The 140,894-nt window shown below is 42.0% G+C and overlaps 3 protein-coding genes across 7 annotated transcripts; 1 reads left to right on the top strand and 2 right to left on the bottom strand.

The window, feature by feature from the left end:
- Positions 1–53,165: 53,165 nt before the first annotated feature.
- SHISA5 (shisa family member 5) lies at positions 53,166–100,998 on the top strand. Its single transcript, XM_077822249.1, has 6 exons — positions 53,166–53,368; positions 60,153–60,321; positions 63,833–63,907; positions 93,120–93,235; positions 94,096–94,314; positions 97,585–100,998. Exons 1-6 carry the CDS (start codon positions 53,308–53,310, stop codon positions 97,662–97,664), a joined length of 720 nt encoding a protein of 239 aa, XP_077678375.1. The 5' UTR covers positions 53,166–53,307; the 3' UTR covers positions 97,665–100,998.
- Positions 100,999–103,223: 2,225 nt separating this feature from the next.
- On the bottom strand, positions 103,224–112,147 carry LOC144268038 (uncharacterized). Its single transcript, XM_077822575.1, has 2 exons — positions 106,384–112,147; positions 103,224–103,271 (listed from the first exon to the last, which is right to left on the bottom strand). Exon 1 carries the CDS (start codon positions 108,947–108,949, stop codon positions 107,384–107,386), a length of 1,566 nt encoding a protein of 521 aa, XP_077678701.1. The 5' UTR covers positions 108,950–112,147; the 3' UTR covers positions 103,224–103,271; positions 106,384–107,383.
- Positions 112,148–113,496: 1,349 nt separating this feature from the next.
- On the bottom strand, positions 113,497–140,571 carry ATRIP (ATR interacting protein). Of its 5 annotated transcripts, none has more exons than XM_077822246.1 (14): positions 140,445–140,571; positions 137,735–138,188; positions 133,320–133,402; positions 132,863–133,033; positions 130,649–130,764; positions 128,766–128,926; positions 126,540–126,635; positions 125,530–125,659; positions 122,020–122,736; positions 120,407–120,549; positions 116,821–116,912; positions 115,837–115,920; positions 115,331–115,580; positions 113,497–114,237 (listed from the first exon to the last, which is right to left on the bottom strand). In XM_077822246.1, the coding sequence occupies exons 2-14, from the start codon at positions 138,168–138,170 to the stop codon at positions 114,170–114,172; spliced, it is 2,547 nt and encodes an 848-aa protein (XP_077678372.1). In that variant the 5' UTR covers positions 138,171–138,188; positions 140,445–140,571; the 3' UTR covers positions 113,497–114,169. The 5 variants fall into 5 exon arrangements, with proteins under 5 accessions (XP_077678372.1, XP_077678370.1, XP_077678373.1 ...); XM_077822244.1 differs by lacking the exon at positions 140,445–140,571 and adding an exon at positions 139,954–140,425; XM_077822247.1 differs by lacking the exon at positions 140,445–140,571 and adding an exon at positions 139,900–139,910.
- Between the last annotated feature and the right edge of the window lie 323 nt (positions 140,572–140,894).

Raw genomic sequence — 140,894 nt, 5'->3', positions numbered from 1 at the left:
TCTTGGCTAAGTGCCATTGATGGACCTATCCTCCATGAACTTATCTAATTTTTTTTAACCCAGTTATGCTTTTGACATTCACAACTTCTAGCAACAAGGTCCTTCCTAAAGTTTGTTTTAAACCTGTTGCCTATTAAATTCAATGGGTGATTACTTATTCTTGTGTATGTGAAGGGAGTAAATTATATTTCCCTATTCACTTTCTCCACACCATTCATTATTTTATAGACCTCTATCACATCTTCCTTTAGATGTTTCTTTTCTTAGCTGAAAGTATATAAATGAGACTTTCCAGCACATAGTAGAGTGGTGCCATCCCCAGTTTGACTGCCTCTGTGCTGTTGAGGAGAATGAAAGTCTCAGGGAAGAACAACAAATTGGAGCAGAGGGAAAAGATCCCATAGTTGGGATCTTCTTCTAGATGATGTCACAGTATCCTCTTGCACTGAGGACACCTCTCCAGCGGAGGGAACCCCAGTTATTAGGAAGAGACAGGAAATAGTAATGGGGGATTCAGTTATTAGCAATAGAGAAAGCTGAGTTTGTGATGACCAGGAGAACTGCATAGTGAATTACCTATCAGGTGCAAACGTTACAGATCTCTCAAGACAGGCTTATGTGCAGTGCTGGGGAACAGTCACTGGTTGTGGTACACATAGGTACCAATGACATAGAGAAAGGCAGGAGACAGGCACTGGAGGCCAAATTTAGGCTGTTAAGTAAAAGACTGAAGTCCAGGTAGCATTCTCTGAAATACTTCCAATTCCACATTCAGGGCCACTTAGACAGGCAGAGCTTCGGAGTCTCAATGCATGGAGCAGGCAATGGTGTAGGGAGGAGGAGTTTAGGATTATTAGGAAGTAGGGAACCTTTTAGGAAAAGAAGAGGCTATACAGGAAAGATGGGCTCCACCTAAACCAAAGTGGAACTGGAATGTAAAATTTAAAAAGTTGTAGGGGAGTTTTTAAACTAACAGCTGGGGGAAAGCCAACAGGTGCAGAAGAGGACACAGTTCAGACAGACGTCCCTTAGGAGAGGATCTATTAACAGGGATTCCCTTTATCCTAGGGCTTGTCTATACTTACAGCATTTCAGCTGCTTTGCTGTAGCGATTAGTGAAGATACTACCTACGCTGCTGGAGAGCTTGCAGCCTTGAGACGCAGTAGCTATGTTGATGGGAGAAGTTGATTTTCCATACTCCTGAAGACTGTAGATATACCATCATAAGTTTGTAGCATAGACCAGGACCAAGTAAAGAGGAGAGGACAGAAGCTGATAAAGTAAAGGTAAGAACTGAAGAGAAAAAGTCATCTGAAGACTCGCATTCAATTACATCATATAATGGCAGACATTTAAAAAGTGACAAATTTTATAAGTGTTTGTGTACAAAGGCTAGAAGTCTAAATACTAAGATGGGTAAACTTGAGTGCCTGGTATTAAATGTGGCTATTGCCATAATAGGCATCACAGAAACTTGGTGGAATGATAATCAATGGGACACATAATACAAGGTACAAAATATACAGGAATGTATATCAGAGTAGGTCACGGTGGTGGGAGAGTGGCACTATATATGAAAGCAAGCATAGAGTCAAATATAGTCAAAATCTTAAAATCGTAAAAGTCACTGTACCACAGAATCTCTATGGATAGAAATTCCAAGTGTGAATAATAAACACTACAGAAAGAAGGATTCTAGGTGGACTCCTCCTGAAGGTCGAAACAGCAGACTGGACTTCTACATAGAGTGCTTCCGCCGACGTGCACGGGCTGAAATTGTGGAAAAGCAGCATCACTTGCCCCATAACCTCAGCCATGCGGAACGCAATGCCATCCACAGCCTCAAACAACTCTGACATCATAATCAAAAAGGCTGACAAAGGAGGTGCTGTTGTCATCATGAATAGGTCGGAATATGAACAAGAGGCTGCTCGGCAGCTCTCCAACACGAGTTTCTACAAGCCATTACCCTATGATCCCACTGAGAGTTACCAAAAGCAACTACAGCATTTGCTCAAGAAACTTCCTGAAAAAGCACAAGATCAAATCCGCACAGACACACCCCTGGAACCCTGACCTGGGATATTCTATCTACTACCCAAGATCCATAAACCTGGAACTCCTGGGCGCCCCATCATTTCAGGCATTGGCACCCTGACAGCAGGATTGTCTGGCTATGTAGACTCCCTCCTCAGGCCCTATGCTACCAGCACTCCCAGCTACCTTCGAGACACCACTGACTTCCTGAGGAAACTTCAATCCAATCCATCAGTGATCTTCCTGATAACACCATCCTGGCCACTATGGATGTAGAAGCCCTCTACACCAACATTCCACACAAAGATGGACTACAAGCCATCAGGAACACTATCCCCGATAATGTCACAGCTAACCTGGTGGCTGAACTTTGTGACTTTGTCCTTACCCATAACTATTTCACATTTGGGGACAATGTATACCTTCAGATCAGCGGCACTGCTATGGGTACCCGCATGGCCCCACAGTATGCCAACATTTTTATGGCTGATTTAGAACAACGCTTCCTCAGCTCTCGTCCCCTAAAGCCCCTACTCTACTTGCGCTATATTGATGACATCTTCATCATCTGGACCCATGGAAAAGAAGCCCTTGAGGAATTCCACCATGATTTCAACAATTTCCATCCCACCACCAACCTCAGCCTGGTCCAGTCCACACAAGAGATCCACTTCCTGGACACTACAGTGCTAATAAACAATGGTCACATAAACACCACCCTATACCGGAAACCTACTGACCGCTATTCCTACCTGCATGCCTCCAGCTTTCACCCTGACCACACCACACGATCCATCGTCTACAGCCAAGCTCTGCGATACAACCGCATTTGCTCCAACCCCTCAGACAGAGACAAACACCTACAAGATCTCTGTCAAGCTTTCTTACAACTACAATACCCACCTGCGGAAGTAAAGAAACAGATTGATAGAGCCAGAAGAGTTCCCAGAAGTTACCTACTACAGGACAGGCCTAACAAAGAAAATAACAGAACGCCACTAGCCGTCACCTTCAGCCCCCAACTAAAACCCCTCCAACGCATTATTAAGGATCTACAACCTATCCTAAAGGATGACCCAACACTCTCACAAATCTTGGGAGACAGGCCAGTCCTTGCCTACAGACAGCCCCGCAACCTGAAGCAAATACTCACCAACAACCACATACCACACAACAGAACCACTAACCCAGGAACTTATCCTTGCAACAAAGCCCGTTGCCAATTGTGCCCACATATCTATTCAGGGGACACCATCACAGGGCCTAATAACATCAGCCACACTATCAGAGGCTCGTTCACCTGCACATCCACCAATGTGATTTATGCCATCATGTGCCAGCAATGCCCCTCTGCCATGTACATTGGTCAAACTGGACAGTCTCTACGTAAAAGAATAAATGGACACAAATCAGATGTCAAGAATTATAACATTCATAAACCAGTCGGAGAACACTTCAATCTCTCTGGTCACGCAATCACAGACATGAAGGTCGCTATCTTAAAACAAAAAAACTTCAAATCCAGACTCCAGCGAGAAACTGCTGAATTGGAATTCATTTGCAAATTGGATACTATTAATTTAGGCTTAAATAGAGACTGGGAGTGGCTAAGTCATTATGCAAGGTAGCCTATTTCCTCTTGTTTTTTCCTACCCCCCCCTCCCCCCAGATGTTCTGGTTTAACTTGGATTTAAACTTGGAGAGTGGTCAGTTTGGATGAGCTATTACCAGCAGGAGAGTGAGTTTGTGTGTGTATGGGGGTGGGTTTTTGGAGGAGGGTGAGGGAGTGAGAGAACCTGGATTTGTGCAGGAAATGGCCTAACTTCATTATCATGCACATTGTGTAAAGAGTTGTCACTTTGGATGGGCTATCACCAGCAGGAGAGTGAATTTGTGTGGGGGGGTGGAGGGTGAGAAAACCTGGATTTGTGCTGGAAATGGCCTAACCTGAAGATTACTTTAGATAAGCTATTACCAGCAGGACAGTGGGGTGGGAGGAGGTATTGTTTCATATTCTCTGTGTATATATAAAGTCTGCTGCAGTTTCCACGGTATGCATCCGATGAAGTGAGCTGTAGCTCACGAAAGCTCATGCTCAAATAAATTGGTTAGTCTCTAAGGTGCCACAAGTACTCCTTTTCTTTTTGCGAATACAGACTAACACGGCTGTTACTCTGAAACCTGAAATAATATAGTAGTAGGAATATACTACCAACCAGCTGACAAGGATGGTGATTGTGAAACGCTTCAGGAAATTGAAGGGGCTATAAAAATAGAAAACTCAAAACTAAGGGAGATTTCAACTATCACCTCAGGATGGGCTGCAGAAATAGTGTTTATAGACACCATAAATGACTGCTTCTTGGAGCAGTTAGTCCTGGAACTGGGGAGAGGCAATTCTTGATTTAGTCTTAAGTGGAGCATAAGGTGTGCTCCAAATGGTGAATATAGCAGAACATCTCAGTAATAGTGACCATAATAAAATTAAATTTAACATCCTTGGGGGCAGGGAGAAATACCAAAGAAGCCCACCACAGTAGTAATTAATTTCAGAAAAAGGAAGTACACAAAAATGAAGAAGCTACTTAAATGGAAATTAAAAAGGTACAGTGACAAAAGGGAAATGCCTATAAACTTAATGGAAGCTTTTAAAAAACACCATAACAGAGGCTCAAATTAGATGTATACCCCATATTAAAAAAAACCGATAGTAAGTGGACCAGAAAATAGCCACTACAGCTAAACAACAAAGTCAAAAGAAGCAATTAGAGGCAAAAAGGCATCCTTTAAAAATTGGAAGTTAAATCCTACTCAGGAAAATAGAAAGGAGCATAATCTCTGGCAAATCAGGTGTAAAAGTATAATTAGGCAGGCCAAAAAAGAATTTGAAGAGCAACTCGCAAAAGAGTGGTTTCAGAGTAACAGCCGTGTTAGTCTGTATTCGCAAAAAGAAAAGGAGTACTTGTGGCACCTTAGAGACTAACCAATTTATCTGAGCATGAGCTTTCGTGAGCCACAGCTCACTTCATCAGATGCATACCGTGGAAACTGCAGCAGACTTTATATATACACAGAGAATATGAAACAATACCTCCTCCCACCCCACTGTCCTGCTGGTAATAGCTTATCTAAAGTAATCGTCAGGTTAGGCCATTTCCAGCACAAATCCAGGTTCTCACCCTCCACCCCCCCACACAAATTTGAGAAAACCTGGATTTGTGCTGGAAATGTGCTGACGATTACTTTAGATAAGCTATTACCAGCAGGACAGTGGGGTGGGAGGAGGTATTGTTTCATATTCTCTGTGTATATATAAAGTCTGCTGCAGTTTCCACGGTATGCATCTGATGAAGTGAGCTGTGGCTCACGAAAGCTCATGCTCAGATAAATTGGTTAGTCTCTAAGGTGCCACAAATACTCCTTTTCTTTTTGCAAAAGAGTGAACTTTTTTTTTTTTTTTTTTTTTTAAAGTATATCAGAAGCAGGAAACCTGCCAAACAATTAATCGGGTGACTGGATGATCAAGGTGCTAAAGGAGCACTCAAGGAAGGTAATGTTATTGAAGAGAAGCTTAATGAATTATTTGCATCAATCTTCCCTGCAGAGGATGTGAGGGAGATTCCCACACTTGAGCCATTCTTTTTCAGTGACAAATCTGAGGAAATGTCCCACACTGAACACAAAAATGGCCATACTGCATCACACCAATGGTCCATGTAGGCCAGCATCTCATCTTCCGACAGTGGCGTACGCCAGATGCTTTGGAAGGAATGAACAGAACAGGGCAATTTTAAATGATCTATCCTCTGTAGTCCACTATCAGCTTCTGGTGAAGCTGGTAGTGGACTACCAGCTTCACCAGAAGAATACCCAATCCTCTACCTCAGCAGGAAACTCCTCCCGAGAGAGCAGAAGTATGCAATGGTTGAGAGAGTGCCTTGCTGTGAAATGGGCCATTGAAAAACTTTGTTATTACCTACTGGGATGACTGTTTACCCTTGTGACTGATCATGCACCCCTCCAGTGGATGCAGCGAAATAAAGAGAAGAATGCAAGGGTGACCAGATGGTTCCTGTCTTTACAACCTTTTCAATTCACCATACAACACTGGGCCGGAAGCCACCATGGCAACACAGACTGCTTATCATGAGTACACTGCCTGACATGCCAAGTTGCCCAGCCCTGTGGTGTTGAGCGGAGGGGGTGGGTTATGTGACAGGGTCAGGCCAGATGGCTACAAAAGAGTGGTCAACGGTAGATACATTAGTTCCAGGTTAAGCAGGTTCCTTTTCCCTGGGTAACATAACAGGGACTATTCCAGAACACTCAGGAACTTTCTCGAATTAAGGCAGGCAGACTAATTAGGACACCTGTAGCCAATTGGGAAGCTGCTAGAATTAAGGCTAATCAGGACACCTGGTTTAAAAAAGCCCTCACTCCAGTTAGTGAGAAGCTCGCAAGGAGCTGAGAGTGAGAGGGTATGCTGCTGGAAGACTGAGGAGTACAAAACACTATCTGGCATCAGGAGGAAGGTCCTGTGATAAGGATATAGGTGGTGTTGGGAGGAGGCCATGGGGAAGTAGCCCAGGGAGTTGTAGCTGTTACACACGTGTTCCACAAAATACTATAGACAGCTGTGATCCACAGGGCCCTGGGCAGGAACCCAGAGTTAGTGTTTGAATACCAAAATGTGAAGGAAAAAACAGTGATAGCTTACCACTACAATGAAAAAAATGAACTGTTCATTCCAATAAAGAGCAATGAGATTATTTGGTTGGGGTGGGAGAGAAGGAAGAGATCAACCTGATTCTCTCATTATGGAGAAAGCAAGTCATGTAAATTAACTTCACCAAAGCAATTCCTTCCAGAATAGTAAGATCCCACCTAAAAGATGATTGAGAATCAACTGCCAACAGCCATGAAGGCAACATGGGATATGAAAGGAATATTTTGTAAATGCACCGCCTAAAAAAGTGTACTAATCATATCTCTTACTTAATACACATGCACTTTAGTCTGAAGCTCCAATTGTACCAAAAGGTACCAATAGGGAGGCATGCTTGGTTAAGAGCATCTCAGGCAGCAGCATCTACTAAGTTAGGAGATAGTATGGTGACAGGCACATTAGAAGTATCTAGATAAGCATTTAGGTCAACAGAAGGTAGGCCAAGCAAAGTGTGCTTCTGTGGAGTTAAACAAGGAGCTATCACATAAGGTTCTAATAGACCTAAAGGGAAGACACTGTGTGAGATACACACCAAAGAGGAAGTGTGGTGTGATATGTCTTGCCAGCTTGATACTGGGATATACTATAAAACCCAACTGGCAAAGCTTCAAGAGATACAAGTCTTCCTAAAACGGTCATTTAACATTTTGGAATACTAGGTCACCCTGAACTATCGTTCAATAAAGAATTTTACAAATGCTTTAAGGATTAATTTAGCTATTCCTCAATATGCCATACAAGATACCTACCACAGAGTCCATGTGCACCAGGGTCGGAAGAGAATGTCTAAAAGTGGCTTCAGGAAGCCACTCTATACTTATGCAGTCATGACTGAAGTACATCATCATCTGCACACCTTCCAGAGAAAGAAGTGTAATGTAGCCAGCTATCAGAGTGGTAATCTCACCTCCCATTTCTAGCTCTGCAAAAACACTATACAAGATGGAAGCAGTGACACTTGTTTGTAGAATTGCTGTCATTTGTCCTTAAATGTATCTTGCATTTCTTGGCTCTTTAGAAGGTGTGGCTTGGGAGAAATTCTCCATTTAAGAAGTGGAAACATATAGGGTGTTTGTTTTGTTTTTAAGAGTGGTAGTTGTTTGAAGCTATTCAGAGTTTAAGAACAGTAGAATAAATCCCAGGGCCATAGATAAGTGAGCGTAAAGCAGCTAAAGTGGACACTGGTTAATAAAATTGATCACCAGCTCTGCAGTTTCATGTTGCTATCACTTCTACAGATGGAGTGCATATAAGAAGAACTTGGAAAAGCGTTCATCTGTGTTACTCTACCCTACTAAAGCCCATCCCCTGAATTTTAAAGAACAGTCTCTGTATTTTAATGTTAAAATTAAAAAGTTGTACTAAGCTTCTTTTAGCACTTATTGGATCCTGGGGCATCTTTTCCTAATCTTTTCCCACCCTTTCTTTCTCCTCCCCTTTTCTAAACTCCAGTAAACGGGCCTAACTCATGCTGGCAAGTGTTTACAGAATCAGGGCATAGCTTGTGGTATCCCAAGCAAAATCCTGAGCTTCAAGGCAACAGAGCCATGTCTTAGCCAATAGTCCACAGAGCCTTTTTGCAGGGTACTTCAAATTTTTTTTGGAAACCCGTATGAATCTGGCTAATGCTGATTCACCTTTGTAAAGTGCTTAAGTTTCCCCAGGTGAAAGGGCAGTGTTGAAGTGCTCAACATTAGCCCCCCATAACATATGGGGAAAACTAAGGCATAAAGGTTTAGTAAGATGACTAAGGGCTACTGTGACCTAAAGGATTGGGAACTGCCCGTGGAAAGAGACCTACTGATAGATTCTTCTTGTGGTAAGTACTGAATTTGTTATTGCATATTCACATGCAGCTCCTTAATAAAGGGATAATCCTGTTCAATAGTAATTACATACTACTACTGGACCAGGTTTTCAACAACCCTTTAAATTAAGAGTTACCCATTTTGCTGACGTTCTCTGCTGCAATTTACCACAGCAACTTTCAAAGTAAAATTATGCAGTTTTAAGTGACCTGTTGTACTGCTCATTACTAAACTTAGTTTTTGCTACATGAGGCAGTATAAACCATTAAGTTGCACGTGACCAATGCCCTAAGGTTCATTGGGAGAATCTGTTTGTAGAGGACATAGAAACCTAACTATTTCACTGCTTTTTGTCACTAGCCCCCCTAGCACTTTCCACAGCTAAATTTTGCCAACTATAAAGCCTCCAGTGGTTAGTTTATATAGTAATTTTTCCCCCTTCCTGCTCAACTGTTGAGTTGCATTTTCAGTTTTGGGCAATGTGTTAGCTGGAGGACGGTCTTTAGTATTCAAGATCCCAGGTATTTTAAGTTTAGTGTTCATCAACAGCTTGCCGAATACTTTACTCTTATTTAGGGCTAAATTCTACACTCATTGAAGACAGCAGAATGCATCCACTTACTTCAATGGAAGCAGAAAATAGCCCTTAGAAGTTTAAGTGAAGAGTTTGTTTTTTTCTCCCCTCCTTTTTTACAGAACCATTACCTGGATGTTCATCATATCTAATTTTATGAACCTACCTAAGGTATCTATTTTGAAGTAAATAATTTAAGGGTTAGTTTTCTGTACTGTATTTTAATTATGTAGTAAAAAGCAGGTCTTCATTTGCAAGTGGTCAAAAATGTAATGAAGTAGTGATTCCTAATAAGTGCTAACTTTTTTTAAAAAAAGTTTATTTTATACATCCCATACTCACACATTTGAAAGTTGGTGGTTTAAAATCCATCTACATTTTGAGATTTTAGTAGGTAGTATTTACACTAAAGCAACTGGAGAGTTCAACTTTTTCCTACGGGGGCAGGGATGGGGAAGAAAGGGGGAGTACCCAAGTTTGCTTGTAATTTTTCTTATACCTCAAGGATAAAGAGCCTTTTAGTCTTTCCATTCTTCTTCGTTCTCTGATCTAGTCTCCTCACCTGCAAAATGAGGTTTAGAGTATATTAGTGTCCCATACTAGGCAAAAGATTAAGAACTTCCCTATCATAGATTCACTAGAAGTGTTAGCTGATTTGTATTGTAACTAAGCTAGACAGGCATATGTTTTGTTATTGCTGTTTCCTAAGACTTAAATTACAATACATGTAATCCTCATCTAGTAACTGCATATACAAATTGATGAGTGTGATGTAGGGCCTTCAGGACTACAAGGGATTCACGTTTATCTCCAGGATTCTTCCTGTAAATCAGTCAGCCTAAAAGTTACCGAGTCGGATCACAGAGCACAGTGGTAGTTCATGGAATTAAAAGTAATACATGAGTAATTTTACAAGATAACTCAGCATCAAAATTACCAATCCAAAAAAGTCAGGAGGGAGGGAGGGATGGTAAGAAAGCATGAATTGGGATACTAACTTATAGAGGCCTTTCTACAAGTAGTCTATTTTTAGGTCAGAGGCAGTAGTTCTCAATTACTTGCACCAGCGTTTTTGATTCAAAATGCATGTTTCCCTCTATAGCAGGGGTGGCCAACCTGTGGCTCCACAGCCACATGCAGCTCTTCAGAAGTTAATATGCGGCTCCTTGTATAGGCACCGACTCTGGGGCTGGAGCTACAGGTGCCAACTTTCCAATGTGCCAGAGGGTGCTCACTGCTCAACCCTTGGCCCTGCTCCCACTCCACCCCTTCCAGCACCCTCCCTTGAGTCTGCAGTGTCCTCGCTCCTCCCCCTCCACCCCAAGCCTCCTACATGCCACAAAACAGCTGATCAGGAGGTGTGGGGAGAGAGGGGGAGGTGCTGGTTGGTGGGGCTGCCGGTGGCCAGGAGGCGCTGGGAGTTAGTGAGGGGAGCTGATGGGGGGGGCTGCTGACGCATTACTGTGGTTCTTTGGCAAAGCACATTGGTAAACTCTGGCTCCTTCTTAGGCTCAGGTTGGCCACCCCTGCTCTATAGGTCAGAATACTTGCGACCTCTGCATTCTCAAATTAAAAAATTAAAAAAAAAAAAACACAAACAAAAACACCTACTACGACACTATAAAGGATGTAGGTGGAGGAGGAGGAGAGATTATCAATCTGAGTAACCCCATTATACATAGGCACTGGATCTAGGGGTGCAGGGGAGCTGCAGCACCCCCTGGCTTGAAGTGGATTCCATTATATATAGGGTTTGCAGTTTGGTTCAATGGCTGTTTAGTGGTGCTTTAGTGTTGCATCCCTTCCTTCTCCTTTGCCTATACTTGGTTTTGATCATTTTCCTTATAAACACGTAAGCCAGCAGTTCTCAAACTGAGTCAGGACCCCAAAGTGGGTCACAATCCTGTTCTATGGGGTCGTCAGATTGGCTTAGACTTGCTGGGGCCTGGGCCAAAGCCTGAGCCCCATTGCCCGAGCTCCACTGCCCAGGGCTGAAGCCTAAGGGTGTCAGGGCTCAGATTACAGGCCCCATGTCTGGGGCTCAAGCCCTTGGGCTTTGGCTTGCTCCCCACTGGGATAGTGGGGCTTGCCCCCCCCCCCCAACGTAAGGCAGCAGGGCTCGGGTGGGCTCAGATTTTGCTCCACTCTCCTGGGGTATTGTAGCTATTTGTTGTCATAAGGAGGTCAAGGTGCAATGAAGTTTGAGAACCCCTGATGTAAGCTATCATACCTCAAGAATGCCATTCCAGCAACAATTAGTTCAGAACAAAACCAAATGTATTTTTTGCAGTTACTTAGTAGGTATTCCTCACCAGTTCATGAAGTAGCCTCTGTAATAGATACTGAACTACTATTTTAAGTTTTGTTTTAACTCTTGTCTACAGGTAATTTCCCCAAATCCATGCCCACCTCTGTCAGAAATCCAGAATAAATGGAGACAGTGAACCTTTTAAAACCAAGCTGAAAGGGTTCTAAACAAGTTAGACTGAGCGCAGTAGTGTTCCTCCAACTACTACACCAATAGACACTGGTAAAATTTCCTATTTTAACAGAAAAGCACAATACTAAAGTTCTCTAAGCAAAGAGAAGATTTTATAAGCCTACCTGAAGAGTCAAGGGCCTTATATCTCTTCTGAATAACATCCTTAAGAGCAGCTACTATTCCTCCATCGTTGGGGGACTGTGGTGATGTTGGAGTTAGAGTCACCTGTTTAAACAGATTAATAGGTGTGATCATTTAGACTTGTATAATGGAGCTATTAAGACCAGAAATATGGAGTTAGGTTTAAGTTACTATTTATGAAGTTGGGCAAGAATGTATTTAGGAAAGATTCAACACATTCTTTAAGTGTACTATATGATGATTAATTGGTTGGCCAAAATAAGAAATAAGATCTGTTTTAGTTCAATAACTCTGCCTTAACTTTAGGTCAGTTTATAAATTATTTGGGAGAGTTACAGCTAGAAACCATATACCCTATTTCAAGCCAGTCTGATAGCTGCACCATGAAGCTACTTGTCTTTGATTGGATGGTGGAGGTGAAAGCAAGATGTTGGTGTTCTTGCCATGGGCAGGGGACACAGAATTAATTATTCCTTACTTTGACTTTGTTCCAGGTCAGCAGCCAGGCAGAACTAGTTCTTACCCAACATAGCTGATCTGTTCCCAGATTCCAGTACAGCTTCAGATGTGTGCATCCTTAGAAGGGAGCCTAGGATTGAATATATCCTGAATAGCCACTCTGGGACAGGAGGAAGCAAACTAAGCTTAGCTGGAGAGTGCCTGGAGCAACTGCAGCTCTCTGAGATAAAAGGTTGTCTCGGATGCTCCAAGCCTCATCTTCACTGGTTTTGAACATGAACAGGCTACAAGACTAGGTAATTTCCCATAAAGGTTTTACCTCCTGGGAGGAGTTATTCCTTCCCTACAAAAGGCTTTGTAATACACAGAGGGTTGATAACTTCACTATAAATGCAAATACACCAAGCCTATCTGCCCTCCCACTGCCTGTGCTGTGGTAAGAGGGCTTAAGTCTGACACCTTACATGGAGCAGAGACTTCACTCAGAGCTACACAGTTTAGGAGATTTGCAAATCAGCTATCCACCATAAAGATCTGGAATCACGTCACATCATGGACATTGGATGAAGAGCCTGGACACTGACGAGATACAATATTCCAGGTTAGGACCTGGCAAGACTGCACTTTCCATCCACGGTACCATGTGGTGTTCACATTCCAGTTTCCATTTTACAGACTGCCCTTGATACTGTCACTGAACAAGACAAATTAAACAGAAGCCACTGAAACTCCTAGCTTTTTGTTGTCCTTTCTGACCTATCATAATACGTGCTACTAACAGGGATCATGAAAGATGTTCATTTTATGAGGCAGTGACTACATAGACATGAACAAATGCTTTATTCCAAGGGCTTTTAAGGCCTTGGAACAATTATTTGTAAAAAAGTTTCCAAATTAGATTAGCAGAGTTCTGCCAAAAATACCTCTCAGGATTAGATCAATAAACTAGCGCTGAGGATTATGGCTATTAGACTGTTACGTAACTAGGAATTACGATTAACAATCTGTTAAATTAAGTTTTCTTCAGGGAAGAGTTTTGCTTCAACATTAGAAAGTCCACTCCAGATGTGAGGTGGGTATATTACTATTAAAGTTATTTTTAGAAAGTGTAATTATGCTATCCAATATTTACTTTAAAATATTACCAGAATGAAAAACCTGACCAAAAATCATCAATAATGATGCATGTATGAGCATTTGGAATCACTGTTTGTTTAGTTTTAGGCTAAACAACTCATGAGAAATGAATTAATTTGGAAGAGATGTTTTAAGTAAAGCTCCAGTCAGTTCACAAGACCCAACCCTGATCTTTTCAGATTAGGGCTGAAACTTCCACTCAGTTATTAGGATAAGACCAGTTTGTCCAATTTTAACCTCAGGATGGAAAATAGCTAGTACACACACTTTTCCCAGATTTGAGTAGTAGACTCATACTTTGCCTTTAACAATTTGTGAATTGCCTCAAATAGAGATTCAAATATTTCCTAAACACAAGGAAATACTGCAGATAGAGGTAATAAGAATGACACTTCTGCTTTCAGATAGGCTTGGTGTACTTCTATTTATAGTGAAGTTATCAACCCTCCCTGTATTACAAAGCCTTTTGTAGGGAAGGAACTCCTCCTCCCAGGAGGAAAGACGTTTAGGAGAAACCACCTAATTTTGTAGACTTTTAATGTTCAAAACTAGTGAAGATGATGAGGCTTGGAGCATAAGAGACCACCTTTTATCTCTGAAAAAGCTGCAGTTGCAATGCCCCCTCTCATATAGGGATTGCCCTCACAATGTTCACTATGCTACCTTTTTGTAGCTGGAGCCTAAATCAGTGAGTTCCTGCCTTGGGCACCTGTCACAAGGAGGCACCACCCCACTTTGCACAGGCTACCTAGAAGTTTGGCCGACCTCACACAGAGATCATCCAGGAACAAATCAGTACCTATATCAGAGGTGCATTCAATCCCCTTGATAAATCTCAGCTGCACTCTAACCTGATACCTCAGCTACCTTGGGACTCCAGCCATGTTGATTCTTTCAAACTGGCTTTCCTCTGGGCCCTATCCACCTTTTTTGTGGGTGAACAGCAGTTCACCAAACCCTGTGGGCCAGAATGTCCAACCATATTATCCTCACACCAGGAAACGAGTCAACCAATAGTCCAATAGGATAGCTTAGTGGTTTGAGCATTGGCCTGCTAAACCCAGGTTTGTGAGTTCAATCCTTGAGGGGACCATTTAGGGATCTGGGGCAAAAATTGGGGATTGGCCCTGCTTTGAGCAGGGGGTTGGACTAGATGATCTCCTGAGGTCCCTTCCAACCCTGATATTCTATGATTCTATGAATAACCCACTTAGCCTCCCAGATCAGTTGGAGCCCATGGCACATTCCCAGGTCATCCTAGGTGGATAACAAGGATGTCTGGTGTGTCCTGATGGAGCACCAGGCTATTCAAGAGAGCTATGGGCTGGTCCCACTGCATGCCTATCTGCTGTGCCAAAACACAACTCCATCCAGCCCAAGACCCAGCTGCAAGCCCCTTGCTGAATTACATGGTTTCTTGTAAACCCAGTGCACAATGCTGTGCCCCCAAATCCATATCCCCAGCAGTAGGCATCCCCAGATACATTCTGTATGATAGACATGGGGAAGGAAGCAGACACTGAAAGCCTGTGGTGATTATGGCCCATCAACTGCATCAGCTTCCCCTCAGGCAACCGCACAAAGAACTTGGAGCCTAAATCATCTGTGCCCTATAGCCTGGACCTCTGATGCACCCAGGTCCAACTGGGTAGCTGCTGTTGAGGCCCCTGTATGGAAGAAGTGGGAGCCATAATCTCCCAGTGGCAAGCTTAAGAATGACAGCACCTTCCTACACACTCCCACAAACTGGAATTTGAGCAGGGGACCCTCACCAGATGGCCATTGAGCCACATATGCCTTCAATGCCCATATAGGCCACAGGTCACCCTCACCAACCCCAATTTGATCAGTTTGTGATCTGTGCACCTTGAGCTGTACAAAGTCACCTCTCCACTGCATGTCCTGTAGTTTGAGAGCCTGCCCCAAAGAGTCTTTGGCACAAGAGAAAACTTACTGACCGAGAAGGCCCTGAAGAAAACCAACAGAAAGGTTGCTTTAAACAGTACAGCCTCACCCCCCTAAATGGCAAACCCAAGGAAGAAACTGAATTGCCTAAGGATCTACAAGGTCACTGGCTTCCTGACATTGCTGTGCATCCCTGCTGCCTGGGTTCAGCTCTCCTACATCCTGTGACTTATGAATCCCCAGATGGGGGTCTGGATGATCTGCAGTGAGACCACCACAGATAACCAGTTACCTAAAGCAAGACCATGAACGACCCAATTTGGGGATTCTGGTATAGGCAAGTCCCTAGCAGACCTTCAGCCCTCACCCAAAAAAAAAAAATTAAAAAAATAAATCCACACATATCAAATGCCATTTTGTAAGCTAAAAAGGTGCATGGTACACATGCTCCCTTGGCTGTGGATACAGTTTCTAGCAACCAAGATTCCACAGAGCTGCCCACCTCTGTTCTGGCACTTCCTTGGCTTCTAGTGCTAGTGCTCTGAATCTGCTGCCTGCAACTGAGAGCATTAGCTATACTGCTGTTAAGCTCAGGCACATGCTTGGCAGTGAAATGAATATTGCCTACAGATTTCTGTTTGGTTGTGTTAATTGTTAAACATCTCTAGATAAAAAAAAGTGTTTTGAGAACCTTAGTCACATAAAGGATTCCATGTAGACTGAGTCACTCCTCCTCCTCCTCCCTGTGAAGGGCTACTGTGCTCCAAGAGAAGGGAAATGGTCTTTTCCATAGGGCTGTGGGTGAGACAACAAAATATGTCCTGCCCTTAAGTGCATTCCAGTTCCTGTCAGGCAAGACAGAGGAGACAGACAAGCCTCTCTGTTCAGAGCACAATCCACACATTTCAAAAACATGGACCATTTGAGGCAAGTAGGACTCCATCCCAAAGATGACTCTGCTCATCTCAGAACCTGATCTGCACTCCCTTTGCCACCTGAGGGCACACAAGGAGAGATATAGACGAAATTCCAGAGCTGAACCATTTCCCCCCAAGTTTCAGGAAACTGGTAGAGTGTTCAGTTCATCCAGCAACTGATTGGTGTACCCACACGGTAGCCAGTTTGTGGGTTCATGAAACACCCAGCTGACTGGAAGAATTCTGGCACTGACACTGACTGACATGCTTGAGCAGGACTGCTATGCAAGGACAGAGACAAACAATCAAAGCCATTCAAGCCATAGTTTAATAATCCAGACATTGGCTGGGAATGGGGGTTAAGATCCCACCTACACTAACACCTGGTCTTCTGACCCCAGTTAGAACAATGGCTCAGGGGAGCTGCATTCAGATTCTCCTATTTAACAGCCCAGACTGCAGCCCTGCAAAGCTGAAGGCTGCACCATCCTTTGGGGACCTGGTTCAGTCTCATGAGCCCTGAGAGACAGAGGTACATCAGGGGCTCCCATGTTTGTCCATATCTCCAATATGGCAGAGATTCTAGCATAGAGATGGCTTCTAACTCAAGAAGAGTCACTTTAGCTTTATAAGCAAGGGTTCATTGGAGAGGAATATCACTGCTGAAAGATTACACCAGACAAAATAAGCTAACAATCATATCAGTTCTCTACAGCCTCTCATACAAGTGCCTTCCCTTAGTCCATACCACTGTCTGCTCAATGTATGGTTATCACAGGCACCTTCCATTAGAGGACCTATTCATACCCCCATTGTCTTGGCTTCCCTTGGGAAAGGCAGGACTCAGGAAGGTGTGGGAGTAGTCATTTGCCTTCCAACTGCAGAGGATTGTCCTCCCTAAGCTTGTATTTTACATTAGAATTTAAAAGACTGCATTATCATGGACAAAGTTTCTAGAGCCCAGGATGGAGTGGTGGTGAGGCACCTTTTATAACTTCTATTCTGTAAATGTTGTAGGGACAGCGGGGTTTATGGGCACTGACAGTGAAGTTCACCAGAACTCAGTGGAAAATTCTAACACGGTATGCTTAGAAGTGGAAATTTCTCATAGTTGGGGTAGGACAGATGATACAGTCTCTGCAGTCAACATTAAGGAAGTTTGTCTTAAGTGTGCAAACCCCTAACTGAAATGCTTTAACCCACTAAACTGCTGTAGAAAAAGACCTTAAGTCTGGAAAAGGACACTCCTCAATAGGTGTCTGATTAGATCAGTCTTGTTGACCACATCTCACAGGAACAAAGTCACCAGTAGCAACACCAGATATACAGTCTATTGCTAGTGACTGAGTTTCCCTTTCTGCTTCCAAAAATGCCAGTTTTTATGTTGTGCATAGCTTTAGGCTGCAAGCATGACTAGTCCACAGGAGATTAGGGAGAGACAAGCATAAAGGAATGCTCAAATAGAATGGGTCTCTGCACCAGGAACAAGAACTAAGCCAGGAAGCATCAGACCTAGTCCCAGATCAGAGCCATAAACCCAGCCACCACACTACCCATCTGAATTAGATGGGCCCCAGGTAAGAACCAACTAGACTAGCAAAGCAAGGCACAGTTACCAGCTAAACTCCACCTCATGTGTGGGTGGGGGGCAGAGGGGCCTCATTCAAGTGACAAAAGGCAGCAAGCAGCTCTTCATAGGCATATCCCACAGCCAGAGGCAGCCAGGATTCCTCACTAGGATTCTGCCCAGGCTATGGGGCTCAGCCCTGGCCCCTTTCCTCCCTATGAATTCTTAACTCCCACTGCCCTAGCACCTTGAGCCCTGCAGGGGCCCACAGGGGAAGTGAGGCAGCCCTTATGTTGGCCCAGCACCTGGCCCATGAGCAGCGCCACATGGGGCACCATGAAAGTGAATCGCTCTGAAGTAAAGCCATCTGGGCATGGTCTCACCACCTTGCACAGCTGCTGGCCCACCTGCAGCAGCAGCAGCATGAGGCAAAGCCTAAGGAAGCTGCCCTGCTCTGGCCCTATCCAGGTGGGCAAAGGAGTGAGATTGGGTTAACTACTGGAAACCAGGAAGTAACTCTAACCATATGGCTGTTATGGCTCCAAATCATGTGTCAAATCCTACAAGACCTCAAGCCTACCCCGAATGTCCTGTGAGATTTCCAGTCTTTACAGGACCCAGTTTATCTTGTCCTTTTTGCCTTCTCCCATTGCAGGAGCCAGCAACACATACCCCTTGTGAGACTCAGGGTCCTCTTCAGGTTGGAGAGTTACACTCAAGCTACTTAATTGCTCGGAACGTTTTTTCATGCCTCCCTGTTAGAGAGTATTTCTTTTATAATCATCCAGCACCGCGAGTGATTTCTCTGATCACTACTTATTTTGATGCTGTACTCCCTCAGATCTAGGCCATTATAGGACACATGGCTGTGGGATAAACTCAGTTTCCCATATATCAAGAGCTTCATAAGCAAATACAAACCTATGGAGCAGGTACTACAGACAGCTGTTGGGTCTATTTCACATTGCCAGCACTCGTATCTGCATTACATTTACAACTGAAGTTATTCCATCTGCAATTAACCAGATTCAGTTAGATTGTTATGCTAGAACATATTCATGTTTATATGTGATAGGATAAAGAACTGCACGAGGCAGTGCTCAGCTATTGTAGGTTGATGAGGGATATGTTACAATAATGATCAGCATCTGGAGAACCCATGCTGTTGAGAAAATGCAGCTATGTCCCTTAACCTCCCCCCAGAGACTCTTGAAACAGATACGAAGCAAATGAGAATGTTTTGAGACCCATCTGATAGCTTCTAGCACAGAAAGCTGCAGGAAAGAGGCTGATAAATAGCACACTTTGAGCACACTATACTAAATACTATTCTTAGTACAGCTGGGCTGACTGATTACAGTACCTATAGATCAGGGGTGGGCAAACTATGGCCCATGGGCTGGGTCCAGCCCCTCGGGGCTTTGGATCCGGCCCGCGGGACTGCCACTGCCTTGGGCTCTATGCCACTCTGGGAAGTGGCCACACCATGTCCCTGCAGCCCCTGGAGGTGCGGGGGGGGGGGGGGGGGGGAGGAGAAGAAGAGAGCTCCGCATGCTGCTCTTGCCTGTGGGTACCTCCCCCGAACCTCTCATGGGCTGCAGTACCCCATTCCTGGGGAATGGGAGCTTTTTTTTTGGTGGAGGGGGTGGGGGGAGGTACCCACAGGCAAAGGAAACATGTGGAGCTCTCTGCGCCCCCACCCCCAGGGACATGGTGCCAGCCGCTTCCCAGAGCGGTGCGGGGGTGGGGCCGGGGCCGGAGCCGGGGCAGGCAGGGAACCTGCTCTGGCACTGGTGCGTGCCACTGCCACCCTGGAGCCGCTCTAAGTAAGCGGTGCCAGGCCGGAGCCTGAACCCCTCCTGCACCCTGCCCCACGCCCCCTGCCGCACCCCTCCTGCGCCTCAACTCCCCATCCTGAGCCCCCTGCTGCACCCCACACCCCTCCTATACCTTAACCCCCTTCCCTGAGCCCCCTCATACACCTTGCACCTTCCTCTGCCCCAACCCCTTGCCCTGAGCCCCTTCCTGCACACTGCACCCCTTCCCACACCCCACACTCCACCCCCTGCCCTGGCCCTGTAAGCAATTTCCCAACCCAGATGTGGCCCTCGGGCCAAAAAGCTTGCCCACCCCTGCTATAGATGGTGCAGACAAGTTTGTCTGATGCACCAGCAGTTCCAAAACTCAACCTCTTGATTTCTCATGTTATTTTTCAACTTTAACTATGTTAGCAGTTCCAAATAAAATTCTGTTGTTCACTGTACTTATGTGTAGGTTTTCTAAGCACAGAGCTCCAGTTGGTCTTTTTATCCAGACATCAGGATGCCTAGAATTTCCCAAAGAGGGTTGTATTTTGTGGTTTACAACAACCATTCATGTGATTTCACAGGATCTAAGAACTCAGGCTATGTCAGTATAAGTTTTGTCTCTCAGGAGTACGACTATGCCACCCCCGAGTGATATAAGTGACACCAACCTAAGTGCTGGAGAGCTTTTCCCACTGACATAGCTACCGCCACTCATTGGCGGGGAGGATTAATTAAGTTGATGGGAGAGGTCACTCCGATTGGCTTTGAATGGCTACACTAGAGAGCTTACAGCACTGCTGTAAGCTCTCTAGTATAGCCAGAGCCTCAGACTTCCTTTTTTTGGCAGTTTGGGGTACAGGTCATGAGTACGGAATAAAACTCCACCAGACGCACCAGCAGAAAGCTTAGTTTTGCAAGATTTCCACTCCAACAGCTTTGGAAAGTCATCTCAACTTTATATCAAAGCAGAATAGGAATTTGGACTCCTTTATTCTACTTAGTTCTGCCTCACCATGTACCTTTACAAGTCAGCCTACCTACCTAACATTTAGGTCAGGGGTCTCAAACACACGGCCGGCCCGTGGAGTTATTTCCTGCAGCCCACCATAGGTGCCAACTCCACTGGCAGCCAAGCTCCCCTCCTCCCCCCACCCCCCCACAGTGGGTCGCATCCCCGCTCCTCCGCCTACCTCCCAGCGCTTCCTGCCTCCAAACAGCAGTTTGGTGGCACTTAGGACTTTCCAGAAGAGAGTGGGAATGTGGCGTGCTCAGGGGAGGAGGCAGAGAAGAGGTGGGGTCTCATGGAAGAGGTGGAGTGGGGAGGCTTAACCAAAGTAATTCTGTAAGTAAATGTGTGTTTTGTCATTTGATAGAAGTGCATTACTGAGTGTTTATATTTCATTAAAACCTCTCTTAGCATTATAGTAGCTTTTTTTAAAAAAAAGTTAATACATTGACTTTTAATAGCATACTATATTACTCTTCATTTTTTTCCATTTTTGACTATACTTTTGTATAGTTGTATGAAAGGGTTTCAGTGATGCGGTCCCTGGGCCAATGTACTCGTCCTCATGTGGCCCTCGTGGTGATTTGAGTTTGAGATCCCTGATTTAAGTGCTTGGGGATTCTTCCATTGACTGATGGCACATAAGTCCACATACTAGTAATCTATGCATTTAGCAGAGAAAAGGCAAGTCTCAAGTCTTGCTATTAGTTTTAAGCCATATTTGGGAAAGATTCCTTTCCAGGCTATTTTACAGGCAATTTTACAAGAGGAGGTTTAATGTGCTCATCCAGACTGGCTAGTATAAACCTTGTTTGATCTTTTTGGTCAATTTGAGTGTTACTTTTAGTAGCAGAACTCTACAGGTGAAGTGACAGTTCACTACTTAACTACCCTGACTGTTCTCTAATTAGAGACGGTGTCCCACTGAGCATCAAGCAGTTTTGATAATACATTGATTATACATTGATTAATTTATAAAGTGAAAATAGAGTTATTTGAAAGAAACATATTAGTTGTTTAAAAGGTATCTTAGAAATAGAAAGTTAAACACATTAATTTATTGCTTATTTGCCATTGCATTAACTCATGTTTTGAAGAGTCACTGCTTTCTTTACTCTAAGGTAAGTTACAGCACCTTGGATGCAAGTTCCACTTAGATGCAAAGTTTGGGGAAGTGACCCATCCAAGCTTAGGGTGGCATTTTACTTTGAAGAAGTTGTTTATTCTCAGTTTTCACATTCTTGTTGTCTATATCTTGACAATAAGATGACTTTTTTAAAAAGGGTTTCTAGAGTTACATTTACATTGTACTGTAGTCAGCTTCTTAGCTGCAGCACAACTGTGCAATAGGAATACAGGCCTACACCAAGTCTTAAATTGCACCCTTAGATTCCACTCTCCCCTTTGCTCCAGTTGTGATGTATTGGTATTAGTTACACTTAGCTTTTCTTATATGCTCACTAGTATCAATTAATAGTGGTTAAAAAAAATATAATACTTGCCGATTTCAGCTGGATTCCCTTTCTGATCTGACCCATTAAATCATTTTGATGCAAAGTATTTGGGGTCTTTTCAGTCTTTATTTTATGCAGCTGTTGTCCTCTCAGTCTGAGAGTCTGTTTATGTAGACCCGTTGGTGATGCCCTTTTAGAAGGGGACCGAGGAGATGGCATTGGAGGTGCTGGTGCAATGACAACTGAAGGGACATTCCATGGAGGTAACAGCACTTTTGACGTAGAGGGAGGTGCTAGTAGAATTGCTTTGAGTCCATCATCTGCTCTCAGAATTGGGGAGTTTAGTTCAATACTAGGACTGATGGTTGAACTTTGCTCTGAAGAGGATGTAGAATGAAGTAGAGGAGGAGAACTGGATCTTGAAGATGTGTCTGTAGAAAAATGAAGTTATACATTAAACCCAAGAGCGTATCGGTCTCAGATTTGATTTCCTACCCAATCAACCTCAGCAACCCTTTGTTAGGCACAGGTTTTCGCTCATCAGAAATCTTAAAGAAGCAGAATTCCGAGGCACTTATCCCATATTATGTTGTACGATACAAGGGGGTAGGGATGAGGCAGTATACAGCCCTAGAGAAAGGGTCAGATATCTAGCTGTTAATACTCTTAATATAGCTAGCCTACTAAGTGTGCCCAGAGCAAAACCTCAAGATGTGAACACCCCTGTATTTTAGGAAAGCTCAAATCCAATCTTTGAGGCTTGCATTGCCCTTACCCCCTGCACACTATCAATAGGCCTCTAAACAGATTCTCTATTAAATATGGAAGGAACCTTCAGTTACATCAGCCTTATCTATGAAGTCATGTTTTACTTGCTTTTGTAACAAGGCAAGCTTGTAGAGTCTACTTCAATCCAGTGTATTACTGTAATGAGGTGAATGCTAAAATACGGGGCAAAGTGGTATCTTACTTAATTTGCACTAATGAATTAGTACCTCTCATCTGGACCTCTTTCCGTACAGCTTCTATTCCTCCTTTCCTCTCAATTGTTTTAAAGATCTTTTCAGAGGTTCTCTTGTTTTTTAGATGATCCTCTGTTACACCAACCTGAATAGCTACCTTCTTCAGATCTGAATCCAAGATAGTCTACAAGATGATCAGTAAGAGTCAAGTTTAGTTCTCTGCTGTCACATGACTAGCTTATCCCAGATCTTTTCCCACCCATTGACCTTAAACAGTGCAATACTAATGCATTTGTGTTTCCTTTCCTGAGGTTGCATGGGAAGGAGGATAATGAGAAGATTTCAGCAACACTAATGGAGACAAGCTATCAGTTTCTTTAGATTCCAGAACATTTCTTAAAATTTAAGCCAATTAAGAAAAAAAGTTGGGGAACTAACCAGTAAAAAACCTAGCTTTTCAAACAGAGTATTCCCATTAGTCTCCAGATTACACAATGCAATACAAGTTTGTGAAAGCCTTCACTAAATGAAATCTGTTTACATTCCACTATCTTACTTTAAGATGATTAATAAGTGTAGCTCTATGCTGAAGTGACTTCGTGTTTCTTGTTAGCTCCTTGGAGGGAGTTCAACTACTTTATCCTATAAAAAGTTCAAGTGACTATTCAGTCTTGGAGAGACCTTAAATAAAAACCATGAGAAATAAACATTTTGAAGTGTGATTTATTAGATCTACTGTTTCCTCTACTCTTAGGATATGTTGCTAAGAAGAGTCTTAAGTTTAAAGCTCTTATCTACCCAATTTTAAGTGGATTGGCTTTCTTTAACAATATACCCTCATTATTCCATTTTGGCCACTCTTCAGCAAGACAGAAGAGGCCTTTCCTTTTCATTTTCCCCCATGCCTTTCCTTACAGGTGTTGAAGAAAGTTTCATACAAGTTTTAACTCAAGGAATGCCAAGTTGTAATCCAGTGCAATTTTTAGCTCATGATCACAATATTGAACAGAAGTTAATTCGAGATTCTAAAATTGTTCCACACAAGCAGAAGCATTATCAGTTTAGTTTGATAGTTGTATTGGTAAATACTTACAGTAAATCCAGTTAGTGGATTCCATCCCACATGGCCCAAGTGCCTAGGGAGAAAATATTTGTTCATTTGAACACCACACACTGCAGACATAGGATTCAGGATTAGTAACAGTTGTAAGTAAATCAAGCGAGTCACTACTGTATACCTTATTTGAGACATATTGAAAATATACTAGAAGTCAGTTTCACTCAAATTCTAGAATGTCAAGGGTAATAGTTGTATATGAAGTGATCATGGAAACTCCACCACATGGCCCATGCATAGAAAATAAGAGCCCTTATCATAGGGTTACATATGCGGTCTCAGGAATAACCGAAGCAGCAGTTTAGATTGTGTGTGTATATATCCCCATTCTGTCTACTATACTTTTAGTATCAACATTTGTTTCAGAGTCTAGCAAGTCTTTTTTTTTATTATTAAAGTAAGTGGATTCATTTTAACATTATGGAGGGACTTGCAGAGTAACATTCACAAGTGATGATACATTACAATTGTCCTAGAAAGAGCCACAGAATATTAAGCCCTTCTGTGCTAACTATAGAAGCTGCCACAGCTAACAGTCTCTTTATTAAACTCCTTCCATCTTTACAAAAGAAATCAAGACGAAGATGACTAATCTATGAAAGTGGCAGATTTCTAGTCTCTCCCCTCCCGCCCCCCCCCAAGTCTCTAAACATAGTGTCAGGCAACAAAGAACAATTCAGATGTGTTAGAAGCTTTTGGGTCTCTTTAGTTGCGTCCCTTTATTTGACTAGCTGTAACTAAGACATGTCCTCTTTAATCATCTGGCCAAGAGAAAACTGACACTACCCACTTTGTTCTCTTTCCTCATGCTTTCCATTGTAGAAGCCTTCTACAGCATGATTCATCCAAAATCCTTGGACAAACAGCCTAGTCCTTCATGTACCATGGTATTTGCTCATTCTGGTATTCAATACTATGCAAAGCCAGTACTTCCAAACTGTTGCAACTTTAGAGACAGCACATATACCACAAATAATGATTCAAAACAGCCACAGTAACTTCAGCCCTGTTCTCCCTCTCAGACCAAGGTGGGGTTTAACAGCAGTTATTTAGGACCTATGAAATCTAGCTCAAGTAAGTAATTCTCCTTTAGAAGAAACAGATGCTCAGTATCTCCCAAGTCAGTACTGGCCCTATAGGGGTTCTCTTTAGTAAGCCAGGGAAGGACTTAAAGGGCTCAAGAACTCTACAGTAACACAACTGTATCACTTCTTAACTGGTATTTAGGGAATTATCTGACAAATCAGAAGTAAACAGAAACAGACATGTTATTTGCTATCCACCATTTGAAGTAAAGCCAACAAAAGTTTGAGGATGAAAGAAAGACTGATGTATTGCTCTTGAAATTATGGTAATTTATTTTCTACAGGTGGCAAGACAAGCTTGACCAAATTCATATATCCCTGTAACTTTAGCTTCTCCCCTACCTAATACATCTGTAGCTTCAGACATGTACAAGAAGAAAAAAGGTTAACAAGGGTTTAAGCATATTCCCTAAGAGTAAGAGCTTTGTATTATAGGCTACATTTGATCTTCCAGTTAACTGTCCCACTTCGCCTTCTATTGAGAAAATGATATTACTTCAAGTCCGATCAGAACTAATTCTGAATGAAAATTTTCAAGAGCAACTATAGATTTTGGATGCCCAACCTGATAAGCCATAAAGGGGCCCAATTCTCAGATGGTCCACCTCTTGGAAAATTGTGACCCAGGAGTCCTAAATTCTATTCCCACCTCTGCCACACTCATTGTGTCTCTTTACATCGTGACTCCATGCAGCAATTTGCCATCTGTACAATGTGTACATTATTTACTTAACAGCGCTTTCATAAATAACCATAACAACAGTCTGAGGCACTCTGTAAGGGCCAAGTATTTTACCTGAAAAGCTGGTGTTCACTGTTATGCAGAGATTGCTTGTGTTTCAGTTGATGTAGACATTGGGTGTTAGTAAGTACAATGCCCACTTATATACTGGCAGCCAGCTTAAAGTACCTGAAAATGTGGAAGTCAAGTTCCTAGATCTTCCCTAGGATACAATAAGGCCAGTACTAAGTAAGAAAAAGCAATTCTGGATATTTATTAACAGTGCAGAAAACGTTGCAAAACAACTGCTAGATTTGTTAAATAACTTTTTGATGCCTAAACAATTTGCAAGTTAGATACATATTTTTGTCACACTGGATACTACACTGACCAACATAAGCAAACTTAGTATTTCATCTACAAATAAGAGATCTTTCCTCACTTACTTGAAGTTGCTTGGATAACTAATGTCATCTTTATTTATTTTGTTTCTTTTGGGTTTTCCTTTCCATTTAATCCTCTCTTTTGTTGTTTGAGAAACATAAGATGGAGGCGGTGAAATTCCAGGATCAGGAGAAGTTAGACTTGTCTGAGGCACAGGTAATGGTGAAGGCATCTCGAACACAGGCACTGAAACAATGGAAGAAAAGTTAGTGGATGTGTTTGTATAGAATAAGTATTTGCCTCTTGTAATTTCAAGAGGACTTTTTATTAATTTTAAAAATCCCTGCTAAATCTGTTTAAGGAATGATTATATCCGTGACACATTGTGAGCATATTACCCAGTGTAGGCTTACTAATATTAGTTAACAGGTTAAAGACTACCTCCAAGTTTGAAATAACAGGATTATCTGTGTTGAATTTTCAGCTTTTCCCTTCTACATACTCCTTGAGGTATAAGTTTGAGAAGTATAATCATTAATACAATTAATTCTCAGTTGCCCAGTTCAAGGCAGGGACACCACCTTCATTTTGATGGTAGCAAAGGTCTGCTTTCAACAGAATTACACAATTTTCAGTATTTGAAAAGTTTAAAAAAACCTCAAGATTAACCAGTTACTAATAATAAAATAATAATAAAAGCCAACTATATTTTTGATTTATAGTAGTTTACTATACATCTAATAATAGAAGAGAATTCACACATACAAGAAGTCTAGTACTGTTCCCCTCCCTGTTAAAGGTTTTGTTTTTATAGAGCACCTCCCCTTTCTTAACATAAACTCAGTTTAAATACAACACAATTGTTGGAGACAGCAACTAACTACTCAACAAAAAAAGACTGCTAGTAGTTCTTAACCATATGTTTCTCTCCACAGCACAAAATAAAGTACTGACTGTAGACTCAGTAATGAATGCTAGTTTCAAAATATATGTTCTCCTTATTATTAATTATCATAGTTAAGAACACAGAATGAGCAATTATGTTTTTAATTACCCAAAAAAGCAACAGTTCTTAAAAATGCCGTGTTCACAAAACCAAATCCACACTAATAGTCTCTAAAACCCTTATTTTCCTTATTATTACTTTTCTATATGACTAACATACTTTATTATCCAATTTTCATTATATAGAAAAATCTAAACAAGATAATCTGTCAATTTCCTGTAATAACCAATTTCTGTCCATTGTTAAGCAATTTTGCAATCACTTACACATGTACTTAACTTTAAGATGTGAAGAGTTCACAGAAGTCAAAGGGATTACTCACATGCTTAAAGCTGAGCATCTGCATAAGTGTTTGCAGGACTGAAGCCGTAGAGTATCCCATACTGGAGTCAAGAATAAAAAACACCTTTGAAATGAGGTTAACTAATATGCGCAGTTGGTGCAAACTACATATGCACAAGTGGTTTCCATTTAGAGAATCAGTAAATTAGTGTGCCAGAAAGTATTAGAACAAAATATTTGTTCTCTGGGACTTACGACATAATAACCAGTATACTCTGACTTTCAATCACATTTTTAGAACCTAATCTAAAAGTACTATAGTATTCTACTGTAAGGGTCTATGCTTAACTTTACGGATATAAATAGGCCTATTGACATGCATAAATATTATAGAGATGTGCTGGATATCACACATATCTCCAAGTATGTAGATGTCAACTAGTGGCAGGTATGGTGAGTATGCCAGGGCTCACCAGATGATACATGGACTGGTTCAGTTTGCAAGTAGTGTCTGAAGCTTCATATCAGTTACATATGGATCACATGTTTGCCTTCTTAGCAATTATTGTTATTATTTATTTTACAGAGGGCCATTTCCATGTACCATGGCACATTAGAACAAGAACATTCAAAAACCACCCTGAACAACCCAAACTAAGACACAGTCCTGAAAACTCTTCCAAGAGTAATCCCAATTAAGTCAATGGAAGGACACACACGCATAAATGTTTGGAAGATCAGGGCCCAAATGTTCAAAAAAGGACACTGATTTTGTGATCCTCAGTTTATGGGTGCCCAACATGAGACAGATTGTGCCTGAGAACCTGTAGCTTCCTTTGACTTCAATATATAAATGTCTAATCACATATACATTTGTATATGGCTGAGTGGCTGCAGGAAGCATTTACAACAGTTCAGAGACCAAAGTAAAGACAAGATCTAAACTGTGAAAGTACTCAAATAAGTAGTTTAGTAAATAATTAAAACAATAGAGAGGAAAAGATCTCTTTATTTGTATAGGAGGAATACAAAACAAGTAAGTTCCTGATTCTACAAACACTTAAATACAAACACAGGATTAACTTTAAGCATGAGACCAAGTTCTTTGTGCAAATAAATTACAAAAAAATCCAGTATCTTTATTTACAACTTCTCATACAAAAAGCCATTGAGTATGATGGATAACATGGTTCTTTTTGTTTTAACCCTTTGTGATGACCCTGTAGCAGAGTGTATATACTCTGTACCTAACAAGGAGAAGAAAAAGTTACAGTGCTTTTCTAGAAAAACCTTTGTTAACACTGCAAAGGGAGTGTGGGAACTGTCAGGCATAGAATGAGAGGCTCACAGCTGGGCCTCATTAGGAAATAAAGCCTTATAAAAGGAAGTGTTTAAGCCCTTTGAATCTTTTGGCTTCAACAAGGTCTTAAGTTCTATTTGCTAAAAGTATTGTTATATAGAAAACTTATAACTGATTTTTGTAACAGGTAAGAAACTCTGTATTTGCTCTACATTAATAACTTAGTATGTTTGCTTTGTATTCATTTTTCTATATAATCCAGTATAAATTCCTATTTTAAATTTCTCTGTTTTGAGAGGTTTCAGAGTAGCAGCCATGTTATTCTGTATCTGGAAAAGGAGGACTTGTGGCACCTTAGAGACTAACAAATTTATTTGAACATAAGCTTTTGTGAGCTACAGCTCACTTCATCGAATAAATTTGTTAGTCTCTAAGGTGTCACAAGTCCTCCTTTTCTGTTTTGAGAGAAGCTTGAAATTGCCCCTCTCCCACCCCCAATGCCTGCTAAGATTTTTATGAGCCTCAGTATGTCATGGCTGTCCAGGTGTGTATAGAAGATCAAAGGGACTTGTTTCTAACAGTATACAGAAAGATAGGTCTTCAAACAGCACTTTAGCACTACTATGAAATAACAGCATTGTATGTTATGTCTGAGAATCCAAAGGGTATGTTGCAAACTCCACCCTATAAATGATTCTGTTTCAGCGCTGTTGGTTGTGTATAATTTATGAAATGCTATATCTTTTAAAAGTACTTAAAATGTGTGCCGTACATAATTTAGACCAGGTGTGGGCAAACTTTTTGGCCCGAGGGCCACATCTGGGTTGGGAAATTACTTGTAGGGCTGGGGCAGGGGGCGGGGTGTGGGGGGGGTGCGGTGTGCAGGAAGGGGCTCAGGGCAAGGGATTGGGGCAAAGGAGGGATGCGGGGTATATGAGGGGGCTCAGGGAAGTGGGTTAGGGTGCAGCAGGGGTGCAGGATGGGGCTTAGGGCAGGGGGTTGAGGTGCAGGAGGGGTGTGGGATGGGGAGTTGGGGTGCAGCGTGGGGCAGGGGGCTAAGGGGGTTGGGGTGCATGGGGGTACGGGGTGCAGCAGGGGGCTCAGGGCAGTGGGTTGCAGGGCAGGAGTGGTGCGAGGTGCAGGCAGGGGGTTTAGGGCAGGGAGTTGTGGGGTGGGGTGCAGGAGGGGTTCATGTTCTGGCCCGGCACCGCTTACCTACAGCAGCTCCAGGGTGACAGCAGCACGCACCGGGGCCAGGGCAAGCTCCCTGCCAGCCCCAGCCCCAGGCCGAGCTGGGAAGCGGCCGGCACCATATTCCTGCGGCCCCTGGGGGTGGGGGCTGCAGAGGGCTCCATGTGTTTCCCTTGCTTGTGGGTACCCCCCCCAAAGCTCCCACTGGCCGCTGTACCCCGTTCCTGGCCAATGGGAGCTTTGGGGGAGATACCCACAAGCAAGAGCAGTGTGTGGCGCTCTCTGCTCCCACACCCCAAGGGGCTACAGGGACATGGTGTGGCTGCTGCGCAGAGCCTGCAGCGGTGGCAATCCCATGGGCCGATCCAAAGCCCCAAGTGGCCGGATCCAGCCTGCGGGCCGTAGTTTGCCCTCCCCTGATTTAGACTAAGGTATTCTAATGCACTAATCTATCAAGGATCTAGTTGTAATGTAAACAAATGTATGAAGTATGAATATTGCTTCCAAAGACCACATTCTTTATCTTCATGCTTTAACTGTTTTCTTTAGTGGTAAGTTCTCACTCTGTTTCCTTGATGCTTGCTGTTGAAAATTATAAAACCGTTTATGGAAGTCTTGTGTAATGGCTTATATGTTGTACTACATTTTCCCAGTGCTAAGATTCATGCTACAGCTGATCATCTTTAACAGAGATGTTGTGGTTTCTCTTAGGACAGAGGCTTCTATCAGTCTCCTGGACTGTCAGTAAAAGAATGTGAAAAAAAATCTTTCAATATTAATCTGCATATTAGTAGGTTGGCTTAATAGAATCTCTCAATCATCTCATGTGATGTATATTGGAGAGAGCAAAAATTAATGTACCTTTATATTCCAATGTACTACACTTAACAGGTAACATATTATCCCATGTCTCTATTCTGTATATCATGTATAATTCCTTAAGTCTATTAACTATGTAAACTGTGTAGTGATACATGTATATGAAAAAAGCTTAAAGTTTATTCTTAGAATGTTTTGTCTTCAAGATGTAACGAAAATTGCTGTGAAATAAATACACATAGACTAATCTTCCAGATAGGGAAACTGAGACAGAGAAGTGAGTGGTTTATCCATGGCCAAAGAGACTCATCTAAACCACGATGAAAATGCAGGATTTCTGGACTAATTCTAGCGGACAGACAATTGCTTCACATCTAGATTACTATTACTATTGCAAGATTTAATTCTTTGTTTGTGATTTTTCTTAGCCTCAGCAATGTTTGTGACTAATTTAAAATAGTTCATCACACTGACTTGGGATATGAAAAATCCTGTATTAAGTAAGTTTGCAAATGTCAACACCACGCTAGCTTGTTTTGAGATCAGACAGTACAAAAGTGAATGAAAAGAAAATTATGTAGATAATCTAAGCACAAAACATTAGCCTTGTCTCAGTGTTTTACATACAAATAAATTGGTTAGTCTCTAAGGTGCCACAAGTACTCCTTTTCTTTTTGCGAATACAGACTAACACGGCTGTTACTCTGAAACCTGTTTTACATACAGTTGTCTCAACAATTTCTCTGTCAGAAGTATATCTTATCAATCTCCTGATATTGGAGAAATGAATAATTTTGAGTCCTAAATAGACACTGTCTGGTCAGCATGCCTAAAATTGTCTTAGTATGACATAGATTCTATCAAAGCTTTACCTTGAAAAGTTCTTCATTTAGTAGCTCATAAAGAGGAAACATTGTTCACTCAAAAAAAAAAATCTGAGAACCATATGACTGTCAGACAATGCATATGCCCTAGTTTTTTATTATATTTCACAGTAAGTCAAAATCTCTGGGGTTTGGGGTTTAATTTTGTTTTTCTGAGCAGCAACATCTGTTTTTTTTGTTCTGTCCCCCCTCCCCTCCCCAAAAAATAATACATGAATCTGTACATCCATATGGGATTACTGTCAAGGAAGGTCAATTCTTGGGCCTACCATCCTTGACCGAGTCTGCATGGAAATCCTGCTTCTCCCCAGTTGATAGAAACTTATAGCCCTCATTTGGATTGTATTAAGGTCTGCACATCCCAGTGCTGATAGATACACATTAGCCCATCCCTCATGTGATTGTATGTCAAGTATAGCTTTTAGCGACTGTAAGGGTCACATTCTGCTCATTAGCCTATGCAATCCCATTGACCCCAGTGAGGGCTGAAGATATACTATCAAAAAGGGTTACGATAAAGGGTTGTGATTCTAGATTGATTTAATGTGAATTTTTCTTTTTACATTAACCCGAGAAGATTTTCTGGAGTGGCACATAATCTTAAATCTGTATTGGTATAATGATGTGGTGCTTACAGTAATCTTGAAGGAGTCAAAGTGAGACTACTGCATGAATGACTGACACTATCTTTATTTAATCTATGGTATCATGTAACAATGACTGACTTGGGTACTAGAATTTGTCTGAATTTCTTATTCTAACAGTCAGCAGAGTACATCTTAAAGCTAGCATTCACCTGGGAGTATTAGCAAAATAGGTGTATGGCTACATTTCACTACTTGAAATGCATGTTTGTTTTTTAAACTGACCTAAAATACAGCAGTACAAAACCACCATGAATATTGGAAAACTGGCCATGGTAATCCCATTTCTAACTGTTGTGACTGGAAATCCATTTGTGACAGGTTCAGTCACAGAGACCCCCTTGGGACTGTCACCTGATCTGCTGGAATAACAGTTTTCCCTTCCAGCTTGGGACTCCAGAACCCTGCCTGGTTGAGCCAGATCTGCTAGGCTGCTGCAACACAGACCCAGGTCTGGTTCATGGCCCCAAAACTGAAGACTTTAACCAAAAACTGCTCAACAGGTCACCTATCTCCAGCACCCAGACACCCAGCTCCCAGTGGGATCCAACCCCCATATAAGTCCATTTTACTCTGCATAAAGCTTATACAGGAGAAACTCCTAAATTGTTCAACCTCTGTATCACTGATAAAAAGAGAGATGCACAGCTGTTTACTCCCCCAACTATTAATCACTTACTCTAGGTTCATTAATAAATAAAAGTGATTTTATTAAGAATAAAAAGTAAGATTTAAGTGGTTTCAAGTAAGAACAAACACAATAAATCACCAAGCAAAATAAAGGAAGAACACTTAAGTCTAAGCCTAATACATTAAGAAACTGATTACAGGTAACATCTCTCCCTCAGAGATGTTCCAATGAGCTTCTTTCACAGACTAAACTCCGTCTTAGTCTAGGCCCAATCCTTTCCCATGGTTCAGTCCTTGTTAGCAGATATCTTAGGTGGGTTTTTCTCATGACTGGCAGCCCATGAGTGGTAGACCACTTTGTTCTGTTCCACTCCCTTTTATAGCTTTGGCCCAAAGCGGGAATCTTTTGTGTCTCTGGGTCCCCACTCTGCCTTCTAAATGGAAAAGTACCAGATTTAAGATGGATTCCAGTATCATGTGACATGGTCACATGTCCTGTGAGACCCCAGCCTCCATTCTTCCTGGGCTGGCTCACACATACATAGGAAGGCTTGCAGGCAAATAAACCATTTACAACCAATTGTCCTAGTCAATAGGAGCCATCAAGATTCTAAAACACCATTAATGGCCCACACTTTGCATAGTTACAATTGGACCTCAGAGTTATACTTCATATTTCTAGCTTCAGACACAAGAATGATACATGCATACAAATAGGATGAACACACTCAGTCGATTATAAGCTTTGTAATGATACCTTACAAGAGACCTTTTGAATAAAGCATATTCCAGTTACATTATATTCACATTCAAAGCATATTTTCATAAAGCATATGGAGTACATCACACCATTTTACACAAAAAATGGCAGTTTGAATCAGTGAAAGTCTTTGCTGCACAGATGGAGAGTTAAACCTAAAATAAAGGTTAGAGAAACTACTTTTTTATGAGGATAGAATTCCAACATCTTGATTTTGAGAAATTTCTTGTATCTAGGAGGAGAAATGTCAAACTCTGCTTCTTCAGGTAAAGAAAGTTTCATTAATGTGTTTACACATCCCAAAACTGATAGCTTTGTAAAGATATTAAAGGCCATCTTGGTGTTTTTTTTATTCACCAGAATCCAGGTTAAATTTACTTAGCTCACAAGTCTGGCAATTAGCAAAATCTTTAGTTATGAAAAGTCCTCCTGGGATGTGTGAAAAATGAAGAGCCCAGTCCTGCTCCAAATGTAGTAAATGACAATGCTCTTAATGACTTTAATGGCCGTAAGATCAAACCCCTAGTAATATGCTTTGCCCCGGTGCAGTAAAGTACAATTTACATCATCTATTTAGCCCAAGCCTGCAAAATTCTGAGTGCCCTTTGTGAAATGCCAAGGAACCCTAACTATAATGGTGAAGTCATGGAAGTTCAGGGGTCTAGGCACCTCACGGGATCAGGCTCTTATTTTGGACAGCAGATATCAATTATATGCCCAGAAAGATGTTTGACAATGTTTGGTATTTTTCCTTGATAGTCTTAAGTGGTTTCTGATCATCTAAACAGATGTTATGACTGTGTATTTTGGAAAGTGAAGTGGTAAGTGCTTGTCACACTCTTACATAGCTGTTCTGAGTTTTGTTTTTTCACACAGTCCACCTCAATCTTAATCCTCAATTCTGCATTTATCTGCCTGAATACTTCACTGTAGTGAAGGAGTCTATTCTGGTCGTTTGGAGCAGGGATATGTAGCAGCCTAGCTGGATTTGTTTTTTCCAGTTATTTAATGTTTTTTTTGTTGATCTCCCATTTTTTACCATTTTTCTATCTGGGTGGGGTTGTTTCTTTCACTGATCGGAAGTCTAATGTTGAGTCCCAGGAATGACATGAAATGAAAACATAATCCACTGTTTGGATTTTTTTGGTTTTGTTTGTTTGTTTTTTAGTCTCCAGTGTGTTGCAGTACAGAGAAAATTTGGTTGTGATGCCACCAGAAGTCCAGTGCTCACTTCTACATTGATTATAAGGGGAACTGACCCAGTTGTGCTCTGCATACCCTATTGCAGGACTTCATGTGCACATCTGTTAGCAGAGCTGTAAATAAAGGGCGTGACATAGATAAAGCTTGTACATAATATGAATATTGAGAGCAATTTTATGAACTCTGTAGGTGACTGGGTCAGGGTAAGTTACTGTATACAAAATTTCCCAAGTGACTGTATTAATATTTACATTGGGAGTAGTGGAATGTTTACTACATGTCTATAATGCTTGATTTCAATGAGGTCTGTGCATAAATGTTATTGACTGACTTCCCAAATAAGAACACTCAAACACACTTGGAAGACAATGGGGCAGGCTGTTGCCTTCAAGGCTCCTGCCTCCAACCTGTGGCAAACCTTGTTCTGCTAAAGGTAGGAATTAGTAAATCAAAGGTCTGCAAACCATTTTAAAAGTGGTTTGATTATAGCAAAGGGGGTTGAGTTGCCAGGAGCTGATAGGGAGACAAGCTGACATAGCTCTGCAGAACAGACCTACCAGAGTTCCCAAGTAGAGGATAGTTACATACTTGGTAAGCTAGACATGCGTATAGTCTGTTTTTTTAAAAAATATGGCTTCTCTGAAAATGCTTTTGCAGTAAATAAATATTTGCTTTCATGAGGCTATTTGGTAACTGATTATCACTGTCATTGCCTCATAGGGAACAGAAGTGAGACCTGCTGAGGTAAATCACAGTTGATACATAGCATATTGTGAGCCAGGGCCTCATGAGAGATGATGGCTAGAGGCCTGAGACCTAGAGAGGGTGTGCTCATACTGAGAGGTTTCAGAGTAGCAGCTGTATTAGTCTGTATCCGCAAAAAGAACAGGAGTACTTGTGGCACCTTAGAGACTAACAAATTTATTTGAGCGTAAGCTTTCATGGGTTACAGCCGACTTCATCAGATGCATAGAATGGAACCTATAATAAGAAGATAGATAGATATGCATACAGAGAACATGAAAAGGTGGAAGTAGCCATACCAACTGTAAGAGACTAATTAAGCTGAGCTATTGTCAACAGGAGAAAAAAACTTTTGTAGTGATAATCAAGATGGCCCATTTAGACAGTTGACCAGAAGGTGTGAGGATACTTAACATGGGGAAATAGATTCAATAGTGTAATGACCCATACTTATACTGAGAGGGATCAGAAGTGCATTTAGCCTGGTAGCTGACACAGGGTTTCTGTGACGGTTTTGTCCTAACAGGTGTAACAGTAGAATGAGTAGGATTACACTGTAAAAGGGTTTACTGGAGTGTTGAGTGGTTTCTTCATGGTATAGAGGCCCACATGCTTGGAGTGCTTTTCTAATTTTGAACAACCCTATATCTCTTATGAGGCCCAGGTATGTATAACCTAGAATGTATTTGATTTCCATGTCTCAGGCATTCATTTAGTTTGGTGAGTTTTGCCTTTTCTTTCAAATACTGAGACTTTTGTTTGCTGGAGGGGAAAAAAAATCAATGAGCATTTAATTGTCAAGTGCAAATCCGAGGTTCGGGGCTGGTTCCAATACGGCAGGTTAACCACTGTTGATTGTGTTGAAAAAAGTTAGCTGGCCTTCCTTTCTTTCCCCTCTATTTGCATATTTATTTCTATCCTACATTTGATAGATTAGTATATGGATTTCATGTCCTGTTTTTTCCACCAATACTGTTTTCTAATCATTGTAAGATTTAATACTAGGTGCCAGACTGAGTTAAATGATTCTTTGGGGTGTGGGTGAGTGGGACGGGACTACAAAGCAGGCAAATGCTACCTTGTTCAGTTTCTTCTCTGAGTATCTGTAGGATAAAGATGTTGTTTATATCTTTAAGAGGAGTCCAGTCTGACTTTAAGGGACAACTTTGTTGATCAAGCCATGTATTTTAAAAGATATTACAAAAGAATTTGCAGTTACTGTAGTTAACATAGATGTCTATTAGTGTGGGTTGAGGGCTTCCATTTTTCAGTGTGACTACCTCACAAAGTATCTGAGTTGATTTTAAAATAGGCCTTCCTAAAAGCAGTCATTGCTGTTTCAGCATTTTGTTTGATATAATATCTGGGCCACATTATTTCTTGACTTTGAGGACAGTGGTGGCCTCATGTGGGGAAAACGTGCAATGCAAAGAAATAGAAAAACTGCAGCCAGTATGTGCAGACATTTTCCGAACAAGCTCAGGGTCATGAATAGCTCAAATAAAGGGGACTCTAATGCTCAACAAAGGGGAAGGGAACTTATGGAAATGGCTGTCAGTTGTCAAGTTCAATGAATAATACACACTCTCCCCAAATCTTTCGTGATTTCAAAAATCCAGGCATATAAACTTGAACGTCTCCTTGTGACCTGTTAAACTTTTAACCTTACCTCTGGCCTTACTCATTGCTGTGCATCACTGAGCACTAAACAATTATCAACAGTGAAGTGAAACATAGCCCTGGTCTACACTACAAGTTTAGGGCGACTTCAGCAGCGTTAGATCAATTTAACCCTGCACCCATCCACACGACGAAGCCATTTTTGTTGACTTAAAGGGCTCTTAAAATCGATTTCTGTACTCTTCCCCAGCGAGGGGAGTAGCATTAAAATTGACCTCGCTGGGTCGAATTTGGGGTAGTGTGGATGCAATTCGATGGTATTGGCCTCCAGGAGCTATCCCAGAGTGCTCCATTGTGACCGCTCTGGACAGCACTTTCAACTCAGATGCACTAGCCAGGTACACAGGAAAAGCACTGGGAACTTTTGAATTTCATTTCCTGTTTGGCCAGCGTGGCAAGCTCATCAGCAGAGGTGACCATGCAGTCCCAGAATTGCAAAAGAGCTCCAGCATGGACTGAATGGGAGACACTGGATCTGATCGCTGTATGGGGAGATGAATCCGTGCTATCAGAACTCCGTTCCAATAGATGAAATGCCAAAATATTTGAAAAAGTCTCCAAGGGCATAATGGACAGTGGCTATAACAGGGACCTGCAGCAGTGTTGCATGAAAATTAAGGAGCTCAGGCAAGCCTACCAAAGAGGCAAACAGCCACTCTGGGTCAGAGCCCCAGACATGCCGCTTCTATGATGAGCTGCATACAATTCTAGGGGGTGACCCTACCACTACCCCACCGCTGTCCGTGGACACCTGCAAGGGGGGAGTCTCACGCAACAGGGATGAGGATTTGGGGAACGAGGAAGAGGAGGAGGAGGAGGAGGAGGAGGATAGTGCACAACAGGCAAGCAGAGAAACTGTTCTCCCCGACAGCCAGGAACTGTATCACCCTGGAGCCAATACTCTCTCAAGGCGGGCTCCCGGACCATGAAGCCGGAGAAGGCATCTCTGGTGAATGTACCTTTGTAAATATAATACACGGTTTAAAAGCAAGCATGTTTAATGATTGATTTGCCCTGAAGACTTGGGATGCATTTGCAGCCACTACAGCTACTGGAAAAGTCTGTTAACGCATCTGGGGATGGAGCGGAAATCCTCCAGGGACATCTCAATGAAGCTCTCCTGGAGGTATTCCCAAAGCCTTTGCAAAAGGTTTCTGGGGAGGGCAGCCTTATTCCATTCTCCATGGCAGGACACTTTACCATGCCAGGCCAGTAGCACGTAGTCTGGAGTCCTTGCATAACAAAGAATGGCAGCATATGGTCCTGGTGGTTGCTGGCATTCAAGCAACATTTGTTCTTTATCTCTCTGTGTTATCCTCAGGAGAGTGATTTCATTCATGGCCACCTGGTTGAAATAGGGGACTTTTATTAAGGGGACATTCAGAGGTGGCCGTCCCTGCTGGGCTGTTTGCCTGTGGCTGAACAGAAATCTTCCCTGCTATTAGCCACGCGATGGGGGGAAGGGGTGAAGCGATCATCCCAGAGAATTGGGTGTGTGTGTGTATGGGGGGGAGGGAAGGGTTAGTTGGGTTTGTGCTGCACGTTAACCCGAAAACCGCAGCCCCTCCTTTTAAATTGCCAACCCATTTTAAAGGGCCAACCCAATGGCTGTTTGGTATGGGAAATGAGGGCGCTGCTGTTTGAAACCATTCCCACATGTTATGAAGGTTAAAGAAGCCAAAAGACTGTGGCTTACCATTGCTGTCTGCAAGTCGAATTCTGTTGCCCGCTGGCCCTGCGTATGTGATCTCTCACCAAACCGGCAGACCCTCAATGTAAGAGGCAAAATGCAACCTTGTACCGAATGCACATGTGCTATGTAATGGTAACAGCAAGATTCACCCTGAAAGTCTACCCATTGTTCTCTAAAATGTGTCTTTTTAACTACTACTCTCCCTTTTTTTTTCCTCCCGCAGCTGCAAATGTTTCAACGCTCACACTATAATCTCCTTACCAGAGGCTAGCGAAGATTAGAAAGCGAAAAAAACGCGCTCGCAATTAAATGTTCTCTGAGCTCATGCAGTCCTCCCACACTGAAAGCCCAGCAGAATGTGTGGAGGAAGACAATGTTAGAGTCCAGGAAAGCACAATATGAACACGAGGACAGGTGGCAGGTTGAAGATGATAGGTGGCGTCAGCTTGCTGACAGAAGGCAGGAGTCAATGCTGAGGCTACTGGAGGATCAAATTGATATGCTACGGCGTATGGTTGAGGTGCAGGAAAGGCAGCGGGAGCATGGACCGTCGCTACAGCCCCTGTGTAACCAACCACCCTCCTCCCCAAGTTCCATAGTCTCCTCACCCAGACACCCAACAACACAGTCCTCTGGGCACCCAAGCACTCCACCCCAGAGGACTGCCCAAGCCACAGAAAGCTGGCATTCAATAAGTTTTGAAATGCAGTGTGGCCTTGTCCTTCCCTCCTCCTCCACTCCTCCTGGGCTACCTTGGCAGTTATCCCCCTATTTGTGTGATGAATTAATAAAGAATGCATGAATTTGAAGCAACAATAACTTTATTGCCTCTGCAAGCGGCGATCAAAGGGGGGAGGGGAAGGCGGTTAGCTTACAGGGAAGTAGAGTGAACCAAGGGGCAGGGGTTTTCATCAAGGAGAAACAAACAGAACTTTCACACCGTAGTCTAGCCAGTCATAAAACTGGTTTTCAAAGCTTCTTATGCGCACCTTACCCTCCTGTACTTTTCTAACCACCCTGGTGTCTGGCTGTGCGTAATCAGCGGCCAGACGATTTGCCTCAACCTTCCACCCCACCATAAACGTCTCCCCCTTACTCTCACAGATATTGTGGAGCACACAGCAAGCAGTAATAACAATGGGAATATTGGTTTCGCTGAGGTCTAAACGACTCAGTAAACTGCGCCAGCGTGCTTTTAAACATCCAAATGCACATTCTGCACTTGTTCAGCCTGTAGTTGAACAGCTCCTGCCTACTGTCCAGGCTGCCTGTGTATGGCTTCATGAGCCATGGCATTAAGGGGTAGGCTGGGTCCCCAAGGATAACTATAGGCATTTCAGCATCCCCAATGGTTATTTTCTGTTCTGGGAAGAAAGTCCCTTGCTGCAGCTGTTGAAACAGACCAGAGTTCCTGAAGATGCGAGTGTCATGTACCTTTCCCAGCCATCCCCCATTGATGTTGGTGAAACGTCCCTTGTGATCCACCAGTGCTTGCAGCACCATTGAAAAGTACCCCTTTCAGTTTATGTACTCGGTGCTCTGGTGCCAAGATAGGGATATGGGTTTCGTCTATCGCCCCACCACAGTTAGGGAATCCCATTGCAGCAAAGTCATCCACTATGACCTGCACATTTCCCAGACTCACTACCCTTGATAGCAGCATCTCAGTGATTGAGTTGGCTACTTGGATCACAGCAGCCGCCACAGTAGATTTGCCCACTCCAAACTGATTCCCAACTGACCAGTACCTGTCTGGCGTTGCAAGCTTCCACAGGGCTATCACCACTCGCTTGTGAACTGTGAGGGCTGCTCTCATCTTGGTAATCTGGTGCTTCAGGGCAGGGGAAAGCAAGTCACAAAGTTCCATGAAAAGTGCCCTTACGCATGCAAAAGTTTCGCAGCCATTGGGAATTGTCCCAGACCCACAACACTATGTGGTCCACCAGTTTGTGCTTGTTTCCTAGGCCCAGAGTTGGTGTTCCATGGCATGAACCTGCCCCTTTACCACCATCATGTCCACACAGCTGGGGCCTGTACTTTGAGAGAAGTCTGTGTCCATGTCCTCATCACTCTCCTCCCCGCGCTGCCATTGCCTACTCGCCCGCTTTTGCAGTTTCTGGTTCTGCACATACTGCTGGATAATGCATGTGGTGTTTAGAATGGTCATAACTGCCGCGGTAATCTGAGCGGGCTCCATGCTTGCCATGGTATGGCGTCTGCAGGAGAGCAGTGTGGCAGCGGAAGTGGCAGGTGGATGACAATGCTGAGAGCAATATGGCACCTGCATGGAAAAAGGCACAAAACAATTGTTGGCTGTTGCTTTCATGGAGGGAGGAGAGCAGCCTGAGGCAGAATGGCCCCCTCAAGGATTGAACTCATAACCCTGGGTTTAGCAGGCCAGTGCTCCAATCACTGAGCTATCCCTCTGCCAATATTCCAGGCAGGACTGAATCTCCATTAGACAAAACTTAAAGAAGAGAATGACCTGAGTCACTCCATTTATGTCCAGGCGCCCCAACAGACCTCACCAAGATCTGCCAGGAGCACCCAAGTCTGCCCAGGAGCCCCAACCGACCTCACCGAGGCCAGCCAAGAGCACCCAGGAGACGACGAGGATGGCTACCAGTCATAATGCACCATCTGCTGCCACAAGGCAATGAGCTGCTGCTGTGTAGCAATGTAGTCCCGCATCTGCCAGCACCCAGGAGACGTACAGTGACGGTGAGCTGAGCAGGCTCCATGCTTGCTGTGGTATGGCATCTGCACGTGTAACCCAGGAAAAAAGGCATGAAACTATTGTCTGCCATTGCTTTCATGGAGGGAGGGGGGGCCTGATGACATGTACCCAGAACCATCCGCAACAATGTTTTTTGCCCCATCAGGCATTGGGATCTCAACCCAGAATTCCAATTGGTGGCGAAGACTGCGGGAACTGTGGGATAGTTACCCACAGTGCAACACTCCGGAAGTTGATGCTAGCCTCGGACTGTGGACGCACTCTGCCGACTTAATGGTCTTAAGTGGAGACACACACAATTGACTGTATAAAATCAATTTCTAAAAAATCTACTTCTATAAATTTGACCTAATTTTGTAGTGTAGACATAGCCTCAGATTCACGCTGCTCAGGTGTAAATGAATTCATAAGGCACAAGGCAGTGGAGAATAAGGTCCTCCAGGACCAAACTCCACCTTGATTTACACCGTAAACAGGCCTAATTAAATTAATGGAGTTCCATAGGCTAAATTAGAGTTGTCTTTGGCTATATATTTTAAAACTAAACCAATGAAGTTCTTGCGGGCTAGAAAGTATACCAATTCCTGGAAGATTAATTATTGTTTATCTGGCTACTCTATTACTTGTATTTTACCATAACTTTCTAGAGTGGATTTTCAACCCCCATTAGTAAAAGCTGTACAATGTTTTACATCTGCAAACATCAGCCCATGCATTTTGCCTCTCCTGTGACATACCCTCACTCAGCACATGCAGAGAATGACTTGGCAGCTTGGTAAGTACATAAGAATGGCCATATTGGATAAGACCAATGGTCCACCTAGCTCAGTATCCTGCCTTCGAACAGGGGCCAGTGCAGAGCCTTCAGAGGGAATGAAGAGAACAGGGCAACCATTGAGTGATCTGTCCCCTGTCGTCCTGTCCAGAATCTGCCAGTCAGAAGTATAAGGACACCCAGAGCACAGGGTTGCATCCTGGACCATCTTGGCTAATGGCCTCTATGAGCTTCTTTCTTTCTTTTTTTTTTTTTTTTTAAACCCATTTATACTTCTGGCCTTCACAACACCCCCTGGCAACAAGTTAAACAGTCTGATGGTGCATTGTGTGAAGAAGTACTTCTTTTGATTTATTTTGAACCTGCTGCCTATTAATTTCATTGGGTGAGCCCTGGTTCTTGTTATGTGAAGGGATATAACACTTTCTTATTCACTTTTTCCACACCATTCATCATTTTGCAGACCTCTATTTTATTCCCCCCACACTTGTAAATCTCTTTTCTAAAATGAACAGTCCCAGTCTTTTTAATCTCTTATCAAATGAAAGATATTCCATACCTTAATCATTTTTGTTGCCCTTCTTGGTAACTTTTCCAATTTTAATATCTTTTTTGAGATTAAGCAACCTGAACTGCACATAGTATTCAAGGTGTGGGCATACGCTTGTATGCTTTTCCTCTGAAATTCCCACTGATTAGCACTGGTTCAGCTCCACTAGCGGTAGCAATGATTGGAGCACTAATGCAGATGAGGCTCCAGGAGTCCTCCAAAATTCTAATGACCTTAGTCCCTTATACCACTCAGGTCTAGAGGTCATTTTGATAAAAATGTCACTGTCCTGTCCATGCCAGCTCTCCCACGAGTGGAGCTGCACAGATGAGCTCAACAGGGAAGATGCCCCAAAAAGGCTAATCAGAAGTAGCAGTGAGGGATAATACAGATAGTAACAACCAAAGGTTAAGTAGCTTTATTGAAGCCATTACTCTAGGCAGAGGAGCAACTAACCCTGATGAAACTAGTAAATGAAGCTGCTTACTTTCTATTCATTGCAGGCTATACAGTGCAAAAACATCTAACGGTTAGAAGAAAGGACTGGGAATCACAAATTGAGTTAAACGCTCTCCATTCTACCAACGAATTGCTGTGCCTAGAGCAAATTGCTTAACTGTGCCTCACTTTCCTCTTCTATAAAGTGGAGTAACATTCCTCCTCAGGGTGCTGAGGATTAGATATTTTATATCCCCAGCTGAAAGATGCTATACCTGTGCAGAGCACTTGTAGAAATGCTGTATTACTGTCAGGGTCAGATTAACTTTTCTTGGGCCCGGTGCCAAACATATTTGTGGGCCCCCATGGGGCAAGGTGCAGGGAGGTGGGATGGTCAGTCTCCATAGTGAAGGGAAGGCTGGAGGTAATGAGGCACAGCACAGCAGGAGCAGCCCCGCTCCGCGCAGCCCAGCAGAAGGGTACTGTTTATAAACCTGCAGCTGCCAGACACACACTGGCCTGCCCAGCCCTGAGCCGTCAGCATACCCCTTCCCCTTGAGGGCGGGCCTGCACAACACCACCCCCTGCCCAGTGCCCCACCCTTATGCCCAGTGCCCCCACTCCCAGAAACCTCCACCACAGATCTCTATGCCTAGCCCTCACCCCTCCCCGAGCCCTCCCCCACTGGCCTCCCACCACAACTGCACAGCACCCTGCACACCACACTGCTCGCCATCACCCCCTGCCCATAGACCTCCACACTGCCCACCACCTTCCTCACAGTCCCACCATCACAGCTGCACAGCACCCCATATTCCTCATGGGATTCTAAACAAAAAAATTAAAAATTCTGCACATAATATTTTAGAATTCTGCACATTTTGTTTGTCAATAAATAAATGTGGAGGCTCCAATATGGCAGTGGAGAGCACAGGCCTCTGGTTGCATAGAGTTGGGAGATTACCCTGCAGCCTCCCCGACCCTACCTCTCGGCAGGGACTCAGCGGTGAGGCTGCACCCGACCCTGACACAGTGCAAGGGCCAGGCCTACCCCAGAAATACCCTGAGACCCTGCCCCCCTGTGCCAGCTGTACAGGCTCAGCCCAGCAGCAGGATCCAAGTGCAGAGGACTTAGTGTGGGGGGATCCAGGTGGGGGTAAGAGAGTTCTCTGTGGCGCAATCTGGATGCGGGTGGCTCAGTGGGAGATCTGGATACACAGAAGCTCATTCGGGGGTTTCAGGTGCAGGAGCTCTGCAGGGGATCCAGGTTAACGGGCTCAGCCAGGGTGGGGGGAGTCTAGGAGCAGGGGAGGTGGGGTTCATTTGGGTGGGGGTCCAGGTGGTTGGGGCTCAGTGGAGAGGGTGTCTGGAGGGGCTCATCGGGGTGGTACAGATGCAGGGGAGGTGGGGCTTGTCAGGGTGAGCATTCGATGGGCCTGCTTAACAGGGGACCCCAGCTTCTGCCAAGGGGATGCCGCATGCTGGGCTCCACCTTCCCTCCTACCTTCATCCCCTTCTCTTCCCCATCCCAGGCCCCTTCCCCACTGCCCCATATTCTCCCCATCCCACCCCTTTTGTCCCCACTGCCTCTTTCCCCCAGGCCCCACCTCCCTCCGCCCCCGCTTCCCCTGCCCCCTTCTCTTCCCTATCCCATGCCCCTTCCCCACCGCTCCATCTCCTCCTGACCCTCTTCTTCCCCAATGCCTCTTTCCCCCTAGCCCCAGCCTGCCCCTGCCCTTTCCCACCATAGGCACTCACTGTTGTACAGAAAACAGGATGGCTCCCAGCACACAGAAGGGGAGCTCAACCAGCACTAGGACTCAGAAAGTGGCATCTTCTGAGCAGCACCCTCTTTTTTCAGTTGGGCAGCTCTGCGCTTGCAGAAAGCGGGGGAGGCAGTGGCGTGTGACTCCGTGTGCCCCCATGCCTCGCCTCTGTTTGCGGGCACTGCCCCCCAAACTAAACCCATGGGTATGCTCAGCTGCCACTCCCCTCACTTTGCTTTCCTGTCACTTTTGAAAGGAAAGAAAAGAAATCTGCAGGGGATCTGTTTTCACTCCCCCAGGAGTACCCCACACAGACCCTCCAGAGACCCACTCTCCCACGCCCTTCCTGCCCCCAGCCACACTCACCGGCCTGCTGGCGCCATGGTAAACCCGGTACTGATTAGTGTTAAAGTACTCCAGGAAGAATATTTATTTGTCTAGTGCTCTGCTGTGGATGAAACCTTACAGATAGTAAGATACTGTCACTAACCTGAGGGGCTTATAATCAAGAAGACTACAAAAATATTCCATAGGGCTCAGAGTATATCAGTGGTAGGGATAATTATACTCTGGGAGTGTAATTTTCTGGGGTAGAGAGGACAAGGTTTTTTTTCTGTACATTCATTTGAAAATCAGTTACACTTGCTGGAATCCTGCACCACTGCAGAGACAGGTTTTAATTATTCAGTTGCACTCCTTATGAGACAAGTGGCACAGCTCCTGTTTCACTGTTAAGTTCAGAGGCTAGCTTCTCTGAAGGTTGGCACGTACTCTATCCCTGTCTCTGAGCAGAACTCCCAGTGATATCCGGGAAATTCTGCAGAAATACTGAATGGAGAATAAGGGCCACTAGTGCCAAATCTTGCAAAGAACTGAGTACCTTCAGCCCTGCTGGCGTCAGTGGGAGTTGGATATTGAGGCCCAAATCAGGCCCATAATCCACTCCCTGAGGGTAGTAGTGGAGTGGATATTGAATCTGAAACCCAAGAATGATAGTTACTTTGAGATCTGCTGGGTTTCATGAATGCCATAAGTGTCCGTACTGATTTTTTGTATGGTTCCCTCTTGCTCCCAACTGTATTTAGCAATGCTATATGTGTAGCCTGACCCAAAGTTGGGAATATATCATTGTAAACTTGAGGATTAACAGGTTCTTGTCCCAAGATCAGGCCCAGTAAGATTATTGCAAAATCATCATATAATTTGGGAAACCCGATGTGAACAGGTGCAACACTCACACCATAGGAACTCTCTCTCTCTCGATAGATATAGATATATAGATAGATACAAATATGATTTCTTAATAATTTAGCAAAGTTATACACACACTTAAACTCAACAAGGCAGATAGAGATAATACAGAAAGCACATTTGGGCATCCATACTTACACCCTTATCTTTCTTAACCTACTTAACCATTATCTTACATACTTAACCCTTATCTTTCTCTTCACCATCCTTGTCCTCATCTTTCCTGGTGGCCATCATTCTGGGCCGTACCAAGGTCTACATCTCTCCACCCTTCTGCTGTCCCTGGGACATTACTTTTATAGTAGGTTACACTGATGCTGCCTTGTCCAATGCATATTCAATAGAGGTCCTTATTTGTATTTCCACCCCCTAAGGTGTCCGTTTGCTATAGGTTAGTATATGTATGATGTTACCATATTAGCATACACGTCAATTTGTTGTCATGTTAGCTTTGCGGTCGGACATTCTGTCTGGAACTTTCTGTATGCTGGTGTGGGTGGCTGATGTCGGTATTCTGGACAAAATTCCCCCTCTTGCATGCTACTTTCAGTTTCCTATAACTTATGAGTTACTTAAATTTATCTATACCAAAGGTTATAGGCCTCAAGTCTCATGCTATCTACTAAAGCCAAATCTTACAGAATAAAAGCCTGTAGGTTCCTTGCATTACTACTAAATATAATAAAGCAGAATAACAAAACAATGAATATTAATACAGGTAAGCTGGCCCACTGGGCTACATATGGTAACAAGGGCGGACAACGAAATTCTATGTTCTCTAGTACACCAGACTTTTGTCATAGACAAAGCCTAAATAATTTTTTATTAATCCTCTACCGTGCCTGTAACGTTGTCCTCAATGGTGCTTTGGCCACCACTGTGATGGCACATGCTCTGAGACTAAGCATGTTTGTCCATCACTACATCAATATGTTCCAGTGGACTAACAGTGTTGATAGGAAGAACTAGTATAGCAGCTATGTTGGTTCAACTAGTCCTTCCAGTGGAATCCCACAAAACTCTTAGCCACCCTTCAGGCACTACTTTATAACTTAAAAATGCTTGGTTACCTGTCAAGTTGGCTGCATACAGGCCTGAGACAGTTGTGGCTGCTCAGCTCTGCCTCCTCCTAACACTGTTCATGATGAATCTAATCTGCCCAAGTATCAGGCTGAAGTCAGCTGCCCTGTGCAGCTGTCTCATCCTTCCGTGACACCTCAACCCAAAAATCAATAAAACAAATAAGCATAAATAAAACACAGCTTGGACATCTACCTTTTAAAAAACATTAAAAATCTCTTCTCCTTTGACAGTGCACCAGAAAAAGCCAGGACACAAATCAATGGCTGGTAAGTAAAGAAGACACTCACTTCATGCACTCACTTCACTGGGGATTGCTGTAGCTGTCTAGGCCCACTGCCCCAGCAGTGTCTCATTTCTGAAATCTGAAAGAGAACACAACAACATTGTCATCAAACCTGGCATAAAGTAACTTAAATTTACCCTGCCTCCCCACTTTCCTCCTGAGAAGCGGTACATCCCCTGCTGCTCTACTGCATTATGTGGTGAAGGAGACAGCGACACTCCACTAGTTGATGGAGCAATATCACCTGGAATCAGAGTATTCCAGTCTTTTTCCTAAAGAGAAACACTGGAGAAAGAAACCACTAGTATAGCAACAAAATAAAACACAACCTTCTCCACAAATAAAATAAAACTCAATTATTTTGGTGGGAAGAAATGAATTAAATCAAGCACTACACTTCAAAAACCAAGACCAAGAGTTGTCAGTGCTTACAGTGATATACACTGGACCTCATGGCCCACAGGCAATCTAGCAAGTGGTCCAGAGGGAGCTGATGAGTCTTTTCCATGGCATCTACTCTGCTGCATGCTTGTGCTTGCATAGTCGCTGATCCTGGTGACACACATGTACTGTTGTTGATTTTTTTCAGGAAAGAACTGACACATTCAGTGTAACAAACAATGGTCAAGAAGTCTAAATAGACAGTGGATATAAGGTACTTGTTCAAAGGAGCTGTGCTGGGCTAAGACACAACAACCTATACACCCAACTGTGCTTCCATATGTGGATGTGGTGCACTGTGCATCTGGAACAAAATGGCTAGTGTGGATGCTCTACATAACTGCTGTTTGCAGTGGTTCAGTTAGTGTAGATGCCTGTTCCAGATACACTCTAGTGTTACCTTTCTGATTCACATGCATAATGGTGGTGGTGAAGAGTTTGCTCATGTTGTGGTAGTTTAGATTTTGTGCCCCTTTTTTTTTTCTTGACTTGTATAACTTTCCCCTTAGTCTCACTTTGTGAAAAACTCCTGGAGGGCTAGAGCAGGTGGATCCTAGGTGTTATGACTCAGACTCCTGGCTTCCTTGAACAGTATTATGCTTTTATCTCAACAAAATGTGTTTTATCCTTGGCTTAGTGGCTGGGTTGTAGTAATTTGCACACCGTTATCTTGATGCAATGAATTATTTTAATTAGAATACTTCCTTTAACACAATTTTATGCATGGGAGGTGCACTTGTCCTGAGATGCAAATACCTTTTATATACTACCTGGGAAGGGGGTGTGGAAGAAAAAATAATCATGCTGACTTGTAGTAAATGAACTTGTTACCCCAAATACTGCTGGCAAGTGTAAATTCCACTTCCTGACCCAGTGGGGATGCGCTCCTAAAGGAAGATCAGGTATTTTTGCCATCACACCCCTTAGGGATAGTGCTATGGCAACAGTCCTGAAGTGTGGTTGGAACATTGCAGGTGGAGGCTGCCTAGGCCATTACCCAAGCCAAGGTTGTTAAAAGCCCTCTGTTGGATGGGTGGGTTGCAGGTGCATTGTCATTACAATCCCCCTTCCAAAGGAGGACATTCTACCACAAAAGGCCCTGGATCATGTTGGCAGAAACTGGTGAAAACTAAAACTGAATCTAGCCCATTATATGAAATTTTGGCCCTTGTACTTTTGCCCCAGTTCCAAAATCCTGTAGACATGCTTTTTGTGTATAGGCACCATTATTTTAGCACCTTTTAAAGGAAAACTGTTAGAAAATGTACGTGCAATACTGCAATGCATGCAAGCTAAAGAATAACTTTACTTTTTGCTTCCTCTTCTATTCCCTTCCCCTTGTCTATCCAGGATCTACTGGAAACATGAACCTTCTTAAGTGCTATGCCAACCAAATCACTGCTTCCATAGTTGGTGTTCCTCACTTTTGGGATGGCCTACGAATTCAACCACAGGCTCAAATGTGTGTGGGTGGTTGTGTGGGGGGACTGGATTCCACTCCACATCAACTTTTCATTTATGAGCTTGGAAATTGATTTGGAATCTAGTTTACATGGACTTATTCTCTGCTTATTTTATTTCAGTAGATTTTAACTCATTATTGTTAAAATTATATCTAATTTTCTTTGAGTTAGGCACCTGTGTCATCAGTGTGGTTATGTAAATTCTGTTGTTTTGATTCAGCTAATCATGGTAATACTGTGTTTTTAAAATACACTTAGAGGAAAGGGGCCTGTTATCACTTCACTTAATGATACCACATTGGTATTATTCTTTCTAACCTTCTAATTAATCAGGATATTCTACTTTGTTGTAGTTTGAGATTATTATTATGGTTTGACATCTAAAACGTCACTGCTTTGTGGGTACAGCATCCAAAAATCCCCATTTTAAAGCCAACTTTTAAATATGAGGGTTTCTTTCCCTATTTTTATGTAGCAATGTAAACTACAATATCCTGGGTAAAGGAAGTCTGTATTTTAAGTAACTCAGTTATCTTCCCTGCTCCAATATGGCAGGGTATAAATAGAGCAATAGCTGACATTACATCATTGTTGCCTTCTGCACAGATGGCTAGGGACCTGAGAGTTCAAGAAAAGGGCAGCCGGAATTGAAACCTCCCAAACCACAAAACTACAGTAAGGTTCAGACATGGAATACAGATCTTTCTTTTTAGAAATACAACTACAAAAAGGAAAGAGCATTTAAAGCTGCTGCCACACTTTTCTCTCCTAAAGACAGGGTAAAAAAAGGAAGTGAAACAGACTGGGTTGGGGGAGGGAAGAGTCTTCTCTGCCCACTTCATTTACAAGGTTTGCAACGACTGTAACTCTTCAAAAATTTGTCTTGAAACCACATCGCCCTACACCAAAGTCACTGCAACCTGGTAAATGGTATACACGTATCTTTGTAGAAACAAAGCAATTAATGTCCATTCAGTATTATGGAAATGACTTACTGAAATGAATCTACAAAAAAGGCATTTATTTGATAAAATCAATGTACATTTGAAAAATACTAAAATAAGCAAATCATTGCATGAAAATCTTTGCAGCTGTAAAGAACACCAATAGAACTGTTGGACCACCTGCCATATAGAAGCAGGCAGTGCAGATACCCATAGCAAAGTGAATTAGAAATGAGGGATTTGAGGTTAGCTCAAAGGCTGCTGTTGTGCTCCACAGAAAGGTCACAGGTGGCCTTCAAAATCTTAAATTAGCCTTTGCTACCAACATTGTCGCATTGCATAGAATAATCAAGCTTTCGTGTACGTGCAAACAAGTGTTTGGCAACTCATGCAATTTTACTGCAAGTCTTGCAATACTTGGTATGGGTATTTTTCCCAACAGTCCAGGTCCCAGAAGGCTGTGTCACTAAATGTGATTCTAAGCTTGCATTTAGAATGAAGTAAGTTTATAGTCCTTGTGGTTGTAGAGATGCTTGAAAATGCAAACGCTAAAAGCTCAAAATAAAGGCTGTCACGCAATTAAAAAAATTAAGCGGGTAATTAAAAAATAATAGAATACTACTTATTTAAAATATTTTCAGATGTTTTCCACATTTTCAAATATACCGAGTTCAATTACAACACAGAATACAAAGTGTACAATGCTCTCTATCATGAAAGTTGAACTTACAAATGTAGAATTATGCACAAAAAATGACTACATTCAAAAACAAAACAATGTAAAACTTTAGAGTCTGCAAGCCCACTCAGTCCTACATCTTGTTCAACCAATCACTCAAACAAATTTGTTTACATGGGCAGGAGATAATGCTGCCCACTTCTTGTTTATAGTGTCACCTGAAGCGTTCGCATGGCACTGTTGTAGCCGGCATTGCAAGATATTTACGTGCAGATGCGCTAAAGATTCATATGTCTTTTCATTCTTCAACCATCTGTCCAGAGGACATACATCCATGCTGATCATGGGTTCTGCTCAATAACAATCCAAAGCAGTGTGGACCGACACATGTTCATATTCATCATCTGAGTCAGATGCCTCCAGCAGAAGGTTGATTTTCTTTTTTGGTGGTTTGGATTCTGTAGTTTCTACATCAGAGTGTTGCTCTTTTAAGACTTCTGAAAGCATGTGCCACCCCTCCTTCCTCTCAGAGGAAGGCACTTCAGATTCTTAAATCTTGGGTCCAGTCCTGTAACTATCTTTAGAAATCTCACATTGGTACTTTCTTTGCATTTTGTCAAATCTACATACAGTGAAAGTGTCCTTAAAACGAACAACATGCTGGGTCATCATCCGAGACTGCTATAACATGAAATATATGGCAGAAAGTGGGTAAAACAGAGCAGGAGACGTACAGTTCTCCCCCAAGGAGTTCAATCACATTGAATTAACAATTTCTTTTTTTAACAAGCACCATCAGCATGGAAGCATGTCCTCCAGAATAGTGACCAAAGCATGAAGGGGCATACAAATATTTACATATCTGGCACACAAATAGCTTGCAATGCAGGTTACAAAAGTGCCATGCGAATGCCTGTTCTCACTTTCTGGTGACATTGTAAATAAGAAGCAGCACCTGTGTGAACTTAGTCTGCAACTGCAAATATTTATTATTTGAAGGATTGACCCATGTTTACTTGATTCCTATACTAAACTCCATGATAAACAATAAAACCACCCTAGGACTGATACTTATTCCGGCACCAGGGGAAACTAAAAAGAAAAGTGCCCACACTGGAACCCTGCATCTAAAGCTCTTTGAATTCTGGGGCTGGGATGCGCGAAGAGCCAGCTCTCTGTGAGGTCCCTTCTAATCCTATTAGGGGAATTTGACGGAGGGGAGTGTTACGATCCCGCTCTCCTCATGTTTTAAACACTGCCAGCGTGCACCCTCCAGCTCAAAAGGGCACAGGACCAAAGGGACCGGTTCTATAATTTGCCTCAATCCGCAGCTAAAGTTGCAGCCTGGATCTCCCAGCTTCCCCGAGAGGAAGGATTGCCTTGGCGAAGGTCCCAAGGCACGGAGGGCTCTGTGGCGGGGGGGGGGGGGGAATGAACCCAGGCATCCCGGTGCCCAGTTCAGTTCTCCCCCCGCCCCGCCTTGTCCAGCTCAGGTCAAGTGGGTCGGGGCAGGGCTTCTGCTACCGCCCGCGGCGCCTCAGGCTACAGGCGGGCGTGCATGGACCGCCTCCACAAGGGAAGGAGAAGGGGGCGTTGAGCTAGTAGGCCGGCAGGCAGACGCTCGTTACTCCTCCCCTCAGCCAGACAAGGGGCGTCTCTGGCGAACGGAGGCCGGGGCTCTGGGGCGCTCCCCCACCTCGCTTGAAAAACAATCACACACCGACCCACCACCGAGCAGCGGCTGCCGTCTGTCCCCCGGAGGCAGGATCCATGGTTCCCGCAAGCGGTTGTAGCCTCCTGGCCTTCAGCTTCCTGCTCCTGCAGGCCGGCGGTGAGTGCCGAGCGGGGGTCGGCCGGGCTGAGCAGCGTCCGCTCGCCAGAGCTTGGGGTGGCCCCGTGAGGGCTGCTCCTGGTGAACCGGAGTGTGGGGCGCGGAGGTGCTGCTCCCCGAGGCGCTTGGCAGGGGCACCTTGTTGGGAACCCTCCTTTCAAACTCCGCCGTCCCAGCTAGGGAGCCCCCCCCCGCGCCTGGCTGGGGCGGGAGGAGCTAATTTCAGTGCTGTCGGGGGCTTGGTCTTGTTGTCTTCAAATGTCCCCGTCAGGGCTACACTCGCTCTTCAGCCTCCCATAAATACAGGAGGGGCAGTAAAGGCTCGCCGCCCCAGCCACTGGTACCGCTGTAATAGGGACTTGCGGGAGGCAAGGCGGGAGAATAGTAAATACTCAGTATTTACTCGGCAGGAAGGACTAAATAAACTTTGTCTAGATACTGGGAAACACTTTCTCGACAGTGAGATCCATTAGATCATGGAATAGACTCCATAGGAGATCAATGAACACCGTAATAGCCGAGTCATTTAAAACTAGATGAAGCTTTGGAGAGTATCATAGGAAACAATCTTGCCTTGGCCTAGGGACTGAGAAGGGGTGACTAGATGACTTCACAGGAATTGTAATGAACATATTCATTCCTGATCGATTTCTTAACAATATTGAATATTACATCTTTTCATTCTGAATATAAATGTTGTGGCATGTTTGGTCCCAAACATTTAGGTATTAACATTAGGTAGGATTCCATCCCTTCCCACAAACAGCTGCTAGTGTAAAAACCCTCTCCTGTGCATCCAGTCCAGTTTCCTGTTTGTCCTAATACATGGGAAGCTCAAATAGACCAGAAGCATATTTGCAAGTGGCCCTGGGGCTCTTCAGAAAATATACTGGCTGCTGTTGAGCAGGGGTACCTGATCAAGATGTCTTAAGGCCCCTTTACCACAAGAATTAGAAAAACAAAAATGTTCAGAACATCAAACAACTCTCTTTTTCAAAACAAAAAAGAAACTGCGGTAGAAGGCTATGGTTCCCCAAGAGAATGTTTTAGTAACATCAGTGATCTTGGGGAGTAATGGTTTAACATGTGAAAACTAAGATGCGCTTTACCTTGTGCTACCTTGTTGCAGTGTTTTTTGGTTTGGGGATTTATTTTTCTCTTTTATTTTTTTACAGTGGTAACATGTTCTGAGTAAACTACTGAGCAAAAAAGTCACAAGGCTGTTAATGTCATATCATGATATTAATTTGGAAGAACTACAGTCACAAATAACACTGGCGACTAACACTAATCTAGTTAAGATTTTCAAACATGACTAGTGATTTATGGGACCTCATTTTTATTTATTATTTTTTGCTAGTACTAGAAATCTTTAAAGGGACCCATTTCTTTAAAGAAGGGGGGTGCTTAGTACTTATGGAAATTGAGCATTTTCAAGGTAACTAAGATTGGGCATCCAAAAAAATCAACACACAAATGTCAAGGTTTACAAAATTGGTTTTAAATTTTTCATACAGCTCTAATAATCTATTTCATGCAAAGAAAACTTTTGATCTGGCATCAGGCATAAATGGAAAATATCTACAGGAAAGGAGCTTAATTAGGAAGACTAGCTGGCTTGGAGCTCAGGAAAAAGTCAAAGTTAAAGGAGCCTCAGCTTTTCCTTTACATCAAGGTCATCACTCTCAGTGCAAGTTAGTTCAATTCATTTGAGGGGGGAGGGAGAGAGAGGAATATTCACAGATATGTTTTTAAGCTTATTAATCAAGTTAGCTATGAATTGTGTCCAAATTGACTTACTGACAGTATAATAAAAAACATCTGTTAGGAGTGGTCCACCAGCAGGAGAGTGAATTTGTGTGGGGGGGTGGAGGGTGAGAAAACCTGGATTTGTGCTGGAAATGGCCTAACCTGACGATTACTTTAGATAAGTTATTACCAGCAGGACAGTGGGGTGGGAGGAGGTATTGTTTCATATTCTCTGTGTATATGTAAAGTCTGCTGCAGTTTCCACGGTATGTATCTGATGAAGTGAGCTGTAGCTCACGAAAGCTCATGCTAAAATAAATTGGTTAGTCTCTAAGGTGCCACAAGTACTCCTTTTCTTTTTGCGAATACAGACTAACACGGCTGTTACTCTGAAACCGGTAACAACTATGAATACTATACTGACATGAATCTGTTCTTGAACAGTAGTAATTGGTGATTGGATAAACTCTTTATCAGGGAATTGTCCCATCAAATAACTCAGCTAAATTAGATGATTTTTAGGTAAGAACATCTGGGGATAGTTGATGCAATTCAAAAGAGGAGAACTACCAATAGGCTTCTTAGCAGACATGCCAAACTCATGAAAAAAACACAGAAATTGGGCTTGTTTTAAGCTTAATTGGCTTGTGAATTGCGTGTTGGCTAGTTTTTGGCTTGTAGCTTATTGCTTCTTTTTTTTTTATCGGCTCCGGCAAGCAGGGGTAAGGGGGGGGAAGAGTCAGGGTCGCACAGCGGGCCCTCCACAGTCCCAGACTGCACACTGGGGGGATCTAGCCACATAGAGTGTTGGGGTTCTTAGGGATTGGCTTGTTTTGGCCTTGTTTTGCAATGGGATTAGCTTGATTTTTGGCTTATTGTGAAAGTCAGGGTGTTTATTTACCATGTGAAAGTTGGCAACTGTGCTTCCTAGCTGTTACGTTGACCACTCTGTTATATCCCTTCCCTCCCACCCCCACCTGATTTTAAGCTCTTCAGAGCAGGAACTGTCTTATATTTTAAAGAACACCTAGCACAATCTAGACTGTGGGCGTTAATGTGGTCGAAATAATTAGTAATGAAGCTGAGGACGTTATCATTGACAGCTTAGTTTATTTAAACTCATTTGTCAATGAAATTAATAGGGCCTTGGGAATAACAGGGAGTTGAAAATAACTGAGGATCATATGTAGTTTATTATACCTTGCAGTCAAATTAAACAATAAATTTACATTGTTATAGTAGTCCTTCCTGCAAATGTGTTTCTTGTCTATTTTAATTTAGTATAGATTAGAATGTACCTCTTCTGCCTTTATTTTAACACTCTACAATTTGTTTGCCTCTGTGCTCAGGCCTGTGGTAAACCTGGATAAACCCTTTTGTTTTTGTCTTTACGCAACACAGAAGTAATATATGTGGAAGTATCTTAATTGCTTTGCAATTCCTTATTTTAGACAGAGGAAAGAGAACAGTTTATGATTTTGCTTCCTACACAAACATATTTCTTCATTCCATAAGAAAACCATTATACCAGAAGTGAGATCATATGGGCACAATTTGCAGAAGTCTTTAGAAGGCATTAATAAACCAGAATTTCCTGTTACCTTTTGAATATATCTGAGTCTTCAAATCTGGGTGGTGGTTTTGGTTTTTGTGTTGTTAGTTATTTCTCAGAATTAGAGATGGATAAAATATTCAGATGAAGATTAGTATTGGAGAACCATGTAATGAGGGAAACAGAGAGAGGAGAGATTATTTAAACTACAGCAGAATCCGTTTAAAATACAACAGTAATAACTTCTTAATCTCTTAATAAAATATGTTAATTTAATATTTTAATGTACAATAACTCAACATCCTTATTCAGAAGATACAGACTGTCAGAGGAACAATAACACCTGAAATAATTTGAGATCCTCAGATAAAAAGGTGCTTTAAGGGCAAATTTTTCTACCATCATTTGTTAATTCACAATATGATATTACCCTTGGTTTGCAGATGGTAAACTGAGGCACATAATTTGTAACGTGCACATGGTTAAACAGTGAGTCAACACAAGTGTCAAGCAGGGAATAGAAACCAGGAAATATTGTTCTCAGTTCCATGTTGCAACAACGAGTCTGGTTACTCTCTTCTCAGAGGTAAGGTAATCTCTAAATCCTGGATCCAATCAAAAGGAGACAAACCTAAAACCATAAAAGTCCAATAACGGGATAGTCCCTACCATCTCATTTATTGCCATATTAAGTTGGGTGAAATGGGGTCGCCACAGTTTCAATCTTTCAGTAATACTGTTCTCATAGGTTTTTTGTTTTTAACTAAATTTATTTTAAATAACAGGTCCTGACATGTGGTTATACTGGATGCTTTAAAATATGGCTAAAGAAAGTGTCAAAACCGTATAGACTATTAACAGAAATATATCTTGAAACAACAAAAATAGTTCAGTATCAAGGAGTTCTCTCCTCTGCCCACAAAATGTGCATCCCTGGTCTTCACACTAATACTTAACTCTAAAGTATGTTGTGGAACCTGATAAATTGTAAAGCTTCTTGAAATCCTCAGATGCAAGGAGTGAAGTATTATCAGCCTCCAGAATGTGAGCTGCCAAAATATTAAAGATGACCTTAAAATGGGAAGGATGAACTGAACTGTCTTTTAGGTATAAAAATATGTAAACTGTATGCAACGTTGTTGTTTGTTGTTTTTTAACAGTAGGTATGCAGGTCTCTTCTATCTTGTGAGACTCTGTACTCTAACTGTGAAATTGACTTCACAAGAGACCAGACTTAAAATCCCTTGCCTTCTCAACTACTTTGACTTTAAGTTGGATCATATAAATTGCCTACCTAGCGCCAATGCATAATAAAAATTGGAGAGAAGTGATGGCTTGGTTAAAGCTGAATCACCCCATACCTTCAGTTGAGCTAGGGGTGGCCAACCTGTGGCTCCAGAGCCACTTGTGGCTCTTCAGAAGTTAATATGCGGCTCCTGGTACAGGCACCGACTCCGGGGCTGGAGCTACAGGCACCAACTTTCCAGTGTGCCGGGGGGTGCTCACTGCTCAACCCCTGGCTCTGCCACAGGCCCTGCCCCCACGCCACCCCTTCCCACGCCCTCCTCTGAGTCTGCAGTGCCCTTGCTCCTTCTCCTCCCCCCCCAGAGCCTCCTGAAGGCCACAAAACAGCTGATCGGGAGGTGCAGGGGAAGTGCTGATCGGTGGGGATGCCGGTGGGCAGGAGGCACTGGGAGCCGAGGGGGAAGCTGATGGGGGGGGCTGCTGATATATTACTGTGGCTCTTTGGCAATGCACATTGGTAAATTCTGGCTGCTTCTCAGGCTTAGGTTGGCCACCCCTGAGTTAAGCTGTGAAAGCTCAGAGAACACCTCTGAAACCCCCTAGCCAAAGGAGAGACCAGATGATGTCTTTATTATATTTCTAAAGTTAACGTGCAGGAAAAACCATAAAATAAACCTTTCATTCTTTATACATGATAGATAGAAAAAGGAACAACATCGAACAAAACAAAACATAACATAAAATTCTTGCAGATCACCTTGAAAACTGGGGGGACCAGTCAATGAAAGATTTTTGTCATTGAATTCTGTAGGATTGGGATTTGCCCCACAGCTTTTTAAAAGATACAGATCCATGTGGGCATCTGAATCAATAGTACATGTTACTCTGATGCATCTTGTGCATCAAATCAAATACCTGGAAAGATTTTATTAAAAGTTTTTCTTTTAACACTGATTTTGGTACTCATGCAGCATTTTTAGAAGAGCCCTGATTGGCTAATAAAGTTGGTACCATGATCCTTGAAAGTCATTGCTGTATTTGCTAGCCGCCATTGTGATGAAAATAACACTACAAGGAATGTCTACAATTTTATTTTCAAACAGTTTTCTCCTTTATGTGCCTGGGAGAACACTTGGAGAGAGCTAACCTATCTTGGTTGGAGAGAGCATATTATAAATGGAAAGACTGAAGGCTAAGAACTCACCTTAGCTCTGATGGAAATCATTAATTTAGAAGACACAACTGAAGTAGTATTTATTACATTCTGATATGATGTTGCGGATGACAATAAGGTGGGGGGAGAGGTAGATACACTGGGTAAGGATGGAGTTCAGAGTGACCTAGACAAATTGGAGGCTTGGGCCAAAAGAAATCTGATGAGGTTCAACAAGGACAAGTGCAGAATGCTGCACTTAAGAAGGAAGAATCCCATGCACTGCTACAGGCTGGGGACTGACTGTCTAAGCAGCAATTCTGCAGAAAAGGATCTGGGGATTATAGTGGATGAGAAACTGGATATGAGTCAGCAGTGTGCCCTTGTTGCCAAGAAGACTAACGGCATATTGGGCTGCATTAGTAGGAGCATTGCCAGCAGATTGAGGGAAGTGATTATTCCCCTCTATTCAGCACCGATGAGGCCACATCTGGAGTATTGCGTCCAGTTTTGGGCCCCCCACTATAGAAAGGATGTGGACAAATTGGAGAGAGTCCAGCGGAGGGCAATGAATATGATCAGGGGGCTGTGGCACATGACTTACGAGGAGAGGCTGAGGGAACTGGGCTTGTTTAGTCTACGGAAGAGAAAAGTGAGGGGGGATTTGATAGCAGCTTTCAACTACCTGAAGGGGGGTTCCAAAGAGGATGGAGCTCGGCTGTTCTCAGTGGTGGCAGATGACAGAACAAGGAGCAATAGTCGCAGTGCAGGAGGTCTAGGTTGGATATTAGGAAACACTATTTCACTAGGAGGCTGGTGAAGCACTGGAATGAGTTACCTAGGGAGGTGGTGGAATCTCCGTCCTTAGAAGTTTTTAAGGCCTGGCTTGACAAAGCCCTGGCTGGGATGATTTAGTTGGGGTTAGCCCTGCTTTGAGCAGGGGGTTGGACTCGATGATCTCCTGAGGTCTATTCCAACCCTAATTTTCTATGATATGATACTAGATGAGCTGACAGCTAATGTAGATACATCCAAACGTGTTTGATTTTTAAATGTCTGACTGTTGGTTATTTCCTTATTTTCAGCTTTGGGTGAATATTGTAGGGAATACACAGATTCTGATGGACGCACATATTCTGAAAAATCCTGCCCACAGTTCTGCTGTGGAAACTGCATCAGCCGATATTGCTGCTTGGATAGGTCATATAAATTTGGAGAAGATGAACAATTTATGTGTAATGTGCTGGACGACAGGTATGTGACAAACTCAAGTGTGTGAGCTAGTACATTTTTTTTTTTTCTGCATACCAAAAGATGATAGATAAGGGTATATGATTTTATAGTTAGAACAAAGAATTTGAACTAGGTCCCAGAGCTGTAACTAAGCATTTTAGCGCCCCGGGTAAGCAAGCATATTTGCACCCTCTACTGTTTTTCTACCCCATTTTTCTGCCTTTGTAGCTTTGCGCCCTGGCCAGCTGCCCCACGCGCCCTGTACTGGTTACGGCCATGGTAGGTCCTTCAGGTTTTAGCCATGTGTAGTGGGGTAGACACCCGCTCCTGCCCTGAAGGGCTGAAAAGCCAGCCCTTGGAGAGGGCTGGGGCTGTGGGCTAGAAGCTGGGCTGATTGGGGAAGTAGCCGCAGCTGGGCCATACCCCAATCAGGCCACAGCTGGCCTGTATAAGAAGGCCAGGGCAGCCAGGAGTAGTCAGTCTCTCTCTGCCTTTAGAGGGAGAAGGGCCTGGCTGCTGGGGAGCTTGAGAGAGTACCTGGGGTGGAGCAGGGCTGGGGGAAGGCCAGAGGGGCTGGGGAGCTCCGGCCTGGAAACCCCCAAAGCTGTAGGCCTAGAGTAAGGCCAAATAGGTACTGGGGTTGCAGGGGGCAGCCCATGGGTAGGCAGAGGCAGCAGGTCCAAACCCATCGCCTGTGATGAGTGGCTGATACACTGCAGTCTGCCCAGGGAGCGGGGCTAAGTGAGGACTGGCAGTAGCCAAGACTGAGGTGAAGTGGGGATAGTGGGTGGGGGGGGTTTCCCTGGGTGGGGAGACCCTGAGCCTGAGGGGCAGCACCCCAGACAAAACGGCACTGGGTCCGGGAGGGGCACGGGGGCTAGTGACAGGCGGATCACCAGATGGCAGAGGGTGTTCCAGAGGCTGGTGAGCTAATTCCCAAGGATGACCAGCAGGAGCAGCTACTGGGTGCATCTGTGCCCGGTTACACCATGTCACTGAATCATGGACTTCAGTAAGCCTTATTTCCTTAACAGCATTTGACTGGTGGGTAAACTGAGGCTTAAACTCTTGCCTACCTGACAGGATTGTAGAATTTGTTGAATGTTTGTTTGCAACACTTATTGGAAACCTCAGATGAAAGCAGTGGAGAATTAGTCCTTTTGCAGTATAAAGCAGTTGCATAATACTTCTCAAACATGGAGAAACTGGGTGCTTAAATTTAAATTGTGACCTAGTGTATAGTGTTTGTTAATATGATAGCATAAAACAAAAAAAGAGAAATAAACCATCGCTTTGCAAAGATCATTTTTAGGGCTTTTCAGCGATAAAGTTAATCACAATTAATTGTGCAGTTAAAAAATTCATCGTGCGATTAATTGTGCTGTTAAACAATAATAGAATGCCATTTATGTAAATATTTTTGGATGTTTGCCACATTTTCAAATATATTGATTTCAATTACAACACAGAATACAAAGTGTATTATAAACAGTTGCATTGTAGAAATAAAATAGTATTTTTCAATTCACCTAATACAAGTACTGTAGTGCAATCTTTTTATCATGAAAGTTGAAATTACAAATGTAGAATTATGCACAAAAAATAACTGCATTCAAAAACAAAACAAAGTAAAACTTTAGAACCTACAAGTCCACTCAGTCCTACTTCTTGTTCAGCCAGTCACTCAGACAAACAATTTTGTTTACATTTGCAGGAGATAATGCTGCCCGCTTCTTGTTTACAGTATCACCTGAAAGTGAGAACAAGCTTTCACATGCCACTGTTGTAGCTGGTATTGCAAGATATTTATGTGCCAGATATGCTAAATATTCATATGTCTTTTTATGCTTCAACCACCATTGCAGACGACATGCGTCCATGCTGATGATGGGTTCTGTTCCATAACTATCCAAACAATGCAGATCGAGGCATGTTTATTTTCATCATCCGAGTCAGATGTCACCAGCAGAAGGTTGATTTTATTTTTTGGCGATTCAGATTCTGTAATTTCCACGTTGGAATTTTGCTCCTTTAAGACTTCTGAATGCATGTGCCACACACTTCAGATTCTTAAATATTGGGTCGAGTGCTGTAGCTATCTTTAGAAATCTCACATTGGTACCTTCTTTGTATTTTGTCAAATCTGCTGTGAAAGCGTTCTTAAAACGAACATGTGCTGGGTCATCATCCGAGACTGCTATAACATGAAATATATGGCAGAATGTGGGTAAAACACAGAGCAGGAGCCCTACAATTCTCCCCACAAGGAGTTCAGTCACAAATTTAATTAATGTATTATTTTTTTAACGACCGACATCAGCATGGAAGCATGTCCTCTGGAATGGTGGCCAAAGCATGAAGGGGCATATGAATGTTTAGCATATCTAGCATGTAAATACCTTGCAGTACTGGCTACAAAAGTGCCATGCAAATGTCTGTTCTCACTTTCAGGTGACATAAATAAAAAGTGGGCAGCATTATCTCGCATAAATGCAAACAAACTTGTTTGTCTCAGCGGGTGGCTGAACAAGAAGTAGGACTGAGTGGACTTGTAGGCTCTAAAGTTTTATGTTTTGTTTTTGAGTGCAGTTATGGAACAAAAAGAAATCTACTTTTGTAAGTTGCGCTTTCACGATTAAGAGATTGCACTATGGTACTTGTATGAAGTGAATTGAAATACAATTTATTTTGTTTATCGTTTTTATAGTGCAAATATTTGTAATAAAAATAATGTAAAGTGAGCACTGTACACTTTGTATTCCGTGTTGTAACTGAAATCAATATATTTGAAAATGTAGAAAAACATCCAAAATATGTAATAGATTTCAATTGGTATTCTATTATTTAACAGTTTGATTCAAACTGTGATTAATCGCAATTAATTTTTTTGAGTTAATCGTGTGAGTTAACTGCGATTAATCGATCACCCTAATCATTTTGTTACTCCGTGCCAGTGTTTACTGTATGTGGGGGACTGCAAAAGATTAAGAATTAAAATAAGTAGACTTTTAATGACGTGGCAAGGATGAAGATGGGTGCTATTGGTTTCATTTCCCTTACTCAGTTTTCAAAAGTTTGGGGAACAACTGCTTGGGACTATCCTGATTAATATGCACATCACTGTGGCTTTTCACCATCAAAAGGATGATGCCTTTGAGAACAAGAATGCAATACTTTGTATCTGTCTGGCATTACTTTAAAGTAACCTCTATTTCTGTTAACCAAGCCAGATCAAAATGATCTTGAAAATGAAAATGAAAATTAACTGGATTTCATCTGGCTTTATATATTTTTCCTATTCGTGAGCTCAAGAGAATATCTTGAGCTATCGTACTCATGGGAGTAGGCATATGGTTTCTCATGTGCTCTAGGAATCCAAAGATAATACACTGACTTCTGAAGAGTGGAAACAAGTCCAGTTTTGGTTGGATTGGCCTTTCCCCTGTGCATGAAATGTCATTGCGAAGGCATGGAGTACTTGGTAAAAAGAACTTAAATTCCACTTTTGAGATGTGTATCTGTCTTATTACAGGACATATCAACCCCTCAAGGAAGAAACGTTGAAGTTGCGTTCACACTTCGATGATGACTGGGGACCCGGACCCAGGTAAATAACTTAAGGCTTACATCTGTTTTTATCAAAGATACTTTATTAATGTGGTGTATTACAACACATGCAAAATGAAAATACTGACAAGTCACGCCACAGTGTTCTCAAGATTACTGTATATTTTAGTTTATATGAAGAAGTAGGGCCTTGGAGATAAACATTGCATAATGTTAGTTTAGGCCATAATCTCAATAGTATGTAATTTTCCATCTTGTTTAGTGAATGGGAGTTTTTCTAAACCATTGTTGTTCTTTTACTATATTTAAACATTGGCAGACTTTTTTAGCATATAGTGGCTAAATTTTAAAATGCTTCTTCCATTTTAAGAGTCTAAATATTTCTGGCATTCTCTCTCTATAGAATAGAGAACACTGATAAAACTGGTAATGCTTCTCAAACTGGTAAAAACTTGAAGTATGCCTGCCTTACTACTAGTAGCATGGGTGGGTGGGTGGGTTGGTTTTTTTTGCTTTTAGTTTGTTTGTTACAGTGCCCATAAGAGTGTTAGTCTTTTATTTGTACCATTCAATACCTATCTTCTTGCACTGAAGCAATTAAAACTTAATTTTGGGTGTGATGACTAAAGGAGGTAGAGGAAGAACAAGGGTTACGCTAATTTAGTGATGAGGACTGTGATGTCTGTCTTATGCAGCTATATCCTGTGGTTTTCTAGTTTAAATATGCGCACACCTTCATGGCTCCACTTAGTTTATCTAATACTACTTAAAATTGACTCTCTGCTTATGAGCATCATGAAAGAAGAAGGGATTTGAATGAGTTAGGGTCAGTGATGAGGCCAACAATAAACTAGAAAGACCAGAATTGGGAGGGCATTCCATGTATATGGAAGTGTGAAAAATGGCACAAAAATGATTCTGGGAAGAGTAGGCAAATGTACAAGAAAGCTGATATAGTTGGTGGGAGGGGACAACCGTAATAAGAAACCGCTGGATATGTAGGCAGAGGTGGAGTTAAAGGTCTTGAAGATGAGGATGAAGATTACATTTGATGTGATAGTGAAAGGCAAGCTAAAAAGGTGATGACATGGTGTGTTGGTTTAGAGAATCTGTCTGTATTTAACTTACAAATTCTGTTTGATATTGGGGACTCAGTTTGTCAGTCTCGGGCTGCAAATTCCATTCTGAATGTGGGGCTAGTTGTGGTCCCTGTCTTTTTAGTTCTGTGTTGGTTTGCAAGTCCCAGGGGTGGTGACACAAGGAAGGGCAGTCTACAAGTCCGTCTTTTGAAAGGGTCAACCCTGGCCCAGACAGAGCAATGGGATAGCTGAAGTCTAGGGGGAAACCAGTTGTCTCCAGCTTCTCAGTTCGGACTAGGGTTTGGAGAATGGAAAATCCCCAGCCACAGGACAAAGTAACTAGGTGTTGGCGGTAGAACTTACAAACTCATAGAGCAGAGGAGAGAGAGAGGGGGGCATGCTTTTGTAGCAGTGGGGGTCCTGTTTAACCATTAGATCTTCTATACTAAATAGCTCTGCTGCCCTATTGTACTAGTTTTTCCTCTATTGCACCAAGTATTCAGTGCTCCTTAAAAACCCACTCATGTGACTGTAAGACTGCTATAGAGTTGTGGAGTATATTTTGAGTGATAAGTATACACAAATAATTGATACTCAACTCTATTAGTATTGAAAAAGAACTGGTTAGTGTGTTCTTCCATTACCCATGTTATTAATATAAACATCTATGCTTTCATGGTACAAATAAATCCTTAATTCATCCCATAGGGTTTCTTAAATTCTGAACCATGGGCTTTTTGGAAAGGGAGGTGGAGATGGAGATGGAGAAAGAGGGCCATGTTTTGTTCATATATCTTACTTTGCTTTTGCTATCAATATTTTCTTAAAGGATACTGTTTAGTAGGGAATAAAGCTAATATATTAACTTTACAAAATATTAGTGAAGTATTTATAATTCTAATGCCTTCAGAACAACTTCCTACCTGAACATTATTAGGAAAAAAAATATATAACACTGATTTTAAAATATGGCTTTGATGGAAGTTGGGTGCCATCTTACCTACAGAGAGGCTATTGAATCTCCGTAATGATGCTTAGGTTTTCTACAGTGTTCAGACATTGAATAAAACACTTTTTAAAGGTCTACTGTATATTTTTTTTTCTGTCACTATATGCTAAGATTCGTGAAACTAGTGTTAGTTACTCTGTGCAAGCCTCCTATTTTCAACAAAAGAAAGTAAATAACTTGGAGGAAGTGTGCACAAAGCAGAAGCTAAAGCATTGTGGTTTGTTTTGAGCAGCTGCTGTATTGAAAAAAGCAACAGTAAACTGAACAGCAAGATTAATGACCAAATGAGATGGCATATTCATAATTTCAGGGAAGCACTTTATATATTTCTTGCATCTAAGGAGTGAATAGTGCTTTTGCTTCAAAAGATAAAATAGAAGATGTTAACAGGATATACAAAGGTTATTTTTTTTCTCTTCTGTTTGTGATTTGTGTTGCAGTTAAAATTGAGTGATACTCATCCTGTGGCTTTGAGTGAGCTGTATCTAACGAGTAGGTGTGCTATATAGACTTCTGTTCTGTTTGACTTTGTGTTCTTATATTCACAGTTCAGCTTTACAGTCTGTTTTCTAAGTTTGACCCATGAGCTAACTGAAATGAAGAAATTAGCTAGGGCTGATAACATTTTGTATACTTAACTCTGAGCGGTACTTGCACAAGGTGGGTATGTTGGTGTGATGGTAACGGGAATGAAAATGACAAATGCCATACTCCAACATCTAGACTCCACCGCCTAGCACAGCTAGCAACTGTTTCAGGAGGAAGTGTGCAGTGCATGAGCAGTATGAATGCTGTTAATCTGTGTTTAAAGGAACAACAAAAAAGTTCACCGGAAATACTGCAAAGTTAAGTGGGGAAAGGAAGGCCAGGGACTTTGCACGTTTGTTTTCTCTCCATGGAAGCTTTAAGGGTAAGATCTCTCTCCCATTAAAATAAATGGCAACACCCCCACTGGCTCAAAGTTCAGCATTTTGCCTTTCCTCACCTCAATTACTCCAAGATGATAGGTGAAGGGATGAACTCTGGTTGTTTGCTATTCCATCTGGGCTTCTCTGAGCTTGAATTGTGGCTGGCTTGTAGACTAGGAGGAAGTCCATTACAAGTTTAACCAACTCTCACTGACATGGAAAAGGTTTAAGGTATTGGAATGGATTCCAGAGTTTGAAAACTGGAAGAAACAACTTTTTTGCCTAATAAAATTTTCTGTGGATTTAATTTACGTGATTCCTCTATAAATTAGGAGAGATCTACCTATTCATTTTGGATGTAACTTTTGACAATTGCTAACTGCCACATATGGCTATCACAGGGGTGGGCAAACTTTTGGCCCGAGGGCCACTTCGGGGTTGCGAAATGGTATGGAGGGCTGGGTAGTGGAAGGCTGTGCCTCCGCAAACAGCCTGGCCCCTGCCCCCTATCCGCCCCCTCCCAGTTCCCACCCCCTGACTACCCCCCTTTAAAATCCCTGACCCATCCAACCTCCCCACCCGTTCCCTGACTACCCCGATGCCTATCCACCCCCCCCCTCTTTGTCCCCTGATCGCCCCCTCCCGGGACCCCTATCCAACCCCCCCTACTACTGTAATGGCATAAGGAAAAAATTATTCATGTTCTAGTGCTAGCACACAGGTTACTCCAGTTCACCATTTTGTGCAATCATCTCCTCTCTTTCCTCAAAATTCTACTAGGTAAATTCTAAAACTTAAAGCATGTTTTCTGAAGATTTCCGGTTCCTTCTGAAGAATAGAATCTTAAACTTTTGGGATTCCTGAATCCATTACTCCAAATACCAAAGCTAAATGCCAGTAATCTCTCTATTCACAATTATTATTCTACTTTGTTATAAATTTGCCAGTGACGTGTTTTCTATTACAACTTCAATTCTTAAAGGATAACGTCTCCATGACTGTCATTCTTGGGTCTCAAGCCTCCAGTATAAAATTGGCAAAAACTCCCAAAGCTGAAGAGTTTTGGAGGATGACACCTTTCACACCCATACATGACTAGGTGGAACACTCTGATCCTGCTGTGTGAAAGGTGTATCCCAACAGTGCCCTTACTTGTCAGTTCCACAGTCACAGAAGTGGGGATGCACACAGTGTTTCTGGCTATGTATACCCCAAATTAAAAAACATAGTAAGAAAACCAAAAAAAGAGCCACCATGGCTAAACAACAAAATAAAAGAAGCAGTGAGAGGCAAAAAGGCATCCTTTAAAACATGGACGTTTAAATCCTAATGAGGAAAATAGAAAGGAGCATAAACACTGGCAAATGAATGTAAAATACAATTAGGAAGGCCAAAAAAGAATTTGAGGAACAGTTAGCCAAAGACTCAAAGTAATAGCAAAAAATTAAGTACATCAGAAGCAGGAAGCCTGCTAAACAACCAGTGGGGCCACTGGATGATAGAGGTGCTAAAGAAGCACTCAAGGACGATAAGGCCATTGCGCAAAAACTAAATGAATTCTTTGCATCGGTCTTCGTGGCTGAGGATGTGGGGGAGATTCCCAAACCTGAGCCATTCTTTTTAGGTGACAGATCTGAGGAACTGTCCCAGATAGAGGTATCATTAGAGGAGGTTTTGGAACAAATTGATAAATTAAACAGCAGTAAGTCACCAGGACCAGATAATATTCATCAAGAGTTCTGAAGGAACTCAAATGTGAAATTGCAGGAGTACTAACTGTAGTCTGTAACATATCATTTAAATCAGCTTCTATACCAGACTTCAGTACTGGGCAAACTGGTTGAAACCATAATAAAGAACAATATTGTCAGACATAGAGATGAACATAATTTGTTTTTAGTAAAGGGAAATCATGCTTCACCAATCTACTAGAATTTTTTGAGGGGGGTCAACAAGCATGTGGACCAAGGGGATCCAGTGGATGTAGCATACTTAGATTTTCAGAAAGCCTTTGACAGGTCCCTCACCAAGGGCTCTTACACAAAGTAAGCTGCCATGGGATAAGAGGGAAGGTCCTCTCATGGATTAGTAACTAGCTAACAGATAGGAAACAAAGGGTAGGTATAAATGGTCAGTTTTCAGAATGGAGAGAGGTAAATAGTGGTGTCCCACAGGGGTCTGTTCTGGGACCAGTCCTATTCAACATATTCATAAATAATTTGGAAAAAGGGGTAAACTGCGAGATGGCAAAATTTGCAGATGATGCAAAATTACTAAAGATAGTTAAGACCCAGGCAGACTGCGAAGAGCTACAAAAGGATCTCTCAAAACTGGGTGACTGGGCAACAAAATGGCAGATGAAATTTAATGTTGATAAATGCCAAGTAATGCACATTGGAAAGCAGAATCCCAACTATACATATAAAATGATGGGGTCTAAATTAGCTGTTACCACTCAAGAAAAAGATCTTGGAGTCATTGAGTGGATATTTTCAGAGAACTATCCACAATGTGCAGTGGCAGTGAAAAAAGCAAACAGAATGCTGGGAATAATTAAGAAACGGATAGAGAATAGGACAGAAAATATCATATTGCCTCTATATAAATCCATGGCATGCCCACATCTTGAATACTGTGTGCAGATGTGGTCGCCCCATCTCAGAAAAGATATATTGGAATTGAAAAAGGCTCAGAAAAGGGCTACAAAAATGATTAGGGGTATGGAACGGCTTCCATATGAGGTGCGATCAATAAGACTGGGACTTTTCAGCTTGGAAAAGAGACGGCTAACGGGAGATATGATTGGTGTAGAGAAAGTAGATTAGGAAGTGTTGTTTACTACTTTCATAACACAAGAAATAGGGGTCACCAAATGAAATTAATAGGCAGCAGGTTTAAAACAAAGTTTTTTTTGTTTTTTTTTTTTTTCACACAATGCACCGTCACCCTGTGGAACTCTTTGCCAGAGGATGTTGTGAAGGCCAAGACCATACAGGGTTCAAAAAAGAACTAGTTAAATTCATGGAGGATAGGTCCATCAATGGCTTTTAGCCAGGATGGGCAGGAATGATGTCCATAGCCTCTGTTTGCCAGAAGCTGGGAATAAGCGACAGGGGATGGATCACTTGATTACCTGTTCTGTTCATTCCCTCTGGGGCATCTGGCATTGGCCACTGTCGGAAGACAGGATACTGGGCTAAATGGACCTTTGGTCTGACCCAGTAGGGCCGTTCTTATGCTTTCAGTTAGAACAGGTTCAGCTGTATGTATTTCTGATACTTTTTGATGGCAACTGATGGCTTCTGTGGACAGCGCTCATGCCCACAGAAGCCAGCTCCTCTCCGAGACTCCATACGGACAAGAGTGTGCCTAACCCCCACAGTACTATTAAGCCCTGTCCAGGTATGGTTACTGTGATCAGCCTTGATGGTGCTAATTGAGCAGTAAGTACCTTTCTCAAGCCCTTTCCATGGTGAGTTGCATTCACAGTGCTTAATTTTTTAACATGAATTACTTTTACACTTTTGGTATGCTTTAAATCTTTTGCTTTTTGACATCAGGTGCTTTTAATATGTAGGTTAGCAGGTTAAATGTGAATGTCTGTGTGAATTTGCAATTGTTTTAATATCATCCATACTACATGGGTTTACAGACTGAGATGTAATTATTGGAAAACAGTGGACAAATTGGAAGGGTCGTGTTGTCTTTGATGTGTGTGCATAAACAGAGTTACCCCTGAACTAAGAGAGGCACTATGCCTTTAAGAAGGCTTTTCTAAGCATTGAGTGAGGTGTGTCTTTCTGCTGATGTCACTGAACAAAATCTGGCCTTCAATACCGGAGGCATTTCAAGAAATGCAGTTCAGTTTCATTTCTCAGTGAGAGGGAGAGAGCCTGAAGACTGCAAAGGAAGAATTTCAGGGAAAGACTTCGGATCAGAAGCTCTTAATTTAAATTAAAATGGGGTAAGCTTGAATCTTCCTGTGCGCAGACATTATATGAAATGAGCCCTGTGGATTTGCTTTGTAACAACTGAGAAAGCAATCATACAGAGTAGTGTCCTCATAGCTAACCCATTACTTCAAAATTTCCAGCTGAAATTGATTCAACAAAAGCAAAGTAAGGTCCATGTATAAACATCAAACTTTTAACTTTTAAAATGGAAATATTTTTGAAGTGGGTTACTTAAGGATTCTTGAACAACGACATGGAGATTTTAACCCTTGTATAATGTTTAGGTTTAATGTAGATAGGATTTCTTAAACAGTAATTTGTTTCCTGTCTACAGTAAATAGCACAAGTGCTCACCAATATGACACACATAGGGGATTTATTTTCCTGTACTATCCCTATATATTTGGAATCTCTAAATAGCTTAAACTGAAAAATACAGAGTATGAAGTTCTAATCTGTATGTACAACAGCTATGATAATTCAAGTATTGAGCTCATAGAAATGAAGTTTGTGTTAGGAATAAACTGTTCTGAATTTGGAGATTCAAATAATTACCTATTCTTGCCAATAATTACATTTACTGTGGGATATAATGTTTGAGTAGTCCCATTGAAATAAGAAATGTTCAAAGGTTGAAGTCAATGGGACTGGCATTAAGTGTTACAACCCGCAGTAAATATTTTCAGGATTGGTCCATAATTTGAATTTGTTGCCAAGAAAATTGCCCCAAATTATTTACCGATGGCAGATCTTGTATGTCAAAGATTTTTTTTGTCCTGTTTTTGTCCCTATATACAACAAACAGAAATATTGTCTAACAATTTTAAGGTATGACATACCATACAGCGGATAACCTTTGGGAAAAAGTAAATGTTTTGTTACTATTAACTCTGTTTTTCATTGCTTTGAGTCTGACTTTGCAGACCGATTAGGGCCACACCCATTAGTATAAATTAAAAAGGAGCTTCTGGGGGAAAAAAGTCCACTAAAGACACTCAGGGATAATGTAAACACAAGACATATCAGAGTCGGGTGTATACTGGGGTGATAACTGCCTTGAGTCCCTTACTTCCATGGACCCAGGAATCCTATCTGCCTGTCACGAGATTTTAAAAAAAAAAATAGTATGGGATATGCAACAGGTAAATGGAAGTAGGTCTTCCTGTGCCCCACTTTGCAGTTATGGCTAGTGCATCCATGATCCTGATAAATCAGGATGCCATGAGCACTATTGCTATGGGGCATTTGTCTTGCAGTCAGAGTTATTACTTGATGGATTACTCTTGGCTCAGAGTTGACAAACTGATCTGTGGAATACTGTTTGTCTGCAATGCCCTTACTCTTGCTGGCAGCTGTAAGAGAACCGGCTGGTTACAAAATATTGATGCTCTTTCCGGCTGCTAAATTGGAATAAGACACACAAAAATAAACTTGCTTAATAGCACCTCTCCAAGGAAGCAAGTAGCTGTAATTGCGAGAGGGAAGCTAGGGGGTGGGAGAGGGACAGTGTCCAAGACCACCTCTGTATTGAAAATATGGCCCGCCCTATGAAATTCAGAACCCCTTTCACAGTATTGAGGTAGAATTATCAGTGGCTATTAAGTAAATTAGAGAAAAGAGTAGGTTAACTGATTTGATCCCACTTTTCTCAGTTGTTGTGTGGTTTTGTGTTTTTTTGTTTTTTTTTTTCTTTCCTCCAAGGCTTTTTTTCCCCCTTCTCTGCCTTAGGAAAATGAATTACTAGTGACTCTCCCACTCTCTTTTCTTCTGTGTCATAATTGTTTTAAAACTTGACTCGTATCCAAATGATTTAGTGTTTGTATCAAACTGTTGTCCTGTTGAGTGTCTTTAACGGTGCTGATGCCATCACAATTCCCAGAAATTATTTTTCATTTAATAAACATTACAGAAGCCTAAATTAGGCTCTGGATGCTCTGCCATCAATTAAAACTATATACCAAGATTTTCAGAAATTACTAGTGAATTTTGGGTGCCTGATTTGAGACTTCTTAAAGGGCCTGACTATCAGAGGATGGGTGTATCACGCTGTCTGGAGTGGCTCACGATGGTGAGTGCCAAACTCATGGCAGCCTATCAAAAGGCAGGGTAGAAATCCCAAACTGATTGTATGTTCTATAATTAGATTTCACCAACACTTTAAGTATGAACTCCCAAAGCCCTATAACAGCCTTGCCATGCAGTCACAAGATAGTCCCCTAGGGCATTCAGTCTGTCTTGCCACCCTGGAAAGTTGGACTTAATAATGATCCCTTACACCCAAAATCAGAATAATATTCAGGTTCTCAGTCCCAAAGGATCAATCATTTACCCCAGGTCAACTGGACTCCGATCTCAAACCAAACACAATGCTTGTAGCCAGTCCTTTTAATAAACTAACTATAGGTGTATTAACTAGGAAAAAGAAGAGTTATTTACAAACATACATACACACAAATGAGTTAGTCTTAGATTTGAAAAGGTAATAAGCTTTTATAATAAGCAGATGTATATATCCATTAGAGCTGACCCATGCCAAGCAATCTGGGTATCTGTTGCTTATGTTTTGGAATCTTTGCCCCTCAGAGTCCAGACAGCATAAAGAGCCCAGTTTCTCCTTGTCAGAGATTTTTATCTCCCGCTCCCTCCAAGATCCAAGCTGATGGGATAAATTCATGCATAGGCCTTCCCTTCCTGGAGGGAGGAAGGAATGCAATCAACAAGGTCCTTTGATGCTACACAATGCTTCATTTGCCTTCATTGGGCCATCTTGTATGCAGTTGTGAGTATTTTACTTTAATGAATCCTTCTTTTCCTGTTTGAGTTACACAATTGCAGAGACCTACAATGTAAACACTCAATATAACTATACAGATATAAGTAGGATTAATACATGCAGCATCCTACAAGCATCCATAAAGTCTAAACACATTCTTACAACACTAATATCTATTTTAACTATTACTAACGCACGGTGAGTCAGACTGGTTTCCAACTATGCATTTGTCAGTGTTCAGTGAGGCCTTGGGCTTGGTATGAGCTGGCACGTGGTCTGCCAACATCATAGGGTGCCCAGAACTTCTTGAACATTAGGCCCTTTTAAAGTGTCAAGTTGGCCACCCAAAAGCACAAGTCGTAACAAAACTAAATTGAATCAAGATTTTCAAAAAAGCCGCAAAATGTACCTGCATAAAACCATGAGTCAGGAAAACAAAGTGTATTACACTCTCCACCCCTTTAGCCTAACACAGATGTGTGTGAAAGGTAGGCTTTGCAGTGTGCTCTGATAGTTTATATATATATATATAAAAAGCATTTTGTGCAGGGAGAGGGAGGTTTGACATTAGTTTAGGCATTCAGGTTGGAACTTCCTTTTTTGTACTGAACAGGCTTCTGCCTGAGTATATGTGCTGATCTTAATTTCAGTAGTTTAGCATTGGGGGAAGATGTGTCAAAAGCCAGTTTTCACACAGCTTAAACTAGCCCCTTTTACAAAACTCAGACTAGAAAAGAGCCTCTCCCTGCACCCCCCCCCATCCCATAGATGTGTCATGCTAGCCTTATCACGCACTTTGGAAGGTTGGCCTCACTGCCAACCCTCCCAAGGGCATCTGGCACCGCTTATACTTTTCCTAGGTGCGTTTCCCAGTCAGGGCTATGGATGACTGTCATCTAAATAGGCAGCAGCATACTTGTCATGGAGTCGCAGCAATTTATCCATAAGTCATTGGAATGTTGCAGGGGCCCCATGGAGTCTGGAAGGGCCTGTTCCAATACACTGTCCTCCATCAGGTGTAGAGAAGGCAGTCTTCTCCTTGGCATCCTTGGCCAGGGGAATTTGCCAATATCCTTTAGTCAGGTCCTTGCCTAACTGATCAACTAGCTCGTCGATGCATGATATTGGATTGGGATACTTCATTCAACTTCCAGAAGTCGTTGCAAAACCTCAGGGTGCCGTCAGGCTTGGGGACTAGGACAATAGGGCTGGACCACTGGCTGTGGGATTCTTCAATAACCCAGAGTTCCGGCTTCAGCTTCACTTTTGTCCTAATTTCTTCCCTTTTAGCTTCCGGTATTCGGTATGGTCTTATCGTCACCCTTACTCCAGGACTAGTGACTAAATGCTGTTGGACCAGTGTTGTATGGACTGGCTGTGTACAGAACACGTCTTGGTTCTGTTGGATCGTATCAATGACCTCTGTTCATTGTTCTGGGGTTAATTCAGGGGATATCCTCACCTGCCCCTGTGGGTCATCTGTCTGGAGTGGAGCTCCCTGAATGACCAGGCATGTCTCTCGGTCACGCCAGGGCTTCAGTAAGTTGACGTGGTAGATCTGTTCTGGCCTTTGGTGGTCTGGTTGTCTGACTTTATAGTCTACCTCCCCAGTGGCTTCCACTATCTCATATGGCCCATGGCAGCTGGCCAGGAGTTTGCTTTCTGCTATTGGCACTAGCATCATCACCCATTCTCCCGGCTGAAATCTCCGTACTTTCGCCTAGTGGTTGTAATATGTCCAATGGGCCTCTTGTGCTTCTTCCAAATGTTCTCATGCTATAGGGGTTACTCGAGCTATTCGCTCTCTCATCTGTGTCACATGCTCAATGACATTCTTTCCTGTGTTGGGTTGTTCTTCCCAATCTTCCTTGGAGATATCTAATGATTCTACGAGGGTGGCTCAAAGGGAGAGAAACCAGTGGACGCCTAGGGGACTTCCATATCTGATGCTTGCAATATGGGTAGAAGGGTATCCCAGTCTTTTCTGTCCTGTGCTACCACCTTCTGGATCATACTTCTAAGGGTACAGTTAAACCGCCCAACCAGGCCATCTGTTTGTGTATGGTAGACTGAGGTCCATAGAGCCTGGATGCGGAGCAGGGTACATAAGTCCTTCATTAATTTTGACGTGAAGGAGGTTCCTTGGTCAGTCAGGATCTCCAGAGGGATGCCCACTTTGGCAAAAACCTGGAGTAGTTCTTTTGCTATTGCCTTGGAAGTGGGGTTTCTTAAATGGCTTCTGGATACTGTGTGGCATAGTCAAGGATGACTAGTACGTTTCGGTGGCCCCGTGCCAATCTTTCTAGAGGGCCCACTAGGTCCATGGCTATCTTCTCAAAAGGGACTTCAATAATAGGCAAAGGTACCCATGGGGCCCACAAGTGAGGTCGGGGGCTATGCAAATGGCGTTCTGGGCAGGAGGCACAATAGTGTTGGACCTCCGCATGTATTCCTGGCCAGTGAAACCTTCTTAGGACTCTATCCAGTGTCTTGTCTACTCCTAGATGTTCCCCAAATAAATGACTGAGCTAACTCTAGTACTGCCCTTGTGTGTTTCTGTAGGACTAAGCTGTTCTACTTCTTCCCCTCGTATTTGCGCTATCCGGTACATCAGATCGCATCTGAACACAGAATATGGCCTTGGGTCTTTCCCTCTATGGGTACGCCATTTACTTCCACTGCCTCCTCCCTCACATTCACATATAGCAGGTCATTGGCTCATGTGCGGTACCAATCTGACCTAATTCCAGGGGACCTATTTCAACTCCACCCCCGGGGTTGCCCCTGCTTGGGCTAGGAAACACCTGCCAAGTCCTCACTGGCCTGAATTGTCTCCTGGCCTTTTGAACGGGTTCGACAAGTCCTTGTGCCTGTGCGCATTTCCTCAATGAGCCATTAACATTGTTTGGCCTTTTTATTTTGTACCTGAAAGGCTGCTTGTATGTGTTTTTCAGCATCACAACATGTTTCAGTAACATACAGAGCCAAACTTCATAATTTCACATACGACAATAGCACTTACAATCCAATGAGATATTAATGTCTAGCTGATCAAGACTTTTAGAATGATACCTCACAAGGCATACTTTGTACAAAACACATCCTAATTACATGACAGTGGTGAATTTTGGGGTGCCAGGATATCATAGTCCTTTTCTTGTTTACCCTTTCCCCAGACTTGTTTGGTAATCATAATTTCATCTTATGTTAATCATTTTACAAATGTTGCTACACATATTACACCATCATATTATTGACCAGTGAGTTGTTAGTTTTCAAATGATACCTCAAAGCATATTTTGTGAAAGATTATTCTGATTAGTGTGTGAATACAGAGGTGCATTCGGTAACACTGAGTAATTGTGTTTAACTTGAACTTTAACCTGTGCCACTGATGGACCAGCCGACTGAGTTAAAAGCACCATTATACTTGAGTGTGAGTTTTGTGTTTAGGGATTGGACTCATATTGGGGGTTATACTCAACCTGAGTTAGCTTTGCAGTAAAGACAAGCCCAGAGATGGGCAAATCCAGTAAAACAATATGTTCTACTGTATTGCATTTGTAGCATGATTTAAAAATTACTCAAGTATACACACCCTAATTTTCTTCCAGTAATGATTCTTTAGAGCAATTCCCAAGAACACTGATCAGAATACTTAAAAGTTAAAGATTGTGTGTCAAATCTACCACTTGTTTTGCCAATTGTTTCCTGCTGCTGCAGTGATGAATCTTGAGACACACTTTTCTAAATTGCAGTGAAAAATTGGGGAACCTTGAAATTTACAGCAGATGAATTAAGATAGAAGTTTTACTCTTGTATAAATACCAAACTACTATCTATGTGGTACCTGGAAAAGTGACTCCGTTCAATTTTGAATCCCCCTGCCCCCAAAATAGTATTTAACTACTGTGAAGCACATTACTCTAAAACAGCAAAATCCGATGCTCCGTCTGAAAGATCCTGGCTTGCAAGCAGTCCAAAAATCATATTTTATCCACAAATTCATCTAAATTGCTCCAGTTCAGTTTCCTACTGGGTATTGAGACCATGTTTATTTATCTGAATCCTGCAAGTCCATTTGTACACTATTCTCTAGGTATAATCTTGAAAAACTGGACAAATTTATATCCAAACTTATTTCATTTTGCTCTTTGTTTTTAGCGCCCATACCTTCTTCTGGGCAAAATTAAATGTGAAAGTAGTAACCACCAAACTCCAAATAACATGTCACATCAGCCAACATCCTGGATGCCTCACAATGAGGTTTCAGACCAGGGCACAGCAGAGACTGCTCTACTAACACTAAAAGACTGCATCTTCATTGCCATGGATAAGGGTAAGATCTCCATGCTCATAATACAGGATCACTTGAGTTTTTGGCACAGTGTGACCACAAGATACTACTAACATGCCTACATGACATTGCAGTGCTGGGCCACTGACTTCTGCTGTGGGTTCAGTCGTTCTTTTCCAGCAGAACTCAGAGGTGATAACTGTTCTTCCCCTCTAAAGGGCCTAACCTGCAGTGTCCCACAGAGATCCAGACTATCCCCTCTTTTCTTCAACGTCTCCATGAAACCACTGGGAAAGAGTGAGAGACTTCATGGGCTTTGACACTCAACTGATGTAACCACCACCACTAAAATGTCAGAATGCCCATAACAACTTGGATGAAGAGCAGTTGGCTCAAACTGAACGCAGCCAAGACCAAAGTGATATTGATCAGAAAATAGAAATGCTTTAAAGTGTTGGCCAAGATTTTGTATGCCCAGTAGAAAGTGTTGACAGCCCCTTTTGTCAAAGTGGTGCAAAGCCTTGGGGTCCTGTGACGCCTCGCTTGGATAATGAGGTAGCATCTATTTCCAAAAAAGCTTTTTCACCTCCAGCTTGCTCAAACTTTGTCTTCATGCTAGAGGACAAACATGCCACATTAATCAATGCATTTGCCACCTCCAGGATGGATTACTGTAATCCATGCTACCTGAAGGTGAATATGAAGATGATGTTGCAGAGGCACCAGCTGGTTCAGAGTACGGTTGCAAAGCTTCTCCATGTTTCATGCTGTTTTGAGTGCAGAAGGCCTGCATTCAAGTTCCTCCACTGGCTTCCAGTCATCTTCTGACATCTGCTTAAGGCCTTGTTCCTAATGTTCAAAGCCACTGATGGCTCAAGCCCCAGCTACCTCCACAGACAGTATTTTGATCTATGAATCCTTGTGACCGCTGCACTCCTCTGGGACCATGCAATTCACAAAGCCTGGTGTAGAGGGGTGAGGCTCCTTTTCCCCCAACCCAGTAGGGACAGTCCCATCTCAAGTGTCCCTGCCACCCACAGGCATAACAAGTCCAGCATTCAGCCCCAGGCGTCCTGGCCTTGGCACTTGGCTTTCCATCATGCTCTCTGCGGTTCCTCAGAAACTCCTTCTGGAGGAGCTTTGCCAGGGCCTGCTGCTCCTCCACCAGCTGCTCCAACTGTTTGTGGAGGGACGACTGCACCTCCCACAGTCCCTCTTGGGTCTCCCGGATCCCCTGCAGGTCATCCGCCCCTTCCGTCGGGGTGCTGACACCAGGGCCCAACCAGGGATGGTACCTGGGGTCTCCGCCAGTGTAGCCAGGATCCATTGTCCCCTTTCTCCTGGCAATAGTCCCTCAGTCCTTGCCCAGCCCCTTGTATCAGGGGTGGACCACCTATGCCCGCATTCTCCACCCCATGTAGCGAAGCAATGACTCACTGGTGCGGCGCCTCCTGCTGGTCATCTTGGGAATTAGCTCTGCAGCATATGGAGCACCTCCTGCTGGCCGGTGTCTCGCCTGCCACTGGCCCCCGTGTCCCTTCCGGACTTCGGTGCCCCTTTTCCTCAGGGTTCTCCCCCAGCAGTAACCCACAGTCTGGGTCTCCCCTCCCAGGGGAACCCCCAAACCTCTATCCTCACCTTGCTTCAGTGGCTACTGCCAGTCACCTATAGCCCCCGCTCACTGGGGCAGACTGCAGTCTATAAACCACTCATCACTGGCAAGGGGGTTTGAAGCAGCTGCCTCTGCCTAACCCTGGACTGTACCTCTGCAGCCCCAGTACCTTCTTTGGCCTTTAGCAAGGCCCGCAGGCTGGAGCTTCCCAGCTCCTCTTGCCTTTCCCCAGCATTCTTCTCTCTCCAGGGCTAGAGAGAGACTGAGTCAGCTCCTGGCTCACAGCCCTCTTATAGGGCCAGCTGTGGCCTGACTGGCGCATGGCCCCAGCTGTAGCTGCTTTCCCAATCAGCCTAGCCTTTCACAGGAGGGGGGCAACTGCCCTGCTACAGCAGAAAGAAGCGTGTGAAAACTGGGACAAAGCATTCTCTGTCAAGGGGATCTAGCTATGGACAATCTTCCAGAGGAGAAGAGGCAAATCTAGAGTGACCATCTTTAGGACATATTGCAAAACCTTCCTCTTTGAGAGAGTCTTTCCACCATAAGTGACCTTCACAAATCCAAGCCTGTACTGTCTCCCCCTCTTCCTCCTGCCCCACCCCCCCAAAAAAAAACTTACCCCAGAATTCTGTTCCTGTAAAGGGGAGAGAGCCAGAGACTCCATGAATTCCATTTGGGACTCTGCTATTGATTTTTACGAGGCAGGTGATCAGCCTATGGTGCTGGGCTGCAACATAAAACACTAAAATTGATAACAGCAAAATAATGTTGCTCAGAAACTCCCTACTATTGAGAAAGCTGAGTGGATCATTACTATACTGTTCTTGTATTTGTTTTACTGACTTACTGATGAGGGAGGGGACGTCCAAACACTTCTGGGTCACTCTCTTCATGCTATTAAATGTGAATATTCATGAAGCACCTTGCTAAGGGACATTGTCAACACATTCCTTACAAAATAGAACAGATCCCAGAATAGTTCAAAACAACTTTTAGAAATTAATAGTCTTGTTAAACTGATTTTTGCTGAAGAACTGTTTGTTTGTTTGTTTGTTCCGCCCCCCCCCCCCCTTTTTAAGGGCCAACTTGCAGTGTACACTATTGCAAATAAACTCCCCATGTGCATGATGGAGAAAACCAATATACGCAGTTAGCTTTTATAGAAGGGGCTATAATAAGCCAGTAAAAAAGATGGAAAAGTCATTGATGGAATCCTCAAAGGTAAGATCTGCCATATGGAAAACTTTGTAAACTGCCTTGCATTTCTATAGAACAATAGAAATGTAGGGCTGAAAGGGACCTTGAGAAGTCATCAAGTCCAACCCTGAGGCAGAATCAAGTAAAATCAAACCATTCCTGGCAGGAGTTTGTCCAACCTGTTCTTAAAAAATCCCATGATGGGGATTCCACAGCCTCCCTTGGAAGCCTATTCCAGAGCTTAACTCTCCTTATAGTTAGAAATTTTTGCTAATATCTAGCCTAAATCTCCCTTGCTGCAGATTGTCCTTTGTTCTTGTCCTACCTTCAGAGAACAATTGATCACACCCCTCTTTGTAACAGCCCTTTACATATTTGACACACTACTCCAGCTGAGGCCTCACTAGTGCGAGTGGAGCAGGACAGTTACCTCTCATGTCTTAAAGAAGACATCTCAGAATTATATTGACATTTTCCACAAGTACATAACATTGTTGACTCATATTCAATTTGTGATTCGCTATAGCCCCTAGATCCTTTTCAGCAGTCATGCATTTGATTTATTTCCTTCCTAAGTGTAGTACTTTGCACTTGTCTTTATTGAATTTCATGTTGATTTCAGACCAGTTCTCCAATTTGTCAAGGCTGTTTTGAATTCTAATCCTGTCCTCCAAAGTGCTTGCAACCCCTCCCAGTTTGGTGTCCTCTGCAAATTTTATAAGCATACTCTTTGTTCCATTTTCCAAGTCATTAATGAAAATACTGAATAGTACTGAACCCAGGATTGACCCCTGTGGGCCCCCTAGATATGCCCTCCAAGTTTGACGGTGAACCATTGATAATTACTCTCTTGAGTACGGCCTTTCAACCGCTTGTGCACCCATCTTATTGTAGTTTCATCTAGACCATATTTCTTTAGTTTTGCTTTTGAGAATGTCATGTGAAACTGTCAAAAGTCTTATTAAAATCAAGCTATATCATATCTACTGCTTCCCCTTATCCACTAGGCCTGTAGCCCATCAAAGAAGGAAATTAGGTTGGTTTGGTATGATTTGTTCTTGACAAATCTATGCAGGCTAGTCCTTATAGCCCTATTATCCTGTAAGTCAGTGTTTTCCAAACTTGGGACACCGCTTGTTCAGGGAAAGCCCCTGGCGGGGCGGGCTGGTTTGTTTACCTGCCGCGTCCACAGGTTTGGCCAATCGCAGCTCCCGCTGGCCGCAGTTCACTGTGCCCGGCTAATGGGAGCTGCGGGAAGCGGTGCGGGCTGAGGGATGTACTGGCTGCCGCTTTCCGCACCCCCCCATTGGCCAGGCACAGTGAACCACAGCCAGTGGGAGCCACGATTGGCCGAACCTGTGTATATGGCAGGTAAACCAGCCGGCCCGCCAGGGGCTTTCCCTGAACAAGCGGCATCCCAAGTTTGGGAAACACTGCTGTAAGTGATTACAAACTGTTTAATAACTTGTTCCAGTATTTTCCCAGGGTATTGAAGTTAGGATGACTCGTCTATAATTCCACAGGTCCTCTTTCTTTTCTTCTATCCGGGAAGTTTTTGGAAAGCGTAGGGGACAATTTCCTGGCGCAAGTGCTAGAGGAGCCAACTGGGGGGGCGCTTTTCTTGACCTGCTGCTCACAAACGGGGTAGAATTAGTGGGGGAAGCAAAAGTGGATGGGAATCTGGGAGGCAGTGACCATGAGTTGGTTGAGTTCAGGATCCTGACGCAGGGAAGAAAGGTAAGCAGCAGGATACGGACCCTGGACTTCAGGAAAGCAGACTTCGACTCCCTCAGGGAACGGATGGCCAGGATCCCCTGGGGGACAAACATGAAGGGGAAAGGAGTCCAGGAGAGCTGGCTGTATTTCAAGGAATCCCTGTTGAGGTTACAGGGACAAACCATCCCGATGAGTCGAAAGAATAGTAAATATGGCAGGCGACCAGCTTGGCTTAATGGTGAAATCCTAGCGGATCTTAAACATAAAAAAGAAGCTTACAAGAAGTGGAAGGTTGGACATATGACCAGGGAAGAGTATAAAAATATTGCTCGGGCATGTAGGAATGATATCAGGAGGGCCAAATCGCACCTGGAGCTGCAGCTAGCAAGAGATGTTAAGAGTAACAAGAAGGGTTTCTTCAGGTATGTTGGCAACAAGAAGAAAGCCAAGGAAAGTGTGGGCCCCTTACTGAATGAGGGAGGCAACCTAGTGACAGAGGATGTGGAAAAAGCTAATGTACTCACTGCTTTTTTTGCCTCTGTCTTCACGAACAAGGTCAGCTCCCAGACTGCTGCGCTGGGCATCACAAAATGGGGAAGAGATGGCCAGCCCTCTGTGGAGATAGAGGTGGTTAGGGACTATTTAGAAAAGCTGGACGTGCACAAGTCCATGGGGCCGGACGAGTTGCATCCGAGAGTGCTGAAGGAATTGGCAGCTGTGATTGCAGAGCCATTGGCCATTATCTTTGAAAACTCGTGGCGAACAGGGGAAGTCCCGGATGACTGGAAAAAGGCTAATGTAGTGCCAATCTTTAAAAAAGGGAAGAAGGAGGATCCTGGGAACTACAGGCCAGTCAGCCTCACCTCAGTCCCTGGAAAAATCATGGAGCAGGTCCTCAAAGAATCAATCCTGAAGCACTTGCATGAGAGGAAAGTGATCAGGAACAGCCAGCATGGATTCACCAAGGGAAGGTCATGCCTGACTAATCTAATCGCCTTTTATGATGAGATTACTGGTTCTGTGGATGAAGGGAAAGCAGTGGATGTATTGTTTCTTGACTTTAGCAAAGCTTTTGACACGGTCTCCCACAGTATTCTTGTCAGCAAGTTAAGGAAGTATGGGCTGGATGAATGCACTATAAGGTGGGTAGAAAGCTGGCTAGATTGTCGGGCTCAACGGGTAGTGATCAATGGCTCCATGTCTAGTTGGCAGCCGGTGTCAAGTGGAGTGCCCCAGGGATCGGTCCTGGGGCCGGTTTTGTTCAATATCTTCATAAATGATCTGGAGGATGGTGTAGATTGCACTCTCAGCAAATTTGCGGATGATATTAAACTGGTAGGAGTGGTAGATACGCTGGAGGGGAGGGATAGGATACAGAAGGACCTAGACAAATTGGAGGATTGGGCCAAAAGAAATCGGATGAGGTTCAATAAGGATAAGTGCAGGGTCCTGCACTTAGGACGGAAGAATCCAATGCACCGCTACAGACTAGGGGCCGAATGGCTAGGCAGCAGTTCTGCGGAAAAGGACCTAGGGGTGACAGTGGATGAGAAGCTGGATATGAGTCAGCAGTGTGCCCTTGTTGCCAAGAAGGCCAATGGCATTTTGGGATGTATAAGTAGGGGCATAGCGAGCAGATCGAGGGACGTGATCGTTCCCCTCTATTCGACATTGGTGAGGCCTCATCTGGAGTACTGTGTCCAGTTTTGGGCCCCACACTACAAGAAGGATGTGGATAACTTGGAGAGAGTCCAGCAAAGGGCAACAAAAATGATTAGGGGTCTAGAACACATGACTTATGAGGAGAGGCTGAGGGAGCTGGGATTGTTTAGTCTGCAGAAGAGAAGAATGAGGGGGGATTTGATAGCTGCTTTCAACTACCTGAAAGGGGGTTCCAAAGAGGATGGCTCTAGACTGTTCTCAATGGTAGCAGATGACAGAACGAGGAGTAATGGTCTCAAGTTGCAGTGGGGGAGGTTTAGATTGGATATTAGGAAAAACTTTTTCACTATGAGGGTGGTGAAACACTGGAATGCGTTACCTAGGGAGGTGGTGGAATCTCCTTCCTTAGAGGTTTCTAAGGTCAGGCTTGACAAAGCCCTGGCTGGGATGATTTAACTGGGAATTGGTCCTGCTTCGAGCAGGGGGTTGGACTAGATGACCTTCTGGGGTCCCTTCCAACCCTGATATTCTATGATTCTATCAAATTTTAAAATGCCTAACAATTTTGACTTTTTTTTTCCTTGCCCATTTTCTTATCTTCAGTATTGAGACTGGTGTAACAGGCTCTAATTCATTATTTGTCGTTTAAATAAATTCCTACACACATTTTTAAATTTAATATTAAGGTAAACAGATTTTTTTATTCAAACTACAACTATATATTTTAAGCTTGCCATATGTATAATGTTAGCCTGGAGAGACCCACAGGGAACACCAGTATTTCATATTTATTTTTCCTTGCTTGGTGCTATTGATCAGATTCTCCCATTGCCTCAGTAAAAGTGGCTATTGGTTTGTGTTCTGGTTTTAATTTTCCTCACTGGCAACTGAGCACTTGTTTCTTGTCTGAAGGGAAAGAAACAGGAAATGGCAATGAATGAGCTCAAGCTATTCATAACAGTGTGAGGTTAATTTTTACCCTTGAGCATGTGTTGCAAGAGGCCATACATTAGTGTTTTAACTGAAAGGTGGTTTAACTTACTCTGGTCGTAAGTACTGGCCACCCTGGATTTCTGAGTCAGAAGTCTTAGTTCTGTGAGTTCTCCAAACAAAGTTTTTACTTGGCTAACCTTGCTGTGGAAATAACCTTAGTTAAGATAAAAACATTGACATTTGGCTTTACTCCCTATCCATAAAGCAGTTTAAAGAAACTCTGGATGGAAATTCTATTTAATGGAGACCTCTCCCTCCCCCCACCTATCATAATTCAAGAGGTGGAAACTGGACCTGAGCAAAACAGTGGCTTTAGTTTTCAGAGGCTTGAAGACTTCTGTATTTTTTTGGTCATGTGAATTATAATCGTTAGCATTTCAGGTTTTAAACAAACTCGGAAATTTGAGAGAAAACTCAGCCAAAAAATGCCAAGTTTGGTTTTGGGTAGAAACATTGTGAAGCCACTAGCTGTTTCATGGTTTTTGCTCAAACCCTAAATTGATCTAGATCCACTCAGAGATTTGCAGATTTTGGCAAACAGTTTGAAATGTCCCATGTTTCAGGTTAATCAAGTAAGTTGGTCACTGTAATGGTAAAAATTCCTGTTCCCTAAAGAAAAAAATAGTGTGTTTGGAAAATTTATTTTAAACTACAATTTCCACTTTTAGCCTTTAAGTTGGAACTGGCCAATTTGCTAACAAGTTGCATGATTTGTGAATGTGGGGGGAAGAAAGATGGTCTTTTAAGACATTTGACTAGTAAATGCAAGTGCTGTTTTGATCTTGCTCTGATCATGCTTTCCGGGTGACTTACCACAAGTTACATGACTTCTTTGGTTTCCCCCATCTCACAGGAGGGTAGTGAAACTTAATTCTTGAATATTTATAAAGCTATTTGAGATCCTCAAATGGAAGTAGCTATATATATTTTTTAAAGTGCATTTAGGCCCCTACAGTTGGTGAGACTTTTTTAAGTTAAGATGTATTAAAAACTCTTCTGACAAAGCAAATAAATACTCAGGTAAAGCATCTCTGAAATATTTTAGCTTGGGACACCCATTCTGATAACATTGGGAATAGTTGGCCACTACAAGTAATAAACTGTGAAATACAGTACTTAACTTTCTAAAACTGTTAGCCTATTGAGCTAAGAAAGTGGCGCTTTTTTTTTTTTTTACTGTTAATTGAACACAACAATACATTTAATTAATTAACTAGAAAGATTTTGGGGAATGGTAAATCCAGCTAAGTGTTTCTGACCCCAATTGATATCTTTTTTTTTTTTTTTAATGTTGTGTGGAAAACCATTCTTAAAAGCTATTCCTGACCACTGTCATGCCAGGGGTCCGGACGGGCCATAAATTTTGGTAGTTTTTTTTTTTTTTTTAAAACTTGACCTTAGGTGATTGCAAGGATGGATTTAAAAAATCAGCTTCTGCAGTTATGCCACATACATACTATCAAAACAGTGTGAGGTTTATCATAAATTACTTTTAGTATTGACAGACTGGGTTTATGCCAAATATTTAACAGCCATTTGAGGTTAAAGGTGAGTGCATGGAGAGCACCAATGTGAGTTTGGGATTCATAAGGGACTGAACACAAGTAACAGAAAAATAATTCTGGCACTGGATTAAGATGGCCAGGCTGTGCTGCAATTCTTTGTACTAAACCAGTACAAAAATAGTAAAGGAAGGCAACCAGAACTCTAGGGATTCGAATAATTACTCTGAAAGCTTAGCAAAAAATGGTGCATGAGTTATTTGAAAAAGAAAACTAGAGAGATGTTCAGAGTTATGCAAGTCCCTGATAACAGCCAAAGGATGAATGCAAGAGGGGGTTCCAGGCAGGGGCAGAGTGTTGGGGGTACAGGAGAGGGGTGAGGTCTCTGGGAGGGAATTTGGTGCAGGAGGGGTTTCTGACTGGGGCAGGGGGTTGGGCTGCAGGAGGGGGTGTGAGGTGCAGCTTCCAACCGGGAGGCCCAGCAAGACTCAGGTAGGCTGCCTGCCTTCATGCCATGGCCCCACACTGCTCCTGGAAGGGGCTGGCTACTGGCATGTCTCTGTGCGTAGCCCACACCCTCAAGTGCCGCCCCTGCAGCTCCTTTTGGCTGGTTCCCAACCAATGGGAGCTGTGGGGACAGTGCTGGGAGCAGGGGCAGCACACAGAGCCTCATCTCCCTTCTTCCCTCCCCCCACCGCCCCGACCAGGGGTTGCAGAGACGTGCCAGCAACCGGCAAGGGGGTCTCTGTGACCAAACCCATCACAGAGGCCTTCGTTGCTTTTCCTGCAGAACATGGTTTCCTTTGCAATGTACCATTGCTGAAGTTCACAAAGTTTGGTGGGCAATAGATGTGTAAAAAATGCTAGCTTCCCCTCTGAGTCTCTTCTCTTCCTTTGCCACATGGCAAACCTCTTCCAGCATCAGTAAATGATTTTGTTTGTGCTTCTGCTTCTTTACTGAGAACACTCTCTGGGAGGATTCATCAGGAACATGAGTCATTTCCACTCTGTTGCTGTTCCTGACAGTGCAGGAATTCCAGAATAGTAAAAATAGTTACTACTTGCCGTCCGTAGATAACAAAGTGCTTTATAATGGGAATTAAGTATCAACCCAGCTCTGTGCATAAGGAAACTGGCAAGTAACTTAATCTCTCTGCCTATGTCATGTACCAGGTTGGTGGCAGAGCCTTGGGTCTCCCCTAACTCCCATTCCAGTGTCTTACCTGTTGGAGAGAGAGTATGTGGTAAACACAAAGAATAGAGATGGGAGTGGGTGAGAAACACAGGATTCCCCCAATGAATTTAGAATCTCTAATGCGACTAAATTAATTGCTTTTGTGATTTGAAATAACAAAAATGCTTGACTGGCAGATAAGTCACACTCAGGCGTTAAACTGAATGAGAAAGTTGGCATAAATTCTACATGTACCCCTTAAGAAACAAACTTCACATGTAACTTATATATGCCATCTGTCAAAGATTTTGCAGTATAGGGCATATCAGAGCAATTTTATATGCAGAGGAAAAACATCCACATCATTCTTCATCCGAGTGAATCAGTTCTTTTTCCAAAAAAAAAAAAAAAAAGTCTCTATCTGAAGCACCATAATACAGCACTAACACTCAGGCACTAACATTCAGGCTGGTATCTCTGCATTGTTGGTTGAAAGATATTAGAAAAATATAATACTCAGCAATGTTGGAAAAGATTGAATGTGTGAGTGCCACAAGAGAATATTTGTAAGGACATGTTTATATTGTGAGATTAGAATATAGCTGTTGCTATATGTTTGCTAATATCTTTGTAACTACTTTTTTGGGAATTTAGGGAGACAAGATGGGTGAGGCAACTTCTGATGGTGAAAAAGACAAGCTTTCTAGCTTGCGCAGAACTCTTCTTCAGGTCTGGGAAAGCTATTCAGTGTCACAGCTAAATACAAGGTGGAACAGATTGTTTAGCTTAAGGAGGTAACACATATTGCAAGAGATGTTTTAAGGGGACGTAGGCAGTTAACACCTCTGCAGTCATAGGACAAAGGAGGGTTAGTGGGTTATAGATTGTTGTAATGAATCCTAAATCCATTGTCTTTGTGTCCATAATTTGTAGTGTCTAGTAAAGTCATGAATTTAAGCTCCCAGACTCGACTTTCGAAGGCATTGTGCAGGTTTCCATTGAGGATGAGGACTGAGAGGTCAGAAAGAGGGATCACTTTGTGAAAAGTGTTTGCCTGCAGGTGATATGGTGGTTGTTGTCTTTCATCGTGTCTTTCATCGTGTTTCTGTAAAAGCTCATTTGAGAGTGTAATGGGTGTATTGTATTCCTCCACATAGTTGTTACTGAGGCATTTAGTGCACTAGATGAAGTATACCACATGTTGTGATAGGCATGTATAGGACCAATGGATCTTGTGAGATGTATTGATTTATGATAGCAGTGGAGAGATGTCTGCAGGTTTTGCATCTGATGTTTTGGCAGGATCTGGTGCCACTTTGATTTGGTGGGCCCTGAACTGTGGGGAGCTTGCTTCTGATGATGAGCATGGCAAGACTGGGGGGTTGTTCAAAAGCCAGTGGAGGGGGTACGGGAAAGATTTCTTTCAGGGTGTGGTCCCCATTGAGTATGGGTCATAATTGTTTAATGATACCTCATATGAGCTGCAAAGTGAGGTGGTAGGTGACAACATGGGATGTGTGATCAGGGGTTTTTTTCTGTATTGAAGCATGTTCACTCAGAGTATTTGGGTGTTCTGTTCCAGGATGCGATCTCTATTCTGGTGGAGTGTCCTCCTTTTGGTGAAGGCAGTTTTAAATGTATTATGGTGTATATCCTGGAGTTTCTTTTTGAGCATATCCTGTGGTACCTGAGTGCCTGACTATAGATAAGATTTCTTTGTGTGTCTGGGGTTATTGCTGGATTTGTGAAGGTACATGTGGTAATCTGAGGGTTTCTTGTATATAGTTGTCTGTAGGGTTCCATTATTGAAGCTGACTGTGGTGTCCAGGAAGTTGATGCTAGTGTAGCAGTGTTCTAGAGACAATTTAATGGATGAGTGGTGGTTGTTGAAGTTGTAGTGGAAATCTGTTAAGGAGTTTAGGTTGTCTGTCCAGAGGATGAAAATATCATCAACATATCTCAGGTATGACATTGGTTTTGTGGTGCATTTTTGTCCAATAGTTATTCCTAGGGATGTATGAAGAGACTGGCATACTGGGGAGCCGTTCTAGTGCTGGAAGCTTTTCCCAGGGTTTGGACAAAGTGTTTGCTTGTTGAATGTAAAATTATGGGTGAGGATGAATTGGATGAGTTTGGCAATGTATTTTGGGTGGATAACTGAGTGTTGTCCATTGTCTTGTTGATATTTAAGGCTGGCAGTGATGCTGTCATTGTGAAGGATGTTGGTATATAGGGAGGTGACCGCCACAGTGGCAAGGCTGTTACTCCGAGGGTGGTGGTTGATGTTGCAGAATGTCTGGAAGAAGTTTGTTGTGTTTTTGAGGAAATTGTCCCTTTGTGTGGGTAATGGTTTGAAGATGGTTTCTAGGAGTCCCAAAATGTTTGAATACATTTTTTTTTTTTTTTTTTTTAGTATTTTCTACGCATGACTTCTGTCTAGAATGTCTATCAAAGGCTTGGTAACATAGAGAAAAGTGATTCTACTTAATATGGGGGAAAGAGTTGTTCCCAACAAAACACTTTGACAGAAATAGCTTAAGTCCTGTGGTGTTGTTTGGCTGATTATTATTAGCACACCTTCTCTGTTACGCAGTTACCTAAATGACCAGGATGCTATAGCTAGCACTCTGTCAAAAAATTGGACAAAATGTTTATTACCTAGTAGTTTGGCAATAGAATGTTGTGAACTAGCTAGTTGATCAAGTAAGGAAACTATCTTCAACTTAGTCTCCACAAACAGTGGCACATAGCAAACCAGTGTTTTATAAAAACAAGTGTAATTTCCTTTTACAGTTAAGAGAAGCAGCCATACATGAGTTTGTCACTTTTTTTTTTCCTCCTTGGATTGGTCTGAGATACTACAATGTTAAGTTCAGTACAAGAATAGGCATATAAAAAGGAATCAAGCTGTCAGGGGCAGTCACAGGCAGGCTGCAACTTAGGCCTTATCTTCACCACTAAAAAGGTGTGTGTTTTCATGTGTGGTTGTTTTTTTTGTTTTTTTTTTTTTAAACTTCATGGTAACCAACACAAATGAGCTGTCCTGAGGTAAAAACACTACGAAGACCTGGCCACTTCAGTTTTACCATGAGGTAAACTTGCTGAGATCAACCTATGGAGGAAATATGGAGCTGTTTACCTTACAATAAAACTGAAGTGTCAGGTCTTTACTGTGTTTTTTACCTCTGGATTGCTCATTCGTGTTAGTTACCCTGAGGTAAAAAACACACACCTTTTTTAGCAGTGAAGACAAGGCCTTAGTTGAAGTACTATAATATGAAGGTTTGGTGGGCAATGCAGCTGAACTGTGAGTTATATCTATATCACAATGCTGGTAAGAAAGGCCATTGTAAGTCACATAAGCAAAGAGTACAACTAGACACCAGGGCATAATTTTGTCAGTGAAGTCAATCTGTGAAATAAGAGCCAGAAATGTCTTTATTTTAAAATAAGTTAGTTTCTTAAAAACACATAAAACATGTAGCAAGACCATATGTGAAGTACTTAAATCTTCTTGTGCTGGGATTTGTGTGACTATTTCTGTATGTTTACAAACAAAATTATTCTCATGTATGAATCTTTGTGCACATGACTCCTTTCCCTCTTGTTCCTTTTGAGTATGTGCTTAAAGTATCTTGTAATGGGTCTTTGTGGCCAGTCTTAATTTGCACTAGCCATTCGCTTAATAAATAACAGTACAGAGCCTTTACTTCTAATTTCACTAGTGTTTATTGGCTGCCAGCCTATTAGGCTACTGGAAAACCGAGACATGAGGCCTCAGGAATTGGTAATAGGAGCTCAGAGCCTCTCAAATTGAGGTCAGTTATTCAATTTGCCTGGGTTGTCAGTAGTGAAAACTAATCACCATCTGATAGCTATTCAGTTGCCAATGTGAAAATGGTTGTAGGCATACATAGTTTTTATTTAAACTGTGATAGGAAACAAGACAGGAAGAAGGCTAGGAAATACTTTAGGCAGAAGCTCAGCAATGAAGCAGAGGGCAGGATAATTCTAAACATAATCTTGTGTTTCTTATTAAAGTTCATTGTTAAAAGAAAGTGATTTCCTGTGATTGTTTTTTACCATTGTTGGATGATGATGTGCCAGAACTTAATTCATTTTGAACTAGCATAAAGAAGAAATATAAATGCCAAATTTAACTGTCCACCAGATTTTCAATCTAAGTCCACACAAAATAGCCTGAATGGATGAAGCGCTTCATTAGATTTCAAATCACAGAAAACAATAGCAGATTGTCTAAATGCATACATTTGAGCTACTTTATAATTAAAGCATAAAAGGCCTTTGCTTGAACCTAGGCATTGTGATTTATGTATCAGTAAAGAAGATTACATAGGAAGTCAGCTATAGTTGGGCTTCTAAACAATGATTTTTCAGAAAAGTTTGAGGACCAGGCACAGCAGTAAAAAGGTCTGCAGAAAATAGGAGACTTCCACTGAGTATCTAACTCTCTAGACTGAAAAGGTTAATCGGGGTAATAATTAAAAAAAAAAAAATTCTGAGACCCTAACACCCTGTATTGTCTCCTTAGTTTGGTACTACTGAAAGAAAGAAAGAAAGAAAAAAAAAAAGAAAATGCGAAAGCAATTCTTGGCTTGCCTATGTTGAGACTGCCAACAAGGGTGCTATCTGTGATGAGTATTCCTGTCTCTCTAATGCAAACTACTAGATAGTCATTGGATAGTGTAATCAATTCTGGTTGCATCCAAACTGCACAAGATCCAGATCTGAAAAGACCTGCAAAACACAGGGTCTAAGACCATTGTCTGCAATCACCAAGAGGTCTGTGAAGACTTTGGAGTGGGAGACGGCTTGGAAAAAACAAACAGAACACCTGCATTCTGACTGATTCAAGCATTCCATGTTTAATGGGTGATCCACAATTTTATTAATGGAAAAAAGTTGTGTTGGGCTTCTGAAAGTTTGAGAACCACTGTCCAAAAATCCAAAATGTGACTAAAATGAGTTTGAAGCTTTATATCTCTGGTCTTGAAAGTACAAATACACACAACCACATCACAATAGAAAATATTAAACTATCCATGTTAGGGTTCAATCATGCAAAACATTTAATGCTCCCTAGGAGGTGCTGAGTGGCTTCCTGCTTGCATTGTCTTTCAGTAGATTTGAGTTCACTCAGGACTGGACCCTTAAACAGCTGTTTTACTGTTCAAATATGTGATAGTGAACAATAAATGGTAACAAAAATAGAGCTGGAATGGCACACAGACTCCTAAGTGTTTTTGCATAGCTGAAGAATGTTACTGTCAGTCTCTGTTAGTCTCTAAGGTGCCACAAGTACTCCTGTTCTTTTTACAAAAACCAGTGTGACTTTCTAGTGCCTCTTCTTTTTCAGTTTTGGGACCTTTGTGGCTATAGGGGTCACCATCTTCGTGGTGTTCGTAGTCACTGTCATTCTGTGCTTCACCTGTTCATGCTGCTGCTTGTATAAAATGTGTCGGAGGCAACAGCGTGAGTATTTGTTTATATTTTTGTTAACTTTTATCTCTCTTCAATGAAGTTTTTTGTTTTTAGTAAACAGCATCATTGTCAAACTAGCACAACTCCTCCTCTCCCCGCCCCTTCCACACACCATCACACAGAATACCAAAAGTAAGCATTTTGAGACACTTCAAACTCTGATGTAGTTATAGGAATCGCTGAATATTTTTTGACATAATTGTCTTTCCCTGTTTTCAAATGTTTTTTCTTTAGTGAGCAAATGTTGGAATAATTGACTCCTTTAAACATTCTTCCCTATGGCAGTCTCTGCAAGAGAGGGGCCATGGGAAATATATCAAGGTCCAAACAGAGCAAAAGTAACTGTGGTTGCAATTACTGAAAGGTTATTAGTGCCAGGAGATTAAACAAACCTTTTGAGAATGAGAACTACTTCCTCTCCATCTCATGCTACGTTAAAACAAGGAATCTTGATGATCTGTCTTTTGGATTATCACTGAGGAACAGATTATCTAAATCATTTCCTGAGCTAGCCATATTATGTCAATTAAAATAGGAAATTTTTGTTAATGGACAAGCTGTGTTGACTATGACTCAAAGCATCCTGTACCACTTTGTAAGGCTTAACTCCTAATTTTCTACTCTAGACATCCCACTAACTTAAACATGAGGGCCGGAGGTACCAGTCTCTGAATATGTTGGAGAAATCTGAACTGGGGTTTCTCCCTGGTGTTTACAAAGACAAATCAAACAGTGATTTCCCTTTTGGGAACAGGAAAGAATGTTCAAAATATTCCATATCTTCATTACTTCTTCTGGATGTCTGCTTGACACATCAGTAGTAAATGCTTCTTACTTTTGTATGTTTATAGCTGTAGTGACCACCACAACTTCCACCACAGTGGTCCATGCACCATATCCCCAGCAACCTGGGATACCACCTGGTTACCCAGGGGCACCCTATCAAGGATATCATCCTGTACCGGTCCAGCCACAACATGGAATGCCAGCGGCACCCTACCCAACACAGTATCCTCCACCTTATCCAACGCAACCTTCAGGACCACCAGCCTACTGTGAGACAGTGGCAGGTAAGGCCATAGCAAGAAGAGCAAAACACAACTGAAGAAGAGAAACTTCATGTTTCTTCTTTCTTCACTAGGCTCACTAGGAAGACAAATGCATTGGTAACAAATCAATGTTAATTCTACACATGAGCACCACCAGTCTGTTTGTCGGGGCACCCTTTCTTAATTAACATGCTTGGCTGTCATAGACTAACACTAATACTTCACTTCACAAAGGTGATCCGTTCTTTGTATTTATCCAAAATGGGATTTTTAGGTAAAATAGATTAAAAATGTACCATTTGATTCCATTCTAAGGGCATGTCTATACAACAAAATTAAGTCCACCTAATTTGCGGCGGCAAATAGCTGCTGCAGTAAGTATATCGCTTCTGTGTGTCTATACTTTGCTCCTTGTGTCAGCGGTGCGCTTCCTCACCAGGAGCGCTTGCACAGACTGACCTGTCGGTGTGGGGCATTGAGGGATGGCTTCTGAAAGCCAGCAACCGTCGACGTAAGCAACGCTGTGTCTACACTGACACTGCATCAACCTAACTACATCGACATTGACTCAGCATTTCTCATGGAGGTGGAGTTAAGTCGGTGTAGTGGGCAAGTTGTGTCAGTGGGAGCAAAATTTTAGTGTAGACACTTTTATATAGGTTAATGTAACCTGCCTTGTGTCAACCTAACTCTGTAGTGTAGACCAGGGCTATAGCTCCATGTACTATATGCGTCTCTTGCCAGTCATCACTGTTAGGATCACTTACAAATGGAAAATTACAATTTTTCTATGGAAGAAGATTCACAGATGGCTTACAAAGGCGGCTTCAGCTTGCTTGTAGTTTAGAGGACAGATGCTCATCTTTCAAAGTGCAATTAGGCTGAAAATTCACTATAAAATATCTGTGGACCTTCCAACTAGATGAAAAGACACTTTATGTAAGTATGGATATATTTTCCTATCCTGAGTAGCATGGAAAACAAGCCCACTTAGTAGCTCTTTCAAAGTACAATATTTTTAATTCCGGATGCTCAGTAAATAAAATAATTTAAAGAAAAACAGCAGAAACAAAAACATCAGGAAGTGTAGACAAAGGAAAAGAGAGAACTTGTGCTGGAATTTAGAATTGATTGGGCAGCGCTCTACAGAAAAGATGTTTCAGATGATAGAATCAGCAAAAAGCGGATTCCTCTGTACCATTCACGATGAAATCAAGAGAGGAGGCCAGTGCTTAAGCAGAGGGAGCAAGGAGGAGAAGAGAAGTTTTGAGAACTAAAATTAGAATCTAGAGAGGGTCTTGAAAACAAGGAAGGCAGCCTTGAACTGGATTGTAAAATACAAGTCCTTCCAGTGGAGATGAAAGACTGAGATACTATGGTTGTGCTGCTTTGTACATAAGAGGAACTAGGCAGTAACACTGAGCACAAGTTGGGACTTGAGGAAGCTGTAACAAAGGAATTATGATGATCATAGCAAGGGGAGATTACCTGAAAGATCATGTCATGCTCTGTGATCATCATATCTCACAACAGCTATGTTTCCCTGGAACAATTAAACTGTTTATATCAAGGATGAGTCTGAGTGCTGGAGACAGCTTACTCAGCAACTACCCCATTACTGTGGAAGCTGTTCCTGGAAGACATCAGAATTGCCATGAACTTCAGCACCTTCAGATAAAACAGAATGTCCACATTGACATAACTTTGTATAACACCAGCCAAAAAAGTTCCTGCTGACTGGGGGATGTGGCGGGGGAAAAACATGTGAGCTTAAATTAATTTGAAAAGTGCTCAGCTAAAACAGTCATAAACTCAAAGGAGATTGGATTAGACTGTAGAGGCAAATGAAAGGTCTGATTTGACGCTCGTTTTTTTTGTTTTTGTCCAAGAAAAGAACTGGTTTTTGAGATGTCTGGTGAAGGAAGTTGAATACACTTGCTGAAAATGTTATGCAATGAGAAAAATCAATATTTGGGGGGGAAAAATAAATAACGTAAAATGCTGATATTTTTGTCTTGGGTAGAAAGTTGATAAGGTTTTTTATTAAAAAAAAAAAAAAAAAAAAAAAAAGAATTTTAAGTAACTCCTAGTTGATGCTATTAACAATGTGAGCATCTCCCCAGGAGGATATTCTGTTTCTCCACCATCTGAGGAATATCTTTCAGTCCTTTATCTTCTCATCCAGTGGCTTATTTTCACTTACCTACATGACATTAACTTTTACCTGTCTCAGTATGTGCACTGTTGCCCTCTAACCAATGGAGTGTTGGATCTTCTTACTGGTATTTGACAAGCTACTCCCTAATGAGCTGCAGCCTACAGCGGAGGAGGATTTATTATTTAAGTCCCAAAAACGTGCTTGATCCTACAAAGGAAAATGCACATAGCCCGCTGCAAAGAGCTTCCAGGCTCAGTTGTTTAAGTGTGAATATTTCTCAAGTTATCGCTAGTAAATTATTCTCCAACACAACTAAAATGCAACTTAAGCTGAATCTTTGACTTATTCAATAGGAACTAGAGCAGGGGTAGGCAAACTATGGGCCGGATCCAGCCCTTCAGGGCTTTGGATCTGGCCTACGGGATTGCCCCGTGCCGCTCTCAGAAGTGGCCAGCACCACGTCCCTGGGGGCGGGCAGAGGGCTCCATGTGTTGCCCTTGCCTCCAGGCACCGCCCCCTGCAGCTCCCATTGGCCGGGAACAGGGAACCGTGGCCAATGGGAGCTTCGGGGGAGGTACCTGGAGGCATGGCAAGGGCAGTGTTCTGGAGCCCTGTGTCCCCTCTCCCTCCCAGGGACTGGGCAGGAATGTGGTTCTGGCCGCTTCCTGGAGCGGCACGGCATGGGGCCAGGGCAGGCATGTAGAGTGCGCGCCACTGCCACCCCGGAGAAGCTTTAGGTAAGCAGCGCAGGGACGGAGCCCAAACCCTTCCTGCACCCCGCCCCCCAACTCCCTGCCCTAAGCCCCCTGCCTGCACCTCGCACCCCTCCTGCACCCCAACTCCCTGCCCTGAGCTCCCTGCCACACCCTGAACCCCAACCCCCTGCCCTGAGCTCCCTCCTGCAGTCTTCACCCCTCCTCTGCCCCAATCCCTTGCCCTGATCCCATTCCTGCACACCGCACCCCCTCCTGCACTCCAACCCCTGCCCCGGCCCTGCATACAATTTCCCCACCCGGATGTGACCCTCGGCCCAAAAAGTTTGCTCACCCCTGAATTAGAGCTATCATTGAAAAGTAAGTATAGAATGAGAACACTAATATGAGATACCTGTGTTTTGTTTTGGTTTTTTGCAGTTGGTGCTGGAGCGCCCTACCCAGTCAATCAACCCCCATACAATCCTGCTTACATGGACCCTCAGAAGCCCACCTATTGAATGGATTTTCTATTATGCCTCTGTGCAAAACTTTTTTGTAAAGTATAACGTGTGCTGTTTAAACCATACAGCTGTAGCACATTTTCGTAAAACGCAGCAGTCCCTCATCCCTCTGTAAAGAGAGAAATCTAAATCAGTAGCTTTTTAAAATACACTGAGCTCAGCAAGAAAAAGAATTATCACTTGAAGTTCACTCCATACCTCAAGCAAATACAACAGGAGAAACTTGCTCAAATTCCAGTGACAAAAGGGTGAAAAGGGAATAGTTCAGATATAAGAAGCATGGTAATGTGTATTGTGCAATAATTTGAAGGGTGGGTTCACAAAGAATGATCAGAAATAAGTTAAACAGTCGTCGTAAGCACCCAAAGCTGTAGCATTCATCTGCATATTATTAAAATATAAGAACCTAACTGTCAGAAAACTTTAGTAAAATTTGATCTTCCTGTTTTCAAGTTAACATGATGAATTAAGCTACACTTAACTTAGTGATTTTAAAAGGGAAATTTCCTTTGCTGGAATAGAATTGTCTTCAGAAAGGGATAGTGGAACATGTTCTTATAGCTTTTTTTCCACACTGGTTGCATTTATTTTGTGCCCATCAGGCATGCGCTTGATCTATTCCTTTCCAATTTTAAAACTCAAAACATGTCAAGTCATTAGGTGTCTTTTCACTTCTTTTGTTTAATTCTCTGATATCCCTGGCAAAAAACAAACAAACAAACCAACCCTTCATTGGTCAATTAAATAAACATGTCAAAAAGCTGAGAACCTAAGAATGCTGCATGAGAATTTTTGCTTCATTATTGCAAGTTTTGACTACGTTTTGATGATGATGGAAAAAAATTTCACCTTGATGGAACCAAGCATTGTCCCTGTGATGAAAACACTGCTTCTCAAACTTGCAGAAGAACTGTCTGGCCCAGTGCTAAATCCTGCTCACTTAAGAGAAAGGGAGATGTACCTCATGTGCCTGCCAGCAAGATCAAGCCCGGGACATCTTGAGTGTGGTTTTTTACACTAAGATAGGAACTTTATAAGGAAGACACCTCTTCCAATAAAATTAAATCTGGACTTAAAAAATACTGGGAAAAAAAAATCTCAACATGCTGTACATCAAAGATCAAATCCTGCTATCCTCCCAATTTCCACAGAGTGTAATGGGAGTTTAGACTAAGTAAAGATGGCAGGATTTGGCCCTAGAGATGCAAAGGAGCTTACTTCAGGGAAAATTGCACATGTACAGGGAGAAAAATTGTCTATCATAAGTGTCTTGTTAAAATGTTGACTTTTATAACCCATCGTGATTGTGACCAGTCACAGCATTACTTTCAATTTTAGAATTTATTTACCAAACCAGTCACAATTTTAGACACACTGCACAATCTGATTTTTTTAAAAAGCCCTCAACAACTCTTCTCTAAAATTGAAATAGGCTTTTATTGTCCAGTGGTGAAGCTAATCAATTAACTGTTACTTCAGTGGAGCTGAACTGATGGAATATTATGACATTACTCTCATTCTGGTTTCATTTGTTTAGAGATGTTTACAAGCTGCTTGTTTTGGGGTCCTGTACTTGTCATAGGTTAAATATAAATATATATCAAGTTTGTTTGTACAGACATGATCTTGTCACTGATAGTGTTGTTTATCTTGCCTCTAACTGCAGAATGGCTGTGACTGAAACTAACTTTCAAAAACAGCTTTGACTATACTTCAACTTAGTATCAGACGGTAGGAATAGAAATTAAAAGGCAGTCTATACCTGGATTTTTCAACCTTCGTTTGAGATGGTCTCCAGGGAATTTCACAAACTTTCAGCAAGTGTCCAGCATTCCAATAGGAGACTCTGTGTCTGCCTTGTTACATAGCACCAAGGGGAGCACTTGTGCTAATAACATTAAATGGGGCCATGAAACAGGCACAACGAGGGAGTTGAGTTATACAGTGCATGGTGCATTTTCTTCCCTGCTTCGCAACCAGAAGATGGGGTAGCACCTCACTGTAAATACTGCACTTTTGGAGCTGTGTGGGAACAGCTGGAGAGGAGGGGGGAGACCAGCTGAGAAGTTTCTGCTGTGGTATGTTCCCCTAGAAATCCTGTATGTCTTATGCCAGAAAACACTTCAGAAAATAATTCCTTTTCTGTAGCTTCTACCAGTGTGGGTGGCTGGACGATTAAGAGTGCAGAGGTGCAGTAGAGGGGACCAAGATCATCACAGAAACCAGATTAGACAGCTGCCAGGGTAGAGGCTGAACAGAAAGGGGCAGCTATTCAGCACAGATGACCTGAGGCCCTCAGAGTTGGGGCTGGGATTTTCCATAGTAGTTTGGTTCTTTGATTACAAAGCTGGGGCCTCTGCATTTTTGTCCTTTCTTCTGCTTAAAGTGGTAACTCTAGTGAGGTGTGGTACAATTTTGGACATAACTATTCCTCTTGGGCTTTCCCATTTAAGGGAAGAGCATGGCACAAGGTGAACTTTGTGTGTAGGCATATATCCTGCCTATGTGACTTACAATCCCCTAGCCCCGAGAAAATAGTCCATGTACAGAGGATCCATAGTAGAGATATTGTAAACCAGATACTGTACAATGGACAGTCAGGATAATTTCAGGATGGTGAGAGAGACATGCTATCTGAGGATAGGAGAATATCATGTGATTAGGGGTAGGATAAGAACTGCATGTGTGGTATCCTTTCCTCACTATGTATATGTTAATGGGAGCTGTATGTTAGTAATGAAGAATTGCTTAATGAATTAATTACTCCTGGAGCTGGACAGGGTGAAGGAGGAGGAAATGGGTGCAGATTTATACATTTTCCTGTTTCATAGTGGAAGTACTTAACTCAATTTCTCATTCTTAGTGTATAGTGAATATTAATCATAGCTAAAAGATGGACATTGGACCAAAATCTGTTGTTTCCATGTAACCCAGTGAATTCTGTTTCTATTTAACTCATGTAGTTATGTTAATAGTGGGTGTAATTAAGAGCAGAAAGTCTTATTTTATGCATTGATAACACGTTAGTCAAAAGTAGCTTATATATTGCAAATGTAAAACTGATAGTGTTAAGGGAGAGGGGGAATGGAATTCAAACTTTACATGTTTCAAAAGTTGTGTTTTTATAAACTCTGTAAGTGCCTTTATTTCAAAAAGTAGTGAATTAAATACAGTAGAATATTCTGTTGTACTAATATACCATATAATTTAGGGTTTTTTCTCAATTATAACCTTGCTTTGTAAGTAGTTTGTAGTTACACGTGAGAAGTATTCAGAAGAACTGGCATAAAGTCTGTACATCTATTTATAATAAATGCAAATGTCTGAAGTATATAGTGTCCATTTTGTTTACATATTACTTTGAAAGCTGTCACATTTAAAAGTGTGCCTGTTTAGCTACGTGTTACTCCAGTGTGTTTGACAGTTCTAACGTTAGTATTTCTAGTCATCTTGTATGGTGAATATATTGCTCATGGTTGCTGCCACTTCAGACTTAAGTCTTTTCAACAAAAATGGGCATGGCAGGGGCAAGACAAACTTCTCTGTGATATATGCCATCGTGTGCCAGCAATGCCCCTCTGCCATGTACATTGGTCAAACTGGACAGTCTCTACGCAAAAGAATAAATGGACACAAATCAGATGTCAAGAATTATAACATTCATACACATTGTAAGGAGAGTGATCACTTTAGATAAGCTATTACCAGCAGGAGAATGGGGTGGGAGGAGGTATTGTTTCATGGTCTCTGTGTATATAATGTCTTCTGCAGTTTCCACAGTATGCATCCGATGAAGTGAGCTGTAGCTCACGAAAGCTTATGCTCAAATAAATTGGTTAGTCTCTAAGGTGCCACAAGTACTCCTTTTCTTTTTGCGAATACAGACTAACACAGCTGTTACTCTGGAACCATTCATAAACCAGTCGGAGAACACTTCAATCTCTCTGGTCATGCAATTACAGACATGAAGGTTGCTATCTTACAACAAAAAAACTTCAGCGAGAAACTGCTGAATTGGAATTCATTTGCGAATTGGATACTATTAATTTAGACTTTAGAGACTGGGAGTGGCTAAGTCATTATTCAAGGTAGCCTATTTCCCCTTGTTTTTTCCTACCCCCCCTACCCCCCAGACATTCTGGTTAAACTTGGATTTATGCTGGAAATGGCCCACCTTGATTATCATACGCATTGTAAGGAGAGTGGTCAGTTTGGATGAGCTATTGCCAGCAGGAGAGTGAATTTGTGTGTAGAGGGGGGTGAGAACCTGGATTTGTGCTGGAAATGGCCCACCTTGATTTTCATACACATTGTAAGGAGAGTGGTCACTTTAGATAAGCTATTACCAGCAGGAGAGTGGGGTGGGAAGAGGTACTGTTTCATGGTCTCTGTGTATATAATGTCTTCTGCAGTTTCCACAGTCTGCATCCGATGAAGTGAGCTGTAGCTTACGAAAGCTTATGCTCAAATAAATTGGTTAGTCTCTAAGGTGCCACAAGTACTCCTTTTCTTTCTCTGTTACCTTGGCAATACTGTTCAAACCTAACCTAAAAGGATCATTTGTAAAGCATTATCTGGATTAGGATTAAAGGCGTGATATTAGAAAGCATTAGCCAACACCTTCCAACACTATGGGAAAGTCTAGTGTAGACAATGGAGTACAGACTTAAACACACATTAAACTGATTGATTAAAGCTGATGCACCCCCGTGCTTCAACTTGACCAATGTAGCATGTGTTAAGAGCGGTGTGCTAAGTCTTCCATGTTAAAACATTTGAGCTAACACATTCTAACACACCTTTTACTCTAGTGTAAACAAGGTGTATGAGTAAGCTTTTCTGATTCTGCCTAAAAGAGCATATCTGTCCAAAATGAGGTGGTGATTTTGTAATATGGATACTGTGTACTAAAAATTGAATTTAAACTTCCCACTCATTTCATATGGGTCACTGAGAAGTCTTGAGTTAAACAATTGAAGGGTTCTGTGTCCCTTTATTAGAGTATTAGAGTATTGAACTATCAGGCTCCCTATAATCTCCAATTGTAAAAAATTTGCTTTTAGGTAGGCATTTATTTACCTTGGAATAATCAAAAGTATTACATGGATCTCATTCCACCTGGATTGTAGCAATGTTTCGTATATAATTTGATGATTAGTGTACAGGTGAAGTGTAGAAACTTTATTTCACACTGTCCTCAACTAAATTGCTCTTGACATATTAGACAGTCAGCAGATACATACAGTCCAATCCCAAAATTAATCAGACTGCAGGTAGCTAGTGTCATTCTTGTTTTGTAAACTAATGTTTAGGCTGGAAACTGTATCTGGGTCTACTGAGATTGTAATAAATCAATAAATTTAACCAATTTTCTGTCAGCCACTTACCTACCAAGTCATATCTGATGCTTTTCTTCATAACTTCTTCCCTTCATCTATTTTTTCCATGATTTTACAGTAGTTTTTCTTTTGCTACATGACCAAAATTTGAAACAAACAGGATCTGCTCAGATGGCCTCCAGGCCTGGAAGGAGGACCTGGCCCTTGGTTTATAAATCCTCACTGTCTTCCCTGGCAGCAGTTCATTGTTTCAAAGAACCTTGACCTTTTAAAATGGATAAGCAGAATATTGTATAAAGGAGGAACACCTTGCTTCCAAATACAATTAGTTAGCCTCAAATATTGAAAGAAAAAGGTAAGGCATATTGCACCTTTCACCATGTTGAAAGAGAAAGGTGAGGCTCTCATAATTTTAAGCAACTGTTCCTTATGTTACGCTCTGCATTTATTTTCCCATGAAAGAAGTTGGCACAAATCTCAAAATCCATGGACGGGGAGGATGGGACACTGAGGTGAAGAATCAAAGTTATGCCAAACAAGCAATTCTCTCCTAGTTTCTCTAATGTGGAAACTTAGTATGTAAAATAACTTGTCAGTTTAAATTAGGCTGTGAACTAGAGTCTGTTCTTCTCAAATCACGTCTGTTCAGTAGGGATATACCCTACTCACAAAGTCTTACGGTTTTAAACAGTTTGAGTTCCTTGGGAAAAAGACACCAAAATTAAGCACACTGGAAACCAGCTAATACAGATAACAGGAGTAAAGGTCTGTGACACTGCACCCCATATTATATGATGATATGAGAATTATGATGCATCTGGTACAAGATGCATCTTGTGAGGTGTCACTGAAAAAATTATGATTGATTACCCTATTTGTGTGCATGTATCATTTTTGTATCTGAAGTTATGAATATTGACTATATCTGTATTTCAAATGTAGTTACATGTGGGTAACACCCACTAGACAAGATGCTTCCAGTCTAAACAGCTGGTTGTGAAGGGTCTATTCAAGGTAATGGGCCATTAGGGGAAACAATAGGCATTAGGAGAAGCTTGTCCCCCACCTGGTGAGCCTTCCTGAGAAGGCTTCAGACAGCCAGAGTAATGCTTGCTGTGATTCAGCAAGTGCATGTGACCAGACCACATGACACTGAACTCCATTTTGATACCTCTACTTTTCTACAAGCTGAACTAGGAATGGAGTTTGGAACAAAGAGTTCCCGCCCTATGGAAAAGCTATATAAGGTGGATTGTGACATCATCTCTAGGACTCACTCCCCCTGCAAGAGAACTCCTGGAAACACCTGAGGAACAACAACTGAACTGGGGAAGTGCTGGTTCTCAGGTAAAGGGATTTCTAACCTGTGTACGGAAACTTGGTGGACTGCTTGTATCATCAGTCAGGGTGAGAAATTGCTAATTCAGATCCTAGCCATCTAGTATGTTAGATTTAGTTGCGTTTTTGCTTAGTTGCTAGGTAATCTGCTTTGATCTTGTTGCCGGCACCCAGTGCCGAGAGGCTGAACAACGGCTTGAGTGGTTCGTTACCCGGTGTGCTACACCCAATAATCACAACAGGGTGGAAAAGCAGAAAAGTTTATTTGAAGCTTCAAATAGGTACAGGGAGATTTGAATTTCAAATCCTGTACACAGAGCAGGAAATTACACAGGCTTTTATACATCCTTTTTTTCAGCATACTTATCCAATAGCAAGCTGTCCTAAGTATCCATATAGCCAGCCAATCCAGTTCCCAGCTAGTTCCCTGGTTCTCTGTATCATTTATTAAACTATACATAAAGCTGCTTTATTCAGCATTGTTCTTTCATGTCTGCCCTGTGTGGCCTTGCTTAGTTTCAGGCAGTCTGACTCTGCAACATATTGTTGCAGATTCTCAGCATAACTGCTGTGTGTCTCCAGGTGGGGTGGCCAAGGACACTTGGGCCTAGTAGGCAGAGCTGCTGCGAGTGCCTCCAGGCCGGGGGGGGGGGGGGGGGCAAGGACACCTGGGCCTAGTGCGAGGGGGCTTCATTGACACTCATGGTCTTCCATCCCCTCGAGTTACCTAGTGGCCATGCCCCCATGTCCCCAACAACTCCCCCCTTTGAGAACACTCAACAACCTTGGCTCTGAGTTTTTTTACTTGGGCTACTTATTTTTTTACAATAGGACTTTGCATAAGCACTTTGTGATAGCCCTGAAGAGAATGACTTATTAACTTTTGCAAAAGGGCCCTAACACATGATACTGCACAGCATAATACTAGTAATACAAGCAATACAGGAAAGAGAAGTTTTAATAGCAGGCTAAATAAACCGCCAAGCCAAGACAACAAACCCCAGTCTGAAAACAAGGTTTGCAACTAATCGTTCTCTGGGGCAGTATAGGCAACCTGTGCTCTGGCATGGGCCTTAGCCTGTACCACCTTTTTATAGATTTTATAACTGCTATTATTTACATATACACAACATTGGGGCCCGATGAGGGCACAAACCCCTCCTTGGGTTGCCAAGAGATAGTCCAAAGCCAGCCTGTTTTGGAGGGAAAACATTCTGAGCTGCTGTATCTTTTTATTTAATGTTTTTACTGCTGACCCTAAATTACTAACCGAGTCCTCTAACTCTAAGGCCACCTTCTCAAGTACCATTTGCAGCCTTATAGTATAGTGGCCTATGCATGCCATGGCTAGCCCGGTAAACAGTGGCGCTATTCCCAGTACAGAGCACCCTACAAGCTTTTTGGTTGTGAGGGGATTCTTCATATTGCCCTTCAATGCCGTAGTCAGTCGCCGCAGGGTCTTTTCTCGTGACTCAACAGAGGTGTTTTGGGCATTTCTAATTTTTCCTTTGGACAGTGTGGCAGTTATTGACAGATGAGGAACTCCATGAGCTATATAACAGCTACCTGTCCAGTTGGCTGACAGCACCTTGTAAGCCTTTCAGCCACATACAAAATAGTGACCCTGTAGGGCCCAGTAAGGACTGTTTCTTAAGGGGATTTCTGGGATATTTAAGGCTGCTTTGGCTGCTTTTTTAAATAATTTATATGCCCCTAAGGGGGCATTTTATTTTTTTGATTAGATATGAGTGGGGGCGTTTAATTGTGCCGTTCAAATTACACTTGCCATAGGGACCATTACAAACCCACCATTGGCTTGCTACATTGGAGATATTAACTGGACGGCAAGTTATATTTCCAAACCTTTTTTTTGTGGTAAGAGTATTTGTAAGAGTTTTTCTAAAAGGGGAGGAACCATTACACCCATACTGTTGGCCTCCCCTTTTGGTCTTTATTTAATACCCATTAGCCCACTGTGTAATAACACAAGAGCTTTTTTCCACAGGACGCCCATAGTGATTAGATTAGTTATGTTTTACCTGAAACTAAACACTTCCTCAGTGAGTACTGCAACTGAATACTCCTGGTCCTGATAGGTGGCTTGCTGTAAAGAGGTCTTATTCCAGAATGGCGAGTCCGTTCTTTCCTGCTCTTTGGTGGTGGCTAATTCTGCTCGGGTCAAGGGCAGCATGTCAACAGGCATTCCTGTTTTGGAGGGACAGTGGAGTTGGAGCACATACCCAGCAATCAGTCTGGTTTGTTAAATTAGCAACATGGTGCACAAGCAAAACAAAGGAGTTATGCTCCCGCTATGCAGAGTTTGGAAATACCGATACAGAGAACAACAATGTTACCCAATTAATTATCACGAGTTTTTCCAGCCCAGGGTCTCCAGTACCTGGGTGGGCCTATTTTAGCATTAAGGTGCCTGCTATTTGTGTCTTTTAAACAGTAGCTTTAGCCCGAGATCGTCACTAGATGAAGAGTCAGCAGGTTGGACGGTCCACTGTTCTGCTGACGAGGGGGTGGGTACTGCCTTCAGACGAGAGTGAGGGATCCAGTTCTTGTGTCCCTCGATCTTTGCCGCTGTATGGGAGATCAGCAGGATGGTATAGGGTCCTTTCCACTTTTCCTGGAGAGGCTCGTCTTTCCAGGTGCGAACAAGCACAGAGTCACCAGTAAGGAGTGGACAGGAGAGTCCAAGGGGAGATGCTGGGAATCCTTGGTATACCTGTGAAGAGACAAGAGAACAGCAGACAGGCAACACATATACTGTGACAAAAACACATTACCCAACTCCCATTCCCCTGACAGAACCGGGGTGCCATTCATAGGCCATGCCCTTCCAAACATCATTTCAAAGGGACTGAGCCCTAATCTACCCTTTGGGAGAACGCGGATACGGAGTAGGAAGAGGGGCAAAGCATCAGGCCATCGCAATGAGGCTTTTTGGCACACTTTTGAGAGATGCTGTTTAAGGGTCTGATTGGTACGCTCCACTACACCACTGGCTTGCGGTCTCCAGGGCGTATGGAGTTTCTAGGGGATCTGTAAGGCATGTGAGATGCTTTGAATGATTTTTGATGTGAAGTGTGTCCCGTTGTCAAATTCCATCCACAGGGGGAGTCCAAAGCGAGGAATGATCTCCTTAACAAACTTGAGGGCCACTGTTCTGGCAGTGCGGTTACGGCGTGGGAAGGCTTCTGGCCATCCGCTGAACCGATCCACTATAACGAGGAGATATTTGAACCCTTGGGTCCGGGGAAACTCAGTAAAGTCTATTTGCCACACTTGTCTAGGGCCCGGAGTGGGTTCTAGGGCAGCTGGTAGCACAGGATGTCCCGGTCGGGGGTTATTCTTTTGGCAGACTAAGCAGTCCACTTGTACCTGGGCAGCCAGGGGTCGGAGTCCAGAAGTGATAAAATATTTTCCCATTAGTTGGATAAGTGCTTCCCTGCCAGCATGAGTGGTTTGATGTAGTTTCTGCAGCACCGGTTGGATCAGGCCCTTTGGTAAGAGGACCTTCCCTTCTGGGGAATGGAGCCATCCCTCCTTTACCCGGAGACTGAGTTTGTCAGTTAGCTGTCTCTCCTCCCCAGAGTACTGAGGGGTTGGAAGCTCCCCTACTGATGGGATAAGGGCATGCATATGGGCGTTCTCAGTCTGAGGGGATGGCAGGGTGGCAGCATGCTTAGCCTCTCTATCTGCCCGGGCGTTACCTCTGGCCACATCTTGATCCTCCCTTTGATGGGCTTTACAATGTACCACCGCCACTTCCGAGGGGAGTTGTACAGCTTCTAGGAGCCGGAGGATTTGGGGCCCATACTTGACTGGGGAGCCTTGGGCTGTCAGCGTTCCCCTTTGCTTCCATGGGCCAGCATGAGCATGCAGCACACCAAAAGCATACTTTGAATCAGTAAAAATGTTGACCCGCTTTCCTTTTGACAGTTCAAGTGCACGGATCAGGGCTATTAGTTCGGCAAGCTGGGCAGAGGTCCCAGCACGCAAACCTTCAGTTTCCACAGTGTCATGGAGCATCACAACAGCATAACCCGCCCTCCTTTGCCTATCTATTACAGTACTGCTACCATTAGTGTACCACTCATAATCTGCATTTGGGAGAGGTACATCCTTTAAATCCGGACGGCTGGAGTACTGGGCATGTATGATTTTTAAACAGTCATGTTTCTGGTCCTTTGTTTTTGGCAAGAGAGTGGCTGGGTTAAGGGAGGGGCAAGGCTGTAAGGTGACTTTAGAGTTCTCTAACAGCTTAGCCTGGTACCGGGCAATCCGAGCCTGGGTGAACCAAAGCCCTCCCTTTGCATCCAATAAGGCTCGGACCATATGGGGAGTATAGATTTGCATAACCCCTCCCAATGTTAGCTTCTCCGCTTCCTCAAGCACTAGGGCAGTAGCTGTGACCGCCCGTAAACATGCCGGCCAACCCTTTGCAACCTGATCCAATTGCTTAGAAAAATAAGCCACGGGATGTCTCCATGCTCCTAACTGCTGTGTGAGCACTCCTAGGGCCACCCCCCTTCGTTCATGTACATACAACTGAAACGGCTTGGAGAGATCCGGCAGGTCCAGAGCTGGGGCTTCCATCAGTTTTCTTTTCAGGATTTTAAATGCCCTGTCAGCCTCTGGGGTCTAATAGAAGGGGTCATGATCCGCTCCTTTTACACAGTAGTACAGGGGTTTAGGCCACAGTCCAAACTCTGGGATCCTGCAAAAGCTTGCCATACCCTGAAATGCCCTGAGCCGCTTACAATTATTTGGAGAGGAACTTGACAGACAGCTTCCTTTTTTTTTTTTTTTTTTGCTTGAATGCTGATGCTTCCCTTGCCTTAGGTGTAACCTGATCCCTCTCCACCTCAGACAACAGGGTTTTCAGGAGGATATTACAGTTGTCTCAATCCAGCTTGTGACTACTGAGGCACCCCTTAAAGGCTGAAATAAACCTGGTTGGGTTCGTTGAGAATTCCCCAGCCTGTGTTTTAAAAGCTGTTAAATCTATTGGATTGAATGGCACACTAAACTTGCATAGTGGTAGCCTGACGTCCATTTGCCCCTGGGCAAGCCACAACAGTCTCGGTAAGCAAAGGATAGAGTACCACCAAAGGGGCAATCTCTGTAACCTGAGGCATCCTACTCTTATAAGGTGGAGGTGTGGGGGCTGAAGGGGACACCCGCTCTGCCATTACAGTGGGGGTGGGGGTCTGGGGACTAACATTAGCTACTACCGAATCAGTTGGAGTCAAATTACAACTTTGCAGAATTACAGCTTTGTTCTATTTTTTAAAGCCATAAACGCTTGTACATACAAATATTTATTCCATTTATTTATTTATTGACAAAACAAAACTAATTGGAGGATCGTGTTGCAATTAATTGACCTTCCTGGTGGCCACCACTCCTGGTCCTCTAGTTGATATTGAGGCCAGTTAACTGTACAGAATTGTTTTAATTGGCTCTTAGTCATTGGATTCGCACCAAATACCTTCTAGTTTGCTAGAATGCATTCTAGGGGCGTACACCGTGCCCTAACCCCTGAGCTCTGTCCCTGTCCCATACCTACAGGGTAACTCTGGGCGTCCCCAGGTTCCAACAGAGCATACAATCCGGATTTTAAAAGGTTCCTACCTTATTCAAGGGACCGGTTCTTCACCGTGGCCTGCAGCTGCTCCTCCCCCATGTCTGAAGGGACCAGTTGTTCACCGCCGTCCACAACTGCTTCTCCACTATATGAGTGCGTTGCACCGTTGTGCCCTCCGGGTCGATCAAATCGCGTCTCCTCAGAGGCCCCCGATGAACTCACCAGTGCGTGCTGGGCGTCGGTTCTCCAGGAAGGGTCCGGGCAAGGCTAAATTGCAGCCTCGTCGCCCACCCAGGGACACCAAAAGCTGTTGCCGGCACCCAGTGCCGAGAGGCTGAACAACGGCTTGAGTGGTTCGTTACCCGGTGTGCTACACCCAATAATCACAACGGGGTGGAGAAGCAGAAAAGTTTATTTGAAGCTTCAAATAGGTACAGGGAGATTTGAATTTCAAATCCTGTACACAGAGCAGGAAATTACACAGGCTTTTATACATCCTTTTTTTCAGCATACTTATCCAATAGCAAGCTGCCCCAAGTATCCTTATAGCCAGCCAATCCAGTTCCCAGCTAGTTCCCTGGTTCTCTGTATCATTTATTAAACTATACATAAAGCTGCTTTATTCAGCATTGTTCTTTCATATCTGCCCTGTGTGGCCTTGCTTAGTTTCAGGCAGTCTGACTCTGCAACATATTGTTGCAGATTCTCAGCATAACTGCTGTGTGTGCCTCCAGGCGGGGGGGGCCAAGGACACTTGGGCCTAGTACGCAGAGCTGCTGCGAGTGCCTCCAGGCGGAGGGGGGGGCCCAAGGACACCTGGGCCTAGTGCGAGGGGCTTCATCGACACTCGTGGTCTTCCATCCCCTCAAGTTACCTAGTGGCCATGCCCCAGTGTCCCCAACAATCTGCTGGCTATCACTTAAAATCTATCTTTGTCGTTAATAATCTTATTTTAAGCTTTATCTAAACTAGTGTGCCTTTAAGTGAAGTGTCTGGGGAGGATCTCAGCTCTGTGAGCTACGGTTGCTGCATACCTTTCCCACGTTTAGAGGAAGGCAAACTTTATTAATGAGTTTTACCCTGTACAAATCCCTGTGCAGCATAAGATTATATAATTCTGGGTTTATACTCTAGCAGGGGGTACAAGTTTGGGGAGCTAGGAAATTGGCTGTCTGTCTTTGAGTGGCTTAGAGTAAAGCACCCAGGTAACTCAATTGGGTGTGTGGTGCTAACTGCCAGCCTCACCAGGCCCTCTTATCTCCAGCAAAGCAGTGTGAGCAGAGTGGTTAGAGGGGCACAGCAGTTCCTAGGGCTCCCAGACTGCACCCGGGAGGTGACAACCCCTCATACCGCTGTAGGAGGGCAAGAGCCTGCAAAACACAGAATAGGTTTCTCTGCCTGGCTCCCACCAATCTACTGGACAGGAGCCTGCACAGTTGGTGTAAGATCCCCTGAAGGATACCCTCCCATATCTTAATTTTAGTACCTGTATGTTTGGCCAAAGGTTACGAGTTGGGTGTAAAATAATTTCAGGAACTAAATAGTTGAACTTTGGTGTAAGGCACAAAACTCCTCCCTCTGCAGCACTGCTAGGGCTCAGGCATGCTGTTTCACAGAGCCTGGCACGCTGAGAAGCTTGGCTGTACTCATGAGTGGAGGAGCTGAAACGGGGCCAATCCAGCAAGTGCTTCCCTGCAGAAGATGTTTCAAATCTGTCCGTGGGGGACTGGAACATGTTTTACTTCCTTGCTGAAATTGAAAGCTCTAGAGCCCTTTGGCAAGCTTGCCAGCTCCAGCTCCAGTCCATGCCCCGCCATGGAGAAGAGAAGGTGCTACGGGTAACAGGGGAACAATTGAGAAAGAAGCAATTGCAGGGCAGTAACAGTCTCCGCTGCACATGGAGGAATAAGGGAGTACTAGTATCCAACCACTAGCACTAATGTAAATACTAGCTTTTTATATCATTACCCCACCAAAAGAGGGCAGTGATGAAGGCCTTTATTTAAAATGGAAATTCTGCCCTTACTCTCAGTGAGCCCACCCACCACATTAGTGCTAGAATTAGACCATGCCCCCCTGACTCTACCAATGCTTTCATTGCCTGTTTTTGAATGACAGGGCATAAGCATGACAACAGAAATACTACTAAAAGGGTCTCACAGCTGACAGGTTTCAGCAGGACAAGTGCATTGCACTCAGCAGGTGCTTCTTGCCTTCCTCCATTACTTCCCTCCCCCCCCCCGCCACCACACACACACACTGCTCCTCCTTTCTACCACAGAGGTCTGTGAACTTACCCACCCACCCCCCCCCTTACCTCCACCCCTAGGCCCCTGATTCCCTCCTCACTACAGGGGTCTGCAACTGCCATTGCTAAGTTAACTTCATTCCAACCATAAGCCTAGCTCCCCCAGCACCGCTTCCTCAGTTCTTTACTCTGCCTCCCGTTTCCTTCCCCCACTTCCACTCTTCTTTCCACTCCTTCTGGGTATCCATTTTGCCTCACGGTGCTTTCCCGCTTTTCCACCAGCCATGATATAAAGGCCACCTTCTGTCTGTTAGAGACCAGCCTAGGAACACACTCCCTACCCCCACCTCCAGCAAGTTAAATGGCTGGCTGTAATGTACATAGGAAGCAAAAGATATTCTTATACCTTTAGCACTTTCCCCAGGCAGGTAAAGGGACCTGGTTTTCCACATAGAGCAGGCTTTCCCCATTTTAATCTGCACAAAAATCTACAGCGTTATGTCTGTTGCTACCTAGAATATTCCCTGAATTTTTGGAATTGAGAAGATGCAGCATTACCAACTTATCACATTACAAACAGAGACATGCCATAGAGTTGTGTTTGACCTTACTTTGTTAGATACACACCTCCACCGATTTAGCTTTGAATACCTTTTCAGTTCTGTGCATTTTAAAAGGACTGGTAATTTAACTGTAATTCTTCAGGGGGAAGAGATGCATTTATTTAATTTTCTAAGCTCCAGGTCTGTAGAATCTCTTATTTAAACTTCTGAAAAACATCTGTAAAACCACCTTATTCCATACAGTTTAAATTAAATCTATTCTAGCTGTAGGAAGATAAACAGAATATAAACCATATCAGAAATCTCATCTTTAAAGCATGTATGGCACAGGTGATGCTACCACAACAGTATAAACCTTTTTCCCCCTCTCAGTAAAGATGCAGTGGATTTGTACTGATTATAGCCATTGAATGGCTTCAGCACGTATAAAATGTTAAACAAAGTTCCATTGCTCCACTAAGTGTTGCTCTATCATAGGATGAAGGCCTAACACACACTTACTGCGGCAGATAGTATCAAATGTTGCAAAAGCAGCAATGCACACACGATGAATCCATTGGAGAAAGTAGGATTTTTCCCAAATCTACTGCCTCATCTTTGCACCCTCAAACAAGATGACATACTGCTGCTGCTTTTTTTTTTTTTTTTAAACGTTTGAAATTCACTGGTTTCACCTTGCCATGTCTGTGTTCGTAGATTTTGCCCGCTATGAAATTCAGAAACATAGATGACTATTAGTCATAGGTGCAGGGGCACAGTAGGTTTTAATACCCTTTTTTCAAGGCAAAAGTTGTCAACTATGTAAATGCAATACATATATTTTAAAATCAGAGTACTAAAGTCACTACCGTTATAAGAATGAGCAAATTCTTGAAGTCTGTCAAACACAAAATGCAGTCATTTAGACAAAACACTGAATAAAAATAGCACATGAAAAAAAACACACTTTAAAAAAAAAAAAAAGTCTTGCGTGGTAAAGTTACAATGATCTTGAGACTCCGTACATTCAACACCATAAAGACTTAATTACAGTTAATTGGAAAGTGTGACAGTTTGAAGTTTTCACTTCATTCACAGCATGTTTGTGCCAAGTTTAGTTCCATGTCACTTATAAGTTAAGTATTTTCACACTGCAAAAATACGTAATAAAACAAGATTTAAGTTTAATTCTCTTCTTAGTATCAAAAAGATTTGATATCAAAATACATTATGCTAAATTTAGCTGGCAATTAAGTAAAATAGTCAAAAAAACTTCAAAGTTTTATATTTGAGTCATGCTACACTTAAGTGACAGTAATTAATCTTTAGCACACCATTAATTTAAAAGTTTACCACACACAGGTTATATTTCACACATGTATATTGGTAACAAAGCTAAGTAACAAGAATTCAGATGAGGGTGGATTATTGCTGAATTACTAGCTGCAGTCCATTTCTTGATCATCTACTTCTGGCTCAGGAGGATACAACTCATCCAAAGCCAGCTCTGAAACAGAATATTATTTTACAAATGAATGTCAGAACTTAATTTTAAACATCAAATTCCTCAGTTAATGTATTTAAACATAAACATATTAATTTTGGTTAAGAACACAAATGAGCATTAGGTATTAAAGGAAACAATAATACTCCGCTCCAGAAGTCCCCTCCTCCCACTCCAGCCCCCCACCAAGAACACCTTTTAAAAGACTGCTATCCTGACAGAGTTCAGAATGATTGATCCAGTGAAGTATTCTGTTAACGTGTGTGTTTGTGTTCGATGAACTTTCACTTACAAAAACATTTTGAAACCCAACCTGAGGCAAGAACTGCTTCAAAAAGCCCCTTAAATTTAGCTGAGTGTTTCCAAATGTTAGCTACCTGTTGAAAATACTACCTATTTATAGTATGTACAGTATTTTAGGGTTAATTTTCATAGTTTACAAAATAAAACAGTTATACCTTCAAAAAGCCACTACCCTGGCAGCAGAGAAACAACATTGTGTTACATGGAAATGTAGAAAGAACTTCAACATTTCCACTATGTAAGCTCGTGAAAACGAACACTTCTCATTTGGTAAGAATGGATATTAAGGAGCAGGAATATGCAGACAACTGTTCAGCAATGGCAGAGGAGATGATATTGGCTTCAAGAAAGCCTGCATGCTCTGCGGTCCTAAGTGCAAGAAAGCAATCCTGAAGAGAAGAGAATGAAATTGATGAAGCAGGCACTGAGATTTCTAGATCCTAACATGGGAGGCAACTGATGTCAGCATCAGTTACAAGATGTACATTCAAAATTTAAGTAGAATTCATTATTTGGTGTCTGCTGAGGGACAGATTCATTAAGAACTACATCTATCTTTGAACACAGAGGTTTATGTAAGGCCAGTAAAACATGCTGGAGTCATAGGCAGCATTCTGCAAAAAGGCAAATAATTGGATCTTCTTACTAAACCCTACCCCAAATTCAAGCAGCAATAAAAACCATGAAAAGTTGCTCCTGAGAATGGTAAAATAGTAAGAATGGGTTTTGTGCATTTGATTTAAAAAAACAAACAAAAAAAACCAACCACCTTTAGTTTCAGCCAGGACCTTACCTTCAGAGGCCTTCAAATTTGGAGTTTTTTTGAGGATGGCTCTGACACCAGGCATGGCTTCATCATATTGATGGAGAACTTCCAGGCAATGTTCATGAAACAGTTTATCTTTTTGAGATAGACTATGTAAGAGTAAAACAGTGTCCCGTAAAAACTGAATAATTCGTTCTCTATACGCACTCAGGTTGCTCTCAGATCTTCTAACCTTCACCCATTGTCTATGCAACATTATAATAAGCGCCTTGACTACCTGCAGAAGAAAGAGTCATATAGGAGATTGTTTTCTAATAGGTAATTTTGTTTCTGTTATTTTGTTATGACTTTTACTGGAGTCAGTCATAGCAAGTGTCCAAGTTTCAGGGCACAGTCTAGCAGAGAAATTCAAGCTTCATATTAGAAGGCATCTTTTAAACACTCCTAAATCACAATGTATATTGTTACTATAACAATGTTAAGTGGAACGTGTCTTCTTTAGTACGTTTAATTAAACAGCTCTAGTTACATACCTCAAGGCTGCACTGGCAATCTGTACCAAGTAGTAAAATTGATGGACTGGAGCAGCACACACACTTAGTCAGGAATCTAACAGTCTAATATAAAAACATGCAGATTGCATTACACTGAGAACTAGGATTCTGGAGATTAAGCAAACACGATTATGCTGCAAATAAAGTGGAAATGGCATTTCATTTCTAGTTTCAAGGATTCCTGAGTTTTTTATAACTAACATTGTGTAGATGTTTTGTACAAATCTAACATAACAGTTTTCCAATGCTACTTTACATTTTGATCCTCCTTCTGACTAGCAAGCAAAATCTCTCCAATACTGGAGATAAAGGGTGCCAGTGTTTGTAGGTAGTGGTAAAATAGAATATATTCAATCTTCACAGCGCACAAAACCCAAACCCCAGCTTCCTTGAAAATTAATGTTAAAGTTACATTGACAGCAGCACAATCAAAAAATAAATAAGGTCATGCTGAAGTTTAAGAACAGACTCAAAGTTGACTGTTTTAGCTCAAATAAATGCCAAGAATTTACAATGCTAACAGAACAAAGGACAGTAGCCTACATAGCAAGCCATTACTGTATGTCAGTACAGAAGTGCTACAGCAACAAATCGGAGACCAGCTTTTCCATATTAGTACTTCTATTATTATGAACAAGTTTGTTTTTCACTTTTCTGTATGGAGAACTGTTTGTCTGGAACAGACTGGTTCTATTATATATAATCACATAATAAAACTTTCCTACTCATACTAATAGTCCACAAGAACATGGCTGAGAACAGCTGTAAAAATAGTTACAGCTTAATTAAAAATTTCAAATAGCTCTTCCTGAAAACAGAAGTTTCATTTCTTAATACCAGAGCAGATAATTTCAATGTCACAACCAAATCAGCTACAAGGCTGACTCTTGGGCAGTACGGGACACTTTCTCCGTTATCAGGAAACAACAAGCAAGCACATGTGAAAAGAAAGTCTTTGTTTACCTCTTGTTCCAGCTGAAGCCAAAGCATTTCAGATGCGGATTTATCTGGTCTTGAAGTAATATACATGTACAGTGCAAGAAGAAGACAGGTTTCTGAAATTATATTTAAACAAATTTAATTAATTCTTCTATTAAGTAGTTTGTTTGTTGATACAAATATCTTTTCTCCTGGTGAGGGAGGATAGCCCAGTGGTTTGGGTGCTCATGGGTACTTGTGGGCTGGGATTCATGAGACTTGGGTTCAATTCCTGTGCAACCCTGGACAAATCACTCACTCTCTCTGTGCCTCTGATCATCATCTGTAAAATGGGTTGGGGATAATACTTCCCTACCTCATGTGGGTGCTGCAAGGATAAAGATTGCGAGGCACTCTGACACTATGGTGAAGGGACCATAAATACCTAGATAAATTAAAATGTTGGAATAGGTCCTGGAACTTGGAGCTACGCAAAGGACACTGCTAGCAGTTCATTCTTCATTATGGAAGGTAAGGAGTTGGCCTCTCTCCATCCTTTTATACCCAAGCATAGAGCAAGGAAAATTAAGGCGCAGGCATGGGCCAAAAGGTTCCCATCTCTGGCACATGTACATCAAGCGTGGAATTCCTACAGGACAGAAAATCTCTAAGAATCACAGTTGCTGTAAAGATAAGTAAGTTCTTCAGGACTTCTTCATAGTTTGCCGAGGATGAGTTACATAGGCATTTATCTATCAGGACAGATAAAGGAGGGTACAGTGACTGGGATAAGAGTTTGACAGTTTTTTTTTTTTTTTTTAGTACACACCCCCCCATAATATAAAACTTCTCATGATGTGTTAACCATTTGCTATCTTAGCTTAACCTATACTTGAAAGATTTGTTTATATATAATAGGAACAGTTAAAATATAAATAAATTATTTGTATTACACAGTTTGCAAACAACATTTCTTTATAAAAATCAAATTTTGTTTTAAAATCGTATTCTGCCTTATTCTTTTTAATGTACAGAGAAACTGAAAAAAATATTAGAAGAACAAACAAAACTTCAGAGGAGGGGGAAGAGAAGACAAGGAAAGGAAGTAGGCAGAAAAGAGGTGGAGACGAGGGGGGCACACATTTAATAGGATCACTCAGATAATTCCAGGAAAGCATCCCATATCTGACAATTTTGGGGATGGAGGGGTATTTCCATCATAGTCAAGCTTATGATGTCTTTACGCCAATCTTCAACTGTTGGTTGCTTTTTGGATTTCCATTTTTGCAGCACTAGTCTTTTAAGAATTATTAATGCTCTGCTGAATCAAGTTTTTCATATTTATTCAGCTGCCAATTAATACCCATTAGGTTTAAAATTACATGTTTTGCTTGTAACAATTTTGACAGGAAAAACTTATCTCTAATTAAAATTCTGCCCAAACATATAAGTGTAGGAACATTGCCAGAGCATGTGAGTTAAATTAACACCTGATGAATCACAGTATCAACAATTGTCTAACTTAATATCACCCATTTTGAACAATCCGACAGGGATCCACTGCATCTTCCATGATTTTCTGATAGATTAATCTTAACTGGAGGTCTAAGAAGCAGTTCAGAGCATTGGTTAAGCCTGCTTCCATTGGTTAGCAGAGAATAACTGGCCTAGTTCCACCCTCCCCCACCACCCCTCCTTTTTTTTTTTTAAAAAAAAAAGGGAATTGTGTTTAATTTTTCTGGGGTAATATTTGAAAAAATGAAAGCAGTTTGGGTGGGCCTTGGGCAGTGCATGCACTGGGGTCAACCTGAAGAAAGATGGCGTGTTTAATCTGGATATATTGTCACTCTGTTTCTAGATTGAACCTTTCTTTTAATATTATAAAAGGCAGGAAGGTATCATTTTACCAATAAATTGGCTGTTGGTCAATCTCCCTTTTCTAAGATGTGGGGTTTTAAGAGCCAGCTTCATTTTGAGTCAAACCAAGGATGTTCATTATTTGTCTGTTGCCTTTTTAGCTAATCCATTACAAATTGCTCACCAAGCCAGCAGTTCCATTAATTCTAGTCCAAAGCTAAACTTAAGGGTGGATAAAAATCTACAATTAAAAAAACTGAAATTGACAATCTGCTAACACTTAAGCTTACTATAATTCTATTACAATAGTTTAAATGAAATATAAATATAATGTTAAGCAGTACATGTTTGCTGCTGAATTTAAAAAAAAAAAAGTTAAGCCACTAAACTGGTGAAAGTTACTGGCTAAGCACCTGGAATCAGAGTTTGTTGAAGTGCTAAATCAGCTTTTGACAGAAGTAGCCTCTTCTGCAGGTGCAGAGAGAATATTTTCTTCATTTCAGTTTATTAAACTAGTTCAGTGTAATGACTAGTTCATTCAAAGGTAAGAAATCAACTAGGAGTTGAAAAACAGGAAAGCTTGTTTTCCCTTTTCCAATCCATGAATACAAACTAGGTGTGTGAGGATGAGATCTACTAGTTCTAATATCTTGAAGGACATGGAGACCAGAAACAATCAGTTCAATTCACTAACTACAGATAATAATTCCTTTGTTTAATAAATGAGTTAGTTTTAAATGAAAAACATGCTTTGATAAACATTTTTCTTATGTATCCAGCACATTAACAATCACTTTAATAAAAGAAACTAAAATGTTGTTTGTGCATTTTGAATAGAATTTGAACTTCCATCCAAATAGAGCTTGATCAAAATTGGAAGTAAAGAAGTAGCCATCTTGTAAATAAGAAATATATCATTCACCAATTTTCTAACATAATAAAAGATGGAAAAATTAAGAATCTGAGTAGATTTAAGTTAAGCTACATAATTGCTTAAATAAATGTGTATAGGTATAGTGCAACCGCCTAGTTAGGAAAAAAGCACCTAATTTACCATACAGGCTACATTTAGTTGCAAATCAGTATGTTTTAATGGTTACCAATCAATGAGAATAAACTTTTCTTTGGGAAAAATATATATATCAATGCAAAACACAATTAAAAACAGTTTTAAACCAAGGTTTCCGGCTTGGTTTTAATCATGATTAAAATCAGTCATTTAAATAAATCCACTCGATGCAGCTACCTTTACTAAGCATTACATCAGAAATACTACTTCAGTACATTCTGCACTAGACCATATATGTCTGTTGTAGTTTTCAATAGTTAATTTACGTGGCTTTGGGGAACTGCTATTCAGAATCCCACCATCAGGTAGACTCTTAGAAAAAGACCTTCTACTTGACATTTGTGATGTGTCTAGAGTCCCAAAGCCCCAGAGACCAACAATGTCATTTAAGGTGAGGTACCAATTAGAGGGAAATTGATTTTTACTTCTCAGTAGCACTTTTCCATATTAAACTTTCAAAATCTTGAAAGCAGACCTGGAAAATAGCCAAGAGAATCCACATGGTTATTAAAATTTCAGATTGTTGAAAACTAGCACCAGCTAGCCAGTTCTCATATAATTCTGCATAGTTTGCTTTTCTGAGTTAAGAACTGGTGTAAGACTTATGTAAACACCCATAATTCACACCTATAAAAATATTTTCAACTAAGCTTCATAAATAGGATGTTTAAGAATGATGATAAAGATAAGTAATTTCTCTCCTACCTGAATGACAACAAAGTTGAGCAGCTAGCTTCTTGTGATGAATAAGCATGGCCAACAGCCGCACAGTCAGATGGACAGCAGACAAAGGGGTCTCAGGACACACACAGCGAAGCAGCATCTGGCTAGTTAGCAAATGCCAAAAACTTTTAAAAGAAAATCAGAGTTAGGAATTGGAAACACGATGACTTTAGGAAGCAAAGCATTTTACTCAGGATTTTAAACACTAATGTGGACATGAGACTGTAGCCCCCGTGGTGGGCAACCTGCAGTCCACGGGCCGCAGGTTGCCCACCACTGCTCTAACCAGTGTGACAAAGTTCCTGCTCTACCTTGGTGGGTCTTGCGCTTATTGGCAGATTTGCTCGCCTTGGAGCTTCACGGCAGCCCTCAGCTTGGCCGTTTTTCTGAACCCACAGTCCAGGTCGACTCCTCCTGTGTCTGACCAGGAGTTGGGAGGATCCCGGGCCCGCCCTCTACTCTGGGTTCCAGCCCAGGGCCCTGTGGAATGCAGCTGTCTAGAGTGCCTCCTGGAACAGCTGTGCAACAGCTACAACTCCCTGGGCTACTTCCCCATGGCCTTCTCCCAACACCTTCTTTATCCTCACCATAGGACCTTCCTCCTGGTGTCTGATAATGCTTGTGCACCTCAGTCCTCCAACAGTCCACGTTCTCACTCTCAGCTCCTAGTGCCTCTTGCTCCCAGCTCCTCACACGCACACCACAAACTCAAGTGAGCTCCTTTTTAAAACCCAGGTGCCCTGATTAACCTGCCTTAATTGATTCTAGCAGCTTCTTGATTGGCTGCAGGTGTTCTAATCAGCCTGTCTTAATTGTCTCCAGAAGGTTCCTGATTGTTCTGGAACCTTCCCTGTTACCTTATCCAGGGAAAAGGGACCTACTTAGCCTGGGGCTAATATATCTTCCTTCTATTACTCTCCTATAGCCATCTGGCCGGACACTGTCACACCAGATAAAACACAGGTCTGTTATGCAGCTATTCCTCAAGTTTAGGAGAAAAGCTATTTGTCAGAAGAAATAAAAACACTCCAAGTAAATAAACTCACTGAGGTACATTTTCAAAGGGGCCTCTAATCCACCCTCTAAAACTGAACCTGCAGTTATCCATACAATCACTTGCAGGTCCAAATTATTTTAGAGGTTTACTCATTTATTAAGTGAGATTTTGTTCATAAACCACATAGCAAGATGTCTGCGTTCTGTACATACTTACCAGTGACTCTGATCATATAACGGAACACGTTTAGGGGTATTATGACTATGACAAAGGCTTGAAAAATTCTCACTTGCCAGTGACAGATGGGATAATTTCCCACTGGGGCAACAGCAGCTGTGAAGTGTAAGCTTAGCAGAATCAGTTCAGTTTTACTGCTTGTGGGAACCTATCATGTTCATGAGTAACGGAGGCACTGGTGTATCCTCAGTTGCTATTAGAGGCAGCAGCAGAGAGGAATCTGTGATCCTCTCACGTACATAACACATTTTGCTGAAATCTGTGTGAATCACAGTTTTGCGGAGGAAAATAGGAACTGTTTGGGAATGTAAAACAAAAGGCATGGAATAATTTTCTAAAACATTCTCAAGCTGTCTTTTACCTTATTAGTAACTCAACTGTTGAATTCTCAGCTAGTTTCACCAAAACCTTTAGGCTTTGATTCATGATACTGTCTGTCTGGGAACCTGTTGCTGTAGAAGACAAAGCTAACAGCTGAAGCAGTTTTTTAAACAAAGAATGTTGGGATTGGTCATTATTAGCAGCATCTTGTAGTTCTCCAGTTTGGCCTTGTGGTCTGGAATTTTCTTTTTTATCATCAGATTGATTATTGCACACCATGTTCTTCTCCATCTCAGACACTTTTTTCACTTCAGAAGATAGTAATGTATAAACAACATCCCAGCTGTAATATACCAAGTAATAAAGAACACCTAGAGATGTAATTGTAGTCTCTTGCAGAGTAGATCTAAAATCCTCGGTACTTGATATTATACTTGAGTTAGTTCTAGAAGAACTAACTGATTGATTTTCAGGACTGTTTCTTGACTTTGAAGACAACTGCAGAGCTTGACAGTATGCACTGATATGGTATTCCACTAGAGGTAGAAGATGCACTGCACCTGGGATCTTAAAGCGTTTAAGAAGGAACAGTCCACTCTCACTTTCTGCCAGGTCTCCCTCGGATGATCCTTCATCCATAGCAATCAAGTTCAATGCCATTATTGCAAGTTTTTGAGCTTCTCTTAAAGCAGCAATAGAAGAAGGGGTTCCATCCTGAGAATAAGTTGTCCTGATGCTGGATATTCCTGTAGATCCTCTAGTAAAAAACAAAATGAAATAGTTCAAAACATGCAATGTACCAAAGGCAGCAAAATGACCATGCATACATATCCTTTGAACCTCTGGCTATTCATGTTCTGTATGTAATATGAAAAATGAATTGTATTAAGATGTCCAATTTCAAAATAAGACAGTTAAGTCACGGTTTTATGCACATGTGGCAGAAAGAATGCTCTACTAGAGCACCCTTCCCTACCATGCAAGCAGCATAACTTCACAGTTGACCTTACCTTTAGTCCTCCCAGTAGAGTTGCTGCTGGAAGGCCATTTTTCAATGTCTCAGTCAGCTACACAGTGAATAAATGCAAGTCTGTTTTATTTAAATTGCAAAACAGAAAATAGAATATATTCTGAAAGACCCCTTACTCCTACACTACTTTAGGCGTACATTTAAAAAAAAATCTGTTATTACTGTTTTATCATTTGCATCCTTAATCTGTTGACACTGACAATGGGACTTTGAGACATTTCCTCCCCACTGATTGTGTGAGGAATTAGCGTATACATTTTTAATTTTATATATAATTCTCTCTATTGTACATTTTTTTAAAAGTATGGTAAATGTTCATTGGATAAACTATTTAGCAGGATTGCCAATGAAGTTCAGTAAAATTAAATGGCTGCATTGATCATTTATTTCCATTGTCTTTGGCAGAGGAACAATTTACATTTAAACTCTATGCAGGTGTCTCCTGGTTTCAGGAGATATGGTAACATATGTAACCAACTAGTCATTTTCATTATTGCACACACACAGTTTTGCTAAAGTGTAAAATACACCTTAGAGAGTCATTTTTGTACTTTTAAATCTACAGTACTTCCTGTCCCAAGTTTGTCCTGATCAGATGATGATGCATACAAGTACTATGATACTGTCAATCCCTCTCTTCAGAATGATCAGGTGGTGGACAAAGGAATGGATGCTAACATACTATGAAACCTGAAATTCCATACAAGCATTTACATGGTTTCAGCTGTTAGAATACTTCAATTGTACAAAAACTGAAGAGCCTTAAAAAAAAACAAACTCTGCAGTAACGAGTGTAACATGGAAATAATTTCTTAAAAGGAAGAGGAGGAAGTTTGGACTATTATACAAGGAGTAAGAAAGCACTCTTGGAAAAGTCTTATTTATTGTGGAAGTGGTGAGCAGTCAGAAAAAGTATCTGGGATATGAGATAACATGGATTTTCCCCAGGTTTTTGGTCATAAGGAACAGCACAAATAGAGCATGGATACTAGGCTTGTGCATGAAGAACCCGAGTCTTCCCTCCAGGTACACATCATAGCATTAATATGATTGGAGTCATGTGGTTTTCATCCATCCGAGCTATAATCCTTAGCAACCTTTTATGAGCTATACGTGCTTAATGCCCTTATCTAATTTTACGTACATGCATTCACACACAAACCACCACCAGTTACCGTTTCAATAGAAGTAAATAAATGAGGGAAGCAACAGTTCATATGCTACAGGAGAGCTGAGTGAATAATTGAAGATAAGCATCACAATGCAATTGTTTAAGAGGCTCTCGCTGCCTGGAACAAATGAGACATTTACTGACGAGACTACGTTAGCTTTAGTTATAGGGAAAGTCACCAACTGATCAAAGGGTTTCAGTAAGAATCAAAGCCCAAATTGATTTAAAGGAATCCAGCACAATTTCTGCGAAGAAAGATCTTGTAATATGTAGAAGCCGTAAGTGAAGGGCTAAACGAACACAAACAATACATATTTTCCAAACAATCTAAGAGGCAGAATGATGTTATTGCAGGAAATCTGATGCAATGGAGAGAAAACCGGTCACAGGAAACATAGCAGGTAAGAATGAACAATGGAGAGGCTGGGGGGAGGCAACAACAATGGTGGCTCACAGAAATCAGTTGCACAGCCTTTACTTATGTAAATAGTTAGGGCTATGGTATTGAAGACAACGTGGCTTGGAACACAATATTTGGAAAGAGACAAAGCAGTAATACTTATAGAGCAAGTTATCCAAGATGAAGATACTTTAGAAGCTAATCTCAGTACAGGAGAAATTGATTTCTATACAATTAGAAGTCAGAGTGATGAAAAACCAAAAAAGGTGTAAAAAAAATTCAAGATATGCCCCCAAAATACAACTGGATCTAAAATTATCAGTCCTTTCATATCCAGAGATACAATACACATCAAAGAATTACTGTAGATCCTTTAAAGTTGGAAATGTATATGTCATTAAGTACTTATATGGCATCTAGTTATAGTATTAACATTTTAGAACTTATATAACTGCTTTGACAGTTGCAGTGCAAAGAAGACTCTTAGATAAATGTCCTCCATTACAAGCAATATTGATTAGAAGCATAATTTGACAAGACTTTTATGGTCACTCAATTTTATATGTACTGAGAGACCTCTGAATAATTACATCAAAGAAAACATTTGTAAGGTACAGAAACCCCCAAATATCACACAGCAAGATCGAGAGATTGTGAGCAAACAAGTTTGGCAAGACACTGTTAACAAGAGTAACACACAGAATTGTTTACCAGAATAATTAAGCATAGGATAAAATAATTTTGGTACATCAAGTGAAAAGTGATCTACAAAAAGCAGTTAGGCAAACAGAAATGAGCAAAACAATCTTGTAAGCCATGCTACAAGGCCTATGCACTTAGGTTTTTGTCCCACATTCATATTTAAATAAACTTCAAAGGTACTGTAAATGTACTCCCTGTAAAGAGATAAATTATTACCATTACCAGTCTTTAACAGTTAAAAACTTACGTGTTGAAAAAGTTAGGCTGCAAGACAGACCCAGGTAGCACTTCAGAGTTGCTGCTAAGAAGATGACAGAGTCCTAGTAATGACCCAGGGGCAATAGGCTGTTTCATCAGTGCATTTAGTAACACAGAACCTGCAAAGATATATAAATGCCTTAGGATGTTCTTTTCTGTTCATTGAAATGTGAAACTAAAAGGCTCTCACTGAAACAAGGAATCTAAACTCCAACAGACTACACAGTATTTGTGGTACACCTAACAAAAATGTGAATTTAAGATTTATATGGAATATTTTTTTCACCTTAATTATGGAAACAGATCTCCAAACATGAATTACATTTTTATGTCAATAGTCATCACCACAGAAACATATCCATAGATACCCTATCGCATCTCAATTTAGTAAAATGCCTTAGCCAAAGGCCTCGTAACACACCTACTCTATCTAGTTACTTATTTGGCCCCCAGGACAGTATCCAAGAGCCAAACTAGGTGTTAACAGATATAATGCCACCCTGACCTCAGAATAAAATAATGTACTGGTAGCTTCCTAGTGTTGAAGGCTTGGAGATGCTGCTATCCTCTTACTGTATGTACTTATATTAAAAAAACAAAACAAAACAAAAAGAACAAACACACCTATTCTTTCCTCTCTTCTATATCTACTTACTGTAAAAGCAATCATTACATCAATTGATTTGGAGTCAAAGAAAGAGGTGGCCAAATAATTACACCACAGAAATTCTTCAACCCGTATCTTTCCACTGATGCCGAAGTGAATATTTTTTTGAGGGAGGTTAGATCAATATAGGATAACAATATCTTCCTACAAGTTCTAGATTACGATCCCAGTCCTAACAACGAAAGCATTATTCCATCACCACCTTCCTGAACAATAATATTGTACTTCATACACTACATAATAATGTTGTTTAATAGAAGCATACCCAGTGTTCCTTAGACAGCTTCTGGCTCTGGTGCCATCTAATTTCTGAATTAAGAAGATAGAGTTACCTTGGGAGTTTTGTCTTTGAACAAAACTGTAAGTCACATTTCTCTCCATCACTTCTTGCGTCACAAGTTCAGTTTCAGGACACGGGGTCTTACTGTCTGAAACAAAAAGGTACCGTCATGCAAGTAGTAAAACCAGCTCCTTATACATTTGTAACTGTATTTAATCAACATGCATATTCAATCAGATAACAGTTGTGATATAGCTAGTAATTATCTGGAGAAAAAAGTGTAATTATGAATTACATTACTTTGCCTTAACTCAGTTATTTCAAACAAAGTCTCAAGAGTTAATCCTGATGTGGCAACCATAATTCATCCCTCTGCACTAGACAGTGAGAAAGTCAACAAAAAAAGTGTGCCTTTGCTCTACAGTTTAGTCATAGGCTAGTTCAACATTACCATTCCACAGTGATTTTTTTGAAAAAAAATTAGTTAGTAGACAGTCAACATTAGTTGTCAAGGAGTGAGGATATAAGTGAACTTAGATTTTCAGAGTGACCATGCAGTCCTCAACAATACTTAACACTTTTATAGTTCTTTCCACTTGTCAAAGTGCTTTACTATGTAATCAGAGATATCCCTGGAACTCCTTGCCCAAAGTTACAATTAAGACCAAAACCTTAGCCAGATTCAAAAAAAGATATTAGCCATTTATATGGATAACAAGAATATTGAGTGTTGTAACAGTAATTGCTAAAGATCCAGTGTTTTGAAATGGATGTGTAAGTATTTATACTTCACAGCTATTGTGAGGTTTCTTGTACTTTTCTTCTAAAGCAGCTGGTATTGCCCATTGTTTGGGACAGGATACTGGACTAGATGGACAACTGCTCTGATTCAGCATAGATGCTCCCATAAAGGTTAGCTGATCGTTTGGCCATTTGCAGATCTGAGCAGATTTCTTAGCTTTATAATTTCCTAGCATTAATCTGTGACTCTGCCACGTGTGCATTACTTCACTTTACACCACTGTATTTAGTTCTTTGTTTTCTCAGCATCAAATTGTCTTTTAAAGTATTCTTTACTTATCTACATCATTTTTTAAATATTTATTTTTAAGAGATAGATGAACTATTACATCCTTTTGACATATTACCAACCTTCTAGAAGACATGAAATTTTAATCACTGTTTGGGTGTATGGACCTGATCCTGCACCCCTTACTCTCACAAAGAATCTAATGAGTAATTCCATTTACTTCATTGAGAGAATCTTGCAGAGTCAGATTTCTCAAAGTAGGGTTCTCCAATAGTCATGTACTCTTCCAGTGTCCAGCAACTGAAACAATTTTATTAATGGTATTTAATCCCCAAATCCATGCAAAAGTAATAATTGTGTAAACAGTCTTCCAAATCCTTCATTGAGAGTAAACACACAAAATACATACATCCCTTCCTTTTTGAAGGGAAAGAAATATTAGGCTATTAAACAACAAGAGGTACTAATCCAAAAATCCAGAAAGAGATGTTAAATAAGGTAATTATTCAAGAGGAAAGAACTAAGTATCTGGGAATGAGAACATGGATTTTCCCCAGGTTTTTGGTCATAGGAAACAGCACAAATAGAGCATGGATGCTAGGCTTGTGCATGAAGAACCCTAGTCTTCCCTAAAAAACTAAGACAGAGCAGAAAGCATCGTCACTTTTATGCAACGTGCACATTTAAATCCATGCCTTTCAATATAAAACTCCCACTAGTGCTAACAGAAGTTTCATAGTTGACTGAGGGTATGTCCATTTATTTATTTATTGCATCTAGTCTAGACGTGATAAATCGACCGCCGAGCACTCTCCCATTGACTCCAGTACTCCACCAGGGCGAGAGGCGCAGGCAGAGTTGACGGGAGAGCGACAGCAGTTGACTTACCACAGTGAAGACGGCGCGGTAAGTACACTGACTTCAGCTACATTATTGACGTTGCTGAAGTTGTGTAACTTAGATCTATCCCCCCCTCCCAGTGTAGACCATGCCTGAGAGCAATATTCATGGTCCTGAGACTGTACATGAGGGCTAGAGCAAATTTCAGCCAGAGGGAGTTAATACAGATAGCTGCAAAGGAGAAGAAAAGAGAATTTTTGAGTGGAAAGCCAGAGTATTTTATTGTGGTAAGTGAAGGAAGGCCCTACAAACTGTTCATACATACAAGACAAGACAAATACAAGCAACAGTGAAACCCAAAGCTTTACATCTAACTACTTTTTGGATGCTATAAAAACAGTGCCTTACCCTCCTTGTTCAAAGAAGTCTCAGCAGGCAAATTTGCTGCAGAACAGGATACTTTAAGGGACATGTCAGCGCTGAAAGTCTCTTTTGTAGGAAAAGATTTTTTTCCAGTCTGAAGAGAACATCCTTCCAATTTTACAATTCTGGAGGGACTCTTCTTAGGGCTAAAAGATTAAATCAAATGCTTGGATAAAGGACTACTTGGGGTAATTTCTGAATGTTACTAATAAGAAGTATCACACCTTTTTTTAAAATACACATCAGTTTCCATGAATTCTGATGTGTCATAGGTATTGCATTATGTACTAATTTATTCAAAGACAAAATTGCACATTTTGAAGTGTTTGCTAACACTCTGTGAAATCATAAAATAAGTTATTTCACAAAATACACGAACATACTATGTTTCCACCTGTACTTACAGTACTGTTAGTGTATGTTATTTACACTTGAATTACTTAACTAGCTAGAGCATGATCCAGCTCAAAATACATATAGCTTTTTGGGCAATGCAAGATGTGGATTCTGGCTGAAAAAGTCAAACTTATTTTGTTGGGGGAAGAGGTCAGCTTACTGCAGGTCAACAGAAAAAAAAAATCTGTTAAGACAGTGGAAGAGTTCACAGGAGAGCATCTCGTCTTCTGTGCTCTACAACTTCCTATTATGAATCCACTGTCTCTCCAGTTATGGCTCTACAGGCACGTAGTATATTACAAGATTAAAGTTAGAGTAATCCCCCCCCCCCCCCCCCAGCAGCTCCAAGAGGGTCCTGGTCCAGCTCTCAATTTAAAAACAAACAAGGCACAGGGAACTTTAAAATCTCATCATACAAGTGTCTGGGACTGGTGGGGGCCAGAGCAAAAAAGAGAGAGACATCCTCCCAGGCTAATGGAGGACAAAGGTACCATGTTAGGTGAACTTCTGCAACACAGAATCATAGGACTTGAAGGGACCTTGAGAGGTCATCTAGTCTAGTCCCCTGAACTCATAGCAGGACTAAGTATTATCTAGACTATCCCTGACAGGTCTTTGTCTAACCTGCTCTTAAAAATCTCCAGTGGTGGAAATTCCACAACCTCCCTAGGCAATTTATTCCAGTGCTTAACCACCCTGACAGTTAGGAAGTTTTTCCTAATGTCCAACCTAAACCTCCCTTGCTGCAATTTAAGCCTATTGCTTCTTGTCCTATCCTCAGAGGTTAAGAAGAACAATTTTTCTCCCTCCTCCTTGTAACAACCTTTTATGTACTTGAAAACTGTTATGTCCCCTCTCAGTCTTCTCTTTTCCAGACTAAACAAACCCAATTTTTTCAATCTTTCCTCATAGGTCATGTTTTCTAGACCTTTAAATGATTACAGACAACAGTGCATGCACTATGGTAAGAGTTTGAACTCAAAACATTTCATAATAAAGAAATTTTCCATGCATTAAGTGAAAGTTCTCTTTGGCCTTACAAAAGACCCTGGAAAACTGAAGAGTTTTTAATCGGAGTAATAAATATTTTTAGAGCTGTATCAAAACATGCTTTGAATAAACCTGAAACACAAATGTCAATAAACCTAACGTTTTAAAATTCACAGTAAAGGACACATTTTAGCTAGAAGCAACTTTACAATGAAAAGATACTAAATCAGAGCTTTATACTTCAGACTTTAGCTTTGTTATTTTATACCCCGGGAAACTAATTTTCATACACTTTATTTGTTCATGTGATATTTGTGCTGCATTTGACAAAAGAATGCTAATGCACTGCAATTTTCAACACCTTTGCTCTTTGACACCAATCGAGTTATGCCAGCAGAGAAGTTGCTCTGCAATGTTTAATGAAACTCCATACATGAAATAATTCACATTTGAATTTTCTGTCTTTCAAAACTATTTGGTACCTGGCATTTGTAACTGACGGATTAACAGGCTTAGTTCTTTCACAGTTCTGAAGTTTTGCTCTCAATTCATTCATTTCAGCATCTTTAAACTGCAACTCTGACTGCAATGACTGTAACTGAAAGAGGAATACAAGTGAGTAATTTTGCATTAAACACTATATAAACTGGAAGAGTAACAAACACAGAATCATAGAAATGGAGGGCTGCAAGGAACCACAATAGGTCATCTAGTCCATTCCATCCCCTGCTTCCTTCCCCCCAGTGGTGTGGCAGAATTAAGTATACTTAAACCATCCTGACAGTGTTTGACTAACGTATTCTTTAAAAACTTCAATGATTGGGATGTTACAGCATGAGTTTGTTGACCTTTGATGCATGACTTAAGCTCAGATCAGGAATAATCATTTCTATCTTAGAAAGAGTTAAGATGTTTGCTAAATTAGTGCAAATGAAACTAATGCTATAATTCATACAGGAATAAGCAAAGAAACAAACATTTTAAAGTAGGCTTTGCAGTGAGTCTGATTTCTAGTATTTAGCCTGTGGCCTACTGGTAGTAATAATTAGCATAAGGCCACATTAGGCCTAATACAAGTTAGCATTAGTAAGTAACCTTGGTCAGAAGAGTTAACAATATATATATTTTGTGGTTAAATTGTCTAGACAGCAAAGGTTTTATTTAGCCAGGCCTCCTTAACGGGACTGCATACAGAACAATCTATCGGTGCAAATGCTTACAACAGTTGTCCCAAAAATAAATAGCAGGAATGGAAAATATAAACAAAAAGACAAGACTTAATCAAATATGGTCTTGGAAATAAGTGGATGTAAGGAATAGGTGGCTAAAAAGGAATCATACCCAGCTCTCAGAAGGACCTTGGCATAACAGGTTGGTGACCACCTTAATGCTAAATCTCATCTTAAGGGGAACCCATAGATCCGCAGATTCATGAGTATACGTGATGTGAATTCTGCTGTCATTCTTGTTTTTCTAGTTCTGTGATTTTGCTTATCTTGATCATGCTCTTAATAAAACTAAAGTCTCTGTGTGTGCGTCTCACCAATCATCTTCTTAGCCCTGGTCTACGCTGGGGCGGGGAGTCGATGTAAGGTACACAACTTCAGCTATGAGAATAGCGTAGCTGAAGTCGACATACCTAGATCGACTTACTGCAGCGTCTTCACGCCGGTGAGTCGACTGCCACCGCTCCCCCATCAACTCTGCTTGCACCTCTTGCAGTGCCGGAGTTCCGGAGTCGACGGGAGAGCATTCGGGAATCGATCGCTATCCGGCGGGTAGCGTAGACCTACCCTTAATCTCTAAGTAGTCACCAAGGAGCAAACCTATTGATGACAAGGGCATAAAGTTTCAACTGCTATTGAGAAGCTTTAAGATAACCTTCCCTTTCAAGTCAGTGTCAAAAGAAAAGGGCTTTGCCGTGAAGATACTTGTTTATGCTAATAATTCACCTTTTGCTCAGCTACCACCAACCTTCCCACGCTTACATATAGATTACCATACTACTACACCAAAACTACAGTTATTAACTCAATGCAACCTAAGCCAAAACACTCAGTTCATTTGTACGCTATCCCAGCTGAGAATCAGATACAACACAACACAACCAAACATTGGTACAATAAGGCAAACTCATCATGATGGTTACTGTAGTTAGTTGCTACTCAAGGGAGGACTGCACTAGAGGACCCGAGCAGTGGGGTAAGCAGCAGCAGCAACCTTTCACAGTGCTTTTGGGGGAAAACTGAAGAGACAGAAAGTTGGAGTTCGGCTGTAGAAACAGAGATACAATGCTTTTTAAGTTTTCAGTTATGGGGCTGTAATTCTAGTTTGAACATTCCAGGTCCTTCCAAAAGCCACTTGTGCAACACTCCTATAATTTGCTAGAAGAACATCACCACTGTCCCCTATGAGGAAGTTATCCCATAATTTGGTTGCCTATTTTTTCCTGTATGTAACTTTGCTGGATAAAAAAGTTAGAGGAAAGTTTGCTATAAATGCCCTTCTCTTGATTAGGTAATGATTGTGACTTAAGTAAAATAGACTCAAACAAACAATTGACAGGTTTCAGAGTCTCTAAGGTGCCACAAGTACTCCTTTTCTTTTTACAAACGATTGAGCTTTTCCACATAAGAAGTTAGACAGCTATCACAGAGGGAGAAAAAACAAAACAAAAAACAAACCACACACGCTACCTTTTTGGAGAACTCCTTTTCTTTTTCACTTAGTGTCTGATCTTTTTCCTTTTCCAATAGCATGTATGATCTTCTCTGTTCCTCCAAAGTGCATTCCATCTGCAGCATTGAGTCCCGCAAAATTTTAATTTCTCCATTTTTAATAAGGATTTCATCCTGTATTTCTTTCAGCTGCAAGCAGAGCATACCTTTAAGAAGTGTGGATTTACAACACTGATATTATGGATTCAATTCAGCCAAAAACAGAAATCACAATTTGGCCTAGAGTTGTTCTCCTGAAGAGTAACCTGATTTGTTTTTTAAGCAGACTGGCCTTCTGCAGATCCAGGCATCCTAACCATGGTGATTAAAGATACCTTAAACAGGACTTAATCCAAAGGTCACAAATTAAACCACCACCAAAAATTGCTGTAATAACCAGTACACCAGCCGATTAAGAAAAAAAGAGGCAATTAACCTTTTGCTTAACTTCTTCATGTTGTGTTTGCAGTACTTCAAATCCAAATGTGTCTTTAATTCCAATATCTTCAGTGCCATTTCCTGGTGAAAAGAGGGAATTCTGATACCAACTCCACTTTGAAGCATATAACAAGTTATTATTGATAACATTTCAACATCTCACTTTTTTATTATTACTCATCACATATTTTCTAGCTTGTAAGGATTATATATTTATTGGTAAATGTCAGTAAATGTCAATTTCACCATACACATGCAAACTAATGAAAAAATATTTCTGTCAATCAAAATTTACAGACCGGGAAAGTGTGAAAAATGTTATTTGGGAACTCAGTTTGATTTAAGCATATTTACTTTGTATAGTTTGAAATGTGATGTTGACAGTTTGTGTTTTTATAGTTATAAAGCTTTAACTTTTTGAATGTCAACATCTACTGTCATTAAATAATTGTCTGACCTCACACCCATAGTTTCCCACAACTGTGAAAATTTAAATTGATAAAAATTGAAAAAAATGCTTTAAAATAATCAATGTCATCCACTGAAAATTATAAAACAAATAAAAAAAGAATTCTGCCAAGCCTATGTTATTGTGGAAATAGAAGTATCAATAGACACACACACACACACATTCGTATTTTGGCACCAACTCAGGAAATTGATACTTCTATTTCCACAATAACTTTACTATAACCCATCCATTAGGATTTCTTTACTCAAAAAAGAAACAAAAAAAACCCAACAAAGCAAACAACTTGTAATGAGGGAGGATAAAATCAGGTTTTTAAAAATTTAAGATTTTTATTTTGTCATTTAAATTATAATAAGTGTTTCTTTTAAAAAATAAGCCTGTTTAAAATGAAATCTGAATTTAATACAAAATATGTTAAGGCCTAAACTTCTTATAATCTCAAAACATTTAAATAAAAACGTTAAATCCAGAAGCCTCTATCAAAAATTTAAGTTGAAGTGTGCTTTTTTCTACATAAAGAAAAAATTAGGGGAAAAACCATCAAGTTTTCAAGGTCAAGCTTTATAAATATGGCACAACAGGTTATGTAGTGTATTAAGGACTTGTTTGGTTTAGTAAGAATTAAATGTATATGCTGTTTTGTGTGTTTAATTAAATTCCATTTACCATCCTCATTCAGCTTGACAAATCATGAGCAAAAAGTTAATTATCTACTAAATAAACAATGTATCATTGATTTTCTGCCATACTAAAATGTACAATTAATAAAGAAGAATCTGAAAATATAAAGGTATATCACTGCTTAAAATAACGTATACTATAGTGTACTCTCCTAGGTAGCAAAAAGATGTATCAAATCTAGGGGAAAAGGCTCTACTTAGTTGTAAATCAACATCTTTGAATGGTTATAAACCAATAAGAATGCACCTTTCTATAGAAAATAACTAACGTACAAATGGAAAAGTTCATTAAAATCAATTATTTAAATTGAGGTTTTCCACTTGAAGATTTAAATCATCCACCCTATTTGCAGTACCTTAGACTACTGAAATAATTGGCCACAGGTTGATTCTCCACCACCAAGAACTTTTAAATCAAAATTGCATATTTTTCTAAAAGATATGCTGTAGAAATTATTTTGGGGAAGTTCTATGGTTTGTTTTATACAGGAGGTCAGACTAGATCAGGGATGGGCAAACTATGGCCCGCAGGCCAGATCCAGCCCACCAGCCATTTTAATCCAGCCCTTGAGCTCCCACGGGGGAGCGGGGTCTGGGGCTTGCCCCACTCCAGCACTCAAACCAGGGAGCAGGGTTGGGGGCCACTCCATGCAGCTCCAGAAAGCAGCAGCATGGCCCCACTCCAGCTCCTACATGTAGGGGCAGCCAGGGGGCTCCGCTCCTCACACTGCCCCTGCCCCAAGCACCACCCCCACAGCTCATTGGCCAGGAACTGTGGCCAATGGGAGCTGCAGAGGCGGTGCCTGCAGACAGGGCAGCAAGCAGCAGAGCCACCTGCCCATGCCTGTGCATAGGAGCCGGAGAGGGGCTATGCCACTGCTTCTGGGAACCACTTGAGGTAAGCACCGCCCGAAACCTGCATCCCTGAGTGCGCCCCTCCGACCGCAACCCCTGCCCCAGCCTTGATCCACCTCCCACCCTCTGAACCCCTTGGTCCCAGCTCAAAGCACCCTCCAGAACCCCAAAGCCCTCATCCACAGCCCCACCCCAGAGCCTGCACCCCCAGCCAGCGCCCTCACCCCCCCCATGCCTCTGTTCCAGCCCAGATCCCCTTCCCACCCTCCAAACTCCTCGGTCCCAGCCCAGAGCACCCTCCTACCCCTCATCCTCAGCCCTACCCCGGAGCCTGCACCCCCAGCTGGAGCCCTCACCCTCCCTGCACCCCACCCTTGCCCCAGCCTGGAGCCCCCTCCTGCACTCTGACCTCCTAATTTCTTGTCCTCATCCCCAGCCAGAGCCCTCACCCCAACCCCCATTTCATGAACATTCATGGCCCGCCATACTATTTCTATACTCAGATGTGGCCCTTGGGCCAAAAGGTTTGCCCACCCCTAGACTAGATGATCACAACGGTCCCTTCTATGAAATTAGAAGAATTTAAACATCTAGTTTACTTTTTGATATTTATCTTGATTGTTTACTTTTTGAATTCTTCCTCCATGAAAGCTGACTTAAAAAACAAACAAAAAAAACTTGGATTCTATTTTTCTTTTAGGTTCCTATCCACTTTGACTTGTTTGGATTATAAACACTACTGGATTTAACGTATGCAATCACTTCTATTGGTCTTAAGTTTGTAGAAGATTCTTTTCTCCTACTCCATTCTCACACAAGCCACTTAGATTTTAAGCCAAATTCAATAGAAAGTGTCCTTTAAGCGTACACATTGTTATCACAGATAAGCAATGAGCTCAGAACACCAGGTATTCTCCAGTGCCCACCCATCAAATATTAAACTGGCATAAAACTGGGCTCTGAATTTGTGGCTAGCTCCATGCACCAGCCCAGAGTTTTGCCTACAAAACAGAAGCTTCAGGGTTAAGGATCTATTTAGCTTTTATAAATTCAGACACTAACCAGTTAAGGCTAAATTCCTAACAATTAAATTTTTTTCTTTTCCATTACAGCTTACTAGGAGTCAACTGGCAGGCACTCATACCTGAGATATTTTTCTTCTGTTTGTAAGGTACTATGTAAACTATGCATGTATCACCGATGAAACACAGCCACATTCAGCATGCTGTACAGCTTTCTGGGGGGGGGAAATGGGAAGAGAGGGAGCATTTTGTCCAGGGCACGGGTAAACTTCTACTCTCACAAATGCTCCGGGACCTTCCACATACTGGCCAAAGAGTCAGGAACATGGATATTCCTGTCTTATCTGAGAGACTCCATATTCAATCAAGTCACACAAAATTCAATTTACGTACTCTGAAAGGTGTAGAGCTGATTTAAACCCTATTTAAACCCTGCTGGATTTAAAAGTGATGTTCCAGGGAAGTGAGGTATTTCATAACCAGTGCTTAGACCACTAGTAGATTCTCATTAATATTACAAATGTTATAAACAGTAGTGCAGATAACAATTGAGGTTTGTTTTGGCCAGAAAAAGTTATTGATCAGCATTTACAATGAGTAGAAGATCCCACCCATTCAGAGGATTTAAGTTTGTTGCATGATATTTATGAACAGGTCATCTTCCCTTCTCTCCCAAAAGGGAATTTAAAAATCACTTGTGCATATGACAGATATTACACAATCACGTGTAGCCTAGTGGTTAGAACTGAAGTCTGGGAAGCCAGGTATTCTAATTCCATTTCTGCCTCACATTTGCTGCTTGTCCATCAGCAAGCTACTTCCCCTTACAGTAGCATCTGGTTCAGAGCCATTGTGACACTGAGTTAAAGCTTGCTAAATTGGCTTACTTTCCTTAGAATAAGGCGTTGCACACACACAAAAAACAGTGCTATCATATCAAAGTGTGATCTTTCCAAATGATTACACCTACAAATATTTGGAGCACAGCTTCTGAGTACTTCTTACTTAATGCTATTTTATCACATGTAGTCATACTATTTGCCAAGCTCTATAACTAGTTCTTTAAGGCATATAATTAGATGTACATACCAACTCTTGACAGTTAAGTTATCCAGAAATTAAGATTCCCCTGATGATTAGAACATTTTCCCCCACTAATTCTGGTAACTCAAGATAGCTTCAAGAACATAAATGAACATTTCAGCAACAGTGAAATTTACTTTGGGGCTGAGATTAAAGAATCTATTCAAAAGATAATTAATTACTTTAGACATTTTTCTAGGAAGAACAAGTTCAGCATGTCAATCCCCAGATCTGGAAAATAAGGAGACATCAAGGCATTCACATCCCCAATTATAGTCCCATATTCCAAGACTACACATACCGAACTGGTCTTTCATATCTTTTTCTGCACTAGAGGCAACACTCCATTGTTCAATATTCAAAGACTTTTGATTGGTGTTGTTTGGGGTTAAGGATGGTCTAGCATTCTGCTCAGGTTTCTGGATGTGTGTTGTTCTAGAATGAGTATTTGAGTCTAGAACTTGTGATAAAGCCTGTGAGGCAATTATATCTATTTCTTCCAAGTCATCAGCTGTGAAGTCATCATTGTCTTCAAAAGGATCTTCTGTTTGTTTGGACTTTGACTCAAAGCTTTTGTAACGCTTGTTTGGAGGAAAGCCATCTCCGTGGTTCCCGATACATCCTCGACTAGTGGATTCTCGATAAACAGAAGACGAAGCCATAATCTGTGCCTGATCCACACCATATAATATGGAGCTATTTCTCTTCTTATTCCCAAATAATGAGTTCACCGACATTCTGTATAAATATTTACCCTATGAAACAAAACAAAAACATTACATTTTAATGCTCTAAGGACCATTTTCCCAATTAAATTTATTCCACAATATACAAACAAATAACTGAACATATGAAGAAACAAGTGTGCTACCACACAGTGATCTGGGTTCAAGAGTCTCCAGCACAGTCCCTCACTAACTGACTGGAAAAGATGAAGCGATGTTGCAAACTCCAGAGCTTCCCATCCATTTAGAAAGCGATTTTGAATCATTTAAGGTAGAGCAACATAGAAACATATGTTTTTCATGCCATCAGAAATGAACAAAAGAAACAACTGTAGTTTTGTTTACATCCATAAGAATAATGTCATTCTACAGAATATTACTTAACGCCATGGAAATTTAACCAAGAAGAAACCATCCATGAATCGAAAGGGCCAAACACCCTTTGAAAAACAGCTCTGGAGGAGGCTCCAGAAAAAGGAGGAGACATGCCCCTGTTCTTTCTTCCTACAGAAGGCTGCATGCCCTTGAAATTCTGCTCTTCATGTTTTCCAAAAGCAAGACACAACATGGTCTTTATTTTTAGAGTCTCTGTATAAGCTAAACAAGAACATAAAACTGTCACAGTAAGCTTAAAAACAGCAACATATTTTTTGAAGGGGCATTAGATTCTAAAGCAATCTCGTGTCAAATTTGACTAGCTGATTCATAGGATCAGCTAACATTTTGAACAAAAGAATGCCTGATAACATCATTACAGTTTTATTTTAATTCCCCCAATTAGAAAAGCAGCTTTCTGACATATGCATAGTAAAATACTATCTGAAGATTACTCTGATTTTAAAGTTTAGAACACACTAAAGATATTTAGTTTCTTGATAGTTGTCCCCTTGGCATCAAAGTACCCATATATGACATACATCAAGTGGTACAGACTTCTGCCAGTCCTGCCACGATCTGTTTTAGAAAGCAACATTTAACTCTAAGGCCTGATCTACAGTAGGAAATTAGGTCACTATAACTACATCGCACAGAGGTGTGAAAAATCCAGAAACCTGAGTGACACGGTTAAACCAACCTAACCCATGGCGTAGACAGCACTAGGTCAAGGGATTAAGTCTCCTGTCAACCTTGTTACTACCTCTCAAGGAGGCAGAGAACGTATGTCAACAGGAAAAGCCCTCCAGTTGATGCAAATAGTGTCTTCACTGAAACACTACAGCGGTGCAACATTTTAACTGTAGACAAGCCATAATCATCAGATGTTCTTTAAAAGGTTTCTAAAAGCTAGGGGCCTAAGTCATTCTCCAGTGTCTCATTAAATAAAGTAGTACAAAATTAGTCTGAGTATCAAAAAATATTTCTATAAAACTATGAAATTGGTTCTCCCAAAGGAAATGTTAGAAACCACATTCTGCTTGAGACATTCAAAAGTACCACTCCTCCCCCCAAAAACCACAAGCCCATCACTATAGACAGGAGTATTTTTAAGTAGATAACCTAAAAGGTCTTTAACATCTCTGATTTCTACTATTTGAAAATAAAGTACTACTCATATAAGAAAGACATCAGTTTTGCTTTGATATTTTCTGGATTGCTTTTACATTAACACAAACCACATCATATCAAGATTATGTTAAATTCTCTAATGCAGGGCAGTGAAGGTGCATCACTCGATTCAGTTACATTACACAGAAAAGTTAACTGGGCTGATAAAAGTAATTCAGGAAAAAAATAAGAAGACACCTGCCGCCATAAGCAATATATTTCTAACCACAATCACTGGTTTTGAACGAACTCTGGTTGATGCATTATCTCCAGCCGGAGTTCGCTCTGGCGCCATAGGAGACAAGCCAAACAGAAACACTCCTGCAGGTCTGACGGATGCCAAAACAAGCCAACTGGGGAAGCAAAAGCCAGGTTGGGCCCTGGACTCTGTTTGTCCATTTTTAAGGATCAGATCCTCTATGACCACTCCGAGCGCTTGTCCTACAGCTCTTCCTTGGACACGCTGGCGGGATGGGGACCCTCCTGAACACCGAGCAGAGCTGACCGTAGCTTGCACGGTCTCCCGATGTACCTGTGCGCACAGCCCCGCCCCTCGCACCCCCGGGCCAGGCGGTTTGTGGCTCCCACCCCCGGACAGTCTCGGGAGCAAGAGCTCCGAGCACACTCCCCCCGCAGCGCGGGGCTAGCGCTGTCCGATCCCCGCTGCCCGCACCGCCTCCTCAAGGCAGCCCCTGCCCAGGAAAACACCCTGCCCCGCGGGGCGACAGGCAGACCCGTTACCGCGAGGGCTTCCGCTTGATCGCCGCTCACACAGGGGCCAGGAACGAGGCTCCGCCTCACCGCTGCGGTCCCGGCATCGCGGCCTTCCTAATGGAGTGCGCTCCCCCGCCCCCACCTGCCTTTCCACGCTCTCTGGCCCCGCCAGTCAGCGCAGCCAATCGGCGGCGAGCAGTTATTCCCACTACCCAATCAGAGCACCGCCGGCCAGTATCACTCACTCCGGCAGCCTCGGAGGATCTGCTAGAGAGGGGCGTGGAGCTGCCGGATGCAAGAGTCTCAGCGATTGGCCAGCTCTGTAAATTTGTCAGTGGTTGGTCACGCACTCGCCTGAGGGATAAGGCCTCGAACAGCAGGCCCCGTTTTGTGCCTCAGCACCTCGTTGTTTCCAGGCTCTAGGCCGACCCCTGAAACGACCCGGTACCAGCTGCGGTATCTGGAGCCTGCTTCGTT

The sequence above is a fragment of the Eretmochelys imbricata genome, chromosome 7 (assembly GCF_965152235.1).
Source record: "Eretmochelys imbricata isolate rEreImb1 chromosome 7, rEreImb1.hap1, whole genome shotgun sequence".
In the NCBI taxonomy this organism is placed as follows: Eukaryota; Metazoa; Chordata; order Testudines; family Cheloniidae; genus Eretmochelys; species Eretmochelys imbricata.
The sequence above is the reverse complement of the archived record's forward strand: the minus strand, read 5'-3'. Positions and strand labels throughout refer to the sequence as shown.

Coding starts and splice junctions, on each gene's coding strand:
- LOC144268038 (XM_077822575.1), bottom strand. CDS start 108,949: ATGGAAGCCCCAGCTCTGGACCTGCCGGATCTCTCCAAGCCGTTTCAG.
- ATRIP (XM_077822243.1), bottom strand. CDS start 138,424: ATGATTCAAAATCGCTTTCTAAATGGATGGGAAGCTCTGGAGTTTGCA. Junction 126,636..128,765: donor GACTTCTTTGAACAAGGAGG/GTAAGGCACTGT, acceptor TTTTTGTTTCAG/ACAGTAAGACCCCGTGTCCT. Junction 114,238..115,330: donor AAATTTGAAGGCCTCTGAAG/GTAAGGTCCTGG, acceptor ATTCTGTTTCAG/AGCTGGCTTTGGATGAGTTG.
- SHISA5 (XM_077822249.1), top strand. CDS start 53,308: ATGGTTCCCGCAAGCGGTTGTAGCCTCCTGGCCTTCAGCTTCCTGCTC. Junction 63,908..93,119: donor GACTGGGGACCCGGACCCAG/GTAAATAACTTA, acceptor CTTCTTTTTCAG/TTTTGGGACCTTTGTGGCTA. Junction 94,315..97,584: donor CTACTGTGAGACAGTGGCAG/GTAAGGCCATAG, acceptor GGTTTTTTGCAG/TTGGTGCTGGAGCGCCCTAC.